Genomic DNA, 136,612 nt, shown 5'->3' with positions numbered 1-136,612 from the left:
CTGTAGTGGTACATGCTGTAATCTCAGTGCTTAAGAGAGGAAGGCAGGAAGGTCAGGAGTTCAAGGTTATCTTTAGCAATTTAGTGAGTTTGAGGTCACTTTGGAATGCATGAAACTCTTGTCTCAAAAAACCAAAACCAATAATAAAACAAATAAACAAAAAGGAAAAGGCAGGGGAAAGATGTCTGAGCGAAAAAAGTTCAGTGCAAAGAGTGTTGCAGAACCTAGGCCAGTTTCAGCATCCCCTCCTACCCAGAATGTTACTGAAACAATCTGTTTACTTATTCAACAAATGTTTATAAGCAGCAGCAAAACCAGATGCTTGACTGTCAAGGCTTTTCCCTAGCATCTGTTGCAGGTCACGAAAGGAATGAGATGAGGCCTGGGGAGATGACAGCTCAGCAGTTAAGAGTGCTGGCTCTTCCAGAGGACCTGGATTTGGTTCCTAGCACACACATGATGGCTTACCACCACCTGTTAATTCCAGTTCCAAGGATCTGACCTTCTCTTGGGGCCTCCTTGGGAACCAGGCACACACACAGTCCACAGGAGTACATGCAGACAAAACATTCATACATATAAAATGAAAGTAATATTTTTAAAAAGAAAATGAGATTTTGGCATAATAGCTTATACCTGCAATCCCTGCTTTTGGGCGACTGAAGCAGGAAGACTGACATGCGCTCCAGGCTACCCTGGGCTACACGGAATTCCAGGTTAGTGTTTAAAAATAAGACAAAAAGAGAGAAAAGTGGGAAAGTGGAAAGAGATGAAAAAGGGGGGGGGAGAAAAAAGGAAAGCAGAAAAGGAAGGAAGGAAGGAAAGAAGGAAGGAAGGAAGATGCCAGGGGCTAGAGATGTACCTTAGTTGGTTGAGTGCTTGGCTAGCGTGAATGAGGCCCTGGGTTTGACTCCCAGCACTTTATAAAACCCAGAGACACACCTACAGTCCCAGCACTCAGAAGGTAGAGGTAGAAATTTAAGGTTATCCTGGGCTACACTGTGAGCTACTGAATTTGAAGTCAGTTTGGGCTCCATGGTGCCATGTCTCCAAAACAAAACAAAACCAAGGTAAATACAAACAAACAAACACCACCACCAACAACAACAAAAGACCCCCATTACCAGGGCAATTGATAAAGTTGCAGTAGATTGAAAGGAATAAACAAGGAATATCTTCTCTTCCTGCCTTGCATCTCCACATCCCCACACGCTACAATTCCCACATCAGGGAAGGAAGCTGAGAGTTTCTCTGTGCCGTGACAGCCACCAGTCTTTGTTCTAGAGGTCAGCAGCTGGAGCAGCCAAGCTGAAACTGCTCCTCAATAGCTGTCATGTGAGGTCAAGAGGGTGGGTGGGCCTCCCAGAGTGGAGCCTGCACATGTGGTCATCAACGGGCATCCTGCCTGGGTTCTGTGTCTTTAACTGATTCACTTACTATCGGACCTGAACAACACACAGGGAACAAAGCTATCATTCATTTAACAAAATAACTCATGGTAAAAAAAAAAAAAAAAAAAAGGCAAATGAGGAGGAGCCACTATTGGTTAGAAGGTACTAAAAACGGAAACTACCACCTTCTGTGATGAGTCTTAAGAGGGGATTGTTGTTGTTGTTGCTGTTGTTGTGTTATGTGGGGTTGATGTTTGAGACTTGGTTTCCTATAGCCAAGGCTGCCCTTGAACTCCTGATCCTCCTGCCTTCACTTTCCAAGTGCTGGGGTTACAGACGTGTGTCCAGCTAGAGGGCTTTTTAAAGTCCTGAGATGACTGCCGGAGGCTGGTCAGTAGCTTTCTTCCGATTTTTCTTTACCCTGTCTGGGCCCCCTTCTGCCTCTCACCACTCTGCCCTAGTCAGGGTTCCTTTAATTGTAGAAATACCAGCCTGAAGTGGAAACTTGAGGGTTCTTTGGGAAGTCAGTTGTGTCGGATGGTGTTCGCTGGGGCAAACACATAATGGAGTATTTTTATGAAGCAGACACCAGTGAAAGGATGTTTTTGCTGAAACAGACAGGTGAAGGAACGTTTCACTGAAGTGGACACAGGGGGGATGTTTCGTTAAAGCAGGCATATGAAAGGACGTGTGATGAAGGATTCTTTGCTAACAACACGCATGTGTTGATGAGCTCCATTTGTCATAACTCCATCGAGAGAAATGGATCAGAAAACTGGTGGTGCACCAGCGGCTTCTAGCTGCTTCCTCAGACTTGGGCAAGTGGCAGAGTGATGTCAGCTGAGACAGACTCCTGTGAAGTTTTGCTAAGACAGACTCACGTGCTGAGGCAAGACCATGGAGGACACGTGATGTTTGGAGGGAGTATACATAGGACTCAATGGACAGTCATGGGTGTTTGGCTTGCTGGCATAGCTAGCTTTGCAATGCTCCTTGGTCTCAAGTCTTTGCTGATCTTTGCTTCATTGAGAGAGCCATAGCAAAGAGCATCCCGGAGACAATTTGGCTGAGGCCTGGCTGTTCCTCTGGTGGGTGCTGGGCTAGAGTGAAGGTTAAAGCATTTCAGAACCATTATTAAAAGTAGGGTGGAGGAAAAAAAAAATGTAAGCCTAGGGCAGCCTGTTCATCCAATGTGACTTATAAAGATGAGTTTGGTCTAAGACAATGCAGTGGCACAGTGGTTGCTTGGCATGTTCTGGGTTGGATTCCAGTACTCCAACTGAAAAAAGGGCCAAGAAAATGTTCCTACAGTTCAGTCTTGGATGCTGATCATACAAACAACATGGTGCTGATGCTGACTCTCACTAGGACATCTGGATACATTGCATCGTGGCAGGCAGATCCGTGAGCACATGAAGTGGCATTCAAAGTTGCTGTTAGGGAAATCCAAACTAAACCAACAATGAGACGCTATCACATACCTAGAAGAATGACTGAAATAAAAATAGCTACAATACAAAGCTCTGGAAGGATGCAGAGAAACCGATCTCTGTCGTGGGGATAGGATATGGATCAATCTGGTAATGTGTTACTGTGACTCACGTACATTTATCAAGTAATCCATCAGTGACTTTCCCAAGAATTTACTTCATAGAGATGAAAACTGTTTATACAAAAAACATTTTTAAAAAATATTTGTTTGTTTGGAAATAACCTAAGTATCCTTTAACAGGGAAGTGGTTGAAAACTGTGTGGTACATTCATACAAGGGAATACTGCCCAGCAAGAAAAAGGAATAAGGTGTTGCCGAATGCAGCGACTTAAAAGGTTCAGGAGGATATAAGGATGAGTAGGAAAGCCAATCGACAGAGTTAAGGGCCTTATGATCTGATTTGTATAACACTGTTACACAAACATGGGTTATGACGAACAACAGCAGGTCAGGGCCGAGCAGCATCTGGAGGAAGACACAGCTAGGGCCCAAAAGGAAGAGCAGGCAGCTCTGCTGTGATGAACGCTTCCCCATCTTGACTGTGATTGGGTTGCTTGGTTCTGTACATATGCTGAAATGTGGTAGATTATACACAAACAGAAAAGACTGAACAACTGGTGAGACCCGAATGAGGCCCGTGGTCTTGTCAGCTTTGCTATGTCTTCCAGGATGCTTCCTGTAGATATGGGGGAAGCTGTGTGTCTTCCAGGATGCTTCCTGTAGATATGGGGGAAGCTGTGTGCCGGGGATTTGCCTTCCCTACACTGGCAATTCTGTGAGTGTACAATTCTGTCAAAAAGACACTGTGCCTACACACACATACAGAGGGCGTGGGTGAGTTGGGGAAGGGAGGGGAGAGGAATGGAGGGAGGGAAGGGCAGTGGGTTACATTGGGCCAGGTCCTGGTAGGTTGACTTACACTTTGAAGAAAGGGCTCTGTCTTGTTGCCACTCCCACTTCTGAGGCATCCCATCAAATGTTACCAGTTCTGGCTTGGGACAGGAACTCCCCCCTGTACTTAGTACTATAGGTAAAAGGCAAGGCTATCATGCCATACTCTGGAACTCAGAGCAGAGGAGTTGTCCCAAATAAAGGAAGGAATGTGGGGCAGGGAAAAAAACACACTCCTGCACAACTATGAGTATCTTAAATCTCAAAGGTTGGACACACAGAGACCTCCTTCAGACAAGAACCAGTGACTCGGACACTCTTGGAAGCTAAGGGATCGGGAGGGGCCCTCTCAGGTCACACAGCCTCAGACTCTTCTCTGTCAGGCTTCTCCTGTCTCAGGCTCTACTCATTTTGAGCATGGGTTTCTCTGCTTTGCTGTGGGCCTCATGGGGCTGTAATGAGCTTCTCTGTGTTTCTGTTTCCCGTTTAAACACAATCGCATTGTGCTCATATTTTTCAGGGTTCAGAAGAATGTGAAACAATGGTAACCTTTAACCTTCCATTTGGGGAGATTTTGTATTAAGGAATCTTTACCTTCATAATGTTCCAAGCTAACAATCTTTTAATATATATATATGTGTATATATATATACACATATATATATATATTATTTCTCTCTTTTCTCCTCCCTTGAAGCCTGCCCATAGCTGATTATTTTAAAAGGCCCAGCTATATGTAAAATAAGAGTAACCTAAAATGAAACATTGATTCATGTATCATTTTAAATTAAAATAAAGAGTTTTTTTTTTTTTTTTTTTAAAGGCTGAGGAGCATCTCTCAGTATCTGACCCAAATCTTCAAGGATGTTGGGCTAGGTACCAGACTAAGTCTGTGATATTTGTAAAGGGAGGGTGTCAGTCAATAAAGACACCACAGTCTCAGGGATGGGGGCCACATGTCGAATGTCCAATGCATCTACTGTACTATAGGACACAAACAGTCTACTGACCACCTAGGGCAGGAGATAGGCCATTCATGCAACATCCTGGTCCTCTGTTGGGTGGAATGGTTCTGGGAATCAGCTGTTTGGCTTTAAAGTTCTAAGGACTCCATATCGCACTCTCCCTCAACTGTGTGGTCCTGAAACTGGAATTCCCTGCTGGAACATGGGCATAAATGAACCGCACCTCCCTGGCTTCTCTTCATTTAGTCTCTGATTCATACACACTTCCACATGACTTCTCCCTTCTGCTGGAATGGTGACTCTCAATCTTCCTAATGCCCTTTAATACATGTGGGGATACCATAAAATTACTTGTTGCTCCTTCATAACTGCAAGTTTCTACTGTTATGAATTGCAATATCAATATCTGATATGTGACCTCTGAAGGGTCTTGACCCACAGGTTGAAGATGGCTATGCTAAGATGAAGACAGGGGACTCAGAAAGCCTAGGTTAGAGTGGCAAATACTTTTATGTAAAAGACAAGAGAGTAACTATTGTAGCCTTTATGGCGTATAGTTTCTCCATGCCATAGCAACTACATAGCTCTCAGTGTAGCGCAAATGTAGCTGTCGACAGCACAATCAGAGGTGCAAGCTTCACTTCCTCAAACAGGCAGTGAGGGGCTTGGTTCACTGTGGTCTGAGAATCGGCACAGCCTTTGCTGTGTGGTCTTGGCTTCCCTGTACAAACTGTCTAAGCCATGGAGCTTTCATCCATGACGAGACTTAAACTGGTTCTACAATTTCAGCCCATTGGTTACTATCTCCACACTTCTAGCCAGGATAGATTTAGTGTGTATGCTGTGTCTATATGCTTTCTGAAATCCTGAAAACCTCACTTCAGAGCATCTCAGAAGCATTAAAATAAGACAGGCTCTAAGATATTTAACAACTACCATCCCCGAGTATGGGAAAAAGTAAAGAGGCCAGTTATCAAGGGTAGAGAAGAGGACCAAGTTTGCCTGTGGTTTCTAGAACAGGGCAGATGAAACAGAAAGCACACTATGAGTGAGCTGAGGTGCAGATTCTCACTGAACCAGCCCACAGGGTGCTGGAGCCTCGTCACATGCATTGTCTAGGAGGAAAATCAGGAGTGTTCCGTTAGGAGCTCCACAGTGTTGTTTATTAAATAAGTGTCCTGGGAGCTGAGGGGTTGGTGAGCTTAAGAGCAACGAGATGGAGAAGACAGAGTGAGGACAGCCGCCTTCACCAATGGAGCAGTTCCCTCAGAGGAGGGAAGTGAATGTGTTAAGGGAGCCATCAGCTACCAGTGAGGACAAAAGCTGGGGTCTGTCCCTGTGCTTAGGGAGCAAGCTGCTTCCCCGGAGCCTTGAGCACAGGGACCTTCTCAACCACAGGCAGCTGGGTTGCCAGCAAGTACTATCATTTGTCTTAAGCAGAAGATAAGACAATGTAAATTCAAGGGTCAATATTTTTATTGAACTGAAGTCAGAGTATAGAATTTATGGCACACTGGAACCCATAGTACTAACTCCTATGTTCCTTCCTTCCTCTCAGGCTGGCGTTGAACTTACATCAATCCTCCTGCCTCAACCTCAGAGTGCTAGAGTTATATTATACAGAGTTATAAGCCACCGCACCTAGTTGTAGTAACTCTTTCCTTTTGAGACAGTGCCTTGCTATATGTTCCTGGTTGGCCTGGAACCCAGTATTTCAATCAGGGTGGTCTGAAAATCATGGCAGTTTTCCTGTCTCTTCTTCTCCAGGTCTGAGATTACAAGTGTGTGTCACCAAACCTAGCTGTTTTGTTCTGTTTTGTTTGGAATGTTGTCCCTCTGTGTAGTCCATTATTACTTTGAATTTATGTCCTACCTACACCTTCTATAACAGGCCCCCGAACCTTAGCACAACTTATGCCATGATGGAGATTCCATTCAGACATTGGAACCCAGCATGTAGGCAGCTTTACCTCCACCTGCCACCACAAGATCAAAGGCCTACTCCATCAATGTCTATAGTTCTGGGAAAGTCCCTAAATGTACCAACCTTGCTTTTTGGCTTCTCTGGTTCTGCTTCTGGCTGAGTGTTCTTGCTAATCTAACTGTATCAATCCAGGATGTGGATTTTGTGATTAAAAGCTCATCCTGATGGAACTGCACACTGGTCCCAAACACTCTGGCCAGATAATAAAGACCTTGTTAGCTTGAACTCATGTCTGAATGGTCTTCTCTCGTGGATACCTCATATAAACTTCTGGGTCCTGGAATAACACACACTACTATGCCTGTTTATTTCTTTACGATGCTAATTTAGGAATAGTAAACCTGTCTTTTATATTTAAGGTGTCATGTGATTTTTATCTCCACAACAATCCAGTGAGTTGGGCTGAATGCGTTTGATAAGTGGGAAAACTGAGGCGCAGAGAGGCAAATGACATGGCCACACTACCCTAGTTTTATAGAGCAATTTGGACACTGGTACCTTGCTTGGTCTTCTGACTTGAAATCGATTTCTATGTGATGGGTTCGGGACATGAGAACCTGATATAGCAGGACCACCCCCTCTTTCCTCAGGTTCTCTCCTCTGAAACAGGCCATACGTCCCAGGAAGGATTTCCTAACCTTCCCCATATGGCTTTTCTCAGGCCTCATCCAAGAGATCCCTCCCTATATGATGAGAAAGAGCATCTTTTCTTTTTCTCACTACTGGGATGGAGTTCAGGTCTCACACACAGTATGTATCTTTCTAACACAGAATCTCATCCCCAAGTCCACATCCTGATTTTTGAAAACAGAGAAACGGGGTAAAATTATCCAATGGGCTTTACAATGTTCTTCTAATTTATCTACCACTAATGCCTTCTAGTGATCAAACTTCCCCATGACTTGCCCAAATCTAAGCCTAAAGCATGTGTGTTCCTATTTGCTTAAAAGTCTTTATTCTTGCATGAAAACTCCAGTGTCATGTAAAAGTGCTATGGGATACATTTGACAGCTTTCTCTTGTTAATCTATCTTTTGTTTTAGGCCTCAGCCTTCAACCTAGCAATTCGAAAGGTATAAACTAAGCCTTCCCCTGCTACATAGTGTCCATGGTAACTGAAGCAGAGCAGGATCAGAACCATGCACCCAGGATGGCACCATACATCTCTTATCCATGGGTGCCTACATTACTGCAGAAGCATTCATACCTGTCTGTGGGGCTGCACATGCAGTGTCCCATGATGCCACAGTGACCGCAGATGAGAAGGTTCCAACCACCAGTCTTTAACTGGTTTTGAGCTTCCTCATTCAGCAGGCAGTAGCAGCAGTGTCTCCGTCCTGGATGCTTCTACTCAGCGAGTCGGCTCAGCCTTCAGTCCTTGTTTCTGCTTCCTTAGGGAATATGCTCCACACTAAGTCCTCTCTAGTGTGCAGTGCTTTGGATGAGCACAGAGTGGGGACAGCCTTGGTGATGATATGACCTTTGTCAGTCTCAACCAGAGAAGCTGAAGGTTCCACAAGAGCAGAAATGTTGTCTGTTTCTGCTTAGCAATGTATTTCTAGCATCTGGCAGAGAATCCTGCCACAGAGTGGGCAACCATTCAATAACTGCACAGTTGGGTGGACAGATAATGAATACTTTTTTTTGGCTTAGCATGTAGATGGTTTGACATTCCTATTTTCAGTACTACCAATTCTTTTTTTTTTTTACGTTAGAGTGGCCATGTAAAAATGGAGATTTGCCCAATTTAAAGTGAGCTTCTGAAGTATTTTTAGCATAAGTATGCCTTACACATTTTGTATATACAGCTCATTGTTTACCTAAAGCTAAAATTCAGTTGCATTGTTTATTTTCCTTTGTTCTTTTTTTTCTGGATAATTTTTGTTTGTTTAGAGGAGGCTTTTAGTTTTTTAAAATTTTTCTAGATGAGGTGTCACTATGTAGCTCAGGCTGGTTTAGAACTCATGACCCAGTGTTGGGATTGCAACATACCTCACTATATCAAGGTATCTAGATTTTTACTTGCTAAATCTAAACGTCAAAGGTGTAAAGAACCTTGGAAGTTATAGTTCCAAGAGAAACTAAGAGCTAATTAATTTAAAGGTCTTTGTTGTTGTTGTTTTTCTTATTTTATGACTGTAAGTGTGGCCTGAGAGTCATTACCTTATGGGCTGTGGATGCCCCGGCTTAGGTCACCTGATCCCTGCAGAGGAAGGCAGAGGCTGGGCAAAGAGAGAAGAGATGATGCTGAGGCTGGGATTCAGTGGTGTCTGAAGCAGCGTTTGAGGTCTTCTCGGTAAGAAGAGCCAGTCAATTTGCTCACTACTTGAACTGGTTTGAATGGTTATTTCTATCTCCTTTGCACAGTCTTAGTTAAGGTTTCTCTCCCTACAAATAAAGGCAACTTACAAAGTTGCTTTATGGCTTGTTAAGTCCATCATCCAGGGAAGTCAGGGCAGGAACCTGGAGGCAGGAACTGATGCAGAGGCCATGGAGGAGTGAGTGATGCTTACTGGATGCTCCTTTTGGCTTGCTCAGCTGCTTTCATATACTCTTCAGGACCACCTGCCCAGGAGTGGTACCAGCCACAGTGCTGCTTCCTCCCACATCAATCATCAATTAAGAAAATGTACCACAGGCTTACTCACAAATCAATCTAGTGGAGACATTTTCTCAACTGAGGCCCCCTTTCCCCAAATTAGTCTAGCTGGTGTCAAGTTGACATAAGACAAGCCAGCACAGATTCCCAAGAGTCCACACTAAGACCCTAAGTGCTATCACGGTCTCTTATTTTCAGTTATTAGAGGGACCATCATAAAGCCACTGCTCAGAAGCTAAACAAACATTTATTAGGTAAGCCAGGTGTGGTGGTGTCTGCCTAAACACAACACTTGAGAGGCTGAGGAAGGAGGATCCTGAGTTGGAGGCCAGTCTAGGCTATAGAGTGAGATCCTGTGTCCAAAAAACAAACAAAAAAAAAAAAATTAAAAAAAGCCCAAACTCCGAACAAACAAACAAACACAATAAAAGGAAACATTTATTAAATAAGTCAAAGCTGGGTCCACTGATTTATCTTTCAATGTATTCAACTGATGAACTGATGCCTAGATATTTGTACTAAACCCAAAAGCAATACATCATACTGAAACAGTAATAGGGACATTAGTGGGGACAAGAGACATGGATTCTTCCTGCCATGCGTCCACAGAAGCTGTTACACACTCATCTTCCTCCTTCTAAGCATTCATGGGATGTCCCCTCTTATCCAACAGAGGAACCCAGATACATGGCAATGACAGGCTGTCTCCAAGAACAAACTGATACTTTGTATTTAACATGGGAAAAAAATCTAACTTAGATGTCTCTTCACAGCAATAGAAATCTTAACTATGACAACTTTTGTTTATTAGAAGCCTCTTTCTCATTGTTATTTTCTATTAACTTTGTCAGATCCTACCTGAGATCTCTTGTGTTCATGTACAGTATTTTTTCTTGGACTTATGCAGGAGGCTAAAGATTCTCATCCATCCTCCTCTACTCCCAGGAATGGTTCAAGGGACCACTGGGAAGAGATTACTTTGGAGCATTCTAAGACACTTTAACTGGGCATCCCAGAGAACAGAAGAAAAATAAAGGGTTCTAAAACTTTGAACTTTCAACTTGAATATTCAAAATCATATGCATCCAAAAATGCTATAGTTAGTGAGAAAAAAAATAAAGCCTGCTCAGTGCAGACAAACATAACCTGAAATAGTATGAACTCATAACCTTTAAGACAATTACCATTTTCTGCTACGTGAAGATTCATGTATCTTATCTAGTGCCACTTGGTCCAGCTCCAGTGGTCAAGTGAGTAATTGGACATGTGACCTTGGACCCTGATTGGTACCTAATGCTGCTGTCTACTAATGAGTCAGGGAGCCCAATAGGTTCCGTGTCTGATAAAGAACAATTCAGTCTGTGTTTCGGGTTGTCGCAACTGTTATCACAAATAATGCTTTAGAGTTCCTGGGGTGGGGGTGGGATGTGAAAAAGGCTGAAGTATGACCAGCTTGCCAAGAGGGCTGCTGGACACAATCTGGGTATCAGCCAGAAGTAGTTACATATTCACCATCAATGATAAAAGAAGAAAGACTACCAAGCAAAATGTTAAGAAGCTAAAGAACAACTGCAAATCTCATACAGCATGACAGGCCTGTGAAGTGGAGCAAGACTATGGGAAAGTCTGGTAGGTCAAACACACACCCACTTGTAGACAGCAACATTCTATTTTATAGATAAAAACGTATCCAAGATAAATAAAGACAAGTATATATATGTATATGCATATGTATATATATACATATTACGTATATATGTATACACACACATAAGTGAACACAGCAGCTTTATTCAGAACAGTAAGAAAAAAAAATGGCAGAAACAGCCCATCAATAGGGAGACAGACAGACAGACAAACTGGTGTATTTATATAAAAGATTTAGGAATAAAAAGTAATAACAAGCGATGTTCCAACATGGGTGACTTCCACGGTGGTTGTGCTGAGTAGTTTGGCCTGGAACAGGATGGAGTGACAGTGGGTGTAGGTGATGGCTACATGGGTTGGGAACAGATGACTCCAATGCTTTCAATTTTGAGATGGATTACACAATCATAAAAACTCAGCAAATTTATACAATGTCTGTGTGTTTCTTTAACTTTTGTTTATTAGAAGCCTAATAAATATTAAATTTTTAAAATTCAAATAAGGTATTGGGTGACTTATTTTAAAATGCACTGAAAATTAGTAATTAAACAATGAAACCTATGTAGTGTTTAGTTATACACAACACAATTATATAAAGTTTACTCTATGTTTAAAATATTTTCAACACACGGGGAAAGTTCTGTCTCACCTCCTATAGCCCTTGCTTGAAATACATTATTCTCCATGTGAGCAGAGATGCCACAGAACCACAGGGAGCAGACATTAACTCCCGGAGCTTCTTTAGGTTCTAACACATTTAATGTTAACAAACATGGTAAGGAAGAGAAGAAACTGCCAAAATCTTCACTATCTTTTTTTTTTTTTTTTTTTTTTTTTTTGATAGGATCTTGCTTTATAGTCCTTACTGGTCTGAAACTAAGTAGCCCAGGCTGGTCTTGCACTTGTGGCACTAATATGCCAACACTCAAAAATTATTTTATAGAAGGTAAATTGTAGTAAGAGTAGTTATTAATACTGTCTACAAACTTCATTACAAACTTATCATTTCTGAACTACATTCAATTATTAAAGGAAGAGCCATCTTGCTGTCAATTTATGTATCAACTCTGCCTTATCCAAGTTTAGTCCAAAAATGAAAATTCAATTATCACACACACAACTTCCTAGGTGCTGGGATGTAGTAAAAGCATTGCTTAGTGTGCCCAGAGGCCCACAGTCAATACTCTGCACCAGGTGGAGTACAGACACACAGAACAAAGACCACCTCACACTCAGTAACAGCTCCCTGGGTCCTCACTGTTCTGTCATGTGCTATGCGAGTGTGCACAAGCCTCACTTCCCCAGGTGCACAAGGGGAAAGACAATGGCAAATTATACCTGAAGTGGTTACTTTCAATAGGAATACTTTACATGTATCAAGGTCAGTAGCAGACAAAACCCATTCAGAGTCACAGCTGGGCATGGAGGTCCATCACAGCCTGGACTACACAGAAAATTTCAGGGGTTCGGGGAGAGGAAGAGAGAAAGAAAGGGAGAGGGAGGGGAAGAAAGAGGGGGAGCAGAGAGAAGAAGGAGGAGGCGAGAGAGAGGGAGAGAGAACACAATCCCCGCTTTCGAAGTATACAAAAGGAAGGTTTAATAAAATGCTCAAATGGTGGAAACCATGGAATATCTTTATTTAAACAAAATAAAATCATCTCACTTGTTAGATCAATAGAAGTGGTGATAGGATTTGCTTTCTGTTTCTGCCAGAGTTGTGACAAATACTGTATAAGATTAAGCCTGCTGTGTCACTCTGATAATACAGAAGCAACTGTGCTTCTCAGTGAGCAGCTCCAGACACTAGACAGCCGTCCCTTCGGGACGCACACGCTGTCTGTTGCTGCTGCTGCTGTTATTCCAGCACTGGGGACTGAACCCAGGGCCTCAGGCACAACAGCCAAGTGCTCTCCCACTCAACTACAGCCCAGCTTATCTTCTTGCTATGAGCAGAATCTAAATTTTTCTCCATTTCTATTTTCAATATCTTTCTGGGTTTTTTTTTTTTTTTTAAATCAATCATGTGGTTTACATTCCCATAAATTGCCACAACTGGCCAAAAATAACAGCTGTAGCTCATCCTGTTTGTTGGGTATAGGTCTCTCTCTCTCTCTCTCTCTCTCTCTCTCTCTCTGTGTGTGTGTATTGTGCATATTTGTATGTATTTGTGTGTGTGAACATATGTATGTATGGGTGTTTGTGGAGGCCATAAGTGGGTATTAGAGCTCTTGGAGCTGGGTTTACAAAGTGGTTGTGTAGCCCAGTATGGCCTGTAAGCCAGCAACCCAGGCTAGCCTCCAACTTGTGGCAACCCTCCTGCTTCAGCCTCTGAGTTGCTAGGATTTCAAATGTGAGCCATCAGGTTCAGCTCACACTAGGACTTTCTTAGTGCTCACATTATAGTTAGGCTAGAAGTAGCCCATTCTTTATTCTCACCATGCATCTAAGAAATGTCTCAACAGACTTTCTGAATATAAGTTTCTATTATCATACAAGTATATACATATATAACAATGACAAAGGAGAAGAAACTCAATTACTACCTTTAAAAGATTCTTCGCCAAGACTGAAGTCTAAAGACACCCTGTTCCAAATGCTCTCAGAATACAGAGCAAATGGACTTCCAAGCTAAACCCACACAGCATCGCCCTTTTTTCTCGCTGCTGCTCTTGGATTTGTTTTCCATTCAAGTTGTGCAAGCCTGTTTTTCAACGGGTCAGGAATGGTGTGCATTCCAGCAATGAAAGGTAGAAGCAGATTTCTGTGAGTTTGAGGCTTGCTGGTCTACATAGTGTAGCAAGGCAGTCAGGGCTACGTAGTAAGACCTTATCTAAACACACACACACACACACACACACACACACGCACAAGAAAACAAACTAAACAAACAAAAACCACCCAAACAACAAAGCTAAAACAAATTCTAAGGTGTAAATGTCAGACAGGGCTGGGTGCTATAACTATTAACTACTCTGTAATTACAATGCTGTCTCTAAAATGCTCTCAGAGCTTCAGAGACACTAAATAGAGATGTTAAGTATCATAAAGCAAGACTGAATTCTTCAGTCTCTAGATCTGAGAACTTTAACATGTTATTATCTTGCTCATGAGGTAATTATTTCTAAGTTCCCAAATGACAATTCTAAAGAGAATCAGCCTCAGAAGGATTTCTTTTTAGCACACATACATACCGCCTTATTCTAAAACACCAATGCACATTTATATCCATAATCCAGAAATCAAAAATGCTCTAAAAACTGAAACTAATGCTAACATGATGCCATGAGGATAAGATTCAACACCTGATCTAATGTGCTGGGACATGGTTAAAACATGGACAGGCACACTTCAAACACCGCATAAAAGCACCTTCAGGTTATGTACACAATGAATTTTATGCTTAGACCTTGGACCCATCCTCAAGATTTTATAATGTACTTACAAATATCCTAAAATTAAGGAAAACTTGAATTACAAAACACTTTTGGTGCTAAGCATCTTAGAAAAGGAATATTCAACCTGTAACTTTTTTCTTTGCACAAAAAAGATGATTTTAGGTTTCCTTTACTTCTTGACTGAATAGACAGACCAGTTACTAATGCTTTGATTTTTTTTTTAAACAGCCAACACCTTTCTCCTTAGTCCTGTTGATCATAATCACCTAGAAACATCTTTGTAGGTTTTCAAGGGCTGACTAGAGAATTCACACCATTCTCCAACCTTACCTGACCCCTGACAGGGTTTCTCTGTGGAGCCCTGGCTGTCCTGGAACTCTCTCTGTAGACCAGGCTGGCCTTGAACTCAAAGATCCACCTGTCTTTGTCTACCAAACCCTGGGATCAAAAGTGTGCACCACCACCTGCTGGCTTGGAATTTACACCACTCTCAGCATGGGGCCAGGACAAAATGGAGAGACTTTTATATAAATCTTCCAAGTTAAAATTCCATATTTTAACCTTAAACTTGAATCAAATATGGTTTGCTGCTCTTCTTTTATGTTTTACTAAGACAGAGTCTCTTGCAGTTCAGGCTGGCTCTGAACTCATTACATGCCAAGCTGACACAGAATTCTTGATTGTCATGCCTCTGCCTTTGGGATCAAGGGTTTTATTTAAAGCAAAGTTTTCCTACATAGTACAAGTTGGCCTTAAATTTGCAGCAATCCTCCTGTTACAGCTCCCTGAGTGCTTGGATTACAGTTGTGAATTACCGGCTCTGACTGTTCTTTCCTTGTTTTATAGTTACTCTTTGGAGGACAACTTGGAAAACTGAGATGACCATGTAGATTCTGAGCAACTGGGTTTCTCAGACAGGGACGCTAAGTAACAGTTTCTCCCTATACGTAGGTTGTTTTTTATGTTAATTCTGAAAGTGATTACTGGAATTCAAATATCATGTTTAAATCTGTTCTAACACAGAAGAAAAACATTCCTTCCACAAACAATCAAAATTTTCCTCTGGCTAATGAGGTGACTCCCACCCAGGCAGGGAAGAACTCCTCTTGGTTTCAATTGTGCTACAAGGAAGAGGCCACCAGGGGCCAGCAATGCTCAGAGGGCCTAACAGAGGCCCCTTTATGTTCTTGCATACATATGAAAATATCACTAAACAGACAGTTACTTAGTAAATAAAACAGAAAATAAGACAAACATCTTTAGCTGTATTAAACAGGGTACAAATGAGGAAAAGCTTTCATTTGAAATTTGCCTGAAATCTTTTATAACACATATGCTAGGGAGATGGCTCAATTAGTAAAGTGCTTGCTACATAAGCATGAAAATCTGAGTTTGATGCCCAGCTCCCATGTACATATCTAGGCCTGATGGTATGCCTCTAATCCCAGTGCTGGGAGAGACAGGAGCATTCCTGACCAGCCAACCAGGTTAGCAATATCAGTAAGCCGAAGGCTCTAGTGAGACCCTATCTGAAAACACGGTAGATGGCTCTTGAGAACAGCATTGGTTGGCTTCTGGCCTCCAAATGCACATGCACATGTGCAGGCACACCTGCAAATATGAACACGTGTGCACACCTGCATCCACATGAACATGCAAATACGTCCTCAGAAACAAAGTCAAGTGCACTGGTATTTATACACACACAGACTACAGTCAGTGAGAACATAAAGAGATGAGAATAAGACCACGTAAGAAATGATGATTTGAAAACTAAAATTGATATTGATATCTTTTTTTTTTTTTGTTTACAAAGAAGCTGTGGTGATTTTTGGCTCAAAAGAATGATTTTACATTACAAATCCTACTAATCCTTAAGCAAAATTTGGTATAGAGTATATAGGATTTCTTTATCTTTTTGTTGACATCTTTAGACCAGGTCTCATGGAGATCAAGCTGGCCTTGAATGTGCTATACAGCTAACTGGCTATACAGCACTGGTTTTGGACTCCTGATCTTTCTGCTCGACCTGCCATGCACTGAGGTTACAGGTGTGTAAAGCCACCATACCTGGCTTCTATATTTAATATTTTTATTTCTCTCTCCTAGCCTTACTAATTAAAACTTCATAGTAGTCTTTAAGAATTATTTTAATTAACCCTGCATCAATGATGTCTCTTTGACACCTCGATTTAACTGTCCTCTGTTCCCTAGCATTTTATATTCACATTAGCACCTAATAGAAAATTTCCAAAATGCTGGGTCTCTTGGGACAGCACCCTAGAGAGCATTTACATAAGATGGACTCCTTAGCACCGTATGTGGTAAGAGTTCAACCTAGTCCTTTGAAGCTAGCACAAGACCTGTTCTGGAGAATACTGCAGAATGTTCCACGCAGATAATGAGGACTAGACACAGCTGACTGAGGTTTTACCAGTGTCTCAAGTTACAATGATTCCACTGTCTTAACCATTTCTGTTGACAGTTTCCTCTTCTTCACCAGGGTCACAGACCATCTGGTAAACATAGCAGCTGAAGACCCTGTTGGGCTTCTGTTCGATGTGCAGCACCAAATCTCTGTCAAAGTAGACTTCATGGCTATATGTCTGTAACAAAACACAATCACACGGGATCTGCTTTTCACACAATCATATTCACTGTGTGTCACCAAAATACCATAGCACCTATCGTATGCTCCTACATACATACACAGATGTGGAGGACTTGCCAAAAATGAATTTTTCATTATTTATGTGCGTGTAGATGACTAATGGAAAAATACAGAAAATGTAGAGAATAGGAAGAGCTCTTCTTAGCCTGGACATGCAGTTCACTGTCAGAAGAGCACTTCTGTCTGACTCATGAGCACTTACAAGCGTTCATATCTCTCAAGTTCTTACTGATAGGAAAAGCCCTAGGCAGAAGGTATGCTAGTCCTTGTTTCACCTTTGCATGTGTGCTGTGGAACATGTGCATGCTCACATGTGTGTGGATACCGGTGTGTGTGCATGTGTGTTGTGTGCAGACCAGAGGGTGATGTCAGATGTCTTCCTCAATTACTCTCTGCTTTATGCCCTGGACCCAGAACTCAGGGATTTGGCTGCTCTAGTCATCTTGCCTCTGAGATCTTGTGTTCACCTCCATGTCTGGCTGACACACCTGCCAGCATTTACGTGGGTGCTGGGACCCAAACCCAAATTTCTCGTGTTTGCACGGCAGCTGAACTATTCCCCAGTCCTCTTGAAACTTCTTCACTGCCAACACCAACTCACTTTAGGTGGTGCTAGGAATTGAACCTATGGTCTGATGGGCTCATATTCTACCCCCCTGAGCTATATCCCCAGAACATTTATATTTTATAATATTTGGAAGAACAAATATTTCCAAGTGCTGGAACCCAACTTGCTTAAATATTGCTTGTCCCTTACCTAACTATGGGGGATAATGTCATTTTAAAAAATGTTACCAAACTCATAATTGGGAGGAACATAAAAGACTATGGTAAGGAATAACATGTCTCAAGAATTACGATTTCTTTGTGTTTTCTCACCAGTATCTTCAAGGATATTGGTAAGATGGTATTCTTAATGCTAAGAGAAAGAAGACTTAGAAGTGCTCATTTTGTCTTGTGTGTTGGACAATAACTTCTTTCATGTGGTCATGGCACAGGTGAATCTGGACTGATATGAACATGTTCTAATAAATGGCACCTATAAAGGAAACCCTTACAATTTATGTCCCAGTGGTTGTACATACCACATCCCACGACTCCACCAGTGGGATGCTTTTGAGTAAGGTCCCATACTCATTACAGTGGAAATCCAGGTGAGCTTTTCCTTCAGCATCTATTTGAGTGACAGCTACTACGGAAAGCAAGTCCAGCTCATCTTCATAGTCCACGATTTTGAAAGTCTTGGGGAACAGATGAAAGTAGAGTCAACTCCAGTTAGTAAGCAAGAACTATTTCTACATTCTAAATCTAATTATTCTATCACTTATGAAAATACAACAGAAGGAACAACAAATAAGTGAGAGAATCAGTAGAAATGTATCTCTGTGTATACACATAACACATGGGTCATTCTCCAGATTTCCACATGTTAAGTAAGCAGTATCCTATAGACCTGGCAAACAACTACAAAGCACACTGGATCCCTTGGGGTTGGAGTTACAGGCCTTTGCCTACATGGCCAGTTTGTTATATAAGTGCTGGGACTCAAACTCTGCTCCTCAAACTCAAAGAACAAGTGCTCTTAACCGGCAAGCCACCTCTCCAGCCCAAAAGCATTGCCAGTTCAACCTCAACTTATGATTCCCAATTTTTTGGTTAGCTTTGTTTTGTTTCCCTTTTGTTTCCACAGGGATTAGAATCAGGAGCTCATGCATGCTATGTAGGCACTCATACTCAGGCTCAACTACATGCATTACTCACTGTGAAGAATTTGCTTCTTAAAAATGATTTATCTTTTAAAATAGTATGTATGTATATGTATGTTTGTGTGCTTGTACGTGCTCTCAAATGCAATGGTGGTGCACACCTTTAATCCAATACTTGGGAAGCAGAGGCAGACAGATCTCTGTGAGTTCAAGGCCAGCCTGGTCTACAAATTGAGTTCCAGGATAGCCAGGACTCTATAAAAAACAAACCCTGTTTGGAAAAAAAAAAAAAAAAACAACCCAACCAAACAAAATGCATACCTTACAAAAACAATAAGCTAATCATGTTTCCAAGTTATTTTGGCCCCATAAACTTTACTACAAATAAAACTGTGTGAAAGACTGCAACAAGACAATAGAAGGTGGGGGGAGTGTGACACTGAGTGGGCCATACACACCCTTTCCCATCCTACCTGTAGGGGTCCCTGACTTCATGTCTGCCCCAGGGCCGGGGAAACATTAATTGAATGGAAATAGATTGTTGGATTATCTTTGGCTAAGGTATACCTCTTGTTCTGGGTCATCATCCAGAAGGCTGACATTTCTTTTCACCACACGTCCAGAAGCTGTAACCGTGATTAAGTTTTCCTTCTGATGGGGGGTGGGGGGAGAGAAGGAAAATCAGGACATGCTCCACTGCATGCTCTCAAAGACAACAGTCCCCAGAATGTGGTTAAACCAGCTGGCTCTTCCCAGCACACACATTCCTCTAGCTGACTGAGAAAATTCCAAATCTAATTTAATCTAATTTTCAATCCTTCACTCAGTGAACAATAATTTATTTTAAATAAAAGTTTTAAGTGGACAAATGCTAGAATAGGCAAAAACTAATTAATTAAACATTACAGATGTGTTCTTTATTCATCCTTCTGACTTTTGTCTTAACACAGTACAGAAAACTAAAGTTGGATATAAGTTCAGAAACTTCCCTCTTCAAGGGCCTCAGCTTACACACTAAAGGCAAAGTACCAGCTGCAGTTAAGGTATGACATCTGGTTTTAAAACATTTATGCCCCACCTTAACTTCACACAACTATTTAGAACCAAAGACTGACAAATCATCACTAAAAAATTTGAAGAGAAAAAATAGAAATAAGTGAGATAAATTCAGTATAATCAACTCTCTTCAAATCTCATATGTAAGTGGGAGTGAGACTAGCTGCTCATGCACAGAAAGTAAACAGATTCGCCAGAGTTATGTTTGCAGCTATCAGGCAAACATCATATTACAAGTTACAAAGACAGTGTTCTATAGAAAGGATATGATATTTTTGACTTACTCTGTCTTCTCTATTGGCCCAAATGACAAAGTCTTCAGAGATCTGATGCTGAGAACTATTATTTTCTACCTCACTTAGCTTCAAAACTCTGGAAAGGAAAAAGAACTCTTAAAAACTCAAGATCGCAAAACACCCCTAATCTGCCAAAGCTAAGCTCAGATGAAGCCCAACAAAAGAAATCTGCAGCACCCCACTTCTCCTCCATTGGCTTGTCTGTAACATTAATCTCATCATTAAAATCCATAACCTTCTTCACACTTACATTTGTGAAAGTGAAGCTATGAGGCGTGGTGCTTACATAAGTAAAGCAGCAGCTGGCTTAGTCCTAAACCATTTTCCAGCTGGTTAGTAACACTACAGTGAAAACCTCACCTCTCCCTCTGTGCAGCAGGACCTGAGTGTCTCACCCCTCACACTAGAGCTACACTGTTTGTTTCTGTAGCACACATAGCTAAGAATAGCACTTAGAGTTGACAGTGAGAGAGACAGGGCAGCAATTAATTGGAATACTGGACTTTCACAAGAGAGCAAAATCTGCCACCAACAATACCATTTTTTTTTTAAGGATTATATTTTAAGATTTGGATTTGCGGAGTATAAATGATCTCATGGGTCAAGCTTATTAATCAAAAGAAAATAAAATAATGTGCTTTCCACCCACAGAAATCTGTTCACATCATTAAAATACAATGTTCTCAAAGCTCCGAGTCCCATAGGCAAAGAGAATAGCAAGAAGAAGCCACTGTGGCAGGGACCACTAGATTCTTCACAGTAGCCAATGATAAAGTAATCAGATGTTTTAAACCCACGGTTGAGTTATCTCAATTAGTGGCAATATAAAAAGGTGCTTATCTTTTAAAACCTGGGAAAAAGCCAGGGTTGATAACACACGCCTTTTATCCCAGCACTTGGGTGGCAGAAGCACATAGATCTCTGTGAGTCTGAGATCATCCTGGTCTACAAAGCAAATTCCAGGACAGCCAGGACCACAGAGATATCCTGACTCAAAAAAAAAAAAAAAAAAAGAAAAGAAAAAGAAAAAAGAAAAAGGAGAAACAAACAAAAAAAAAGTGTGTGTGTGAAGCGTAGAGTATTTCCAGTTTTGAATCATGGTATAACTAGGCTCAAACAGACAGAAAACTGTTTGAGAAGAAAAGACCTAAATACTGAGGATAAGTTGCAATTAGTGAAAGTATGGGTAAAAGATAAAAAATTGAGACTATTTTGATGCCAGAGAGGCCAACTGAAGGCCATTTTAAAGCAGACGGTCAACAGCCAATAGTAAACAAACACTAGCCCATCTGTCAGAACAAACACAAACAATCCTTCTGTCTGGAAGGCACCAGAGCTAAACCTGGGACCTCACACACTCTAGGCAAGTACTGTACTTCTGACCTACATCTCTAGCTCTTTTTTATTTAGGAACAAGGTCTCACAAAGTTGCCTAGGCTGGCCTTGAACTTGCAATTTTCCCGCCTTGGCCTTTTGAACAGCTGAGATTTCAGGCATGTGCCACCTGGCTTAGCTATCTTCTTCTCATCAATCCTAAGAACATTCAGACTCAGTGTAGCACAGTCCTGAAACCCCAGTAGTCAGGGCACAGAAGCAGAATGTCAGTTCAAGGCCAGCCTGGGCTACACAACACTTGTAGCCAGTATGAACTACACAGCAAATCCCTAAGAACAAAACAAAACAAAACAAAACAAAAAACAACTCAAAGAGGAAAGAATAATCAATAATTCCCTTTCATTCATTCATGTAGCATCTGTTGAGGAACTTATGTGTAAAACTTACAAACAGCAATGGTAAAGCTAAAGAATAAAACCAGATTTTGTAGATGATGGTCTCTCAGGAAATTCTCCACACAAGTGAATTTTTCACAGAATTACAATGGTTCCAATCGAAAACAACAATGCCAACAAACATTACAAAAATTGCTTTTAATGTTAAAGTGCTAAAAAATCGCTCACTTGACTTGATTTGGGCCAACATGTATAATTCTTCCAGAAGCATCAGGGTGGAAATAGATCCAGTCAGATTCTAGTGAGCAACACTCCATTTCTTGGATTCCATTTTTTGCCTGAAGTTGGAAAAAATATCCAGGACAGAGATTAGAAGGGTAAATAATTTTCCAAATATAACCCTTTGGTAACTCACAGGTACAGGAGAGAAAAAAGGCAGCTGATGTGGGATGGTTGTGAGGGCCAAATAAACCTGAGACCTTCCCAACCTTCACAGTCAGAGACGGCACAGATGCCATGCAGTAGACCTTACGCTGCTGGAGCTCATTCATGCACGTGTGGTGGGGACTATGGGCATACTCTAGCATCACTGCTGCATTTGATTTTAATAACACCCAAAGCAAACATCAACCCCATTTTGTGGCTTCTTAGCCACAGACTGACACACAAACAGAACAAATAGTAGCCCAATGTTTGGAGCCTATTAAACAGTAGATCTGACTCCAAAGTCCACGAACTTTCCATTATTATACACACTCAGTTCCCTACAACTTCCTCCTCCCAACCCTGTCCACAACTACCTGTCAATCAGAAGAGTAGGGAACACTCACATAAGCACGTAACCAAACCAAGAGTCTGACACAGGTCACATACTCTTCTTGACTAAGTCAAATATTAAACTCACATATCTGAGAAAAGAGTCTAATACTGATTAGCATTTAAGACAAGAAGAGTCTTATTCCAAAACATGTAGGTATGCATTGACATTAAAATAAAGGAAAAAGCCAAGTGTGGTGGTTACTCCTTTAATCCTAGCACTTGGGAGGCAGAAGCAGGCATAGCTCTGTGAGTTCAAGGCAAGCCTGGTCAGGGCTACATAGTAAGATCCTGTCTCAAGAAGGGGAGTGGGGACAGAAAGAAAAAAAAAACACCATATGTTGTATGTTCCTATGGACTCATAGGTTTCACCTTCTACACGGCAGACCCAGGAACTAATACCAGCTTTGGCAATTACTTATAAATGTGATGATATACTGGCCTGACCAAATGTTGTAATTGTTATTAGAGAGTATGTGATACCTATGATTAAAGACCACTTATTTATTTATGAGAGAACATATAGAATCAGGTCTTATATAAGAAGAACATATGCTAAATGTACATAGAATATACAGTGCACAAGGTTTGACTGGATCCAAATTAGGTGTAATGAGAGAGGCACTGGTGACTGAAGAAAGCCCTAGAGGTGAACAGTCAAACCAGGGTTGTGATGGCAGGAACCAGCACCTAGAAAATCTTCTGTAAAATGTTATAAAAAAGGGTTTCACTGAGGGGAGCTGGACAGTGGGAACTGTTAGATGTGACCAAATGAGAAAATGGAGAGAAAAGTTTTCTTACAAAAGTAAACTAGAAGACACTAGATGCAGTGGCCTATGACATCAGAAGATAACAGGACTCAAGAATATGCTGACCTTCAGCAAGGTGAAGGGTGCTGACCTGTGACTAAATGGAGCCCACAGTGACTGATTGTGCCTTGGAGGGCATGGGTGAGGGAACAACTAAATCTACTTCATACAAAGTAAATCTGATATAACAAGAGATTTCAGAATAAATCACATTAACACAGCAATACAAGCAAAGATGAGGGCCATAGCATGGGTCAGGAAGGGGTAAGAATCTGTTTGGGGGATAGAAGCAACCCAAAAGAAGAAAATGTATGTCTGACCATGCTCGACCTCAACAAATGATTAAAAGGAAAAAAAAATCAATGAAAAAATCATATTTTAAAAGAAAATTAAGGTGAATTTAATAGGTAGAACTTTTGCTATTTTGCCATGAACGATTTCTTCCTGTGGCGCCAGAAGCAACTTGAGGAACCCTGACAATGAGCCATCTCAGCGCCAACACTGTAAGCTCCATCTGGTTCTGTTCTCTTCAAAATCAACAACACATTCCACAGCAATTTCGGAGGCAGCCTAAGACTATTCTAGCAACAGTTCCCACGGTGGCATCTGAGAGACGTTTTCCATGGGACTCCGGCAACAAAACTGTTAGCAATGAAACCCTTCGATATGTATGGTGGGTGACACACAGCTAGTCACAGCACTTGGAAGGCCAAGATGGGAGTATCAGGTATTCAAGGCCAGTCTTGCCTACGTACTGAGTTTGAGGTGAGCCTGGGCTACACAGTGCCTAGCACAGAGTTGGAGGTTGTGAGGGAGAGAATGGACAAGAATCCTTGGTGTTCTAAGACCTTTCAAACAGTTGTTGTTTTAAGATTCTGGGTGACAAAAATACTATTTCCCATATTCTCCGTATTTTAACTTGTTCACAAATGCTGGGTGTGGTGGCACATGCCTTTAATCCCAGCACTGGAGTAGCAAGGCAGGAGGATCTCTGAGTTCCAGGCCAGCTACAACTACATAGAGAGCCTGTCTAAATAAATAAATAAAAAAAAAAAAAAAAAAAAAAAAAATGGTTCCCAAATTAATGAAAAAGTAATTCCTGGATCTATAGAGCTACTAGAAAAGTAGAGAATACAAATTTCTAAAATAAATTTACTGCTGAAAAGTTGAGTACTCATGAATTACCAAGGAATTATCTTTTAGGGCACAAATATGGAAAACTCCTTTCTGTTTCTTCTTGTTAGGCGTGATGATGTAATGCCAAGGATGGCCTCCGATCTGAAATGCGTTCTCCAGCGATGAAACTTCAAAGAGTGGAGGTGGCGAGTCTGTAGGAATGAGCAAGAGAAATTTATTAGCTTTTTATTGGGGTGGACTTGCACCATTCATTAACTCGGTTCAACTTTTCTTGGTACATATACATAATTTATGAAGTTCCATTAATGAAAAATTGCTATGTTTGAGAGAATAAAATACAGTCAGAAAAGAGATTTGCTGCTGAGAGAACAGAAAGCCAGTAGAAAGCAGTGAGACCGTAAGCTAAGTCTCTAGGCGTGTATTTTGGTGGGGATGTGTGGCCTCCATGTGAGCAGACAACAATGATAAAGGAGGCTGAAGGTACTTATCATGGGGGGTTAGGGAGGCAAATACATAATAAAAACTGTAGCCATCCCCGAGGATCTCTGGGTTAGCCACAATGTCAACTCCCTGAACAACTGTAGCAGGTGATCGGGTCTAATAAATCTTTGAAAGGCAGAGAGATGTTCCATATCATAGGCTAACAGGAAATTTTAGGATGGGGTCTGGTACAATGAAGACCCTAGCAGAGAGTAGACAATACCACTAGCATTATCATCAGACAAGTTACTTTTTATAGACATATCCAATCAGTCTCTTGGGGAAGGACATCAAAGGGACGGTTGGTGCTTTCTTCTCTTCCTCTTTGATCTCAGTCTTAATTATAACGTAATGGGTTTGCTCTAGCACTGGGAGGAGGCACTGCAGTGAGGTCGCAGTGTCTTTCGCGGTTGTACATAGACAGCTCTTGATTTGTGCCTCCACCTTGAGCACACTGAGTACTTTTGGTTTATAAAGCCACTCATCTTAAAGATGTTACTCTCAGAAAAGACTGTTCACACAGAGTCACATGGGAAACGGGAATGTGTGCTCTTCTCACTTCTGAGTGCTGTACACAGGAGAGGATGAATCATGAAAAGTAGCTCACGAACAATTGCGGGGAGACAGAAATCCTTAAAAAGTACTTCTTAGGTTCTTTTTACGTACTTAAAAAGCATTTAAGAAAATGAAACTTTAATCTTTAATAAACAAGGTTTTTTCAAGTAATATAAACTATGAAGAGTGCCCAGTATAACCAATTAAGCTATGAAGTCCAAAATACATGTTTTAAAACTGATTCATTTTTAAGTGAATTTGGAAGTTTTATGAAAAGCTAGCAATACCTCCTAACCTCAGAAATACTTCCTGTATTCAGTATAAACTTGCTCACAAAGCTCTTTTAAGAATCTTGTCTGCTGTATGTAAGTCACTGTGTGCATGTCTGGTGCTAGCAGAGGCCACAATAGGGTGCTGGATCCCCTGAAACTTGAGTTGTAGATAGTTATCAATGCTGGGAACTGAACATGAGCTTATTATCACATGGCATTTGAATTTCATTCATAATTTACTGACACATGCCCTTTGACTTAATATATTGGAATATTAATATTTTTCTTATTACTTGAAAAAAAACCTTGTTTATTAAAGATATTTTCATTTTTGTTTGATTAGTTTTCTTTCCTTTCTTCCTTCCTTTCTTTTCCTTTTTTGAGGGATTCTGATGTAGCTCAGGCTGACCTCAAACTCACTATGTAGACAAGGCTGACCTTGCACTCCTGATCCTCCTGCCTCTGCCTCCCAGGTGCTTGCGTTTTACGGATGAGCTACCATGTCTGGCTCAGTTACACACAGAAAGGCTTTTCCATCTTTACAGAGTCATGTATAACTTTCTTTTTTTATTCTCCTGAGGTCTAGGGTCTGCCTACCTTTAAGTAGCATAGCATTAATATTTCCTTTGAAAACACTATCCTTAGAAATGAGCAGATTTAACAAAATTTTAAAAACCCTAATCTATAAGGAAGTTAAGACGGTATGGATCAAGGATCAGAATGGCTCAGCATCCTCGGGCCTTCATGTTAATGAATGGGTAGAATTTTGCTGATGTTTATTCAATAGTAAGGTGTGTGTGTTTTAATTTTTTTCCCTGTATGGGAGTAAAATGAGTCAGTGCATAGTCACAGAGAAAAATGTGGACACTTACAATGCAAAACTATATGAGCACTTACTTTCTTAAGGAGAAAAGATCCTGTATAGCAGCCATACCTGTGATTTTAACATTACAAGGAATGCCAAAAGGAGCCTCTCCTACAGTCCCAGTAGTCCCGCCCTGACTGCATGCACACCCTAAGTCAAGTTTCTGTTGCATGAACTAAAAACAAAACAAAACAAAAATGGTGGCTTTAGAGCCTATTTATTTGCTGTCTGGAAAGAAAAAATAAAATTTACATGTACATGACAGAGAAAATGTCTTTATTCAAGGACCTTCTGTTTATCCTCCCCACCCTCCTGCAAAGGTTACTGTGTCTTTTTCTGTTTCTATAATTTTTATAATTGAAAACTACATGACTACCCAACTTGTTAAAAACAGTAACAAAAACCACAAACCACACAACAGCAAAAACCTTTGAGCCCAAGCCTCACACCAATGTACTATGTCCATCGATTGCTTTCCTCTACCTGTTCGATGATGGCCTGGAAGCTGTAAAGTCTGACTAGTCCCGAGCTGTACATCACAATCAGGATTCCATGTGACAAGGTAGCATCTGTGACATTCTCAAAAACCTAAGAGGAAAGGCAGATATCACCTAAGAAAGGATCAGACAGAAGGCTAATCCTCTGATCGTCAAAATGTCTGTACTCCTGCTTTAAATCCAGGTTGTGTGCTGCCTCACATTAAGACTTAACTAAAATTTAGCAACTTGAGGCTAAAGTGTTATTAGAGGCAAGCAGTAAGCCTCAGGCTGGAGCATCAACAGAAGCACTATACTCAGGGCTTAAAATGATGTGTCAGCATGCACCTGCTGTACAGCTTTGTCAATACACAGTAGTTACAGATTCTACTTTTCATAGAACAATGGTATACATGTAATTTCAAATGAGTATTTACCAGGTATATCCAATAGAGACGCATTATTTACATACTAGAATGTTCTTCATAAAGACAAATATTTATAGTGCTTAGAGGCAAAAAGATTGGATCTTGGAAAGTCATTATAACAGAAATGATCAACTGCAGCTTTGCGTGCATGCATGCACTATGTGTATAATGCACGTGTGTGTGCAGGTAGGTAAGCAGGTAAGCCCATGCCTATGTGTGAAGTACAAGAGGAGGACACTACATGTCCTGTTCTACCACTGTCCACTTTATTCCTTTGAGACAGGGTCTCTCTCTTTCTGAATTTGGAGTTTTCCACTTTTGCGGCTAGACTAGCTGCCCAGCAAGCCCTGCGGTACCTAGCCTCTCCTGTCCAGTGTTAGGGTTACTGGTACCCATGGCCATGCCTGGACTTTATGTGGAGACTGGGGATCGAACTCATGTTCTCATGACTGCAGAGCAAGTATTCTTACACACCAGCGCATCTCTCTAGTTCCCAACTCCATACATACCTCCTTCATCACTATTATGTTCTTTAACTTCTAACAAGGTTGGATTTCTCAATGGCATAAAAACCCAACACCATAAAGGACTAAATTCCTGCACATTTACTTAGAGCAAGGCTTTGGCTTTGCTCCCCACATGTTCTATCCGAGAAGCAGCACAGTTCTGTGCCTGTGTTAACAGTCAACAACAAGCAAGGCAGGCATGTCTTTTTTCACAGCACTGACAGAAGTACGGAAGACATAAATCCATCTGGATCTCTAGTCCGACAGTGAGGATATGCCAGGCTAATGAACAGGGTAAGTACACAACTGCTCAAGGGCCTCACCCTTGTATATTCCAGTACATTTCATAAGTGAAAGACATGCTTTAATCCTGCATCACAATAATCAAAGCCAAATCCCTCAACCGATTATGCTGGACACACAAGAGTAAGGAGGAACAACCTTGACTTTGCCAGTCTTTTTGTTGAAGAGTGTAATACAATATAATTACTTAATCCACAGCAGAAAGAAAACAATGAAGTTACAAGTTGGGCTTTTGTCATTTTAGTAGAAAGATAATTATGGTTTGCTTTGTGTTGTGTAGCTCCTAGCTTTTTAATTCCCTAACCCTGGTTGCACAGTTTGAAAAGAAGTACTTGGTAATTCAAACATTTTAAAATTAGTAAGTAGCAGTTCAATTTCTAGTAGAATACACTGTCATAATGTCTTAAAGTTCTTAAAAGTACCTTGTATAAAATAAACAATAAGTGATAACTAGTATTATTCTTTAATTTGTAAAATTTAGTATAAACATTCAGAATAGAAAATGTTTAAATAGATTTGTCTTATTTGCTAGGGATTATTAGTAGATTCTTAAGATCTTGTCTTTAATATTTCAATTGTTTAAAGACTAGTAGAAAAACTCCCAAGACAATTCTCCACAAAGTAAAAAAAATTTTAAAAGAAAAATTATTGACTCTTTTACTCAGTTGAAATTTGGCCCTCTTTCCCTCCCATGAACTCCACAAATTAAGATAAATGTGAACATAATAAAAACCCACACTGTATGAGTTAGGAAGATTATATATCCCATTACAAGTCTTGTTTATATACTATAAAGCAAGTTTGAGAGCTATACCTTGTAATTAAAATGAGACATTTTATTGAAGCTTCATGATCATTTTAACAAGCTTTGAAATATTTCCTTTGAAAAAAATTCCTTAGGCATTTCATAATTTTATAAAATAGCAGATTGTTAATGACCACAAGTTTTCCAACACTAAAAACACTAACCACCCGAGAGTTGTAACAACATGCAGGAAGCTGAAGAGATGGTTATGCTTCTTCCTGAGTCTAAGGGTCACATTCTGACATGAAATACAACATATCAGTAAACATTTCATACATAGGGAATGTTCTCAATCAAAACATCTAATAAATAAATGAAGATATTACTCCTAATTGTCAGTAAAATATTGCAATTAAGTAATTGCAGTACAGCAGAGCACACCTTTAATTCCATCACTTGGGAGGCAGAAACTGGTGGATCTCTGAACCCAAAGCTAGCCTGGTCTACATAGTGAGTTCCAGGTTATCCAGGGCTTAACAGAGAGATTCTGCATTTAAAAAAATAAGGGGGGGGGGGGAGAGAAGGAAGGGAGAAAAGGAGGGAAGGAAGAGATTCGATCTTACCTTTTTGTTGATCTCTAGAATTCCTACAAGTGAAAAGGGCAGAACCCTGAACACTGCGAGGTACAACAAAACAGGCGGCTGAGTGCCTGCCTAGAAGAAGGTAAGAACAGAATTATGGGCAGCTCTCCAAAGTACTTCAGAAAACACTATCTTCATGAGTTCAAAATATACATCTGTCCTAGCATTCAATTATACAAAACGTTTCATGATTCAGAATTTCCTTCTATTTAGACTGAAAGTGATTTTACCAGTAAAGGAAACATACTTAAAATGTCCACCAGTCCTCCAGTTCCTAACACACACTGTACATAAACATAAAACACTGCAAGTGGAAACAAGTATTTCTTACCATCAGAGTATGGTGTATTTGTATTGTGAACTGGAGTTCTAAGAATAAGGAACGTAACCAAAAGCATAGTGTTACTATGGTCAGATCACCGATAAGACTTCTATTGGTCTGACTGAACTGAAGACAGACAGTTTCTCAGAAAAAGCTTGCATGACTTATCAACTTGAAGAAGACTACTCCTTTATTTTGAGAAGCAAGTTCCCAACTATTTATTCACATTACAAAATGCAAAATAAGTTCTTTACTTCTCTAGTAAAGAATTCAAGAGAGTAGCTGGGATTTACGGACGGCACAGCTGTTGGCCCCATCACAGCACAATTCCGCTTGAGCCGAAATAAGGTTTGACTATCACGACTACCAATCAAAAACCACAGGAAATAAAAGTCAAAATACAAACAAATCAAAAAACAGAGTGTGACGTTTAAAGCCCCAGAGCCTTGTCCTTTCAGAGACATACTTTTACTTAGCTAAGATCCATGCTCTTCAAATCTAAAGGCGGGTGTAACTTGTATATCTTGACCAAGAACTACTGCTTGTTGGCTAGATAGTGTGGAAACACAGTCTTGAATGCAGAAATGATTACAAGACTTAATAACATTATCAGGTGATAAATAAAGATCTTAATACCTAGGACCATGCACAGTGAGACTGGTTCAGGTGACACATTAGGCAAGACACTTCTGGAATCCTCATGAATGTGGTGTTACTTTGTTACAGTCTTTCATGTTTATACAACATAGTGAGGGTGTGAAAAGAAAGCAATAGTGTAGACAGTAACTACTTCTCCAGCTGGTCATCTCAACAGTGTGAGAAAAGGCCCAAGAGATCCAATAAAAGGCATGTGGTCATGCTATTGAGATGACTTGGCAAGATACAGAAGATGTTTATAAATAACCATCATTAAAAGTAAGTTTAGATCTGGCAAATGGCTCCATGGTGAGGTCTTTGACTCCTGGAACCTATAGGGTAAGAAGAAGTGACTTCTGCAAACTGTCCTCTGTCCTCTACATGTATGCTGTGACATGTGCCCCAAGCCCCACATACATAGATAAATTAGTATAACTTAAAAATTGGTTAATGAGGTTTAAAGAGCTAACCAACAGCTTATTTGGTCCGTGGCATGTACAAAGACTGGGAAGGTAGATAAGAGAGGACCAAAATGCAGAGGGTGAAGGAATGTGGGGCTGTGTTGATAAGAGAATACCTGATGTGGTTATTTACGTAAGGTAAAGAGAGGAACCATTTAATTTGTTAAAAGGTACCTAAGTTAGGTACAGGAGCACACACTTGCAGTCACAGCATTTGGCAGGCTGAGGCAGGAGAATCTCAGTTGGAAGACAGACTAGGCTACACAGCCAGACTCTGTCTCAAAATAAACCAAAACATAAAATACCTCAAACAAAAAGGCACCCAAGAATTCTAAGTTTACCTGAATTCTAAGAACTACCTGACAGTCAGTGTTACAGAATTTAAAAGCTGTTTTACATCAGCACTAGGAGGAACTTGCCAAAAAAGCAAACAAAATTGTTGCTTCTTATTATAGTTTTTTTTTTAAAATATGTCCTGTTCTGAGATAAAAACAAAAAAAATCTCTACAAGAAAAAAAAAAATCTGTATTTTATAAAAATGTTCAATAAATATTTTCTAAGGATTTCCTTATTAGTCACCAACAGAAATAAGTTTCCTGATAGGTAGTTCTAGGCTTTATAAGGTCTAGTAAATTCTGTGTGGTGGTTTTATTTTAAACAGGGTCTCAGTATGCAGCCTTGGCTGATCTGGATCTCAGAGATCCTCCTGCTTCTGTAAGAGCTGGGATTAAGGACTTGCACCGCTATCCCTGACCGATTCTGGATGATTCTTTAAAGACAACAGCTGAGGGACGAAGCTTAGCACTAGAGCAATGTAGGCATACATGAATGCAGAATCTCCAGAAGCCAAAAATAAGTAGGTAGAAAATAGAGAGAGGCCCATGTGAATAGTCTGCTTCAAATTTAAACAGCACTTGCTTTCACAAGTGTGCAAATTCCAAGGACACATGTGTTGAGCACTTCGGACCTGCCGAGCTGCCGCAGAGGCTTTGTTCTGCGCCGACTTCACTGCAATAACCTCTTGAGGGGTGTCCCAGCTCAGGTACCTTTGGAAAGAACAAAGAGGAATCGAATGTTTGGATCAGTCCCCTTACACTCAAAATCGAAACACTATACTTTATTTACTTATCTATTGTTATTTTACATGTTTGGTTTTTGAGATAAAATCTGGCCTGTGACTCTTGAGGTAGCCCAGGCTGAAGGTAAACCAGCTGTTCTACTGCTGAGTATCCAGTGCTGAGATGACAGGCATGAACCACTGTGCTTGGTGTGCTATTTTATAATTAAGCTTTTTTAATAACTTAAATTATAAGAGCAAAGTAATCTATTTTAAAACAAATAACTTTAATAATTTCCTTTAGATCCTTGTATGGATATATCTTAACTTAAATCTTAATTCTTCTAGAGTCTTAAATAACTATCTTCTAATGAAAAAAAATTTTTTTTTGAGACAAAATCTCGTTTAGCCCAGGCCATGAACTTGTTATATTACTGGGGATAACTGTGAAAGCCCCATCTTCCCAGCTCAGCCTTCTAAGTGTTGGGGGTTTAAGAGCATGTGCTGTCATGCCACTTAAAAACTGGTTTTGAGAAAGATGTTGAGATGGCTCAGTGGTTAAGATCACTTGTTAGTGTTGCAGAGGATCCAGGCTGTTACCAGTACCCATGTGGTGGCTCACAACCATCCCTAACTCCAGTTCCAGGAAATCTGATGCCCTCTTCTAATCTCCATGGCCATGTGTATATGTGTGTGCATACATGATGCGTACACACACATGCAGGCAGAACATTAACAATAAATAAATAAGCCGGGAGGTGGTGGCGCATGCCTTTAATCCCAGCACTTGGGAGGCAGAGGCAGGTGGATTTCTGAGTTCGAGGCCAGCCTGGTCTACAGAGTGAGTTCCAGGACAGCCAGGACTACCAGGACTACACAGAGAAACCCTGTCTCGAAAAACCAAAAAAAAAAAAAAAAAAGAAAAAAGAAAAAAAACAATGAATAAATAAATAAGATGAATATATCTATAAAACCATTTTTAACCTAAGAGCATTCAAACCTTAGAAATGACCAGGGCTAGTGGTGCGGTTCAGTTGGAAGAGTGCTTGCTCAGCATGCACAAACCTTGCTTCAACACCAGTACAGAAAAACCTGGTGTGATATGGATGCCTGCAATCCCAGAACTTGAGAGGAGGAGGCGGGATTTCAAGGTCAGCTTGAGAGCCAGTCTCAAAAACGCAAGCAAGCAAGCAAACACACACACAAACAAAACACCCCTCACATACTTGCACGTGCAAACACACATACGCTAACCATTTTAAATGCATTTTTATTGATTTTTTTCACTTATTTTGGTTTTTCAGACAGGGCATTTCTGTGCAGCCCTGGCTGTCCTGGAATTCACTGTGTAGACAAGCATGGCCTTGAACTCACAGAGATCCATCTGCCTCTGTCTCCTGAGTGCTGGGATTAAAGGCATACACCATTATACTCATTTCCAATTTAAAACGGGAAGTCATAAAAAGTATTAAAAATATTACTTTTACAAGTTGCATGCTCATGTTTACTCTAAAATGTACAAGTACTTATAAGTTAGTAGTTACGATCGCATTTCGTGGGTTGTACGAGGACGGAGGCTCATCAGCCACCTACCTCTAACTGCTTCGTGGCTAATTACTTATTTGGAATACAAAGATAAATAACAGGTCATGAGCCTCAAATACTCAACTAGAGCAGAGAACAAAAAGAGTAGATTATAAAGAAACTGGGTCATAAAATACACAAGGAAAACTGGGGACACAGGGCAGGGCTGGAGAGAGGCTTAAGATTTCTTAGGCCGCAGCAGGTCTCTCATTTTTACAACAAAATTTTAAATAATAATCTCCCATTACCTGAATTTGCAATAGGAAGCAAGGTATATTTTCTCCAGGATTTCCCCTGTAGTTGCTGATATACGAAGCAGCCAATTGTGAGCAGTCAGTGCGATGAGTGAGGATTTATAGTCTGATGGGTCAGGAAGTATTTCTCCCTAAAAAACAAACAAATAAACAAAACCAGGGTGTAAAAACAAACTGCCTGACTATGAACAATCTACAGTACTCTATGTCCAAAGAAAATGGCTAGTTACCTCGTCAAATAAGTAAATCACAGAATATCAACTGTACAAATGAAGAAGGTGGGAAAGACAAGGCTGTGGGCTGTTACTTTAACCATTCTTTATGTTTTAATGCTTTTAAAATGTACCATCACCATTACTGTATACCTATGGGTACACAAGCAACAGTGCACATGTGGAGGTCAGAGGACAACTGGGTGGACCCCGCTTTCTCCCTCCACTTGTTTGTTTGTTTAAATGCAAGCTGGCCACATACTCAGAGATCTGCCTGCCTCTGTCTGCCTGCCTAGTGCTGAGACTGAAGGTGTGCACCATGCTCAGCTCTCCTGCCGTTCTGTGGGTTCTGGAGCTCAAACTCAGGTTGTCTGGCTTGCCCCACTGGGAAGCAAGTGCCTTTAACCACTAGTCATCCCACTGGGGCAGCTCAACTGCAGAAGAGAAAGGGGAGCAAATGTGCTGACTTTCAACCAGTAAAGTTCTGAATTGAAGTTGAAATTAATGCAGCATTTGTTTATGTAAAACATGAACAGGAAAGCAGCCGCTGCTGGCCTCTGCAAAAGCTGTCCTCCCTCTCAAATTCCAGGGAAACAACCGTTTGCTTTTATAGTCTGCTTGGTTCCACTTATTTTTGTTGTTTCTCAGGCAGACCCTGTGCAGTGCAGACTATGACCTGGTCCTCCCGCACTCATGCTGATGCTGTGATTTTTAAATGTACTAGCCACTTATACTTAACTCATAGGCAATGACATGAATACTTTTATACTATAAATGACTTATGTATCATTTCATGTAGTTTTAAAATATCTACTATTCCTATTTAGCAAAATTAGAGAGACATTTGAAACAAGTATATATTATAGATTTGAACTATTCTCTTAAACCAAAAGGGCATTTCATATATTATTTCAGAAACAAAATAGAGTACTAATTTTAAAGTAGTTTTGCATTCATATATTAATATGAATACAGTGTTCCTCTGAGTTCTTCATAAAAAAATGTGTCACCACAAATAAAAACAAAATCATTTAAGTGTTTATGGAATGATAGTAGGTTAACTGCATTTTTCCAGGACTGCTCTATATTTTGGGTGTTTGAATTGGTATATTCAATCTTTCTCAATTAAGAAACCTATCATCTCTCTAAACCCCCTCAAGAAAATAGATTAAAAGGCTCTAAATGGTTTAAGGCACAATTATTTACAGCTTTCAATTAAAGAAGAAAAAACCAGGCTTCTAACTTTCTAATTTTTAAAAAGGAGGCTTCTATGAAAAGAGTAATTACGGGGGGGATGATAGTTAAAAAAATTATAGCTTTATGGAAAAACAACAGCCTAGAAAAAAATTAACATTAAATTCAGAATATTGCTACTCATGACTTAGACAGTACTTTTGGTTACAGACTGGGAGTTTTCTTCTCTTGAAGAACGACCAACCAGACTTACAGACTTGTGAACAATTCGCTGTAGTGCTTAAGAGGGTTTCTTAGAAACAATGTTATGGAAAACTTAAAAATTGACCCTCAAAAAAGGGCTGTGATTAGAGGAGTTTGGTACGACGGCTCCATAAGCACTGTGCAGCTAGCAGGATGAGAAGCAGTCTGCTAAAGCCTGAGGAGGAAGCTTACACACATCCCTGTAACTTTCAATGTCCCATGTTTATTATTCTTCCCCAGACCAATTGCTCTTAGTTTCTCTGGTCTTTGAATGCTAATGTCCCAAGGAAATAGTGTCCTGAAGGGCACATGCCAGGGCAACACTGGCCTGTTGCCATAATGGTATGATTTTTGCTACTGTAGCTTTAATTTTTATACTATTATTTTCCTAGCTACAGTCATAAGTGGAATTTATCTACTTTCAAAAAGCCACATAATAGCTGTTCTCACAAAAATTTGTCTTAGTACAGGGGTGAAATGATCTCAAACACCAAGGACGACTGTAAACTACCTCATAGTATTACAAACTTTTAATCAGTTTCTACCTTTTCAAAATTTACCTTTTCAAAATGATCTCTAACTTAAAAGTTTTCATAATAAATTGAACATAGTGATACATGCCTGCCATCCCAGCAGTCAGGGGTGGATGAAGTCCAAGGTTCAAGCTCACGCTCAGCTACACATCAAATCTTAAACTAGCCTAGGCTCATACATGAGCCTGTTCAAAATAAATAAATTCCAAATATTGATAAAAATATATTATGTGTGCATATCTGTAGTGTGTATGTGTCTGTTTATCTGTGTGTGTGTGTATGTGTGTATGTGTGTGCACGTGCACATATGGGGAGGTCAGCAGACAACTTTTGGAACTTAGTTCTTACTTCTCCTATGTGTGTCCTGGTGACTGAACTCAGCCCATCGGACTTGGCAGTAAGCATCATTATCTGCTGAGCTACCTTTCCAGCCTGGAATAATGATGTTTTTGAAAATAATTTTGTAATGATACTGAAAAGACACATTCTCTTCCTGGTTTTCTTGAAGATTTGAGAATCACAATAATTTTAAAATTTTATCCTTGAAATAATACACTATTAATGACTAGTTCTTTTAAGCTAAAATACTTTAAAGGACATTGTGGAAGAGGGGAGGGAAAGGATACAAAAGCCAGATGTCCAGCACATCTGCTATGACGTTGTGTTTTCTATATATGGCAGGGACTTGCACCCATGAAATCTCAACAATACTGCTGCCTAAAAAAGACCTGCACTACGGCAACACTAGCTGACATCCCAACATTGATGGGGAAATCTCACAAAGCCCCAACCCTAGGTGAAGAGCTAGAGGCAATTAATGGCTTCTAAGAGAGAAGAAATCGGCCCTTGCCAGGGACAAGCCTCATCACAGGTTATCCAACACAAAGTCAGCTCTAAACACATATGTATACGAGCAACAGTAAAGGGACTCAACAGGTGCTATTTACATACTGTGCGAGTGTGTGTGTGTGTGTGTGTGTGTGTGTGTGTGTGTGTGTGTGTTGTGTGCCCAATAATCAAGATGAGGCCATGAACTTGAGAAAAAGTGTGTATAGGGGAACACGGAAGGAATTGAAATGGGAAGAGGGTGAGGCAGAAATTATGTAAATACAGTACTCATGTATAGAATTCTTTTTAAAAAATGGGGTAAATGTAAAAATAAATAAATAAACATTTAAGTGTGGGGAAGCTTTAAAAACCAATGCTCTAGAAAGAAATCTCACCACTGGGCATTCCCATAATAAAGCATCCTCAATTTTTTCTGATTTGGAACATTTTGGCATTTCATACAGTTTTCTTGGCTCTGATGCAACACTGGAAAAAAAAAGCATTATTATTATTATTATTATCAATCATTATTAAGTTTTAAATTGAGGTGGTCTTTGCTCAGACATGTCTTTTAATTGTCTGTAGCCCCGGATTCCAACTTTCTATTGTTTTCCTTAACTGTTCTGTGTTTTTTTTCTAATCACAGATTTGTAAAACACAAAAAAAATAAAAAATTTTAAAAAAAAAAAAAAAAAATCAAGAGAGATGGTAAGAACACTTGCTACTCTCCCAGAGGACTCAAGTTTGGTTCCTACCATCCACATCAGGAAGCTCACAACTCTCTGTAATTCCAATTCCAGGGCATCCAAAGCCTGGGGACTCACACATGTCTATGCACACAGATGCATACACATAAACAAAATTAATAAAAATAATAAATCACTTAAACACACATTTTGGCTCATCTTCCAGATTTTCCTTATGTAAATAAAGTTACCTGGAGATTGTTTTACAAAATAGTATTACACTGAATTCTTAATTAAATCCTTAAACATTTACTGTAAAAGTTGGTTGAACTCACTAAGTTTATTCTATTGCTCTTAAGAAGGATAATATATAGATTTTTAAAAAAGGTCCCATTATGTGTTAGCTAGTTTTGTCAACTTCACATACACTAGTGTAACCAGAGAAGAGGGAACCTCAAGTAAGAAAATGTCTATAAAATCATGCTGTAGGAAAGCCTGTAATTTTATAAATTAGTGACTGATGAGTGTAACACTGTGGGTACCATCTCTAGGCTGGTGGTTCTGGGTTTATATGGAGCAGGCTGAGCAAGCCAGAGGAGCAAGTCAGTAAGCAGCACTCCTCTGTACCAGCTCCTGCCTCCAGGTTCCTGTCATGTTTGAGTTCCTTTCCTGACTTTCTTCAGGGATGAACAGTGATGGGGAAGCATAAGCCAAATAAACCCTTTCCTCCCCAAGTTTATTTGATCATGGTGTTTCCTAACAGCACAGTGACTCTAAGACATATTATTTTGAATGAGCATTTGTGTATACAAAAATAAACATTCTTTCTTTATGTCTATTTCTACTATCTTTGAACATACATCTTTCAGCAACTTCAAGGTAGCCTGGGAAACATTTCAGGCGCTCTGACAGCCCCCAACCCCAGAACTACATTTGTCGGGCCATGGAAGGGTGTCCTGGTTTTGGGTTGTAGGTTCGGCCATGTCCCCAGAACCCAGGCTCCTGTCACTAGGTCTAATCTCCATCCCACCTTCACACAGGTGGAGGGCTTGGGGAACAGGCCCTAGAGAGATTTACATACTAATGAGGTACCTGAAGGCCAGAGGGTGGAGTCCATTAAACATTCCTCCCCAGCTCCTCCCCCCTCTTCCCCTCCCTATTTAACTCTGTTCCACCCTGGGTTTTGTGGGGTGTGCATCCAGATCCACCCACCATCCACCATGTCAATAAACCGGTTTTGGAAACCCAAGGACTTCCTCGTGTGTTGGGGCCCGCGCTGTGAGGAGCTGTGGAGAGGCCTTTAGTTAATGAGCAGTCGGGCCTAACTTCCAGCTGGAGGAACCTGGAGCGTTCACAGGCAACTACACACAGCTTGGCGTGAGGAACCCCGAGCTCCCCAGCCAGTTTTTACCTACATACATTCACACCCTCTTTATCTAAAAAGTGACAACTGTATTCTTCATGCTTACTTTTGAAACAATCTTGCTATGGGTGCCCAGGCTGTCCCCAAGCAATCCTCTTTGCCTCAGCTGAGGCTACAGCCCCCTACCCCACCCCCTGCTAGTCTCTACTCTGACAACGACTGAGATTCAGTCATAGATGTCTTCTCTTCTTTTTAACTGATGAACTTTAAAGTTCAACTACTGAGAGGAGAAACAATTTCCAGCATGACATTTTATTCACCTCTGATATTCTCTCTGTAACTCAAAGGTTTAAATCAAACTGAATGTCACAGTAGTGAAAGCAATCTCATGCGATTCTACCTGTGGGTGCAAGCCTCCTTAACAGCATGGTGAAGAACACCTGTATCATTTATCACTACGACGTTAATCAATGGCATTTACTCTGACTGAACTTTTTAAAATCAAAACAACTGTCTCTGACTTGGGAAGGCAACACGCTGGGTATTAATGGTGCCCAAGAGTCACTCTTAATACTGCAAGGTAGATAGTGGGCACCGTGAACATATAAGAGAACGTCCAGACTGCCATCGCTGGAATCAGAAGCTTACAGACACTGTCTTCAGGAAAACTGAAGAAATGATTAAAGGACAACCACTTAAAACCTTCGGTTGTTTTTATAAAAGCATAGGAAGAAGTATTTATTCCAGAAAACCTCCTGGGTTCAGTAAGCACAGTGGGAGTCCACAGTGTTTGGTCCAGGCATGTTCCCTTCCTTCCTTCTAGCTCAACAAGATGGTACCACAGTTCTCAACTGTTACGACTGAGTTCCAGGATCCTTCCCTCACTGCTCTGACTCAGAAGACAATCTCCGGAAATGGGAAGGGTGACACCAGTTTCATCCAGCCCCAGCCATGGGTTGTTGGGGCTGAGTCCTACGTTAGTACCCTTGAAAGTTGGGGCTCTACCTTGGGTGTAGAATAACAAGGCCCAGAGTACACCTCTCCTTGTAAGGTCCAGATTGGCCTTATCTTTCTTCCCTGGCTTGAGTATTCCCTCCAACTGAACTGCTGAGCTTTTACTATCGGAGGAGTCACTGCATCAGTGTGTATGACCGGCTTCATGGCGTTGGCCTGAAGACTGGCTGAGAAAAGAAGCAGGTCACAAGACAGCCCCTAGTTCTTTCCAATAAAACTGACTTTATCCGCAACAGATGGGAGAATTTCAAGTATACGTGCACTCTGTAAATCACTGGAAGTTACATCCAAGGGCAAATGGGTAGATTCACTAGCACTAAAGGCTTAAATTGTAGGTTGGGCGGTTTGCCAAAGAACCAAAAAAAGATACCAACTAGAGTCAAGGCAAACCTCAAAAAGCACTAGTCTCTCTGACTTCTAGTTTCTGGTCCAACAAGAAAAGAACTTAGATGTTATAACTTCTGAGATAGCTTCAGCTGGTGCCCTGCAAGCATGAGGACCCAAGTTTAGAACCCCAACACTCATGGTTTCTGCCCCTTGTAATCCTAGAGTTGTGGACGTGGAAACAGGCAAATCCATAGGGCTTGCTGGCCAGGCCATCTACCGGAATCCTAGCTTCCCAGTTCAGTGAAAGGAGAACCTATCTCAACAACAAGGTATTAGCTCCTGGGGAATACCACTGAAGGTTGACACACAGAAAAATGCCCATAATTTTTACAGATGCAAAGTGAAAGACAAAGAGAAGCAATTCCCTAATTTCTTAATCTAGGTAATGGGTGTGGAAGCATCAATTCACTGAGGTGTTCTCTTCAGCCTGACCTTGAGTGGCTGAGGCTGACTGTTAAATTACTATTTATCTACAAGGACTATACTTTTGTTTGAATATTTTTTTTCTCTTGGAAAAAAAAAAAAGTACTTCTAAAACAAAATATCTGTCTCCTAAGCAGCATCTAATTATTCACAACCCGTTTTCTCGACTCTGGTCTTTAAATGGTATAAAACATCAAACTGCGCTGTTCTATAATTTTGTGTGAAATAAAGTCTTTACAAAGATGAAGTCACCAACTTTAGACTTAACAAGTTTTTAAGATCACATACATTTTCCACCTAGTTTTATTACGGACTCATTTTTTTTTCATCTTCCTATTTCACTAAGCACTAAAGAAGCCACGTGGTTCTATAAAAAACTACGGGTCAGGTGGATTACAGCAAAAAATCATCACCAAGAATTTACCTGCTGACACAGCACCGGTAATTGTCAAAATATATTCTTCCTCTCTCATAGGCTATAGGTGACTTGGAATGAGTTGTCCAAACATTCTTAAATTTAGTACTCTCCTGAAAGATACAAAGAATTTCAGTTTAGGAAAGAACTCAGCCCCCTGCTATAGAACCATCTTAGGTGGGTAGTTTAAATCTACAGTTTTTAACTACATTGTTTCTTATTTTTTTTTCCTCCCTTTGCCCATAGGTGTTGGTTTAATTGGATGCCCAAATTCTGAATCAATTGTTTGCAGGAGGGCAAAAGAAGCTTTTTAAAATTACAGCTTGGCAGCGAACCTTTGAGTACCTATTTTCTAACACCCCATTTGCAGGACACGGATGGCCCTCCCCACGTCTGACCCTCAAAAGGGAAACAGAGGGCATAAAAAACTGCAGCCGGGCAGGAGGTTGGACCCCGGGCACCCCGACTACGGCGGGCATCACCTGGCACACCAGCGCCCGCAGGATGCCCAGGTTCGTCCTCTGCACCACGCCCGCGTCGCGCGCGTAGAAGCCCAGAGCTCGGCGACTCAGCCTGCCGCACACATTGGCCTTCCGGGTCCGGCCCATGGAGGCTCGGGGTCCGCAGGGCCCAGGAGGGGCGCGTCCCTCACTTCCGCGAGGGTTGGATGACGCCACCTGCGAGCCTCAAAGGGAAGGTTGGCGCGGGAGCCCGCAATGGGGACTCGGGACAGAAACAAGAGGTAGCGCTACACGAGTTTGGCGCAAAGGAACAGAACCAACGGCGCCTTCCCGGCCTTTCTTTCTGCTCTCGGGATTGCCGCTGCACCTCGCGGCCCGCCGTAGCCACTCCCTCTCCCGGAAATGTAGTTCCCATGGCCTTTCTCCCCCCCCCCCCCCCCCCCCCCCCGGCTTCTCTTTTTCAGAACTACAATTTCCGTCAGGCAGAGCGGAGGGCTGGCCCCGCCCCGCCCCCAGCCCGCCTCTCCCGTCCCTAATTGGCTGAACCTTAGGGCTGCGCAGTGGGTCGGGTAGCCTTCCGGGCTGCACGCTGTACACCTCGATAGCTTTGGGGGCGCTGTGCAGCCACCTGGTGGTGTCTCTTCACGTGTGTGTCCTGCACCCAGGGAGCAGTCCTTTTCTGCCCTGGTCGTGGGACGCCTGCCAACCCCTACTTTGGCCCTGCAAGGCTCTGGCCACGTGTCCAGAGGGGCGTTGTGTCCAGTGGGACCCTCCAAAGGTACGCCCCGTGGCTTTCCCTCAGCCTTACATGGGACGTTTGTGGATGAGGTTGAGTTAAACATTTAGTTGTATAAACACTATGCTTTTGAATTGTAATTAGTGGTGAAAGATGCTGGTTTTCCCACCAAAGTAGGATTGAATTTCTCTTTCCTAAAGGCTCGCCCTTGTGTGGCCAGCGGGGACCCTGACTGGTTTTGTGGTAATTGCTGTGTTTTCTTCCTCCTTCCATGTTTTCCTCCTTATAGGGAATAAAATATGAAATGTTTGCATTCTTATTGGACTGTCTAAGATAATCCAGGTCGACTTCTCTAAGTAAAAAATAACATTCTCTGTGAACTAGCTCAGCCTGCGCGTTCAAAATTACCAACTAAAAATTTCCATAACTGTATACCAATGCAACCCGTTACCTCATTGTAAGCCCCTTTAGTGTGGTTCTGCATCTCCCACAAAGACTTGGCATGCCACTCCGTAATCTTAAGTGCTTAAAGAAAAAGTCAGTAATCACACCAGCTTTCTGATCGACAGAAGTACAATACCGGATGAGTGTGCTGGGTCAAAATTTAACCGCTTAGTTTTGTTTTGTTGTTTTAAGGGAAAACTCGTATTACCCTTGATGCATTTCCTTCGGAGTCTAGGTTTTTTGTTGTTGTTTTGTTTGGTTGTTTTGTTGGAGGTTTTTTGTCCCCGTCCCCCCCCCCCCCCCCCGATGTTTCATGACTTGCTTATAGCTTACGGTGGAGTGAGTGCTTTGAATATTTTTAGAAAGCTCTACAATAGTTAATTTGGTCATTCATGAATGCAGCTGTCACTAAAACGCTGGAACCCAGAAAAATATAGCTGGATTTTCTTTGGCTGAAGCAAAATGCAAATCATTGCTGAATTGCACTCATCATCTCTTTCTTGTCTTTCTTGTCGCAGCTCTTGTCTTTCTGTGCTCTCCCACCATGGCCGAGCTTGGGTTTCTGTGCTTATTTTTCACATGACTTCTAAGACGGCACTATACTTGACTATTACAACAAAAACAATAGCAAGTAATGGGCATATTGTGATTTAGTGAGTGAGGGCTCTGCTTACTCACGTTCACATATTAAGTCCCAGCAGTGAGCGATTGAGCAGCTGGACACAGACCACCCTTCAAGACACGATGGACATCCCCCTTATCTGCTGTCCCGTCGTAATGGTGCTGTCTTTCTTGGTTTGGATCAAAGTGCCCCCAGTTTCTACCAGATCCAAATGCTTATCATCTGGGAACTCTGAGAGCTTGAGGAGTCTGTTCACGTGCTTCTCCTTCACTTCCATTCTTATTCTTACCAGGATGATACTTCGAGGCCAGTTGTCTCTCAGTGTTTTTCAGGTTTTCCCTGAGTGGCATCAAGCTTGATCACTAAATCAACATAGTAAGTGGTTTCTTTCATCACATTTGACAGCCAGTGAGCAGGCTGGGGCTGTGGGGGAGCAAGAAGGGACTGTACAATGCACACAGCTCAGGCAGTGCCCATTCTTTCTTACCTAGCATTCTGGAATGTTCCCTTCCTGTGGTATTTATGTTACCACTGAGATCCCCAAGGAGAGTCATTAGACTTTCTTTGCCTCTCCCACAATCAAGTACTTTTAATTCTATTTCTGTCCAGTCTTTTCATCTCAGTAGTTTTATGTTTTCCCGTTTTCTATCACGTTATTAATTGGCCTCCTGATTGTTCTTTCTGCCTACACTTGGAGACTCTCGATTCCCAACCTGCGGCAGCTTTTGGAGAGTGATTTCACTAATGCACACAGCTGTCACATCATTCTTAGTGGCTCCTAGTTACCCACTGCAGAATGTCTTAAACCAGAATCCAACCCAGAGTCTTTCATTGTTAAAGTATTTTTAGTATGTTAAATGTATGCAAATATAAAACCATACATAAAGTCATATGTAGCTTTTATGCAACTATAATAGCAAGGCATTTGTAAACTAAATGAATCAGAACTGTGTGACCAGTAAATTCAAGTGAACACTTACTCTTTGTGATCATTGATACTGTTTTGCTGGACCTCAAAAATTCAGAGAGCAAATCCATCTGCCCTGTCTTTTTTGGTACACTTCTCTTACTTTGAGACCTACGCACACTTTTCTAGTTTTGCAGGTAACTCGGTGCTCCAAGTCTTTCTTTGACCTGTGATGAGATTTTCCCTTGCTCAATGTGTCTTGGCTTTCTCGGACCTTCACTGGACAACATCATTTACATACAATAAATGTCTTAGTTACTTTTCTATTGCTGTAATGAAACACCAAGACCCAAAGCAACTTGTGTAGGAGAGGGCTTATTTAGCTTATATATCCTGAGTGACAGTTCACTGATGGAAGCCAAGGAAGGAACTGAAACTCTGACAGAAGCTGATGCAGAGGCCATGGGAGGAGCTGCCTACTTGCTCCTCTTGGATTGCTAGTCCTGCTTTATTATAGAACCCAGGGCCACCAGCTCAGGGATGGCAGCACCCACAGTGGGCTGGGTTCTCTCCCATCAGTCAGTAATTAAGCCTGCCTGCCTACAGCCTAAGGCTGTGACCCTATAATTCAGTTCCTGGTGTTGTGGTGACCCCCAACTATAAAATTATTCTCAGTGCTACTTCATAACTGTCATTTTGCTACTGTTATGAATCATAACAGTTGATTCTAGTGTGTGTCAAGTTGACATAAGACTAGCCAGGGCTTGCTAATTACTCTGCATGCAGCTTGTTGGGTAGTGCACCCATAATCTCAAATGTAGGACCCCAAACCCAAAACAGCAGTTAAATAAAAGGTGGTCCTCTAGATGATCTGACCTATCTTTTTGTTAAAATTCTTCTTTCTTTTTTGAAGTTTTTTTTTTTTTTTTTTTTTTTTTTTTTTAAATCAAGATGAAAATAAAGGTTTCTCTGTCATGTTCATAGTCTGGGGAATACATGCACAGATCCCTAAGGGGTCACAGAGGACTGATCAGAACCCCTTAGTGTCCTGTACAGGACATGGTGCTATCTTTGCCTTGCTACATTCTCAACCTGTCTCTTGACTGTCCTTCATGTTCCTGTTCTAATGTTTGTCTGCTGGCTCAAGCCTTTCTGTTTGAGATTTCCTTCAGAGTTCCCCTTGCATTCTTCCTTTCAGCTGTTATTCTCAGGACTCTTTCACTGACCCCTCCAGCTAAGCAGTCCTGACTATGTCCCCATGGTACTCTGCATGTGCTTGTGGCACTGCATTGAGCTAACCTGGGCAGAAAAATGAGCTGGGATATTGTTCTGCCTCTTTAGCACACTAATTAAAATATGGTTAATGCATGTACATATTGAATGAATGAATGGCCTACAAAACTAATGTGTAGAACCTATGATCAGCAGGTAAGTGCTTTTAGCATCAATGAAGACTTAGTCCCCTCTTACTCTTTAAATCAATAGAAATGAGAAATGCAAATGCCTATGAATTCTAACTTTAAAGCAGCTATTTTTTTTCAGCTGGTCATAGTACTGCACACTTTTAGTGCCAGAACTCAGGAGGTAGAGGCAGCCGGATCTCTAAGAGTTGGAGGCCATCCTGGTCAACAGAGTGAGCTTCCAGACGGCTAAGGCAGAATAGTAAGACTCTGTCTAAAAAAATAAGTTTTTTTTTTATATATTTGTAGTAAGTTTTTTTTTTAATATGTAGATGGTAAAATAGCATTAACAGACACAACTTACAGTTGTGTCTAATTCTCTAATTAAGGGAGTAAAATAAATATTGGTTCTTTTTTACCCCACCCCCATTCTTTTTTTTTTTTATATTAACAAAATACATCTTATCCATGATATTTTAAAGACAAGAAAACATGAATTTGGAAGTTAGGAAAATGCTTTCTGTTTATATGATTTCCTTTTTTTAAAAAAGTATTTTTTAACTAAATATTAAGCACTCAGGCTCTTGAATATTTGTTCAGGAACAAAATTTGAAGCAAGGCCATTGGAGAACATTGTTCAACACTTACTGTCCTCTGCTTGGACTGGGACCTGTTCTGGCACAGGGTATAACAGTGGTTGTGATAGGAGGACCAGCTAGAGCGGTTCTCAACCTGCAGGTCATGAACCCTTTTGGGGTCAAACAACCTTTTCATGGGGGTCGAATATCAGGAACCTGTATATTCATATTATGATTCATAACAGAAGCAAAATTACAGTTATGAAGTAGCACTGAGATGCTTTATGGCTGGGGGTCACCACACTGTGAGGAACTGTGTTAAGGGTCGCAGCATTAGGAAGGTTGAGAAGCACTGAGTTAGAGAGTACTTGGTGTTGCATCTAGTCATTATTGGTTGAAAACATAGAGTTTTTTTTTTTAGCTAAGAGAAATAAAGCTGGGAGCCCCACTTTAGCCAGAGTGGCCAGAGAAGGCCCTCTAAAGGAGGAGCTTTCAAAGGTCTCTAGAAAGAGAGGGTGTGGTGGCTCATGCTTGTAATCCCAGCACTCAAGAGGTTGAGGCACAAAGGTTCATGTGAGTTTGAGGCTAGCCTGGGCTATAGAATGGCACCATGAGACCAGTCTCAAATAAAAGCAAGCATCCAGGCAAAGGGATGCTGAGCTACAGGATTCTTGAGGCTTGTAACCCCAAAGTAGGTTTGCTCTAAAATGGCCAGAAGGCTGGCTTGGCTCTTTTGTGTACAGGTGGGAGATAAACTCAGAACAGTAGGCAGGGACCAAGTCATGTCCAGCCTTTCAGGCTGAAGAAAGGAGTTTGAATTAGTTCTGTTGAGACAGAAAGCCACAAGAGGCTTTGAGGAGGTGGGTAGGATGTTCTAGTTTGTTTTAATGACATCCGTTTGGCTCTAGTGTGAAGAATGCACCAGTAGGCCCAGCTTCTTAAACTGGATTCTACCCGTTATGGGATCACATGTCTGAATGTGGGGGCCATGAGAAGTTTGGCAATAGTAAAAGGTTTCTGAATGCACAACCAAGAATTAATTCAAAAATCAAATGTGTATTGAATCTGATGGGTTTCTGGCAGTACTTGTGTACATTACAGTCTTAGTTCTGAACACAGTGTGCACACTTTACACTACACATGCTGTTACACCACAGAACACACTTCCTAAAGGTATTAGCTCAGATCCAAGGCTATTGTATACTATGAATTGTAGTATTTGTCTATACAAACACTTCTGTTCTTACAGAATCATAATGGTTTAAATATGTAAAACATCTTTGTATTTTCCTACCATCATGCCTCAGTGTGAGGATTATTATATCCTTAGACTACACGGTGTTGAATGTTTGATTTGAAGTTTGCTGTTTGGTTTGCAGACTTGAGTTTCATAAATAAATTGTGAAATGAGTGTTTGGCTTATGATTAGGGCAGAACTTCTAACAATATCTGAAAAGGTCCTTATTGTGGTAAATCTCCGACCCAAATAAGTCCGGTCAAGAAAAACACAACTCAATATTTATGGATATAAACTGCAAGCCTAGATTGGGCAGATTTACCGCTGCACTACTCTATTCACCAGCTATGAGATCCCTTACAACTTGTGATTTTTCCAGGCCACGTTCTTCCCCTCTGTTGTCCTTCCACCTCTGGCTCCTCTGTCATCTCCGTGGCCTCTCTCCCATCAACCTCCTCTTCTGACTCCGCCCCTTCCGACTCCTCCCCTAAGCCTTTTTCTTCACCTCCCCTTCTATTGCCCAATCACTGGCTCTAGCCTCTATTTTACAAATTCAGTTGGACAGAAGGTTCACAAGATTCACTCCTCCTCCGCAGCCCCTCCCAGGAACTACCATCAAAACACGAGGCTGAGGCTATCCACAACAGTCCTAAACGTGTCTCCTGCCAGTTTGTACTAGGTATTTATGCAAAATGGTATCCTCAGCAGTGATGATTATAAAATCTATATCAACTGTGAAAAAAAACTCTGAAGATGTTCTACATCTTATAATGTTACTCAGTCAAGATTTAATTCTTTCTTATTATTTATATGCGTAGCATGTGCACACTTGTGCCTGTGCAAATGTGTGTGCATGTGTGTATGAGTGTGAGTGTGTTTTCTCTCTGATTACCTTTGAGGCAGGGTCTCTCTTTGAACCATGTGCTCACCTATGACAGTCTGCCATGTCTGCTCCCACATTACTGGGTACCAATATGTGCACACCTTTCAAATGCACACCTTGCATTTTTTGTGTGGGTGTTACTATCCAAACTCAGGTCTTCGTGCTTGCACAACAGGTACTTTATACTTATTGAGCCATCTCCCTAGCACTGAGATTTAATTAATTCTATAAAAATACACAGGCTGTGCTGAACATGGTGGTACATGACTTTAGTTCTAATATTCCTTGAGAGGCAGGTCTCTGTGAGTTCCAGGCTAGCCAGGACTACACGGTGAGATATAGTCTTGAAAACAAACACAAGCGTATCTATATCATTAGTATGATGATTTGCTTTCATCTTTAATAAAGTTAATTTTTATTAATTTTAGAAAGTCTCACTGTAGAGGTTCAGACTGGCCTCAGATGTACTGTGTAATTCAGGCTGGTCATCCTGAGGTCCTGACCGCCCTGCCTCAGCTTCCTGAATGCTGAGAGTGTAGTTGTTCACTACCGTGCCTGGCTACAGGTGTATTTCAGCAGCACAGGTAAGAGGATTTCTGATGTAATGGATATTAGGGATGTGAAGAGAAAACAGTTGAATGAGGTTGTGGCTCGGTTGGGAGGGTGCTTACTCTGATATGGCCCTGAGGTGGTTTGTTACTGTACAGAAAAGCAGCTTTTAACTTAAATCATGTAAAAATTGTTTAGAAATTTTTCTATGGTGTTAAAACTCTGTGAGTCTTATTTAAAAGCCCTTAACATGATGTCACAATTTTTTTTTTTTTTAAAGTGAGGTGGTAGAACATAGCTTTAACCCCAGTATTTAGGAGGCAGGTTTAGATGGAGCTCTGTGAGTTTGAAGTCAGTTTGGTCTACAGAACAAGTTCCAGGATAGCCAGGACTAAGCAGAGAAACCCTGTCTTGACTCCCCTCCCCCTCCAAAACACAACAACAACAAAACCTTTTAAAATGTGTCTTTTCCATTCATGCCTTTAATTAAATGTGGGAATGATGTAAGCTAGTGATCCATTTTATTATTTTTCACATACAAGTAGTCACTTGTCTCAGAAACATTTATTATTGAGTAGTCTTCACTTCTGTGTAGATCATCAGTGTTAGCTCTATTATGCGTCAAATTACACATGTTAGCTCTATTATACGTCAAATTAACTTTATCTGTCTTCTGATGCTATAACAAAATCTCTGAGGCGGGGCACTTAAAAAAGAAGTTTATCTAATTCCTACATCTGGAGGCTGCAAGTCTAAGATCCTTTGGCTGAATTTGTGTGACTTCTTGGGAAAGCCACCTTGGCTGTATCACAACATGGTGGACGGCATCATGGTGGAAGCATGGATGATAACGAGAGATCGTATGGTAACAGGAAGCTAGAGATTTAGGGGCCACCCTTGCTCATTTTCTAAGAACCAGGAACTGAGCAAGTTCTGGTGAAAACTATATTAGTCTTTCCCAGGAACAGTGCCTTTAGTGGTCTGCTCACCTTACAGTCACCCTGCTCTTGAAGGTTCTAACGCCTTTCAACATTTCACACTGGAGATCACGCTTCTGTGCATGAGCCTTTGGGGGATACACACCTGAACCATGTTTAAGCCATGGCTTCTTGTCTCTGTTCTGTTCTATTCTTTTTCTCTCTGAGCTAATAGCTGACTAATTATTACAGTCAGTTTTGTAACAGAGCTTGACAGCTGGTGGGGTAAGGCTTATAACTCAGAAGTGTCTTCTTTTTTTCTCTTTTGCTATTTGTACTTTTCATTTTAAAACCACTTAAGCTCCACAGAAAACCTCACTAGAATTTAAAAGTAGATTTGTTTTTTTTTATTTTATATGTATGAACATTTTGCCTGTCTGTATGTCTGTGCCCTGCATGCATGCTTAGTGCCCACTGAGGTAAGATGAGGGCATTGATCCTCTAGGACTGGAATTATAGAGCTGTTCTATCACTTCTAGGAACTGAATCCAGGTCCTCCTCAAGAGCAGCGAGTACTCTTAATGCTGAGCCATCTCTCCAGCTCCCTCATGGGAGTCTCACTGGGATGATATCTCAAACTGAAGATAGCCATGCCTTTTCCAGTTATTCCGTAAACAGTCTTTCCTCATTTCTTTAGATCTTCTTTAGTTTCTTTTAAGTTTGATAATTTTTCCTACAAGGACTTAAATATTTTGCATCTTAAGACTATCATATTCTTAATAAATGTTATATATATATATATATATATATATATATATATATATATATATATGCATATATGTTTGTTTTGCTTTCTTGTAACAGGAACTCATTATGAAGTAAGTTCCTGGGCCTCAAACTTAGTCTTCCAGCCTGGCTGAAAATTATGGTTCTTAATTTGATCAACATTTTGTTTTAGTATGTGATGTATTGTGTGTGTGTGTGTGTGTGTGTGTGTGTGTGTGTATACTTGCCATTATGTATGTTTGAAGGCAAAACACAAGTTTACAGGGTATGTTCTCTCCTTCTACTATGTAGGTTCCAAGGATCAAACTCTGATCATCAGGCTTGGTGGCCGATACTTTTACCTGCTGAGCCATCTTGCTGGCCCAATTGTTTTTTTTTTTTTTGTTGGTTTTTTTTTTTTTGTTTGTTTTTTAATATTATACTTGTTTTGAGTAGATAAACATGCATATGTCTTCTGTAGGCAGAGCAGCCTTGCCAAAATTCGTCTTTAATTGTAATAATGGTTGTTGAGAGCCGCTCTGCCCCATGCTTGGGGGCCAAAATGTCGTGGACTGTTCTGTCAATGTTGGAACCCGCACTGCCAAAAGCCTTGGGGGCTAAATTGTTAGAACCCGCACTGCCCCAAGCTGCTCCAGTCCATGGGTCGGGGTTCAGCAAGAGAAAGAGTGAGGATGGACTTGAAGAATGGAGACCAGACAGGGTGTGATTCAATCCCATTTATTTTTCAGTCTCTCTTCCTAGCCCACGTCCCAAGTCCTGAGTTCCTAGTCCCTAGTGCCTCCAAGTTCCAAGCTTCCAGTTCCAAGTTCTAGTCTCAAGTCTCATCCAAGTACAAGTGTCTAATAATTTCTTCTGTCTGCCTCTAGCCTTTTATATGTCTCACTTCTAAGCCATGCCTTTAAGTCATGCTCTTAAGTCACGCCTTTAAGTCTTGTCTCTAAATCACACCTTTAAGTCTCACACACCCAAGGGAAAATCCTGGGTATCTAAAACAAGATGTTATCAGAGTGTGCTCAGCTGTTGTAGGCTATTGTAAACAAGTCTCTTGTCAGGGTATATGGCTCAAGATGGCTGCAAGGATGATAGCTACCTTCTGTTGGCTCCCCACAAATGGTCACCTGTGGATGTCCAAAGTTTTTTCCAATGTTGATTTCCCTCAGGAAATTGTGACAGTTTGTTAATTCTCTGCTCTTGCCTTTCATTTTAATTTCCCCTTTTTCTATCTTGACCAAAATTTGAAGTTGAGTTTCTACTCTGGTAACAATACTGATAATTCACTCTAGTATTTATAAAGAAAGTAGCTACAACTGAGGATAACATTGCTACCAGCAAGAAGTCTTGATAGGGTTCGTTTTCTCTGCCAGTTAAAGCTAAAAGACAGGAAAAAATCTCAAGTGCAACAGGTAACAGCAGAGAAATCTCAAAACACACAAATAAGCTCAGTCAGAGTCATCAGATGAGGAAAGGCTTGTACTGCAGGTGAGGAAGCACACTCATAGAGTGGACCCAGAAGAACGACTCGGAGCTGAGATGTCTAGTCTTTTCTCAAGGACTGGGGTTTTAAATCTCTGAAGGGTCTTCCTCCCCTAACTTAGGGTTGGTCAGTTTGGAAAAAGACAGGATGGCTGATTGGCTTCCAACCATTGTGCAAACTGTCCTAATCTGCTCAGATCTCCCTGTCTGCCTGCTGGAGAATTTATGTAACTCCTAGTCCCTTAACACTTCGGGTTGCTGACAACTTGTCTTTTATCAGATTAATAAAATTAACTCATTTTCTGTATTGGCTAAACGTTTTGTTTATGTGATCAACTAGACATTGAATTTTATCAGTGCTTTCTGTGTATATGCTGCTGTGGTCTATGTCCTCCCCCCCCCCCCCTATTTTGATAATGTGGTAAAGTTAAACTTAAATGAGCTCATTTAGATAAATGTGGTGACATATTTTGTTTTTGTGCACTGTGGGCTTTGGGTTCCTGCTGGCTCCAGTGCTCAATCAGGTCTGAAATTTTGGTTTCTGAACATTTTTTTCTGGCTTGCTGGCTCAGTGTTGTATGTTGTTAACATAATACATATATTTTTGCTTGTTTACACAGTATTGGGGGAGTTGCATAGCAGAAAGGCTTCTGAGGTATCAAGTTCACCAAATTTCCAGAACTAGATTCCATTTCCTCATATTTTTTTTTAACCATTAAAGCTTTAGTCAACAAAGAGTAGAATCTAAATGACCCTCAGAGCCCCTTCAACACTGCACAAGCAGTCCCGCTTACACGGTTGCAAAGATTGTGTAGTGGGAAGAGCATCACAGCAGGAGTGTTAGGCATATTGTATGACAGCAGCTCACTTACTGAGATCTTGACCAAGTCATCTGCTGAGTGGATACTTTAGGACTGAAGTGAGATCACATATGCTCACAGATACAAACATCATGTAAAGGCAAATCATGAGATACAGATATGACACCCAGTGCATTCCCTCAGAGAAGGTATGTTGGCCTCTGTACCGGGAGGCTTTCCACAGAGATCTCTGGCCTGGCCAGGAGTGAGGGTTCAGGCCAAGGGGATAGAGTGCGATTAGGGAGGGGCAATTGCCTCCTCTGCCTCTGCTGCTGCCTCTACCCGAGTCTCCACTGTTGCCACCCAGTTGCTCCTAGGTGTTGCACCCATCACTCTGCGCTGAGTCAGGCGGGGCTGAGCAGGTGAGAAGCTGACTAGCCAGCAAGGATTTTGGAGAGGTTCCCAAAGGCGCTTGGGGAGAGCAGATCTCGTCCCAAGTGTTACAGCTCTTGCCACAGAAACTCTCAGACGACGGATTCTCACACACCTTTACTTCTCCCGGATAGGATTCTTATATACAGTTTTGGGGTGGGTCAGGGCCTGGCTGCAGGTAACTCCTATTGGCTTGGTCTGAGAACTTGGAAATACCTTATCTACATGTGGGAGGGTCTGAGGCACTGTTCCTAAGTGACTGATGGTTGTAGACCTCTCTGTGGGAGGGTCTGTGGAAGGTTGTAGCTAAGTAAAAGGAGCCAGGGGCCCAGGAGCAAGGCTGAACTCCTACTGTCCCTGAGGGTCTCCAGGGTTCAAGGCCTGCTTGACCAGGTGCCCAGCTGCCTCTCACAGCCCACTACCCCACAAATGTATACCAGGAATAGAAAGGGTTTAGTAATGTACACTGGGGATTGTTCTTTTTAGGGTGGTAAACTGTTTTATATAAAACAATAATGATGGTATATTTGCCAAAACTAGGATCTCTACATTCCAGAGAGAGGAGGCGAGGGAAAGAAGGAAGAGTAGGAGAGGGAGGGGGGAGAGGAAGAGGGAACATGCACTAGGATCAAACCCAATCTCTTGTATATACTACATACTCTGTCACTGAGCTATGCCCTCAGCCCTAGGCCAGAGCTTAAGGTATACATGAGCTAGGAAGAGTGAGGACAGAATGCAGGTCATGAGGGAAGAATTTAACTGTGTATACATATATGCAATGTGGGCTGGGAATATGTAGCTTAAGGACGGAACACTTGCCTAGCAGATACAAGCAAGAATACTTGCCTAGCATCAAGCAGATGGCCTTGAGTTCCATCCCCAGTACTACCCCACCACTCCCTATACACAAAACAACAGCAAAGTCCAGAAAACCAGAGGCATACGGTGGTTGTCCTGCAAGGGGCTGGGAGAAAAGCACTGGTGTGAGCCACTCTGTTTAAGACTGGAGGTATTGTCATGGTTGCTGGGGAGACAGATAGTACTGGGATAGAGCAGGGATAGATAAAGCAGGGATCCCAGTACAGGGGTCCGTCCCCCTTCCCCTTAGGGACCCCTGCTCAGATACAGCAGGATCCATGACTACACTGAAAGGAAGATTTCAAGACCAGCCAGAGTAAGGCAAAGTTCGAAGTTCATTAACATAAGAGAGTGTACACACTTTAGGTTTAAATATAGACATTAGAAAGATGCACACAGTTTGGTCTATAATGGCTATGTATGTGATTCTATGGGTTTCTAAATTGTTCGTGGAGTGTAACTTATAACAGTTTGAAGATTAATTAGGCAAAGCTTAAAATTTAAATAGAGTTTAAATAAGTAAAAATTGACTAGGTGTTGGGAGGCAGAGGCAGGCAGATCTTTGTGTGTTCAAGGCTTGCTTCATCTACATAATGAGCTCCAGGACAACCAGGGCTACACAGTGAGACCCTGTCTCAGAACGCACACACACACACACACACACACCACACACACACACACACACACACACACACACACCACACACACATACCTTAAATATATTTCTTATTGGGCGGTGGTGGCGCACACCTTTAATCCTAACACTTGGGAGGCAGAGGTAGGCGGATTTCTGAGTTTGAGGCCATCCTGGTCTACAGAGGGAGTTCCAGGACAGCCAGGGCTACACAGAGAAACCCTGTCTCGGGGAAAAAAAAAAGAATTTAAAAAAAAATATATTTCTTATATTCTTAAAGAATTTTCTTTTATAAATGAAATTGTAAGATGTTTTAGGGGTTTATGACTGAGAGACAGGTACTAACACTGGTTTTTGGTGGTGGTGGGTTTTTGTTTTGCTTTGTTTTTTGAGACAGGGTGTGTGTGTGTGTGTGTGTGTGTGTGTGTGTGTGTGTGTGTAGCCAGGATTTCATTATGTAGCCCTGGCTGTCCTGGAATGCGCTCTGTTGAGCAGACTGGTCTCAAAACTCAGAGATCCACCTGCCTTTGCCTCCTGAGTGCTGGGATTGAAGGCGTGCACCACCACTGCCCGGCAGTACTAACACTGTTAAAATCAAGCTTATATTTGATCCTAAGTAAGTATAGTTTGCTTATTTTATTGTTTGTTTGTTTTTTGAGACAGGGTTTCTCTGCCCTAGCTGTCCTGGAACTCACTCTGTAGACCAGGCTAGCCTCAAACTCAGAAATCTGCCTGCTTCTGCCTCCCAAGTGCTGGGATTAAAGCGGTGCGCCAGCCACCGCTGCCAGGCTAGTTTGTTTATTTTAACATCCTTGATTGACCAGTTTTTTCAAAAGGCAATGTCGACTCCATAGGTAACCTGATTCCCAGTCAATAGGAAAGGCAAGCTAACTTCAGGGTGAGGGGTTTCCTTCCCATCTCACGTCCCCTTATTTCTTTCCCAGTGTTTCTAGATTGCCTCTGTGTGAGGTGACAACAGTTGTCATTCTTCCATGGGCATTGGAATCGAACAATTAGTGATTAGGTGGTGGTGATGAGAACAGGGTTTCTTATGATCAGAGTGGAAAGATTTAGTTGAGAAAGTAGGGAAGCTAACTCGATGCCTCTAGTCGTTAGGGTCAGGGACACTGCTGCTGTTAGAGAGGAAGAGAGAGAATTGTAGGTTTCAACATTGTTATGTTAGAAAAGAGTGGCAGCTTCATAGAAGGGAGCTTACCTGAGGTTACCCTTCAGAATGAGAAACAGACTCACGGCCACAGACAGCCAAGACCAGGTCTTGAAACGGGAAAGCATTAGAAGAAACAGCCACCATGTGTAGCCTGATGGAAGTCCTGAAGAGATAGACCTTTCAGTTCCTGACACAAGAAAGAGTTTCTGACACTTGTAAGTTTTTGGGTTTTTTTGGAGGGGGATGGGAAAGAGGGCAATAAGTTCCATACCACATGATGCAGCCTGGCCTAGCCTGTGTGAGAGGAGTCACAAGGCAGGAAGGCACAGATAAGAATGAAACCATGAGCATCGAGGGGAGAAATTTGGCTTAATTTTTCCAACCTGCAGTCAGCTTTTTCCTGAGAGGAGAGACGGAAGGGGGCGTGGCCTGATCTGTGAGGCAGCAGCTCTCCCTCTAGTGGGTTCAACTTCTAGTTTGATGGAGATGTAGATGTGTATATATGTAAACATTTGTAGCCACCGGTGGGAATCTGGTCAGTTGGTTGCTTATATACATGGATTTGCTTGCTTTGCCAACCAGGAGGGTACAGAAGCAAAGACAGCCTCTCACTCAGTGCCCAGATTCTAATAAAAGGAATAAAGGCTCTTTGGAGAAATGGCTGGTTGTAGTGTTGGATCAAGAATAAACAAGATGAGTTCGTAGCAACCTGTAATATCAGGAAGTAGAAGGTGCTAAAAACAGAAGTGTAATGATGGAGGTATATCAAGGTGTGTGTGTGTGCGCGTGTGTGTTGCTGTTTTGGCTATGCTGGCTGGCCAGCATGTCCCCAGGATCCACCAGTCTCTGCTCACAGAGCTCCAGGGCTACAGATGTGCACTGATACACTCACATTTCACATAGGGGCTAGAGGTTCAAGCCTAGGTCCTCATGTATACACAGCAAGTGCTTTACCCACTGACACATCTCCTCAGCCCCAGCCCCCACTTCCTTTTGGTTTTTAAATTTCCATGTTTTATTTGAAGGGTATAGCCCAGTATCCTAGTGTGGCCTTTCCCGATCCCTTTTCTGGTTTCTCTTTTTAAAATGTTTTTAAATGTTTTTATTGTTTGACATAATAACGAGTTACATTGAGCCATTTTCATACATGTACATGATGTACTTTAGCCATATTCACCCGATTACTCCCCCTTTTCTCCCTCCCACGGCTGCTAATCCTTTATCTCTTCCCAACCAGCAAATTCCCCCCTACCCAGCCTCACCCCCACACGTTTCAGTGGTTTTTGTTTTTAACCCAGTAAGTTTTATTAGTGGTGTTACAAGAGTGTGGGTTCCTCACCACTGAAGAAAATGCCTTTCTGCCCCACCAATCATGAGCTGTGTGTAAATACTCAAGGAAGAGTGTGAGGTCCTGTGAGCTCCTCCCCCTTTCATGACACAGCATTGACCAGGCTGACATTGTCCACTTTTGTGCAGATAATCCCAGCTACTGTGAGTTCAAAGCTGCAGTTTTCATGTTGTGCCTAAATTCAGCACACCACTCCCAGTCACTTCAGGCTCTTACAGTCTGTCCATCCCTTACTCTGCAGTTTTCCTGAGCCTTAATGGTGGTGGTGGGGTGTGATACAACTCTCCCACTTACAAACTGTATTGATTATTAAAGTGGAAGTGATGTGGAGGTCAGAAAACAATTCAGTGGAGTTGGGTCTTTTTCACCTTTTTCACCTTTGTGTGCCATCCAGGGATCAAACTGAGATCACCAGGCATGCACACCAAGTGCCTTTCCCTGCCGAGCCACGTCACCAACCCTGGATGCCCCACTATGACTGGACATCCGGCAGTCATTTATTCTCAGCACATTGACCTGTTAAGGGCCTTTACTGTCCTCTGACTGTGCAAAAAGAAGCTTCTCTGACTGAAGCTGACACCAGCATTAATCTGAGTGTAGACCATAGTGGTTTCTTTCAAAGAACAGAATGAAGGGGGAGGGAGTGGGGAAGTGACACCACAGTAAAGGAATTCATCAAATACTGACTGCCTCAGCCGGGCATCAAGGTTAACAGCTGTGACAGTTAACAGTGGGGAGCAGTGCTCCTGATGGGATGTGTTGTGTGGTATCTAGCATGTGTGAAGGCCTGGCTTTGCTCCCCAGCCCCAGAACAAACCCAAAGCAAGCCTCATACCCTCACTATTGTCCTAAGAAAAATGTGATAAATATCCACCAAAGACAGTCTACAAAACACCCACTCCTCAAAACACAGGGTCCTTGAAATACAAAGTGTCACTTTCAGAAACAGACCCAGAAGACATGGCAGCCAGTTATAATGTGGCATCCTAGCTGGGATTCTGAGAGAGAAAAAAAGACATTGCCTGGAAAGGAAGGAAAGGAGGATGAAGCATGTAAATTTGTAATAATGCATTTCTACTGTTGTTAGTGGTAACAAATGCCCCAGACTCTTTCAAGAGCTGAACAGGAGAAGCTATGGCCCATGTGCAGGCACTCTGTATGTCTTTAGCTTTGCAATAAGTCTAGGACTGTTCTAGACTGTTCTTTAAACTTTTGCGGAACAATTATTTAAGCTGTTAAGACAAAGTTTAAATAAATTCTTTAGAGGTCTAACCGAGATCCCAGGATGAGAGGATTTAGAGAGATGTGTGGTAACATATACTGATTCTGCTTACCACCACCACCTTGTTCTTTAGCTTAGGGCATCTTTGTAGTTACAGCTGGATCTCACTGCCTTGTTCCTTTTCTGCATATTGATTTTGGGGTTGGCATGTCAACCGAGCTGTATCCTCAATGCTGCATTCCTTAAGGGGAAAACAGCAAGATTGTAAAGATTCACAGGAAAGCAAGACCAGAACTTGAGAGCCCCTCCCTTTATTAATGTACATGAGTGTTGTACTTGCATGTCTCTCTGTGCACCATGTGTGTGCCTAGCACCCAGGCTGGTGACAAGAAGGCCTTAGATCTTCTAGAGCTGGAGTTATGGACAGTTGTAAACCACCATGTAGGTGCTGGGAACTGAACTCATAACATGTGCAAGAATAAGTGCACCTCACCACTGAGCCATCTCTCTAGTGTGAGAATTCTTAACTTTAGTATCTTGCTTTGCAAGAGGCAGTGACTGAGTGATGCTAAAGCCTGGAGCCTGGCAGGTCCTTCTTTCTAAGTGCATATACTCCTACAATAAGATTCTGATCTTAACTTTTTTATCTTTAGCAGATTTCTGATTAAGATTCTGGTTTTTTAAATTTTAGTTTTGTTTTCGTTTTTGCTGTTTTGACATTTGTTTGTTTGTTTGTTTGTTTGTTTTTTGAGAAAGGGTCTCTCTGTATAGTCATGGCTGTCCTGAAACTTGCTATATAGACCAGGCTGGCCTCCATCTCAGAGATCTGCCTGCCTCTGCCTCCTCAGTGCTGGGATTAAAGATGTGTGCCACCACCACCTGGCAAGATGTCCTATTTTTTGTTTTGGTTTTTGACTCAGTATCTCAGGTATCACACTCAGTGTCTCAGGGATCACAGTCAGTATCACACTGACTGGTGTGAAACACACCTTTGTAGTCCAGGCTGGCCTTGAACTTGCAGCAGACTTTCTTCTTCTACCACTCAAGTGCAGGTGTGAACTGCAACTGGGTGAGCTGGAACTCAGTGCCAAGCACGTGAGGCAAGCCCCTTTACCTGCTGAACCATGTTGTCAGCCCTTTTTCCTTTTTTAAAATTTTGAGCCAGAGGCTCAGCTATGTAGCCCTGGCTGGCCTGGAGCTCAGGATCCCTCTTCCTCAGCCGCTGGAATCTTGTGGGTTATCTGTGTGGTACACCACGCTTGGGTTTTTTATGATGCTTTCTTATTACTACTTTAAGTTAGTACACAAAGTCCTACAATGTCTTTGACTGAATAGATTCACAGAGCAGTTTCATTTTGATGTTTCTATTTGGTAAGAAAAAAGAAAGCAATGGTTTTAATCAAGAATTGTCTTTTTCAGCAAGCAGTTCCAAGAACCAGTTCCCAAATTCCTCACTGAAAATCAAAAGGCAAATAAAATGCCTGTGACTGGGAAGTTGTCTCTCTGGAGATGCCCAGCAGAGGGCGGGAGAGCTTTCCCGGGGTGGCTGCCGCTTCCTGGCAAGGCTGGGCAGACCTGACTAGGGCCATCTGTGTTTGCAGTCTGATGATTAACAAGTACTATAAATGAATCGATCGTGGTGCATCAGAACCACAGTTGCTAAATGAGGAGAGAAAACGCCATAATGCCAAGTGGCAGTGTAGAACTCTGGTCAGTAGCGGATGGGAGGAGAGGGAGGAAGAGGGATGCAGGGAGGTGTTCCGTGCTTGGTACCAACCAAACAAAAACAGTGGCTGTAGCTACAATGACATGGTAAGCGGTTAATGACATAAAATGCTGACTATCCCTGCTTGATCGTTACATATTTGTGTATAGTTTTGAAGGAAAAGCAAAAAGGCAAGGTAACAAATGCCTGCTATGGTTGGTGAATAGGAAGTTTCTAGATCAATGGAATTTGATATTCTAATGGGGCTTCTGAAACCTTTCTAGAGCGAGTGCCACCTAGTGCCCAGGCCAGCTGCCTCCCCCTCCTTCTCTCTACTCATGGATAGTATGTAGAACTTGTATACTTGTAATTTTCAAAATAATTGTTCTGTAAGTACAAAGGTACTTTGAGAACATTTTTGTTGTTGTTCTTTGAGAGGTGGAGGCAGGAAGATGAGTTCAAAACCAGCCTTTGCTACAGTTTGCAAAATTTTGCAATTTTGAGGCCAGCCTGGGTTACCTAAGACCCTGCCTCAAAACCAATAGACCAACAAACAAACAAACCCAGGAAGGAACATTTTAAGGTGTGTTGAGACCATCTGTGAGACTGAATTAGGACCCATCTTCCTAGACAGTTTCTGCGCATGCGCACATATGTGGATGCCCATTCCAGAAGAGGAGACCATTCAGAAGGTTTTGTTCCTTCTTCTCTCCCCTACCTACTTAGAAGACGTTTTTCTGTATTAATAAGTTTAAGGTTTTGGCAACGTTTTTCGTGGATACTTGGTTTTCTTCTCTATGGATATGCATTTAATAATTTAACCAGCATTATAAAAATAACTATTTATACTTTTCTACCATATGTACAAACAGTGCTGTGACAAATTTTTAACATATTCTGATTATTTTACAGAACATCTTTCTAAAAATAAAAATTTCTATCATGTGTTGGTATAGTGGTGCATATGTTTAATCCCCACACTATGGAGCCAGAGGTGGAGGCCTAAGCAGATATCTGAGAGTTCAACACCAGCCTGGGCTACATAGAAAGTTCCAGGCCAGCCTGGGCTACATAGAGACATCTCTCTTTCCAGATATGGAAATAATCTGACAGACAGTTATTGTTTTGTTTTGTAGGTGGATCAAAGCTTTTTCCATCCTGTGTGTGGTTTTGTAACATGTCTTAGTATTATGGAAAATATTAGTTCATCAATTGTAGTGGGTCCTCCAGATGTTGACACATTTTCATTGTACAACAATAAAAAGTATTTTACCCTTAGCATAGCAGTGCACAAGTATTAGAAATCTGCTACCTCCCAGTGGTTGATCCGTTTACTATAATTTTATTTTATTTATTTATTTATTTATTTATTTGCCTAAAAGCTTGAATTCTATCAAAGACAATGCATGGTGTCTGTTACTTTCCCAACAAACGTACTTTGTTTACTTTTTTGGAAAATGACAAAGTAAAAATTGTGCTCCAAGAAGACACTTTTTATGGCTTCGTTAAAGAGATGTGTGAGTATCTGGCTCCCCTGAGAATACAGTTAGTGAAGGAGACAGTGAGTCTCAGTGTGATTTGTTGCTTCTGGTTTGGTTTAGGCCAGCCTGCTGTCACTATGACCATATTGTCTGTCCGCCATCAATGGACTATGGCAAAGGTGAATAACGTATTAATATTATTATGATACAAACCTTGACCTCTGAAGATCCTTGGTGAGTCTTGGAGGTCTTCAGAGACCACACTCTGAGAACCTGAGTTCTCAGTGGCTCACAGAAGCTGTTCTTTCACCCGAGAGTGGCTTGGGGATCATTTGTGACTCAGTTCCTATGAAACCTGAGAGTATAGGTCTTCTGGGGTGTGTGTGAGAAAGTTCCTTATTCCTAAAAAGAGACCGAAGAAAGAAGTGGTCCTTTTCTTCCTCTGGAGGTTGCCGTGTCAGTGTGAGAGCTGGGACTGCTGCAGCCATTTTGTAACAAACAAGGGCCTCAGCCTTAGGATAAAGAGATCCCCAGAGGCATATGGTCAGTGTGGTAAACATTTCTGCATGACAGTTTGCTCTTATTCTGTGGATGGCTCTTCAGGACATTAGCCTGTTTTTACTGGGGTCATCATTTCTACTTGTTTGCTAAGCATTCCTTATGTTTGGTAGTAAAACATCCTAATAGTTTACAGATATCCTCACCACCTTTTATAACATTTCCAAAATCCTTTCTCATGCATTTTATGTGTTCATACACATAAGTGTGCAGGTCAATGCACCTGTGTGTGCACGTGTGCAAATATACTACTCTCTCCTTTATTGCCTTGAGACAGGATCTACCACTGAGCCTGAAGGCTGAGCCTGAAGGCCGCTGTTTCCTCCAGGCTGACTGGCAGTAAGCTGTCTGCTGTCTCCTGCCTAGGATTTCAGGCACACACAGCCATGCTGACCTTTCACCCGGGGTTTAACTCCTGGGTCTTCCCGCTGGCAGAGCAAGCACCCTTATTACCGTTGAGCCATCTCCTCAGCCCCGTCGTTGTGTCTGTCTTTTCATTTTTTATAGTTTAGTATCGTGTTTAAAAGATTTTTTTCCTCACCACTTTTTAGAAATATTTGTAATTTCTCTATGCCTATTAAGGTATATTAGGAGCTGGAGAGATGGCTCAGAGGTTAAGAGCACTAACTGCTCTTCCAGAGGTCCTGAGTTCAGTTCCCACATGGCAGCTCACAACCATCTGTAATGGTTGCCCTCTTCTGGCTTGTAGGCATACATGCAGACAGAACACTCAAATACATAAATCGATAAATCTCATATTATATATATAAATGTGTGTGTGTATTAAAAATCTTATTTATTTATTTATTGATTGATTGATGGATTTATTTATTTTGGTGGAGGGGTGTGTCTGTGTGCCCTGGCACAGGTTTGTGCAGGTCAGAGAACAACTTTCGAGAACCAGTTCTTTCCTACCATGTAGGTCCCAGAGATGGAACTGGGACTGTTGACTAGTGGAGCCTTCACTGCCCTGAGACGTGATTGCTTTATGTTCAGAGTGTAATTTGTCCGCAGTTTTGATGTTCCATGTGGAGTGCAGAGAGACTATTTCTCCCAAATGGCAGGCAGCCCATTTTCTTAATGTACTTCTTTGAATAAGCCATTTCTATCTACTCCACTGACTCAAAATACCAGCGATTACAGGCGGGCTTTTTATGGGTATTTTGATCAGTTTCTGGACTTCCAAAATCTCTTGCTTTTGCTGTGGCATTAGAGACATGGCCAGGACTCACTGTTTTTTATAGGACGCTATGAGGTCTGGCAGAGAAGCCCACTCCCACTATACTACCCAGAGGCCCTGCTGGGTCTTGCCACATGCCCCTTTCCCCTCTGATATTCTCTTGATGCTTCTGTATGCTTGTTTTTTTCCCCAAATGAACCTAATATACTTACATTACTTGTTCAGATTCCCCCCAAAACACTTTCAGAATTTTGACTGGGATTACTGTAATTTTATAGACGATTTTGGAGAAAATTTACTTTGTTTTCTCTTCTACAGCCATGAATCTTTACCTCCAGAAATTCACATACTGTCTTTTCATTAAAGTACTCATCCGTGTCATTCTGTGGAGTAATTCTTTTACCAGTCCTGTATGCTGTTTCTTGGTTGGATTTGTAAAGATCTTGCCCTGCCTGCTGAGGGGGTGTGTGTGTGCTCTTTTTTTTTTTTATTAAAAAAAAAAAAAAAAAAAAAAAAAAAAAAAGAACATTTCTTCTTGTTTGTTTGGTTTGGTTTGGTATTGGCTCTTCAAGACAGGACTGTTCGAGAACTCACTGTGTGGACCAGGCTGCTCTTGAATTCACAGATATTCACCTGCCTCTGCCTCCTGAGTGCTGGGGTTAAAGGTATGCACTGAAGAACATTTTTAAAAACACTCAGCTCAAAATGGCTTCTTCAAGCAGAGTGCACCGTCCTCTGTGGTGTTACAGTATGTGCTGTTAGGTAGATTTATAAGCTATAACTGTTGAAGGCTGTTTGAGGAAGCAGAACACACCAGAAACTGTTATCTTCATGAACCTGATCTCTGGAGCTGGTTACTTTGGGAATTTGTAGCAACAAGAACAGCAACAACTCAGAGAACAAAGGATATTGTCCTAGTGCCAAGAGCTTGCCCCGGTAACTATGGAAGAGCGGATTAGCCTGCTGGGAGCAGCTCTGGAAATGGCTTTCCGAAGCTATCCCGTTATTTTTGGGAGAAATCGTAATGTCTTGATATGACTTATTCAAAGGGATGCTTATTTTGGTCACAGCTACAGTTTAGTTAAGCAGCATGCAGACCCACTGTGTTGTCAGGCAGCAGGGAGATGGCTGACAGGTGTTAGGTTTTGTTGTTGTTATTGTTGTTTTTAAAGAAGCATCATTTAATCAGATTGTTTTTGTGTTAAATAAGATTCAAGTTGCCCCAGGCAGTATGGATTGGCAAGGTTTCAGCTATCTGGGAAGATGAAATTTGCCAGCTTTCTAAGGCCATTTAAAATAAACAAACACATTTCTTTTCATCCACATTATGGATTTAAAAAGCATGTGTGAACTAGCCTGGTATCTTAATTACCACTTAAAATGTTCCTATGGAGAATGTGCTTCTTGGAGCGGAGGGAGATGTAGCTGTATTGGTGCAGGAGTCCTTGCCTAGTGTGCCTGAGGCTCTGGGTTCGATTCCCCAGCCCCACTTGAAAGTGGAAATGGGGCTATGGGAACTTGAAAGTGGCTCAGTCCTGTAACCCCAGCACTCAGGAAATGGAAGGAGTTAAAGTGCTGGGTCATCCTTGGCTACATGTAGTTTTAGGCCAGCCTCAGCTAGGAGACCCTGTCTCAAGGAGGAAAAAGAGAAAAGTGCTTGTGAGTCTTTTGCTGTGTTACAAATGATTTTAGGAATAAGCCATTCATAGCCTGGAGATTACTAAGACTTCTGTATATAAGATAAAAATGGAATTAACAATCTTGTTTTCTGTCATAACATTTTTATTCATGGAATTTTCTAAATGTTTTTTGTCTGCAGTACTAGAGATTAAGCCAGGACCGTTCTGTGCTAAGCAGGTACTCCAACCAGAGTTACAGGGCCCCAGCCCTAAGCTATCCTCAAATGTGCTAGTTGTTGTTTTAGCTTATATGGTGTCTTGGGCTAAAGTTTCTTATGTGTCAATGGCTATATTCTTCCCTGCCTTGGTTCGTGGGCATCATCCCAAAAGTGACCTTTCGGGGTGTCCTGGAAGGAGTCTGTGAGGACAATGCCTCCTCCCTCGAATGCTGGCACAGCCAGTGTTACAAGTGTTCTGGGAGACCAGAGCATGTTCACATGTACAGTTGCATTCCCAGCTCAGAGCCTCTATTCAGAGGACTCTCGGGGGATATCTGATAAGATGCTTCCTCCTCTTCTGTGTTATTCAGTTCTGCCCCTCCCCTCCCACCAGCTTCATCGGTCTATAATAGGTCTTTATATTTCCAGGCTCCTTAACTATTTTCTCATCTATGCGAGGCCCACCTGATCTTCACCCGGTGCTAGTCCTCAGGGGACATGGAACACAAGCAGCTGCGTCCTCTTCCTGTTTCTGTCTGCATTGTTGCAGCAAGAGACGTGGTATTACTGTCAGTTTGACTTGTCCCAACTGAGCCCTTCAACACCGAATTACTCACAGTGGTTGGAAGGGATTAATTATTCACTAATTTTATTGTGTTTCTTTCTCTTCTTCAAGCATTAAGGGGCATCCTTTAAATTTTTTCTGGAGGACCGGTGGGGTGGCTTGAAGGAAAAGATATTTGAACCAAACCTAATGATCTTGGTTCAGTTTCTGGAACCCATATGGTAAGAGAGAACCAACTTCCTCAAGTTTCCTTCCGAGCTCTATGTGCATTCTTCTCTCTCTCTCTCTCTCTCTCTCTCTCTCTCTCTCTCTCACATCACATGTGAGTGCGGGCACTCTAAACGAAGTCTTTTTAAAAAGAAAGAACTCCATTTTACATATGAACCTATAGGCTTAAGCACAGTAAGTAGCTCTTCCAAAAATTATGGATGGTAGACTACCAAATGCCAAGTGGCTGGTCTTGTCATCAGCTTTAGCATTCTTTCCCAGCCCAATTTGTTGATGGTTTGATCTTTGGCCTCCTTGGGAAGTTGAGACTCAATAGCGATCTTAAAGCTAAGAAGCCTCCTGGTGAAAGCTTGGTCCTATAGCCACAGAACCCTGTGGACATTCCTAGGAGAGCCGCACTGATGCTAACAGTGGTAAGTAACATTTGGCTGGCATCAAACGCCTGCCATGAACCCAGCACCATGCCCATCTCCGATGCACTATGCCTGTACCTCATGGAAGCCTCCTGTATTTTGACATCATCATATTGGCCACATTTATTGAAGAAATTTAAATGATCAAAGTATCATGCTGAAGTTGTGGAGCTGAAATAGTGACAGACCCCAGATGCAGCTCAATCCGTCACCACATTGAATACCACACTTCCCAAGAGTCCCCCGTGCTCCTGCCCAACTTGGAGTGGTTCTACTGCTAAGGAGAAGTAAGAGTAGAATCTTCTGGAACAGAATTTCCCAATACCCATATTCCTCAGTGTCGAGAAATAAAGGACTGTTCCAAGAAAAAAAAAAATTCTCAGATTCCTGGGTTGACTTAAATGTGTTTACTATATTGTCTGTGAACACAAATCTAGGTATGTGCTCTTTATGCACAGAGGGCCTATTCAACTATAAAATCAGGATAAGTACAAACACTGCAACAAAACCAATAAAACTCAAACTAACAGCATTATACTGTGACTGCTGTTTTTCCAGGGAAGCTAAATTGCAGCTCTCATTATAAACAAGGCAATGGCCATCTCCACACAGGTTCTTTTGACTTCGGCCCATCTGTGCTGTTGTGTGCTGTGTGTCTGCTCAATTCCCTCACCACCTTTCTCTATTCAGAATACCGCAGAATCTTTTTACAGTGCACTGTATTCTCAGATGCATCATTTACATATTACATCTGTGCTGCTTGTTGCCAACAAGATCATAAATGCAAACACAGGCGCTGAAACCAAGCAGCGGTTACACGTGTGCTCCTGTTGATTTCGCTTTTAGATTATTATCATAATAAAAACCCAGCGACATTATCATGGAACCCTTGTCTGACAAAGCCTACTTGAGAAGGCATGCCAGTGGGGGAACCGGCTGCCTTGCAGCAGAGGGGAGTAAGGTGGTGAATGCTGACCGGCTTTGAGCTTTCCTCAGTGCCAAAGCGTTTCCTTTTCATAGATGTTTGTGGCTTTGTGGTCTTAGCCATGTTTAAGAATCTCTCACTCAAAACAGTGTGTCCCTCTCATTGTTAGTGTTACTGCTTTTGTTACTAGGAGACTCAGAGTAGCCAATTTAGAAGGCTTCATTACTAAGCAGTTTCTCCTGTCTGTCCTGGCCCTTTTTTTTCTGTTAAACCTGGGCTGCCACCACATCAAGTCCATCAACCACTCGGCCTCTTTCATGTGTTTGTTTATTGCTTGCTTACTTATTTCAGTGCTGGGAAATGAATTTGACCTTGTACATGCTGGATAAATGCCCCACCACTGAACTCCATCTCCAGCTTTCAGAGACTGAGACAGAGTATAGGGACTTCAGGCCAGCCTGAGCTTCATAGTGAGACCTTGTATCAAGTGGGAATCATGAGAGACAACAGAAAGATGAAGCTGATTTAAATAACTATGGGAATTTGTTGGCTCAGTAGGAGTGAGAAGACAGAGGTGGGACTGGTTCCAGTGAAAATCTGTGTGATCATGGGACATAGCTTCTCATCACCGTCTTAGTTTTCCTTACTCATAATTGCCTTTCAGCTTGAATTTATATCATGCTCTGCTGAGGCCGAGTCCAGTCGTATAAAACACAAGTGCTCTCTTGCCATTCTAGTTCCTGACCCATCTGAAACTTCCTGAGCTCATTCTTTAAAAAAAAAAAAAAAAAAAAAAAAAAAAAATTCTTCTCTCATATACTAATTACATCCTGACCACAGTTTCTTTCCCATCCTCTCTTCCCAACTCCCCTGCTACCCCTCCACCACACACACCTCCCACCCTAGATCCACTCCTCTTCCATTTCCCTTCAGAAAAGAGCAGGCTTCCCAGGGACATCAACCAAAGGAGGCATAAGAAGTTACAGTAAGACTAGGTGCCTCCCCTCATGTTAAAGCTGGACAATAGGAGGAAAGGGCTCTCAAAAGCAGGCAAAAAGAGTCAGAGGCAGCCCCTGCTCTCATTCCTAGGAGTCACACAAGAACACCAAGCTACCATGTGTGCAGAGGATCTAAGTCAGATTCTTACAGGCTCCCTGTTCGTTGCTTCAGTGTATGTGGGGGCCTATGAATCCTGATTAGTTGGTTCTGTGGGCTGTTTTCTCGGGGTGTCCTTGACATTTGACACCTCTGGCTCCCACAGTCCTTCCTTCTGCTCTTCTGCAGGATTCCTGAGCTCCAGCTAATGTTTGGCTGTGGTCTCTGCATCTGCCCCTATCAGTAGCTGGAGCCTCTCTAATGATTCTGCCAGGCTCTAGTCTACAAGTATCCAGTGTATCATTAGGAATTGTTTTGTTAACCCTTCCTTCCTTCTTTTTGTTTTTGTTTACTTTTTGGGTTTTTTTTTTTTTTTTGCCAGTCATGCTTGGTTCCAGCCTAGGTCTCTGGGCTGTCTAGCCTCTGGTTCCTCACCCTCCAGGCGGTGTCATGTCAGGTGTGGGCTCTCTTCTGGTGTGGATCTCAAGTTAGATCAGTCGTTGGTTGGCCACTCCCACAAGTTCTTCACCACCTTTATTCCAGCACATCTTGTAAGCAGGACAGATGGTAGGTCAAAGGTTTTGTGTCTGGATTGGTGTCCCAGTCCCTCCACTGGAAGCCTTGCCTGGTTACAGAAGACGGCTGGTTCAGGTTTCGTATCTCCCATTGCTAGGAGTCTTTGTAAGTTCCAGGGAGTTTCCATTGCCCTAGGTTTCTGTCTCTCCCCTGATATGTCCCCCAATTCCAGTTGTCTCTCCCAGTACTCCCTTCCTTCATCCCCCCTCCCCTGTGCACACTTGATCCCTCCTGTTTCCATCCCCACTTGCCCCAGGGCACCAGTCCACTCTCTAACTCTATCCAGGGAAATCCATGCAACCTCCCTTGAGCCCTCCTTGTTACTTATCCTTTCTGGGTCTGTAGATTGTAACACGATTATCCTTTAGCTTACAGCTAATATCCACTTATAAGTGAGTACCCTACCATGTTTGTCTTTCTGGGTCTGAGTTACCTCACTCAGGATGATTTTTTTTTTTTTTTGCCCCATTCATTTGCCTGCAAATTTCATGAAGTCATTTTTAATGACATTTTTCTTAAACAACCAAGCAATACTCTATTGTGTAAATGTACATTTTCTTTACCCATTCTTCAGCTGAGAGACATCTAAGCTATTTCCAGTTTCTGGCTATTTCAAATGGAGCTGCTATGAATGTAGTTGAGCAAGTGTCCATGCAGTAGGATGAAGCATCCTTTGGGTATATGCCCAGGAGCGGTATAGCTGGCTATAGAAGTGTTTACTCTCACCAGCAGTGGAGGAGGGTTTCCCTTGCCATGAGCACACTCTTGTTTGTTTTTGTTTTTCAAGACAAGTTTTCTCTGTGTAGCCTTGGCTGACCTGGAATTCACTTTGAGAATACATTGGCTTCGAACTCACAGAGATCTGACTGCTCTGCCTCCTGAATGCTGGGATTAAAACTATGCACCCCTACCGCCTGGACCTGAGAACATTCTTTACTGTTGGCATCCTTGTCTTCTAAACTCCCACCAGAATGGCCCATTAAGTTCTGCTTACAAGAGTCTAGGATTTCTCTAGCCAGAAATTCCAACCTCTTTCCATTCTTCCATCAAACCAGTTCCCAAGGCCTGTGAACCACATGGTCAGATCCATCAATCATCCCACTTCTTCAGACCAGTGTTCTGTATTAGTTACCTTTTCTTGTTGCTATGCAGAATACCTGACGCGGGCAACTTAAGGAATAGTTTATTCAGACACGTGGTTTGAGCGGTCCAGCCTGCTGTGGAGACAAAGCATGGTGACAGGAACTTGAGTTAACCGATGATGTTGCACCTGTAGTGTTGAAGCAGAGAGAGCAATGCCACTGTTCCTCGGACTGCCCTGCTCTTCTTCCTTTATTCAGTGTATGCGCCTAGTTGACAGGATGGTGCCACTCACATCCAGGGGGAGGGGCCTTCCCTCCTCAGTTAAGCTTCTTTGGAGACACCCTCATAGACAAGACGCTCAGAGGTGTGTCTCAATGAAGACTAATGGCTTACAGTGTACGAATGCGACATGTATATGCACACATCTGCAGATGTTTTATTTGTATTTGCTTTGGTCCATATTAATCTAAATATGACTTCATGTTGGTGAGCTCAGTTCTAATCTGGGACCGTTTGAACTAGGGCACCTTCTCCCTGTGTCTTTGACCTCCCACTTGAGTGTGAGAAACCCGGCTTCTGCCATTCAACGTCTATCCATTGGCTGCTGAATCCGTTTGCCTCCAGGGCTGCAGAGCTTTCCCGAATAGCACAGTGAGCCTATATTGCCTCCTGTCCCTTGTGCTATTCATTCTCCCCATCCAGAGCTACTCAGCATAGCACCTCTTCCAAATCCATTTGTAGTTCTGCAAACATTCTGTATGCCTCCATACCTCCTTTCTTCCCTTCCTTTCTTCTCAAAAAAGTCTGTCAGTTTTTAAAATTGGGCCACTTTTTGATATGTGCTCTCAACTTTCTTTCCAGGCATTCAGTTAACACTGTTCACATTACATTTTTATTTAGTTACTGGGGGGCATACACATGCCAGGCCCCTGTGTGTGGAGGTCAGAGGACAACTTACAGGAGTTAGCTTTCTCCTTCCACCATGGGAGCACAGGTCCTGAGGCTTTACCTACTGATCTGCTTCACCAGCTATCTTGTCTTTTTTTTTTTTTCTCTCTCTCTCTCCTTCTCTTCTTTCTGCCTTCTGCATACTGATTCTTACCTGAAATGCCCTGGCTTTTACCTTTATCTCCCTGGCTATCCCTTACTTTTTTATTTTCTATTTTTGTCTTTTGGTGTGTGTGTGTGTGTGTGCGTGCGTGCACACACACGCACGTGTGCTTTTGTGATGTCCATGAGTTGATGCACATCTGCATGTGTGTGGGTACACATGCATGTAGAGGCACAGGTTGATGTCAGGAATCACTCCCGATTAGTTTCCACTGTATTCAGTGAGGAAAGGTCTCTTGGTCAAACCAAGGGCTCACCAATGTCGTATGTCTCAGTAGCGAGCTTGCTCTAGGAGTCTGAAGACCAGAATGCCAACAGAAATGTAGATAGTAAAGACTGCTCATGATATTTCAGAGGGGCCAGGACTCTACTGGGAACTAGAGTTGTGAGAGACTACTCATGTTCTATATTAATGTCCTTGGCCTGAGCAGAACATAGTATAAATTCAAGCTGAAGGCAAATTGGCTAATACATTTCCACTTTCTGAGGCTAGAATTACAGGGAAGCCACCACATCCATTCTGTGTGTATGTGGGTTCCAGACAGTATGAACGCCTGTCCTCATACATGCACTGCAAATACTCTAACCACTGGGCCATCTCTCAACCCCCTGCTCATTCTTCTTTGCTCAATATAAATACTGCAGGTATCGCAGTCCTGAGACATAGGCAGTAACTCACAGCTCACAGTAACACGAACACAGCTCGCCCCTTCTTCTGTGCTTTAACACTGGACCACACTTGCCTATACTCCGTTTCGCCTTTACCACATATTGTCTATAATTCATAGCATTCTGCTTTGTTTTGATATGGTCTCACTATATATCCTAGGAACGTGTTGGGTTGCTCAGGAGGGCCTCAAACTTGAAATCCTCCTGCCTCAGCCTGCTAAGTGTTGAGAATACAAATGTGAGCCCTCATAACCAGCAATTATAGGTCTTTAAAATAGAATTGCGTAGTGCTACAGCCTCTGACAATGTAAATCGCATCTGATTTTGAATTTGTAGATATACATTCACTTGAATACATTTATTCATTGACAATATAGCTCAAGTTTTTTCGGATCTAATATGCATTTATGAAATGAAAGTTTTATAATATTCTCTTCTCAGCCAGGATAATCTTATTGATAAAGGAAGTCCAAACATGACCAAGTAAATCTTGCATATGGGCACAGGTGTCTCTAGAGAGAGACCTCTACAGGGGATGGGAACAGAGTAGGACTCCAGGGTCTTAGCCACGCAAGCTTTGATCACACATGTCATGGCTCCTAATAGATGCGGATGCACATGCCTCAGGACCGTTTGTTTGTCAGCGCACCAAACTGACTAGTGATGAGAGGACTGAGTTAGCAGAGCCAGGCTGACTCCATGACAAGCTGCAAACTGGCAGTTTGGGAGGAGACTAGGCCTAAGTTTCTGTTTCCCAGAAATGAGAACCCAGAACCAGGAACCTGTGGTCAGCCAACCACAGCTGAGGGCAGCCAATCCGAGGCCACCTTGTCATCTGTCCTGAAGTAAGAATAGGTAGCTAGAATGAATAAGTAAGTAACCCTCTGGGAAGTCTCCAGAGCCTAACCAATTGTAGAGTCAGTCAGACTCCTAGAGATAGAGCTGACCAATCAAGGTAAAAGGGCATGTACCCCTCCCTGGAATTCTCCTACCTGACATAAAACCTGGGTCCACCAGAGGTCTCCATTCCCAAATGGGGAGAGCCCTGTATGCAGAAAATTCAGCTGAATAAAAGCTCTTTGCTTTTGCATACTATCTGAATCTTCAGCAAATCACAGACCCTAACATTACCTCCAAATGTTACTGTAGTGTAGACATGTAAAAAACCAATTGGATGAGTTTAAACCAGTTTTATTCTCATTCATCATAATGTATATGACATTCCCAGATTGTCTGAAATAGTAATCCTTTCAGATATTTTGGATTGATGGGAGTTCTTGAAATCTCTAACTTATTCTCTTATTCCTGAGTCCTAGCAGCCTCCCTTTGTGTGGGAAAAGACTGATGTAGCCACCTCTCAGGACGACCCTGGAGAGCAAACACTAACCATGAGATTCCCATTTTGAAGCTGCAGGGTGACTGACGTCATAGCATGATCAAAGTGCTCTGCAAGCACTTACTGTAATTATTGTTGTTGTTCTGTTCTTGCTAATAACCTTATTTATACCCCGAAATTATAATCATGCAAAGAAAGATTAAAACAAGATGTGCAAGTTGCGGAGCTGTTTGCCTTGCAGATGGTCACCCTCGGAGTTCTCTGAAATTGCCAGGGTTAATTGAAGCTTCAGTGTTCGCCTCAGTGTAGTTGATACTTAAGTGTTTCTTACCTTTTACTCTCCAAAACAGTGCAATAATAGCACTTTCATTCCCTCTCATTAATGCTAACCTCTCGGGTAATGTTTAGTACAGCTCTATCTAGATGATGTTTGCGCCTCTGACTAAAACTTTTGTACCAGCTTACCAGCTGAGAAGAAACGCTAAACAGTCACAGAGGTAATTTGTTTATTTAAAAGAGGCTCCGAACCCAGGAAACTCTGAAGGGGAGTTAACTTTTAAGCGGTGGGCAGACGTTTAGCATGCGATTAGCGCTCTTCTCTTCCCCGGCTCCAGGGAACCCAGACAACTGGGAATCATTCTTGGGGAGTCTTACAAATAGGTTTGCCTGGAGTCAGCACATTGCTCCAGGGTAATTCTTGAGAGTTTCCCAGGAACAGAATTTCTTGCTCTGTTTCCTTGGCGTGCCTCTTAGCGTTGGAGCCCCCTGTAAACTTAGGATAAAGCTTAAAAAGCCGGAAGTTAAGACCTCTTCCCCTACGCAGCTGTGCTGCTTGCCCAGTGGAAGAACCTGTGGTAAAATGTTTCTTTCGGTGATACAAGGGCTCTTTGCCCGTCTCTTGAGGTTTGAGCTCTGTTAGTACAAAGAAAATGTACTCTCCTTGTCTGGGGCTGGGAGCTCCCAGCTGCATTTGTTGTTGGCTGTTTGATGAAGGCCCAAGAGAAGATGCAGCAATGAGAAAGGAGGAGGAAGAGAAGAAACTCTGGGCCTCCTTAAATCAGTTTCAAAAAATTAGCAACTGGGTGAAAACCCAAGAATCAGTACTGGGATACATTTGGTAGATGTGGCATTCAGAAGTAGTGTGCACATGAGTCTGTCTGTCTGTCTCTCTCTCTCTCACATGTGTATATATTTTCTGTAATATATATGTATATATGTTTTATAAGTAATATAGGTTTTATAAATAAGATATTAATTAATTAATTAATTAATTAATTTAAAAAGGTGTTCCAACACAAAAGGGTAGGGCTGGAGGAAGGGAGGGAGGGAGGGAGGAAAGGAGGAAAGAGTAGAATGTAGCCTCTGTTAGACTGCTTACACTGGAATCAAGATGTCATCAGTTCTTATTGGGTAATAAGTGAGTATATTTATTATTCCAGTTCAGAACACAGGTTTTCTTTGCCCTTTATTGATTCCCCCCCTAAAATAATACCCTTTGGTAGAAATAGAGGTTACAACTAATTGTGATTACAGATATTTAAAGGTTGTCCTGGTGGTCCAGGAGGCTTCTGGAAGACTTAGAGTATAAGGATTGCTTGAACTCCAGACTGACTTTAAGTCTAGCCTGAGTAACTAGTGAGGCCTCTCAGAAACATTTTTTTCTAAAGTGTGGTAGGGAAGGGGGAAGGAGCTAAAATTCAGTGGTAGAGCATAGAATGTGTAAGACCCTTGGTTCAATATCTAACACTAGACCAAAACCAAACAAATTTGAGGAAAAAACTGTATGTGTACCGAACACATATAGACTATTTACTTATCCCTGTTTCCTCGGTTATAGAATATAATAACTGTATAAGCCACACTTGCTCATATAGTATAACTGAATATACCACACTTACATTGTATTCACTAGTCTAAGCAGTGGAGGAAAAAGCAAATGGAGGAAGGGCTTAGAGCCTGGCTTACTGCCTTGTGCTTGGTGTCTTAACACAACAAGAATAAAGTATGGCGGGAAGCTGGTTCTGTCACTAATGTGCTTGCCAGACAAGCAGGAAAACCTGACTTCAGACCCAAGCACCCATGTCACAAAAACCTGGGCATGGTGGCTTGTGCTTGTAATCCAGTGTGAAGAGGTGATGCCAGGTAGGTCCCTGGTACCCATTTGCCAGAGACAGAGACCTTGCCTCAAAAAAACAAAACAAAAAAAACAAAAAAAACAAAAACAAAAAAAAAACCAAAAAAAAACAAAAAACAAACAAGCGGCAGGGAGGGAGATGGCCAAGTGGCTAAGAGCACTTGCAGTGCAAGCTTAATGAGTGCTTGTAGCCCCAGTATTGAGAGGTAGAGAGAGGGGTTCTTAGAAATCCACTGGCCAGCCAGGCAACCCAAACAAGTAAGCTTCCAGTCCAATAAGAGGCCCTGCCTCAAGAGAATGATAGAAGACGCACAGTGCTCTGCTCTATCCCTTGTATGAGTGTGCATGGACTTAGGTACCCCACAGGCACACACATATATGCACACACACACACATGGCAGGCATGAGAATCATTTTTGTGTGTATTACGTACATTTTACCTATCCCGGGAGACTATGTTGTAGCTGGTATGGTATGGGTCGGCCGTTGTATGAATCACTGAGAAGGGGGATACGTTTTACTAGGGAGCTTGGCATTTGGCAAGAGCAAGCTGTCATAAGTCAGAGCAAGCTGTTTCTCACAAGCTCTCCTTCTGATCAGGGCTGCTGGTTCTGTAACTAAGTTTAATGTGGTAGTTGTGGTAGTGGTTGGCCCAGTGGTTGGCCACTGGTCAGTGGGTATCAAAACCATCTTGTCTTCCACTTGTCATAGTCTGTGCCTGACCCAAACCATTTTCTACATTGTTTTTTTTTTTCCCTCAAATTCTAGGGTAGACAGACACTAACTCAGTCAATGTTCTGTTGCTGTGAAGAGACACCATGACTATGGCAACTCTTATAAAGGAAAACATTTAATTGGGGGTGGCCCACAGCTTCAGAGAGTTAGTCCATTATGGCAGGGAGCATGAGGCAGGCAGGTAGACATAGAGCTGGAGAAGTAGCTGAGAGTTCCAATCTGGATCTGCAGGCAGCAGGAAGAGAAGCTGTCAGCTTGGCATGGGGTTTTGAACCCTCAAAGCCCACCCCCAGTGGCAAAGTCACACCTCCTAATCCTTTCAAATAGCGCCACTCTGTGGCTACCAAACTCACACATTCAAATATACCTATGGGGGCCATTCTCATTCAAACCACCACACCTTCCTACACCTGGAGCTTTCAGGAAGCTGGGGCTAGTCACAGCCTCTGTGACCTTGGTAGCATAGCCACTGCTATTGGTGACAACACTGTCAATCCAATGCTTGTGTGAACATGCTTTCCCTCCTGGGTGTCTGTTCCTTAATGACTCCTTCAGCCTGTTGGCCATGGAAGTCTTGGCTCTGAGCTCAAAAGAGCCTTTCTCTTGGTCACAGTCAGTTCGCCTTGCCCCCTTACAGGATTCACAAGGAAGGATCATGGCAAGGTGCTGAGTTGGAAATGAGACGGGTGGGTGGCAAGGTGGGGGGCGGGGAGGGAGGAAAAGGAAAGCCATGTGGTAACATAGGCTTGGAATGGCACACTGTTTGAGCTAAGTGAGGGGATGCAACCACATTTCCAGTTGCAAAATTAAACAAAGCTCAAACTAATTTGGAGATTTTTGTTGCTATATTTCTCTGTTCTGAAGTGCATGGAGTACCACAAACTAAATACAGTTATTTACTAATGGGGATACACGTTCTGAGAAACATGTCAATAAATGACTTGTTATTATGTGCACATGATAGAGTGCTGTACACCAAGGTGGATGGTATAGCCTCTCTTTACACTTAAGCCATATGTCATAGCCTGTACACCTTGATAATAATATCCCTATGAACAACGTTCCTGCACTGCTACCACAGGCTCCATTAATACGGCAGTCTTTGTCTATGTGCCTGTAGGAAAGGTGTGGTAAAAAAAAAAAAAAAAAAAAAAAAAAAAAAAAAAAAAAAAAAAACAAAACAAAACCTAGGTGATAGGAATTTTCTTTTTCACATTATTATCTTTTTTCCCCCACTGTAATCTTAGGGAAACGACTATATGCAATTTGTCTCTAACCAGCATATTGCTATGCAGCTCATGACTGTATCAGCCTCAGCAATTAAAGTATAATAAGAAATTCTGAGAAAACTCTTGCCTAGGCTTTTCCCTCTTAGATATCCTCAAAATTTATTCCTAGCAAATTCTTTATAACCTGAGAACCTAATGGGAGGCACCATCAGAGGTAAAATTGCGCTGTAATGATGTGGCCACATTCAGTCCTTCTTTCATACAAACTCATTTTAATTCTCCCAGCGAAGCCACTAAAGAGCTGAGAGGCGTCCTCATCTGCTGCAGGGCTGCCACTGTTGGGTTGGGTTGGGTGTTCCGCTGGTGAGGACGTGTGGGCCTGCACCCTCTTTGTAGGAAAGCTCTTTGTTTTTTAATGTGGGAAAATGTACCTACTAGAAAATTAATCTTTTAGTCCTTTCTAAGTGTGTGGTTTCCTGGCATTAAGCATTCATGTTGTAGAAGAATTACCAGCACCCATCTCTGGGGCTTTTCATCTTCCCCAAGGGAAACTGCACCTTGTTCCTTGGCCTAATTTAGTTTATCTTGACTTTTTTTTATTTGTTTGTTTTGTATTGGCTGTATTGTTTGTATTTGTTTTGTGTTTCATTTGTTGTATTTGTCTGTGATGGGAGTGAGTTTTCTTTGGATTTTGAGATATAGTCTCCCTCTGTAGTCCAGGCTGTCCTGAGCCTTTGGTACTCTTCCATCAGGCCCCCAAATGCTAGAATTATAGGCATATAGGCCACCATATCTGGCTAGATTCCTTTTAAAATTGTATCTGTAAGATGTGCTGCAAGATGTTTTTATATCATTTCATCTATGTAGTGAAATCTTACTTAGCTACCCTTTGTGTGAGTGTGTGTGTGTGTGTGTGTGTGAACATGTGCTTTTTTACATTAAAGTTTAGGTTAGCATATAAAGTATCGAATCTCATCATGTCATTTTCATACACATGAAGAGCACAAACTTTGAGAATGTGCGTTGAATATTAGCTCTGTCGATTTGCTCATCCTACATATAGCTTGATGTGGTCTGATATCACTTCATTGTCTATGTTCTGACCTGTGCCCATGAGATGTTCTAACTCCCTAGTCTCCCTCTGGCAAGCACTGCTCTGCTTTCCATTCCGTCACTATGGATTTCACTACTATAGGAACCTTCTCTAAAAGAAACAGTGGGGAGAGAGAGAGAGAGAGAGAGAGAGAGAGAGAGAGAGAGAGAGAGCACAGTGTGTGTGCTTCTGTGGCTGTCCTGTTTCACTTTGCTTAAATGTCTTTAAGGTGCATCCATATTGTAGCCTGTGTCCAACTACTGTGCTTATTCCCCTTTATTCCCCCTTCAGAGAACACGTCACTGTTTGTCTACTGTGCCCCTGGGAATCCGAGCATACAGACATCTTTTCAGGTCTCTCCCTGCTCTCATTCCTTCTGAATATATACCCCAAAATGGAATTGCTGGCTCTGGGTCTAGTTTTTGGGAAGTTCACTGTACTGTTTCCATAGCAGCTGCATCATTTTACATCCTCTCAGCAGTGTGTGAGTTTTCCATTTCCTCATATCCTTGCCAACAGTTGCATTTTCTGATCTATTCTTTACATATCTTTACATATATGTGCATGTATGTGTATGTGTGTGTGTGGTTTTTTTTTTTTTTTTTTTTTTTTTTAGTCATCATGATTTTTTATTTAAATTATAGGCTCATTATTAAGTTCCAGCCTGCTTAGGATTTTTTTCTTGTGAAGTTTTAGAAAGTTATTATAGGTAAATTGTTTTTCAAAGTTATGTATCCCATAAATAAATGAATAAGGAATTGTCTGTAATATACTTTAGTTTTCCAGTATTTATGAGGTCTGTGGTAGCATTTCAACTTTCATTCCTTTATGTCAGAGAAGCACCATTTTATGCAGTCAATCAAACAATTCACAAATAGCAGTCCTGCTTCTGGAAGCTTGCAGTTTCATTTGAATATATTAAAATTATGTATTTAAAAGATTTTCTGTATTTCTACTAGATTTATTAGATATTTATCTAATTAAGGGGATTAAACAGTAATGTAACACCAGATGTAGCTATTAAATATGATGAAGAAACAAACGAAATAGATGTCTGTGTGGTTAATTAAAGAAGTAGCTTGCTTAGGCCCTGGCCATACTAAGCTGTGTCCACCGTCCAGCAGCCTTCAAAGTGCAGTCCTGGCATTTTGTTCATAGCCAGTCTGGTTGTGACTTTTTGACTGTGGTCATTTACAGTGAGAGAAACTTTGCCTTCCTTTCCTTTTTTGAACAGTGATTAGTATTACATGATCATTTGAAGGGTTGGGCCGTTGTTTGTATCCCTTTACATTTTGGAGCATGAGTTGCCTGTCTGTGTGAGTGTAATCAGTTCTGCTCTTCAGCATGCAGAACACTTTGTGGGCACATTTAATGTGGAGAGGGCTAAAGATAGTTTTGTAGGTAGAGTTCTGTTGGTGTTGTGTTGGGTACTGACTGTAGAAAGAACAAAGACACATCAGGATAAAGGCAGGCATAGCTGCATCCAGAAGGGACTAACCAGGAGCTGGGGCAGGCAGTGGTGGAGCTTTTTTATGCCTGAGTAAGCTCGTCTTTTATTAAAGCCCCAACAGGAATAACCTTGAATTTTTTTTTCTTTGTGAAATGGTAGTGAGATGTTTTTGAGACATTCTGAAGTTCGTTTTGAGCAGGGAGTAAAGGGTGTTCACTACATTGTGTTTCTATGTCCAACAGCACCTCTGATAGCCCTTGATGCCTGTTCCATCCATGTCACCTAGAGCCAGTTTCTCCCCACTGGTTACAGCAGTAGGCTGAGTGCCATGAGGAACAGCAGAACCATTGACACTGAGAGCTACTTTTGAACACTTTTCCTTAAAGACTTGAGAGTGACATGTTTACCAGAACATATTTACAATGCAATAACCTTTAAATTTTACATTACCAACATCAGCTTCAACTAAGGATTCTTCTCTTGAGCTACAATTGAAACACATGTGCTGTATGGGGAAATACATTTGTAATAGTACACTGACTATTCAAAGTCTCCATGTACCTACTACCGATCCAGGAGCACAGAAGGTTTCCCATTCCATAGTATCTCTGTGATTTCTTTTTTTAGAAGTAGTCCGTAGAGAACTTTTTCTTATTTGATTAGACAAATACTTAGACAAATACTTAATCTGGGGGTGGAGATGCATTTTGAATCTTTTTCCTAACTTCTTTCTCTGACAGTACATTTTTGTTATACATGGAATCTATCCTGCACTTTATGTAGGTATTTATTGGGTCTGGAGTTTTCCTGAGAACCCAATAGTGCCTTTTAAGTAAAGAACCATGGTGTCTGCTAGCATGATAGTTTGACTTCTTCCTTTCCTGTTGTTACCTATCTGCTTTATGTCTTTGTCTTGTCTAATTGCCACAGCTCAAACTTTGAACATTCTATCAAATTGTCCCATTCCTGATTTTAGTGGAAGTGGTTTCCACTTGTCCCTGTTTACTGTAATATTGGCTCTAGGTTTGTTGTGTGTGGCTTTATTGTTGCTTCTATCCCTAAAGTCTCCAGAACTTTTCTCATAAACACGTATTGGAAATTGTCAAATGCCTTTTGAATTGTCAAATGCATTAACTGAAAGAATTATGTGGAATATATAAATATATTTATATGCTGTGTTACATTTATATATTTACATATGTTGACCCAACCTTTCCCTTCCTGGGATGAAGCTTACTTGTTCATAATGTATAATCTTATGTCCCTAAATTTGGTTTGCAGCTATTCTATGGAGAATTTTTACATATATATTCATCAAAGAAATTCATCTGTACCTTTCTTTTTCTGTTGTGTCTTTGCCTGGTTTTGGCAAACTATTTTAGTACTTGTCAAGTAGTTAATTAACTGTTTGTGATATTTGCAGGTCCTGTTTAGGATGAATGTGATTTGGAGAAATTGCATTTGCCATCTGAGGCAAGGGAAGGCGCCACACAGATGCCAGAGTAGCATCCACCCTGTGGCCCCTCTGGGGTCAAGGATCTTAACTGACCCCACCAAAGTTTATGAACACAACATGTGGTGAGTTTCCCCCCTAATATTCATTGATGTATTTGTGAAGCACATGCTACAGAGCACATATGGAGGCCAGAGAACAAATTTTGGGAATCTTTTCTCTTCATTCTACCATGTGGGTTCTAAAGACCCAAATCACATCAGCAGCTGAGCAGCGGGGCGTGGCAGTCCACTGGACTTACCCTTGGACCATCCTACTCCCACATCTTACCTTTAAATTTGATATTATATGTACTCATAAGGCATCTTTTCCCATTATGACCGAGGAAGAATGGTTTTTTGTTTTGTTTTGTTTTGTTTTGTTTTGTTTGTTTGTTTTTAAGACAGACTCTTCTTTGTAGCCCTGGCTGTCCTAGAACTCACTATAGACACCAGGCTGGCCTCTGACTCCTGAGTGTTGGGATTAAAGGCTTGTACCACCACACACTGTGAGAAAGGATTTTTTTTTTTAAAGTTGATGATGTAAAGTTAGGTTGTAGAAGTCCAAAAGCCTGTATAACCAACACTGACTTATATGTTCTGAACTTTCTTGAAAATGGAATTGAAAAGTGGAAGTTCCCTAGTACATCCAGCAGCCTTGGTGTCCTTGATGCCAAGGTCCTGACCCTGACTGGCCAGGCTCCCATCAGGTGATAGGGTGAGGGAGAACAGTCTCTTCTCTAAATGGGGCCCCCCTCTTTGTGGATTGAACTTTGTGGGGCCCTGTTGATTGAACTTGTCATCTCCAGCCTCAGCCTCTTTAGTAGCTTGTGTTACAGGCTTTCTCCAGTGGGCTAGACCTCCTCCTGCCCCACAGCTGTGTGTCATGTGCACATTCTGGACCCTTTGCTTTTCAGTGGGACCTTATCTCATGCTTTGAAGAAATCCCTGTTATTTGGGAAGGTAGATGTTTATTAAAGGCAAAAATTTTCAACATGAAGCCTCAAGTTCAAAGGGCAGAGTGTTATAGACTGTTTGCCATATAAAAAAAACCAAGTCAGTCATGAGAAACTGCTTCCAGTGTGGATAACGGAAAGGGACATTGTTGTTTCAAGACAGTTTCCCGTGTCTCCAGCAGGCCTTAGGCTCACTCTGTAGCAGAGGAGGATGTGACCTTGACCCATTGACCTTCTTGTTTCCTCCTCCCGAGAACTGGGACTACAGGGCGAACCACCTGTACAGCCCAGCTAGGAAGATTTTGTAAATTGGGAACATCTAAAATTAGGGGTTTTTATTTTGCCATCTGTACTTGGGACAGTGCCTAACACAAAAGTATTTGTTGAGAGCCAAGTGTGGTGGTACAAGTCTTTAATCCTAGCACTTGGGAGGTAGAGGCAAATGGATCTCCGAGGCAAGCCTGCTCTGCATAGCAAGTACTAGGCTGGCTAGAGCTAGAATGAGGCCATCTCTACCCCCAAACTCCCACCCAGCCCACCAGAAGGTTTTGTTGAGACTTATTAGCATAGCTGGAGTAAGAGCATCCTTGCTGGGCACAAATGTAAAACAGCACAGATGAGGGTATCGAAGGCATTTTCCGGAAATGGCCAATAATATTTTTGTTTGTCTTTGTTTGGGGGTATTCTTTGGATCTTCAGGAGATCTGTGAAAGATAAGGTTGGAATGGTAGAGGACAGAGGTGGGGTGAGAACAAGTTTTCTTGTGGTGCCGGAGCCGCAGCGACATTGTAGAGACTGGATTTGATGACAGTACCCAGGATAGATTAGCAGCAGCAAAGGGCCAGTGAGAAACACTATGAAGGAAGAATAAAGAGAAATTGGCAGAATAAAGGACATGGAGAATTTGGTTTTGAAGTTTTGAACTTAGGTCGATAAACCCCAGGGCTCACTGGCCACTGAGAGAGACTATCTCAAAAAGCAAGACAAATGACCCTTAGTAATGACAGCTGAGTTTGTCCTTTGGGCTCTACGAGTGCATGTTCATTTTCTCTCTCTCTCTCTCTCTCTCTCTCTCTCTCTCTCTCTCTCTCTCTCTCTCTCTCAAATACACACACACATACACACACACAGATGTGCTATAAGAGTTTGAAAAGTTAGCATAAAATAAAAGATAAATTATCTCAAGTTTTATATTGAATTTTGTTTTAAACTGATTAACATGTTGGATATTTTGAGTTAAATGGAAAAACTTATTTTAAAAAATTTTTAACCTGTTTTGTTTATTTTGTTCTGTTTTTCTGAGACCAGGTCTCCTTATGTAGAGCTAGTTGGTCACAAACTCCAAATCCTCCTGCCTCAGCCTCCCTGGTGCTGGAATTACAAGTTTCTTTTTACTTACAGGGTTTTTTTTTGTTTGTTTGTTTGTTTGTTTTTTTGTTTTTTTTGTTTTTTTTTTTTGTTTGTTTTGATTTTGGTTTTGGGTTTTTTCATTTAATTTTATTGAGGAGGGTGAGATAGGTTTTCACATTATAACCCCAACTGTCCTAGAACTGCCTGTGTAGCCTTTGCTGGCCTCAAACTCATGAGCAATCTTCCTGCCTCAGCCTTTTGAGTAACAAGGTTATAGTGTGAGCCATACACAGTAACTTTTCTCACTTAAAAAAATACATTAAGTAGAAAACCTGAAATTCATATTATATTTCTTTACAATTTACAAAATACAAATTAAACTGCCTTGACTGTCATTTTCGATGTCTGGTACTGTAGACTTGGAGAACTCGATGCTTTGCTAGACCGTGACAGCTCCAGAGAAATTCCTGGCTGTCAAGTGCATGGTATTTCCTACATCCCCAACCACTAGATAAACCATCCGTTCTCCTTGCATCTGCTGCACAGGATTCCTGCTCCCTGCCCTTTATATTCTGCCTCATCAAGGACTCTTGGAAATCTATCATCATTTGGTCCCAGAGGGCTTGGGCTTTGAAGGACTGGAGAGTTCTGTTTCTCTCAGCTACAGAGGTGGTCCAGAGTTTTCCATATGAAAAGCATCTAGGAACTGCTATCAGCATCCTGGGGTAGCAGCTCTAAATCTAGTCCAGTGCCTGGATGACTTGCCCTCTGCAAGAGAACCTTATTCAAGTGGCATTTTAACATGACACCTCAATATTTAAAAGGTGAAAACACAGGCATGGTGATACACTTGCATAATCCTAGCACAGTAGAGGTTAAGACATGTGGCTTGCTGGGAATTAAAGGCCAGCCTGGGCTACCTTATCTAAACAAAACAAAACAAAACAAAACAACCAAAAACAAAAACAAAAACCAAACAAACCCAAGGTGGATGGATGGTTGGACGAAGTGGACAAGACCTAGGACATCCGTGTCTTCCCCTCCTTTTCTCCTCTACTTCTCACACGCTCTGGGAGTCAAGAAGCTTCTTGGGGCTCATGTCTGGATGGCTTTCTTTTTCCATAGTGTGCTTCCATGGGGGTCCAGGCTGCACTCGGGTACCTGTGACAACAGTAAGAGTAGCCCTAAGGAGCAATGAAGGCCACTGTTGTCCTCATCCCTCTGCATAGCCTCTGCCATCTGCTTTCTCCCTTCCTTTCCTTTTTATTTTTAAAGTGTATTAGTGGGCTGGTGAGATGGCTCAGTGGTTAAGACACTTCCCACCAAGCCTGAATCCAAGTGCTGGCACCACATGGTAGAAGGAGAGAATCCACTTCTGCAGGCTGTGCTTTGACTGCTTTACACCACTTTTCTCACACATTCACACCCACAAACACACATATACACACATACACTTCATACACACACCACATATACACATCACACACACATACATTCACATACGACACACACACTCTCATAAGCACACATGCATACACACATACACTGACACCCACAAATACTCACACACATACACTTGATACACATACTTCATACACACACCACATACATAACACACACACCACATGCAACCAGTCAATAAGTGTGACTTTCAGCATTTATTATTGCTACTGTCATTTTGGCCTTTTGGAGACAGGTCTCATTTGGAGCCCAGATGGGCCTCACATGCCATCTCTGTTTCAGCGTCCTGAGTGCTGCAGTACAGGCTGATTAGCACCGCTACACCCAACTTGGGTTTTGATTTTCAGAAGATTTATAAGTTTATTCTCTTTTTTCCTGCAAGTCCACAGTTCTATCTAAAATCACTCATTTTCCTCCTTCTTTCAGAATGTGTTTCTTGTTTTGACACATTTGACTTTTTAAAATGACGTCTCTAGAAAAATACAGTTTATTACATGGATCAGCATATGTAGATAGTACATGCACATATAAAATAAGACTGAGGGTGGAATAGTTAGTTTTTACCATGTAAGCTGTGTGTGCACCCATGTTTTCTGGTTTATTTGTGTGTGTTTCTTTCTGTTTCTATTTCTAAATATTATTCAGACTAGCAAAATTGACTTTATGACTCTCCAAACGGTTATGACCTTTAGTTAAGAAAACACAGAGCTAAGTCATTCTCTGGAGATTCAAGGTAAGACCTGGATGTTGCAACATGACTTGTTACATAAATCATGGGAAAATGGACCATTTCCAGGATCTGTGGATGGCATGAGTTTTTCTTCATTATGTAATCTTCCTTATGTAATTATTATATTTACTATCTGAGTCCATACCATGTTCTATCCTTAGATCTTTAGTACAGTTAATAATAAATATTTCCTCTAGCATGATTTACCACAAGAGACACTGTCTAGGCATGGAGAACACAGACTCAATGGTTCCCTAACTTTGAGAAGCCATTTAATCCATCCCTTGCTCAGTTTTTAAATCTGAGATAGGATAATAATGTAATAATTACCTATCAGGTATTGTAAGGATTAAATGACTTTATATATAATGTAAAATATTACTGCATGCACAGTAAATAAGAAACATGCCACCTAAGGATTAATAAGACTAAAGTCTTATTAGTATTATGATTTATGTAGACTTTATTTATACAGCTGTTTTTATGGTCATTATTAGACTATGATTTTGCAGAGAACTTAGATCTGTTTCATAGCAGTAATCTCTGTACAATGGGTACCCAATAACCATAACCTAGTAATAAATGCATGTAGAAATAGGAAGATCCAGTTCCTGACTACCTGAAGTTTACTAGACTGAAAATTAATGCAGTGCCTAAAGGCAGGCTTCAGAGGCCAAAAGGTCTAAATTCCCATCACCAGTCCATCCCTGTCCAGTAGGTTTCAGAGTCTAGGAGATCTGGATTCATACCCAGTGTCTCTCACTGTCAAGTGAACTTCAGAGTCCAAGAAATCTGGATTCAAACCTGGTGTCTATCCCTGTTCAGCTATGTGAGCAGGTTCACTCATGGAATGCCTTTGTTTAAAGAAAAATTCAAGTACAGCTCTTAGCAACTCTGACTAGAACTCACTAAAGGCATCCATATCGCCACCATCAGGTGGAGAATTGAGATGCATAATTATGAGGAAACAAGACAAAAGAAATGTCACTATCTGGTGATTGACCCAGTGCTGAGCCCACTTTGTGTGCAGGCAGACTTTGACCTGAGTTTTGAACGATGAGACATGCTGAGTAGAGTTTTCTTTTCTTTTCTTTTCTTGTCTTTTCTTGTCTTTTCTTTTCCATTCCTTTCTCTTCTTTTCTTTCCTTTTCCTTCCCCTCCCTTTATTCCTCTACCCTTTCTTTCTTTCTTTCTTTCTTTCTTTCTTTCTCTTCTTCCTTCCTTCCTTTCTTTCTTCCTTTCTCTCTCCCTCCCTCCCTCCCTCCCTCCCTCCCTCCCTCCCTCCCTCCCTCCCTCCCTCCCTTCCTTCCTTTCTTTCTTTCTGGTTTAGTTTTATTTTATGTGTATGAGTGTTTGCCTCCGTGTATATCTCTATACCATATGCCTGATGTCCATGAAGGCTAGAAGAGAATGTTGGATCTCTAAGAACTGGAGTTACAGACATTTGTGAGCCCCGACACGGGTGCTGGGAACCAAACTCAAGTCCTCAGGAAGAGTAACCAGTGTTTTTAACCCCTGAGACATATCTCTAGCCTCTAGTCTATTTGAAGCACTCAGATAGACCTGCTTAGTCACACGACATGTTTCATATCTTAAACAGAATGTTGTAATAAAAGGAATATTGAGGGACTTGGTTAAATGCCTGCCTAGTACACATGAGGTCTGGGTTCAATTCCCAGTACCATAAGAAAGATCAGAGAGAATGTCTTAGGCTTTTATTGCTGTGAATCAGCATCATGGTCAAGGCAACTCCCTTAAGGAAAAACATTCAATTGGGGCTGGCTTACAGTTTCAGAGATTTAGTCCATTATCATCATGGTGGGAAGGTTGGTAGCATCCAGGCAGGCATGGTACTGGACAAGGGGCTAAGAGTTCTACATCTTGATCCACAGGCAACAGAAGGGGGACTGTGTGCCACACTGGGTGTAGCTTGAGCATAGATCTCAAAACCCATCCCCACAATGGCATGCTTCCTCCAATAAGGCCACACCTCCTAATAGTGCCACTCCCTGTGGGCCAAGCATCCAAACACATGAGTCTATGGGACCCAAACTACCGCAGGGAGGAAATACTTAGGACAATCAATTTGGCTCTTTTTCCGGTATACAAAATTTAACCATTACGGTACATGGGACATCCATTATCCTCACTATAGTTTGTGTACAGGTCCATGCTCCATACTAGACTAGGATCTGTGGAGCAGCCAAGACGACATAATCTATTTCATAGATACGCAAGGGCCTTTCAGGTAAAGAAGATGAAGTGAAACTGAAAAATAAAGTATTCCTTCTTCAACACATTTCTTCAGTGGGTGGAAAATTAGTAAAAACTAAGCAGAACTGTACCAGCAGCAATCCCCAAAAGACCATACAGACAGAAAACTAGTGACTGAGGAAATTATAAATTATCAGCTCTTACATGACTCAGTGGTATTTGAGCCACCTATATCCCTGAGAAGCCATCCGGGGTAGGACAGTTAATTGGCAGACTACAGGACTTCTTCCTGGTACTCAGCAGGCATTGGCAGAGGTTGCCTGAATCCTTGAAAAGAAACTTAACTCATTGCAGGAGTATTTTTGACCTCCCCAGAGCCCATCATTTTCAGGGCTCTGAGCCCAACTGAGCAATGCAAAGCTCAGAAGACACTCTTTTAGAGATGGAGCCTAGCCTAGGCTAACTAGGCAAGGAGGTACAGCATAGGACCCACATGAACCTTTAAAAATGAACAGCAGCATGGCCATTCAGACTTTGGCCTGGAGAAGGCCAAAGTGCAGCTTTTTTCCTATGCTGCACTTACAGAGATGGGAACCAGCTGCCTCTGCTGAATCATCCAAGTCAACCCTAAAGAGGTCGAAGCCGGTGGGAGGAGTACACCAGCAGAAGGCAGCTCCTCCTCTTCTCGGTTCCTGGTGTTACTACCACCTCCAGTCCCCCCAGAAAGTTGATGACCGCTTCACCAGGACAGCTAGCAATCGGAAAAATGTAAGCTTTAGAGTAGAGTTTGCATTTGGGACAGGCAGTCCTGTGTTGAGGTGGCACCTTCTACTTCTGCCCTGGCCACCAAAGCCCTCAAAAACCTACTCAGAGGCAGTGAAGACAGAACAATGTTAGAGTGGGAAAGATTCTCCCAATGAGATTATCAGCCTTGCCTGACAGACATGCCACCCGGTTTTATCTAAAGACTCCCTGGAACTATTAAAGATAGGGATTACCAGTACTCGGGGCTGCAGTGTTGTGGGTTGCTGCCTTCGACTTCATGGACCACACCAGGAGTGGTGCAGTCTGTGCTCATCGGCTTAAGAACTATGGAGGAAAACGCGTCAATAAAAGATCACTCGACACACCAAGGAAAAAAGCAGGCCGAGGCCCTCATAAAGACTGGGTACTCAATGAGCTCTACCTCCCCTCCCCCATTCCTCCTCACTCCTCATGCCACAGAGAAATGGAGAAGAGCCACAGTGCCAGACTCTAAAATGAAATCACACGGAGAGACAAAAAGGTCTTTGAAATATAGGTAAGTTTACCTACGAAACAAGGAAAAGAGAAGAGAGAGAGGAATGCAGAATGTCTTGTGAGTTAATTTATACCTTCTACATTTTCCTGAAGGAGTCATACATGCCTGCTTCTCAGCATAACTAGTCTCAAATTTACCCATGCTGCCGAATGTATCAATAGTTTGTTCCTTTTTATTGATGGTCATAGATTTGTGATCAGAATATTTTTTATAGTTCCCAAAGTTCAATAATAATCAAAGCAATAAAAATGAACAAAAATTTTATCGTTTTGCCAAAGAAGATACACAGACAGGAAATAAGCGTGTAGAAAGATGCTCAGTGTGACTAGTCCTCAGAGAAATGTAAGTTAGTGAGGTGGAAACACCACCTCATACTCATTAGAATACCCAAATTCAAAATGCCAGCCGTACCAGTGTTTCTGAGAATGTGGAGGGACTAGAACTTTCTACACTACTGGTGGTGACTTAAAGTGACACAGCCACTGGAATATAGTGTGGCAGTTTCTTGAAAAGTTACATGTGTACCTACTATTGATACACACAACATGGGGCTGGAGAAGTGGTTCAGCAATTAAGAGCATTTGAGAATCTTCTAGAGGACCTAAGTTCAGTTCCCAGCACCCATGCTGTTCAGCTCACAACCGTCTGTAACTCCAGCCGCAGAAGGTATAACACCTTCTTCTGACCTCCATTGGTGCTTACACATGTGGCAAACACATACACATGAATATAAATGTTAAAGAATCCAGGGGCTGGAGAGATGGCTTAGTGATTAAGAGTACTGGCTGCTCTTCTAGAGGTCCTGAGTTCAATTACCAACAACCACATGGTGGCTCACAACCATCTACTCATACACATAAAATAAATAAACAAATCTTTTTTAAAATTAAAAAAAAATGAAAAGATATGTGCAACACAGATGGACTTTAACTTGCTGTAATGAGTAAAAGGCTCTGTGGATGGAGAACACAGTAGTCGTCTCCTCTTCCACTTTCAGTTATGCGTGGTTGGTTGCAATCCACACCTATGTATTTGTATTTGTTCCTTCAGTGCATGGTGCCTTCTGTACTATTGTAGAAAACCCACATTAACTTTTAGACATAGGCAGACAGCAGATCAGTGAGTGCTGTCGAGGGTGGTAAGAAGCGAAGGGAGTGGGATGGAGTTTTGTTTTTCAGGTTTTCTTGTCTGTATTTGAGCCATGATGATATCATTATATAGCCATGCTGGCCTCAAACTCTCACTTCTCCTTCCTCATTCCCTCCAGTTCTGGAGCTAGTAGCAGGCACAAGCTACATTTTATATGCATGGCATTTTATATGCACTTTAATTTTAAGGAAAGAATGCCCCTTGCCTATTGCTACCTTTTTCTGCCTGGTAGTCCATTATACATTTTTTAGTACAGATTAGAACCCCTCAACAATTTTGGGGTTTACCCCATCATCTTCATCAATGATTGACAGCTCAGCACCTAATGCATAATATTTTTTGCAATAAATATTTAATGAGAGAGATCAAGACTTTGGGCTCCTTAAGCTAGCCTCATCCCATTGTATTTAGAAGTGATGGCTTCAGTATTTTTTATGTTATATCTGTTAGTCACTTAGTCCTAAGTAAGAAGCTGACTTACTAATAACAGTAATCAACTGAGATATTTAATATGGCTAAAAAGAGAAGTGGGCATCCGGAGTCAGTAAGTTAGCATAAATAGTGGAAAGGAAGGTTTAATTGAAAGCAGTTCACTGATTAGCTGATACACCTGTAACTGTCACAGCTCATCCGTTCGGGGAATCACACTCTTGCACTAATTAATGTCTTTGAAATCATGACACTTCTTACAGTTGATGGTATATTACAGTTGTAATTGGAGGAGTTTTTTTTTCCTCTTACAGGTACAGAGAATAATAGCATCATAGTTTGAGGAAACAGAATAATTATAATTTCAATCACTTAATTGGAATACTGTTTTGAGAAGTATTAGTCTTATTTGATTAATATAAAGCAGAGAGACACATACATTAAGATTTATATACAGAATGTTTGTTACATTGTTAGAAAAGCAAGAAAACATTTTGCTACATGGATAAATGGGCAGTGGATAAAGAAAACTGAATCAGCTGGGCGGTGGTGGCACACGCCTTTAATCCCAGCACTTGGGAGGCAGAGGCAGGCGGATTTCTGAGTTCGAGGCCAGCCTGGTCTACAGAGTGAGTTCCAGGACAGCCAGGGCTACACAGAGAAACCCTGTCTCGAAAAAAACAAAACAAAACAAAACAAAACAACAAAAAAAAAAAAAAAAAAAAAAGAAAGAAAGAAAAGAAAAAGAAAACTGAATCTGAATCAGGAGGAAATACCTGTGAGCTCTGGGAGAAATGCCCAATAGTAAAAGAAATATCAGTTGAAACAGTAAAACACTTTGTAGATACACAGTATCCCTTCCAAAGGCAACACTCTTGATGACTTTGAAGACAACTTGGTCTGCTAGTAAATTCCAGGTTACATACTGAGACCTTGTCTCAAAAATCAAACAATTAAACCAGAAACAATAAGATACCTTCTAAAATATACTTAATTTGTACATAAAAGAAGGGGAAGGAAAAATAAAATGAAATGAAACCTAAGATAGCAGACCTGGTAATGTTGTGAATAATACTTCCTTATTACTGAATTCTTTGTCAGTTTCACACATACATGTAGTACACTGATCATACTAACCCTCATCCTCTCTTAATCCCATGCCCACCCTCACTGACCCCTTTCCTTCTTCTGGGTCCCCCCATCCTACTCTCAAGTCTTTCTGTTGTTGTTTTGTGACACACTGAGTTACAGCAGGGCCTTCCTCCTGAGTGCAGGTATGGAGCTGAAGACAATGACTTCTTATTACCCAGTAGCTAGTAGTTCACAGGAGATAGGAAGGCCCCCATGACCTTCCCAGACATGTGCTTTTGACCAGGTTTGCACAGTACCAGGCATGAATTCCCTCCTATGAAGGAGCCTCAAATCTAATGAAAAAAAGAGAGAAAGCATTTGGTATTCTCATAATACTCATACCACTAGGCCATTAATATCTTTTCTCCCTCAGCTGCCTACATAACAGCCTCTGTTGGTTCTATGCAAGCTACTAGGCAAGGAGGAAACTTCCAGTTCAGTCTCAGCTTGATTTCTCTTTGTCCAGCTACAAAGTCGTGTGGTGACTTCAGCCATAGATTTAATATCTAGGTCTAATGAAAAGTCGACCACTAGTGATAGCCTGTATTGTTTTGGAGTCCTTGAGGCTTTCCTATCCAACTCATAGAGAACATCCTGGCACTGGGATTTTTACTTGATCACCCATGGCTTCTGGGATTGGCATTATTCAGCTATGCAGGACACCTCCATACAATCTCTCTCTCTCTCTCTCTCTCTCTCTCTCTCTCTCTCTCTCCATAAACACATACACACATACATGGAACATATATGTGCATATGCTTATATGAGTTTGCTTATAGAGTACTAGGCTCCATGTGACTTATTTGTACATCCCAGGTTTTATAAATTATAATATTGTTTAGATATCTTCTTTACTCTCTCTGCTCCCTTTTTCCTGCCTTACTCTGAATAAATTTAATACTTTGTATTCTCTTCTCTCTATTGGCTCTTTAGCTATACATTTTTTTGCATAACTTCAGGAGTTATTCTAGACCAATAGTTTCAAACACGTTCATCATAGGATCTCTTTATGTTCTTAAGTCACAAGGATCATAAAGATCTATTTTTTATGTGAATTATATTTGTTGATATTTTTCATAGCAGAAATTAAAATGGACACTAAAAGTATTTGTTCATACCAGGGATGTATACCTTGAACTTAAGAGGCAGAGGCAGGTGGATCTCTATGAGTTCAAGGTATCCTGATCTACATAGTGAGTTCCAGGGTAGCCAGGGCTACAAGGAGACTCTGTCTCAAGAAATAATCACCACAATATATATATATAATTTGTGTATATATTTATATATATTTATTTCAAAACAATACTGAAATGTACTTACTAATTCAAATTACATATGTTGAAGAAAATATCTATAAATTCTCAGAAATATAGTGCAGAGATTGTTGCTGTTCTAAGTGTTTGCATGTCTCTTAACATCTGGTTTAGCTGAAGAAGCTGGAGTCTCACATCTGCTTCTGCATTCAAATTTTATAACATGTTGTCTCGGTTGACTTGTATGAAGAAATTTGTCTTCACACAGATATGTAGTTATAAAGTAGGATATTCTAGAGCAATTTAACTTACTTTGGTAATGGGGGTAGGGCCTTGCCATGCCAGGCAGTACTCTGCCATTGAGAGCTACTCCCTTATCCCATTTTATACTCTGTATTTTGAAACTGGCTTTTGCTAAGATGCACAGGCTGGCCTCAAATTTGGTCTGTAGCTAAAGGAGGCCTTAAACTTGCCCTCCTCAGATACCCAACTACCTAGGATTGCAGGTCTGTACCACCAGGTCCAGCTCAAAGCTCTTCTGGGTACTCTAACAAGTATCCGTGGTGATAGTTTCTTAGCTCCAGTGTGGATTGTAAGCCCTGTGAGTAACCTCTCATATTCCGCAGTGTGAGAATCTGTTGGTTCACTTCGGACTTTGGATGGAGTCTTTACTGTTCCTCATTTCATAACATTAGTGTGGATGAACTGAAAGAGATTGGTTTTCTGCTTTATGTAAAACTACCAAAAGTTGACACACTTCATTATACAATATTTGAAATCATATTCATTAATATCACCACCAGTCTCATCAGAAAACTCTAAGTATTAGCTATCAGACTCATGGTAGTAGACACAAATTTTTTAAGATTCTAATTTTTACTCAAATTTTCAGATTTACCATAGGCAACAGATACTGCCATTTGTTTTCCTTGTGAAAACATGTGCCAAATACCCAATTGTAGTTTTATCTGTGATTGTTCTTTTAAGTAAAAATAGCCTTGTATAAAAAAATTAAGTTTGCCTCAGCACCAGACACACAAGAAAGCAGCTGTGTCTATACAGAGCACAGCACACCAGTGCTTCCCCTCAGGTCATCACAGCACAGTGTGCTGAAATTGATATGTATATGAGACCTGCTTTGTTATACTGAATATTAAAAAGAGTGTTTCCAAGCATCATTTTTATTTTAAAATTTATTTTTTGGGTCAGACATGGTGATATACATCTTAAATCCCAAGACTCAGGAGACAGAAGTAGGTGGATCTCTGTGAGTTCAAGGCAGCCTGATCTACATAGTGAGTTCCAGGCTAACCAGGAATATACAGAGAGACCTTGTCTCAATTTAAATAAATAAACAGATAAATAAATAAAGTAACATAAAATTTACATTTTGGTTGCTGGGGGTCAAACCAAGGCTTTGTGTTGTAGCACTGACCTCCTTGGTCCTGTAGGTACTTTCATATTCCCTCCTGAGGGCCTACGGATCTCAGCTTTTAAAAGTTCACCACTCCCATCATCTCCAAATGGAGAGCAAGCCACCACACATGAACCCTCGGGAAACAAACTATACTCATACCATAGCAGTATATCCTAACATCCCTGTTTCAGTCCTTTCATGTCCCTCAGTTTGAATGGTATCTGCACTCCTCTGAGGCATCCTCCAGTGAATTCACTGTCAGCGGCTCATTGTAGACTCTTTACAAAGAATTGCTTCCATTTCTTTGTGGAGATTTCCCCACCCATTCATTCTGACAGTCTTTTCCTTTAGAGCTGTTTCTTTGTAATTGGGCCTCAGAAACCCAGGTAGGTCTAGCACTCACTTGCTGTACTAGGTGAGCACGCCCTGTGCAGCCACGGATTCCCTCGGGCTTCCAGTCCTCCTGAATCCACCTCCGAAGTGCTGAGGTCTCAGGTGTGCACACCTGCCATGCCTGATTTTTGCAGTCTGGGGTCAAACCCAGAGTTTCCTGCACAGTAGGTACACAGTTTACAAGTTAAGCTACATCCCCAGCTCTTTGCTTGGTTTTTGTTTTGTTTTTTCAGTGTAGCAAAGTTGCATTTTAAAAAAAGGCTTTAATTAGAATTAAGCACAGGCACTAAGAGAGGTAAAGAGAGGTCCATGTGGAGTGGGTCAAAGCCTCTCGAGAGACAGTGTTAGAAGATTCTTTGAATCTTTACATTTTAAAGCTATTTAAAAGTTATTGGATACTGATTCCTATTCTGATAATGATGTTCCTTAAGTCTCTGTTTATCGTCTGCTTTGTTACTTTATTGACATGTTTAAAATCACGTGTTACTGTGTGATGGCTATCCTGAGTGATAACTTGCATGGAGTCTGGTTGTGTTATCTCCTTCAAAGATGAATTCTTGTCAGCTAGGTTCCCACCAAATGCTACTTGGGTCAGATTCAAGTTGATTTGTTTTATTTGCTTTGTTTTCTTGCTGAGTAGCCCAGGTGGCCTCAAACGTGGGATTCTCCTGCCTTAGCATTTGAAGTGCTAAAATCACATGCCCTAAGACAGTGGTTCTCCACAATGCTGCCACCCTTTAATACAGTCAATCCCTCATGTTGTGGTGACCCCCACTATAAAATTATTTTGTTGCTACTTTATAACTGTAACTTGGCTACTGTTATGAATCAGAACATAAAATGTCTGATACACCAAATATGCAGATATGCAAATATCTGATATTGAGGCCCTCAGGTTGAGAACCCCTGCACTAAGGCTTTCTTTTAAGTGTTGTTAGAGTGAGTCTTTCTCAAGACTCTCCGGTGTCTAGTGCAATTCTTAATACTTTAGCACACGTCCTTAACCAGCTGCCTGAGGTGCCAAGACTGCTCCACTCTGCAACTCTAGTGCCCCTACACATGAACATTGCTGTGTTTCTCTGCTCAGTTCTCTTTTCTCCGCCCTTATCCCCAGAGTCCTGTCTTTCTGCCAACTTTCCTGGAGTCACACTCCCTGTGGCCAAACAGACAATAACAGCCCAACAACCTAGAAAAGCCCTGTGCAGGCTGCCGGTGCCTGGCCTCTGCCCAGCAGCGTCTTGAGCGTTCTGCTGCACAGAGCAGCTCTGGTCTTGCTGCTCAGGAAGACAGCTGGCTAATGCGTGGGCTCCACTCTGCTCCACCACAGATGATTATTTCTTAGATGGGATTCCTGGTGACTGTGCTGACTTACCCTTTGTATTTCTCTTCCCTTAGGGGTCATAGTCTTACACTGTCTAGTCCAGTACCCAAAGCATTTACTTCATATATTTTGCTCAGCTTTATAATTTTTTATAGCAGGAGATTGAGCCCACTACCAGGTGTACTGTTGTAGATAGAATCAAGTCCTGAACAGCTAATTTAATTTATACATATAATGAAGGTCTTATAGACATATAGAAAAAACAACTTCGTTATGGAATTAAGAATTATTTTAAAAGGTTTAGACTGAAACTGCTAAGCACTTTCTTTTTTAAGATTTATTTATTTTATTTATATGAGTGCACTGTTGCCATCTTCAGACACACAAGAAGAGAGCGTCAGGCCCCATTGCAGATGGTTGTGAGCCACCGTGTGGTTGCTGGGAATTGAACTCAGGACCTCTGGAAGAGCAGTCAGTGCTCTTAACCACTGAGCCATCTCTCTAGCCCAACTATTTCTTTTCTTTAACCATAAGTTTTAAAAAAAAATTTCTAATCACCTTATACATTTGTCAGATTTGTCATTAAGTTATATGTGGACAGGGTGGCACACACCCAGTACTCAAGAGGCTAAGGCAATGTATTGAAAGTCTTTGAAGTAATAAATTACAACAAATGAGTTTACTAAATAACATGAGGTTTAAATTATTTATTTATTTACTTTTAGACATGGTCTCACTATTCAGTCCTGGCTGGTCTGAAACTTACTATGTAGACCAGGCTGGCATTGAACTCCCAGAGATCTGCCTGCCTCTGCCTTCCTAATGCTCTGATTAAATATGTATGCTACCACACCTGGCAAAAAGGCAGATTCTAAAAGTATGGATATATAATTATGTCTGTTTAAAGTTATTATACATATTAAATAAAAATTCTAAATTATAGAATAATTATGTTAGTGCAAATTATTATACACATTGAATAAATATTCTGAATTGTGAAATAATAATTATGTTAAAACACAGGATTAGGAAACTTTTAAATTGTCTTTAATGTTTTAAAGCTCCTTAACTTGAGATAAAAATTTTAAAGCATTATTAAGCATTCTTTGAGCATGTTTATGCTTGACCAGGCATCGTGGCCCTGCAATGTCAGCATGTGAAAGGTAGAACTCTGTGAGTCTGAGGCCAGCCAGGGCTACATAGTAAGAACTTGCCTAGCTAAATAAATAAATAAATAAATAAATAAATAAATTCCTACTTGTTAAATATTTTAAGTGTCTGCATACGATCCCTTTGAGCCACCATAAATGTTGATTCTCCTATCACTATCACTAAAAATAGTGTTTTTTGTTAACTTAAACTCCTAAAACTTTGTATGCAAATTTTTATAGCCCTCACCTTGCAAAAGTTTTATCCAGAGTTTAATGTCTCCCACCAGGACAAAGTTTAGTTAATAACTTCATTTTAGTTTAGTCCTGCTTCATTCTCACAGTAGCCCTTAGAGAAAGGCTGTAAGGTTGGATCCCAGCCAGTGGGAGAAGACTCAGTCACTACTGTCTTAGAATGAAAACCAAGCAAACTCCCACACCCCACCCACACACTGCCCCACTGCCCCACCTCCATGTCCTAGCTCCTTCTACAAGCAACATACCCTCTGATCTGACAAAGTTTCCAGAGATTCGTTGACTGGAATGCCTGAGACCTTGAACTTACCTGTAACACGCTGAGGTTCTCTCCAGGTAGTTGGAATTATAGTTAGTGTTCCTGTACTTTCCTGCACAGAACTTCCTTTTGGGGGGAATAAATTCCAAGGATGCAATTTATGAACCAAACAGTAGAAACTACATTTCCGTTGGTTGTTAAGCACCTGGCCCTTTGTTTTGCTGACTGGTCTCTTTCCTGAATTCTCTGGTTGTATCTGCCACTTATAGAAGCTTGAATATCCTTACTGCTACTGTTGGGTTTTCCTGTAGAAAACCAACTTCTGCTGGCAAGAGCTGCTCTGAAGCAGTGAGTCTGGGGAGTCCCCGTAAGGATAGCAGAGTCGTGTGTAGCTACTGAGGGCAACTGTCCAGTGGGGAACTCTGTTCCACAAAGCAAAGTGTGTCATACTGTCTTCACTTTGCAGTTAAGAAAATGAAACAACCTAAAGAACAGTATGAGGACGTTAAATAACTGAGTCTGTTAAACGCTTGAGGAACAGGAAGTTAAACTCACAGTCTAACACAAGTGTCTTAAAGATGACCACACACACTCTCGTTGATGTAGGACTTGATTGGGCATGCTCAGTTAGGTTTGTTTTTGTAAACAGTCTCTCTTGATTCAGCCTCAGACTTCTATGTAGCTGAGGCTGGCCCTGAAGCACTGACTCTCCTGTCTTTTTATTATTGATGTTGCACTTTAAGAAATGGGTCTCACCATGCTGTGCAGACCGGCTCCTGCTTCAGTCCTCGTGAGTATTCTGGGCAACTGGCATGTGCACCCTGCCACAAGTGTTCTGTTTTCTTCTGTATATATTGTGGAAGTTACAGATAATTAACTCATTCCCAGCCTTAGCAATAGTTTTTAAATGACTGACTTGTTGATTTCAGTGTTATGATTGTCACATCAAATCTTTATATATGTGCATATAAATAGAATGTAAAGTACAGTTGCCAGCCAGTTTATATGTGATCATTCCTCCATAGTAACTAAATAAAAACAAAAGTCTATTCTAATTCCATTCTTTAAAACAAATGAGAAAGACGCTCAGTGATAGTTGGTTTGTGATTGGTTTTTTTAAAAAATACTTGTGGTTGAATTTCATATGTGAAATTCTTTTATGTTTTTATTTGCTTTTTCTAGAGAGACCTCAGCTTTTTGCTTTTTTTTTTTTTTTTTTTTTTTTTTTTTGAACAGACCTGTGTACAATGATTTGTGTCTGTAATCCCAGCATTCAGGGGACTGAGATGGGAGAATTGCTACAAGTTGGAGGCTGAAGGCTGCTTGGGCTTCACAGCAAGATACTGTCTTTTCTTTTTTTTTTTTTTTTTTTTTTTTTGGTTGGGATGGGGGAGAGGAAAGAATGAACCAGTTTCTCACCTTTCCATAGGGGTATTTATAGCTAGGTAAGTAGGTCACTGGAATATACTCACATATCTGATTGCATAAACAGCACTTGGAATAGAACCACGATTCTCACTGTGCCACCCAAGGTGACTGGTTGTCCTGCCATATCACCCCCTCTTTCCTAGACATTCATGGGTCCACAGTCGAGCCTGACGCGCAGCTCATGTCCAGGTCACAAGAGTTTTCAGTGTCTCCCTGCACTCTTCCTTCTATTTTCCATTGCTACCTCCTTAGCACAAGGGTTCCTCACCCCGACCAAAGCAGTCTGACGGATGTCCTGCAGTTCCTCCCACTCATTGTCTTGCTCGGTTCTCCACATTCTCTGGAGTCCCCGAAACCCAACTCTCAACTTCACCTGCAGCCATCACAGAGAACCGGGCAAAGCAGACCTTTTCAGTGATCTGTGTACATTCCGACGGCGCTGCCATCTTTTATGGGAAGAGTGGCTGCCCTGCTGCCTTTCTTCCAACTCACACCCAAGCCCAGCTCTCTGTTCCTCCTGCTTTCCCAGATAACATTAGTGGCTGAGCCACCATTTCCACCCATTGGTGCTAACCTACCAACACCACTGCAGCACCATGCCTGTTCTCTCTCTTGGTAAGCCTTGGCAGAGGGGTGGGAAGATGGACTTCGACATGACCTGAATCTGGGTTTGAATTCAGTTTGCACCTGGTTATATTTCTACTTCCTCATATAAAATGAGCTGGATTAGAACCCTTTCACAGAAGCTTTGAGAAGATCAAATAAGATAAATATGTATGAAATTCGTTTGTATGATACTTCTGACATGTAATAAGTAATAAATGACAGTGATTTCTATAGTGATTATGATCATGCCAACTGCTCAGTTAATGTTTGTCAGTCACTGTGAACCACCAAGAATTTTATTTATTCCTCCTCACTGCTCAGATGATTATAAATATCACATGATAATAGTATTAGAGTCTGTGTATGTGTGTCTACTCTCTCAAGCCCACAGATATGTTTATAGGTGCATGATGTGTGCATGTGTATGTATGTGGAGCCCAGAGATCAACACTGGTTGTCTTTTTTTAATTGCTGTCCACCTTATTCTTATGAGATGGGAACCTACTGACTGGACTATACTGGCTAGTGAGCTCCAGGAATCCATCTGTCTCTGCCCCATTGTTTTATCCCTGCTGGCTAGTATTGTTATCAGCTTGACACAAGTTGAGGTCATCTGAGAGGAGAGAAGAAACCTCAATTAAGAAAATACTTCCATAAGATCCAAGCTTCCATAAGAAGCAAGCCTGTAGGGCATTTTCTTAACTAGTGATTGATGAGGAAGGGCCCAGCCCATTGTGGGTGGTACCATCCCTAGGCTGGTGGTCCTGGGTTCTATATGAAATCAGACTGAACAAGTCATTAGGAGCAAGTCAGTGAGCAGCACTTTTCCATAGGCTCTGAGTCAGATCCTGCCTTGACTTCCCTCAGTGATGGGCTGTCACCTGGAAATGTCAGCTGAAATAAACCTCTTCCTCCCCAGTTGCCTTGCTCATGGTGTTTTATCACAGCAGTGGTAATACTAAGACAGTAAGCTATACAGAATTTGAATATGGGATGTTTGGTTGTTTCATTGTTTAGAAAAATGCCTCATTTCAAGAAATATAGAGGTTGCATTCATTCCAAGAAGATGCCCTTCCCCACTTCCTCCTCCTTCCCCTTTCGTTTCCCCTTCCCCCTCCTCCTCCACCCATCCTCCCCCTCCTTTGTTGTGGTTCTGGGCTTTGAACCCAGGGCATCATATATGGTATGCAACAAGAAACATTTTTATAGCATAAAACACTGAGTTCTCATACAAAGAGAATAAATTCTGAAGCTAAAAATGCATAAAGTGAGAGCTTTAAGAAAAATGACTCTTTTGCATCCCATATCAAGTTCCCTTTCAGTTGGCTACATGGCAACACACACACACACACCTATAATCCCAGTGTTTGGTGGGCTGGAGTACAATCAGTGAGTTTGAGGTCAGCCTGGCCTACAAAATGCAATCTATCTCATATAAAACAGCAACAACAAAGGTACTCTTCATTTAAATATAAGTTAATCTGTTTCAGAAATTGAGATAGCTTATAAGAAAAATGAAACTTAAAATTTAAAATTTAGAGAAGAACTAAATATCTTAAAACTTACATCTTGGGGCTGAGCCAGTGGCTCAGTGGGTAACGTGCTTGCCGTGCAGCATAAGGGCCTGAGTTTGGGTCCCTAGAACCCACATTTAAAGTGTATGGTGGTGCATGACTGTAACCTCAGTGCTGGGAGTGTGTGGAGAGGGGCTGGCTGGACAGTCAGTCACTCTAGTCAAACTGGTGTATGCCAGGCTCAGGGAGATTCCTCACCTCAAAAAATAAAGCAGAATGATTGAGGGAGATACCTGATACTGATCTCCACATGTCCACATAAGAAGCCTATACATGCTCACGCATGTGGACATACATGTGTATGCATGCACACATTTCTGGCAGAGTGTCAGATGTGTGTTATAACAGGAACATCAAATCCTATTAGGGATTGCCCTGTTCTGGCATTAACAGAAGGCAGTACGTTTATCCTTAGAGGAACATGCACCACATCAGTCCTCAAATAGTCCTGCACCGGAAGGTTCTGAGGATATGACTAAAGCAGCCACTTTTCAAAGGTGCCTGGCTAGTCCCACAGACAGATTTAAACAGAAAACCTGTAGGAGTAGCAGGGGAGCACTTAGCACCAGGAACAGGAAGCAAGCATGACACAAATGAGTTCCTTTGACATGGAGTCAGTTTGTATCACATATGTCGGCCTTAATCTAGAGTGTGAGATAGAGTCCCCGGCCACATGGGCTCTGCCTTCCCCACTTGTCAAATATGTTTTGCCATCTTTTTTTTTTTTTTCTTAATAGGGATCACATGCAGTGGTCTAAAGAAGAAGAAGAGGAAGCTAGAAAAAAAGTAGAGGCAAACTCAGCCACACGAGTCGCTCCAGAAGAGCAAGGTAAAGCCGGCATCGTGTCCTAGCATTTGAAGGTTCTCAGCTTCCACCCCAGCCAGTCAGCCCATTTGCTACCCTTGGTGGGATTCCCAGTTCTTCCCTTGTAGTGGAACCAAAATTAATGAAATAAATTATGTATTCACCCTATAATTGGTCTTTTGGTAGTCATATTGCTTTTTCTGGGAGATATACATATGGGTGGCATTTTAAGCAAGATATGAAAATATAACTTTGAATTTCCTTCTAGCTATGCCACTTTCAGTGTGTCATTGTGTGCTTCACTTGCTAGAAACTTCTAACAAATTCATAAACTTTGAGTACAAAGAAAAAGTCATATCAAAATATTTCTGGCCTTTTAGGATAAAGGAGTGTGTGTGTTCATGAGTGTGTGCATTTGTGTGTGTGTGTGTGTGTGTGTGTTAGCGCTCATGCATGTGTGCACACATGCATGTGTGTATGTGTGCATATATGAACATTTCAGGGCACTCATGTACCTGATGAGGAAGCAGAGGTCAATTTCAAGTGTCTTTCTCTTTCACTCTCCACTTTAGTTTTTTTGAGACAAGGTCTGTCACGGAACGTGAAGCTCACTGTTTCAGCTAGACTGGCTGGACAGCGAGCTCTGTCTCTGCCCCACTCCCACTCCCAGATCTGAGGTCACAGAAGCATGCGTCCACACCAGGAATCCTAGCTCAAGTCTTCCTGCCTTTACAGCAGGCTCTTTCCCCACTGAGCCTCCTTCTCAGCCTAGGATAAGGTTTTAATTGGGATCAAAAGCAATTTTCTTGGGAGACTTTGTGTTTTAAAGTTTAATTCAGGGAAGGACTTGACAACTTCATAAATAGCCCTTGACGTTCGTCTTGGGCTATTGTTAAACTACTAGAAATTGACAAGTGTTGAGAAGATTTCAGAGAAACAGGAGCCCTTGTGCACATTTGCTGTAAATGGTACAGCCACTATGGAAACCATTGTGCAGGCTCCCTAAAAATTAAAAATGGAGGGGCTGGAGAGATGGCTCAGCAGTTAAGAGCAATTACTGTATTGGCTGCTCTTACAGAGGACAACTCAGTTCCTAGCACCCACATGGCAACTAACAACTGCCTGTAGTTCCTGTACCAGGCAATCCAGTACCGTCTCCTAACCTCCGTGAGCATCCGGCCTGCATGGGGAGCTCTTAGATCTACTCAGAGAAGCACTCATACAAATAAAATAAATCCTTTTAAAAAATTAAAATAGTGCTTTCTATAACACATCAGTTCACTTTTAAGATAGATCCCCAAAGATTCAAAGCACACTCTCGAAGAGAGAAAATGCATTCCATGTTCATAGCAGCAGTCTCCATGATCGGCAACAGAGAAACATAATCAAACCACAAGTGTTACAAAACAAGCATCACTATTAAATGATGTCCTGTTCATAAGTGGATGAAAAGCCACATGAGTTTAGCCTTAGAGGAAAGAACAGTTTGGTGCTAATACCTGAGGAACAGTGTAGCAATGTCCGCTGTTCTGAGGACATGGCATGAACAGCCACTTCCCAGGACCTGTAGATACTGTAGATAAATGGATAATAAAATGTGCTACATGACGGTGACTGCCAAGGGCTGGGGAGGTGGAGGGATGGAGTTATGTAATGCCTGAGAGTTAGAGTCTGCATTATGGAAAGATTCCAGAGGTCTGCTTCACAACAGTGTGAGCAAACCTAACACTCTGGGACCATGCACTTAAGAATGACTAAGATGCTCTATTTTATGTGGTTTTATCACAATTTTAAAAAATATCATGCCCAAAAAAATGTTTAGAAGTGGTCAGTGTCCTTCACAGTAAGTGACTCCTAGTCACTTTGCTGTACTAACAGCTGTGCTCTCTGTATACCATTAGCTACCTTATTTTTCTTAAAATGACCTTTTCTTTAGAATATCTCCTGCATTCTCTCCTTTTCTTTCTCTCTTTCTTCCTTCTTTTCTTTTTTTTTGTTGTTGTTTTTTGTTTTTTGAGACAGGGTTTCTCTGTGTAGCCCTGGCTGTCCTGGAACTCACTCTATAGACCAGGCTGGCCTCGAACTCAGAAATCCGCCTGTCTCTGCCGCCCAAGTGCTGGGATTAAAGGTGTGTGCCACCACTGCCTGGCTTTTTTTTTTTTTTTAAAGATTTATTTATTTATTTTATGTATGTGAGTACACTGTCACTGTCTTCAGACACACGGTAAGAGGGCATTGGATCCCATTACAGATGGCTGTGAGCCACCAGGTGGTTGCTGGGAATTGAACTCAGGACCTTGGGAAAATCAGACAGTGTTCTTAACCACTGAGCCATCTCTCTATCCCCCTCTCTCCTTTTCTTGTTTGTGTATGTGTGTGTGTGTGTGTGTGTGTGTGTGTGTGTGTGTGTGTATAGGTATGTTTATGTGTACACGAGTATACATGTGTACATGTGTGTGCATATGCATGTGGAGACCAGAGGTCAACCTGGAGTGCTATTCCTTAGTTACTAGTCATATTTTGTGGGGAGGGGGTCAGGCAGGGTTTTTCACTGGCCTAGGCTCCATCAAGGAGGCTGGGCTGGCTGCCAGGGAGTCCCAGGTACCCACTTACCCTGCCTCCTCATTGCTGGGATTATAAGTTTGTGCTACCATGCCAGGTTTTGTTGTTGGTTTTGCTTTGTTCATTTTTAATGTGGATTCTTGCAGATCAACTCTGGTCCTTGTGCTTGAGAAGCAGGCATACTTCACTGCTGAGCCATTTCCCGAGGTCTGTCTCCACCTACCTAGTCTTGAGCTGCATGTACTGGGGGAGAAACTCCTTATAGGGCAAGCACTTTACCAATTGAACTAACTTACTGTGCAGCACTGGCTGGCATAACTCAAAATATAAACCAATTCATCCTCAAGCTTGCAGTGACCCTCCTGCCTTTGACTTCTGGGTGCTAAGGATGGTTGGATTTATTTCTTTACCAAAATATTTATTAGAACCAAGCACGGTGATACACATCTGTAATCTGAGGTGGATTACTGTGAGTTTGAGGAAAGCCTGAGGTACGTAGTGAACTTGGTAGCTGCATGAGCTATCTGGTAAGATCCCATCTCATAAGCCAAAAATAAATAATTTGTTGAAGTACCAAATATATACAGAAATGTATATAATTCACAAGAGATCTCACATAGTTTGCTGGATTTTCACATTCGTGTAAGCAGCACCGACATGGTGGATCAGAAAGTTACCAAGAGCATAGCAGCTTTCTTGTACTACTTAACCCTGCACCCTCACACCTCTCAAAGGGCACCTCTCCTGTCTTGGCTTTTTAACACCATGGCTTTGTTTGGGTGCTACTCATTCCAGTCATTCCTATGGCAGTATCTGTGTGTCAGAACAGACTGGAGTCAGCAGACTGCGATGTGTGTTTGGTTTTTTTTTAAGTGGGGGTATTGTGTGTGTGTGTGTGTGTGTGTGTGTGTGTGTGTGTTCACAGTGTGAATATAGGTCTGAAGTTGATGTGTGTGTCTTCCTCAATAACTCTTCAGTTTATATACTGAAGTAAGGTCTCTTGCTGAAGTTGGAACCTGCAGATGATGACTAGTCTGGCTGGCAAGTTTGCCCCTGGGATCTCCATTCTCTGCCTCTCTGGTGCCTCTCTAGATTCTTTCAAAGCTAGAATTGTAGTGCTAGATTGACCAGCTATCCAGAAACACCCCAGGGAAAACTGTTTGCACTCCTCCCTGTAAGGCACATAGTGAAAATCAGGAGAAACACAGTTGACATGATGTTAGTCTGCAGTTGCTGAAATTTGAAGCAAAGGTATCTGGGAAGGCCAAGAGAATGAGACAGCCCTCAGCCTTTAGCTGGCAGAAGAGCCGGTGCAACCTATCCTGCCCTCTGGAGTCATTGGTAGCCTATTGATCCCTGTGGCATTGTTTGTTATTCCTTACTGGTAGTCCTTCACCCTCAGCATCAGTGTATCCTTGGGTGAACAGGAAAGACGAGCCTCTGACCCCGGTGGAATTATTCTATTTTTATGAGCTCTAGCTGGGCAGACCTGGGGTAGAATACAGCCAGGGAGTGTTGGGGTTGGACTTGAGGGTGCATACCAGGGCCAGTGCTGCCTTCAGTCGGCCAGCATCACATTCCCTCACAGGAACTCTGTCACTGCTTCTGAGGAAGTATCACTTCACTTCTTTGCCAGCAGCTGCGCAGACATATTTTCCACATTACTCAGGCTTCTGCTAGTGGCCACCTGAGTGCGGCAGAGCCTCCGGCTTGAAGTTCAGCATTATCAGTGGTTTTAATTTACTTCCAGGAAATGAAAGCTCATTCATAGTATTATCTGCACATTATCCTAACAATGTGAAAAGGCATGGATTTTTAAAACTTCCTTTTGAATATTTGTGTTCAGAACTTAAATAGAGCAGGGCTGACAATGTTAAAGTTCTCTGCGCACGGCCGCCCACTCTGTCCTATTTGAGCTAACAATGAACTTGAGGGCAGCTAATGAGAAGGTTATTTCAGAGCCTCAGAAACCGCAGTAAAGGAAAACCACGGTTCCCACAGAACCATAGTGGGACCAAAATAGAAACGTGGTGACTGGCCTCTCTATAGAAGAGGAAAGGCAGGAGCAAGAAGGCCGCTGGTACCACTTTGAGGTGTTTGCTTTGCTACTACGATGGCAGTCTTTTTAAAGCACTTTTCTGGCTACTGTGAAGATAGAGAACTAAAGATTCCATTTCAGAATGACTCAAAGAAATAGAGATTTGTTCTGGGTCACCTCTGCATCCCGCCACTCAGTGCACTGGGCGCCATGGTGTCGGGACCACTGCAGGAAAAGACTTGAATTATATACGGAGGATATCTTGTACATAAAGCAAGGTAGTACAGAGAGTGTTAAGACTCCTAGGGGGTAGCAAGGAAGGAAACTGTGGTCTAAGGAGCATCAGTGAATGACAGGATGTCTCAGGGACAGCCACCCAGCAGAGTCTCTGCTAGGATCGCAGACCCCACTCAAGTCTTGAGTGAGGCTTCTCGTTCGCTGTGTTATCCCTCTGATGAGTCAATATGGGTCAAGATAAGTAGACCGCTCTGCTCTGCTCTGCTCCCAGACTTAGTGAGAACCCTGCAGAGGCTTTGACCTCAACACCGTCTTTCCTTATCTAAGAGAGTCCGCAGTGTTTGAAAGAGCCAGTGCTCTGCCATCACAAAGAAGCCCGTCTGCAGAGCACTGCAGAGCAGGCACACTGTTTATTGATCCTATCTCCTTTAGTAATGCCCCTGGGAGTAAACACTGGTTATTCTTCCAGGCCAGCCAACCCTTTCGAATTCCTCTATGTCACTCTCCCTTCTCCCATTTTTCACCTATTGTCAGAGCTGTTGGTAAAAACAGAAGTTAGAAAACACACTCACAATCTGAAAATAAGATCTCCTACATGACAGATAAATTGCCTTTTGCTTTTGAATGGCTCGGGCTTGTTTGTATAATGAGAATGCATAGCACCCAGGCTCCAGTTAGCAATATTTCTTTCAATTAGATTGCCCAGATTAATGATTTTTAATTCCATGTTTTCTTTTCCTAATTACTTTTCAATTTTATTATGGCTCATATTTCTTTTAAAACCGGGTTAACCCAGAGAAATAAAAAAGATATAATCAGTGTTTCTTGAGTTAACATGATTATATTTTATAATTTCCTTAAAAGGATCTCCAGTGTGCTATATGTCAGGTGGTTGTATAGCAAATATAATGGGTTTTTAAAACTTAATAACAATAGCAGCTGCTGTATCTACTTTAAGATATCTCTGTAAATAAAGTCCTACCCAGGGTAAGTTATCAACATTAGGCAGATAATGAAAGAATGTATACTTTGTGTTGCGAATACCTTCCCACTGAAGAGAATGTTCTATATGTAGGGGAAAGAAAAACAGAATAGTTAAACACCCTGTGCTGATAAATATAGCATGCCTGCCTCTAAGATGACTCTGGCTGCTAAAAGTTTCACGCAGTGCCCTTAGAATTACACTTTTAATTTTATAATTTTCAGAGTTTTCTTTTATTAGACAGTGAACTTCCTTTAGTGACATGTGGAAATTTCCAACTTTGAAAGTTCAGGTATTTGCGTAATTGATGTGCAAAAATAACTTTAAATTGCTTTTTGTTACATAGCAACTTAGAATAAATTTTCATAATTCGTATTAATCACATCATATATGCCAGCTACCTAAATGGCTTGATTTGGTTTTTCAGTTACAATGTTCAGGGTGATTCTGATGACTTGTGGGCATGCAAGCATAGTTAGCGTGCTATGCTTCTGTTCTGCTCAGCAGTCTAGAACATAATAAACGAAGAATTGAGACCTTTCCTCACTGAGCTAGGCTGAAGCCGATTGCTATATTTCGTTGTCACTAGCATAGACCTGTTTACTCTGGACAGCTAGCAACCTAGGACCACAAAGGAAAAGATGCTCCTCTAAGGAGATTCCTCATTCAGATGCCTGCTAAGGCCAAGTCACCCCAGCTCTCCCCACACTGCGCAGACGCTGGTTCCGGCCTGAAGTTGTGGCAGTTAGCAGCAGAGTGAGCCTGAAGTTTTTGTCATGGTCAGAGAGTGGCACCTGTTGTTCCCTGCCATTACAGGCATACTTCCAGTTCCAGAAATTCGCTCCTCCACTGGAGGTGTTTACTATCCGTAATTATGATGAAGTCAGTTGTGCTTCTATAAGGTCATGGAAATAATGGCACACCCTCAGGAGTTGGCAGCATTGATGGAAGACACTGCTGGCTGGGTGCAGTTGAAAATGTCAACACGTTCCAGCCACAGGTGCTGTTCCTGCCTAGAGTCTACCCCACAAACCAGCCTGTACTCACAGAACATACTATGGTTCTGTTGCTAATCGTGACTTCATCCTCTAGTCTCAGGTAGCTTGCATTGTATTTCATAGGAAGAACTTGGTTTAATTGATTCTGTACTTCTCATCTCTCTTTATGAAGGCTATAACCCCTGTCAGCATTATTTTTACAATACTCTTACACTGGTCAATACTTACACTGAGGTTTTTGCTTTCAACTTGGTGCTTTGTAATTGAGGCGAAAATAAGAATCAGGAGAACGGCTTATCTTTAGGAGTATTTTTGAGAGAGCACGTTATTATTTGAGAGAGCACCTGTTATTGAGGAGATGGTGTCATGTTTGACAGATGTAATCTAGGTCACGATGCTGCCCTTTCTGGCTGTGTGACCTTGGGGGGGAAAATCTTAAGCCTTTTGACATTGAATTTCTTATCTATAAATTGAAATACTGTTGTCTATCCGAAAGATATTGTTAATCCCAAATCATTGGCTTCTCTCCTCCCTCCCTGTCCTTTTTCTCTTCTTTTATTTTCTCTCTTCATTTGGTGTGGCAAAGCCACAGAGTAAAAATGAGGGATCATGGGAAGAGCTCAGGTTTATTCAATGTCCAGAACATAGACAAGCAGGAGTTTTGTGCTCACAGGTGTCATGCCATGGTGGATAGGGAAGACATAGGTGTGGGGTAAGGGAAGAGATGTCATGGTGGATAGGGAAGACATAGGTGTGGGGTAAGGGAAGAGATGTCATGGTGGATAGGGAAGACATAGGTGTGGGGTAAGGGAAGAGATGCCATGGTGGATAGGGAAGACATAGGTGTGGGGTAAGGGAAGAGATGTCATGGTGGATAGGGAAGACATAGGTGTGGGGTAAGGGAAGAGATGCCATGGTGGATAGGGAAGACATAGGTGTGGGGTAAGGGAAGAGATGCCATGGTGGATAGGGAAGACATAGGTGTGGGGTAAGGGAAGAGAAGAGGGCAAGGAGGAGGAAGGATGAACAGGAAGGTGTATGGGGTGACCACGACCAAAGTGCTATGTGCACATGTGTGACATGGTACAATGGAATCCATTCTTTTATGCTGTTAGTTAGTGGGGAGAGTAGGTCAGTGTTGGGGAGGAGTACCTGTGTTTCTCTGGGAGTGACAGTCCTCAGGCATTTCCTCTTTATAGTACGGAGCTCCTTACCCAGGAAGCCCACCCGGCATGTCACTCAATACGTAAGCTGGATTATTAAACAGGCTTCTAGAAATCTCTGTCAGCTACCTTAGTGCCAGTTGGCTTTGGTTAGCTCACCTGATGAGGAACTTCTGGCCTTAAAACATCCTGTTCCCAAAGATAAACAAGATTAGGACAAGGTAGAATTCAGCTAGGCCAATAAGCAGCATACTGGGTAACAATACTAATGGGAAACGGGGGGAAAATCTAAGGAAAGCATTTGACATAGAGCAGCTCTGTGTCACTCTTGAGGTGTTTATTGGCTTGTTTGTTTGATTTTTGTTTTGTTTGGAACAACATCTTGCTATGTAGCTCTGCCTAGCCTGGAACTCAGTATGTAGACCAAGCTGGCCCAGAACCCACAGTTGTGTGCCTGCCTCTACCCCTGCCTCTGTCTCTTGAGTCCAGGGATTAAAGGGGTACACCACTATTCCTAGTTAGGGTTGAATTTAGGTGGTCAATGTGTTTCATATTTGAATGTAGCTTATTACAGTAACATTATTACAGATTAATAACTGGTAATGCTTGTGTTCCATAAATTCATATATACATAGACATATATGGGGGCCTTAAACAGCCTCTACAGGTATGCTAATTCTCATTAAAGGAAGTTGGTAAGCTAAATGGATAATATATGAGATTCTTTGAGGGTGTGGGTATGTGGATATGTGACATGCATGTAAGTGTGCAAGTGCATACACCCATATGTGGGCATGTAGAAGCTAGAGCAGGTTAGATGTCTTCCTCCAGCACACTCAGACTTATTGTCAATAAATCAGAGCCTTGTTTCCTGTTTGGTTGGTTGTGGTGTTGTGGGTATGCTGCTTTACTAGCTGGTGAACTCTTGGGATCTACCTGTCTACCCCCAGTGCTGAGGTTGCAGAACTGCATAGCCATGCAGGGTTTTTCCTGTGGGACTTGAACTCAGGTACCTATGTTTGCAGAGCAAGTGCTGTTACCCACTGAGCCATCTCTCCAGCCCCCCAGTTACTATACTTTATCTTAGCCAACAGTGTTGCAAAGGATAGAGCTATCTAATAATCATTATACCATGCTGTACCAAACTTTTATCCACTATGAATAAACATAAAACAAATGCCAGAGTTGCCACCAATATCTTAGCTCTCATGTGAGCATTTTCTTCTTGTTATCCTGTATGTTTCAGGTGCTGGCCCACAGTTTGCTTCTCATTTCTAGACTGGGCCTTTGAGTTATCACCACTTCGTTCCTATAACAAATAGAAATGCTTGCACATATTTTGTCACATTTCTCTCCTGGATTTCCTACTCCACCCTAGTTAATTCCTAAGGGAATACACCCTGAGATTAGCCAAGATGTAGTATTAGATTCCAACTAATGGTGACTCATCTCAAATTCACTTTACAAATACCTTTTATACTAAAAAAACAAATACTAGAGGGCTGACTAAATGTGGGTCTTGTTAACTTTAAATGTAGGTCTTTGGGCTGCTTTGTCTTAGGAACAAAATCTTTATCTGCATAGAGTGAGTTACAAAGAGACATTTTAAGACAAAGGAAGACAAGAACTGGTAAGAAATCCCTTGGGAAATCTGGAAGTTGTCTATTTTCTCCTGAGTCTAATTTTCAGACTGTTGTTTTGTTGTCTTGCATAGCACACAGGTGCACGCCGATTGTTAAAAGCGAACAGGATATTTTCAAGACAAACATGCACTTTTGGATTAGCCATAAATAGGCTTCCTTTGGGAAGTACAGATGAGAAGATGGTTTAGACTTAATATCACATAATTCCTTATAGGAATGTTGTAGGGAACCACGGCCACTTCTCAGACTTAAATGCAAATGGAATAGCTGCTTTACTTCAGCGGCTGCAGTGGACTCAGGAAGCCGGTGTACGGATGGGTGAAGGTCTGTTGGACAAGGTTGTAGGGATGAAAATAAGGGAAACTGAGGGCTTCAGGACAGTTATAAAGGGAAGGAGACTGACTACGGGCAGCTGCATTCATAGGTTGAGCCTCTTTGAAACTGAAGGGAGTTCCTTATTTTTATGTGGTTTAGCGTAATTTGGAAATTGATGCTAAATTCACATGGATCAAAACTAAATAAAAATTCTCTTTCAAATCAAAGGTTTTTAAATTTGCTTGCTTGGTTGTTGTTGTTTGTTTGCTTGAGGCAGTGTCTCAATTTGTACCTAGGCTGGCCTCGAACTCATGACAGTTGTATGCCTCAGGATCCCCAGTGCTGGGATTACAAGCATGAGTTACCATGCCTGGTGCTGTTTTATACGTATACTGATAAGTATGTGCATACATGTGCCTGCTTGTTTGTGTACACATGCATTTTTTCCTCGTCCTCCTTCCTCTCAGTGAATGGCATAGTATACATACTGCCCTATGACTTACTTTTCCCCGACACTAACCCTTGGAAATTGTTACATACCCATTAGGAAGCTTTTGCAGACTTTGAAAGCTTTTAAAATGTCATGAGCCTGTCTATTAGGGTAAGGGTAAACTCTTAATCTATGGATTAAGAGTAAGGATTAACCTTGTTACACATAACTGGAGTCAAGAAATGGTTGTTGAAGGAAAGACAGAGTGAGCACATTGTTTTATTTAATTAACTGGCTCCTGCATTCATTTGAGTTTTATTTGAACTTGTGAACCTCCTTCAACCTCACAGTGCTAATCTTAAAGATACCATGCTTTATCTGAGGCAAGAGTTTTGCCATACAGTCCAAGCTGGCTTCAAATTCTCGGTGTGTTTCAGGCTATCTCTAACTCATGATCTCCTGCCTCAGCCTCCCAAGTGTTGGAATTACAAGCCTGGGTTACTGTGTTTGGCCTGAATCATTTTGTTAATGTGAGGTAGAGATGGGGAGAAGCAGGAAGCTAAGAAATGCTGACGTTATGAGAACACTGGCCTAACTGTGACCCTTAACCCTGGAATGGCATCACTCACTAAGGCCTGATGTTCCAGAAAACGTCAGTAATTCTCCTGGAGACTCCCATTGGGAGAGAGGGAAAAAGAGCTCCTTCTGGATTTGGGGTGTGGTGGGGATGAAGTGGTGGGGTGGCCTCTACAAGCAGCTTCAGCTCCTTGCTTCAAATGTAAAACCAGGAACTCAGTCAGAGTAAACATAAACAGTCTCGTTGAAGCCCCTGGCTCTAAAGTCGTGACATCTATAATCCCCATGTTCTTTTCTGATTGATTACCAGTAAGCACATTTGTCATGTTTAGAGTGCATCTGTAGAGACTGGGATGGGGTACTTCCTCTAAGAAAATTTAAAATAAACACTTGATTTAAATTATGTTTGTTGGACCAAGTGTATTAACATATACATGCCTTTAGTCTCAGCACTTAAGAGGCAAAAGAAAGCAGATATCTGTGAGTTTGAGACTAGCCTGATCTACAGAGCAAGTTCCAGGCCAGCCACAGCTGCATGGTGAGATCCTTTCTTTAAAATATAAAATAAAACAAAATTATATATATATATATATATATATATATATATATATGTGTGTGTGTGTGTGTGTGTGTATGTATACATATATATGTATATATATATAACATATATATACTATATATGTTATATGTATATATATATGTTATACTATATGTGTTTTATATGTTTTATATATATATACATATATATATAAAACATATAAAATATGTGTATATATATGCATATATATATGTATATGTATATATATACATATAAAAGCTAGGCTGCAGAAAATAATTCTCAGTTATTTTATTCCTCACAAAATGGAATGGCCAACTATTGACAGAAAAGCAGATTTTTTAAGAGTAGGACTAAGTATCTTCCATATTAATCTTTTAAAGATTAGATGAACTTTTGTACTTTAGCCTTAATATCAGATAGTAAAATTATTACAATAATATTAAAGTTATTAAGTTGGAAATGCAATTATTAATAAATATGTCTTAATCAGTGTTCTACTGCTGTGAAGAGACACCATGACCACAGCAACTCTTAACAAAGGAAAACATTTAGTTGGGGCTGGCTTACAGTTTCAGAGTTCAGTCCATTCTCGTCATGGTGGGAAGGATGGCAGCATGCAGACAGATATGGTGCTGGAGAAGGAGCTGAGAGTTCCACATCTGAATCAGCAGGCAGCAGGAAGAGCAAGTGACACTGGGCCTGGCTTGAGCATCTGAAACTTCAAAGCTCACCCCCCCAGTGACACACTTTCTCCAATAAGGCCACACCTACTCCAGCAAGACCACAAATCCTAATCCTTTCAAATAATGCCACTCCCTAGGAGCCTGTGGGGGCCATTTTCATTCAAACTACCACGATATGTGATCTATTTACAGTAATTTTACTGATATATATTATTTTATTTTACTTTTGGTTTTTTGAGACAAGGTCTCTCTGTATAGCCCTGGTTGTCCTGAAACTCACTCTGTAAATAAGGTTGGTCTTGAACTCTGAGAAACTGTCTGCCTCTGCCTCTCAAGTACTGGGATTAAAGGTGTGCACCGCAATACTTGGCTTAAGTCTTTAATTACTGGAGGTATTTAGTTATCAAAATAGCAATTAACAGTAAATAGAACTCATAGTAAAATGGATTTTTTTTTCCTTTTTGTTTTAGTTAAGTTTGAAAGTGATGCTAACAAATATTGGGACACATTCTACCAGACTCATAAGAATAAGTTTTTCAAGAATCGTAATTGGCTGTTAAGGGAATTTCCTGAAATTCTTCCTGTTAATCAAAACACTAAAGAGAAAGTGAGAGAATCATCCTGGGATCAAGTCAGAAGCAGCATTTCAAGAACGCAAGGAGCAGAAACCCATGGTCAAGAGAGTTTTGTCTCATCAAAACCTGGGAGCAGAGGAAGGTCTGCTTCTAACCCTGACTTGGAAGAGTACAGCAAAGGACCTGGGACGACAGGGCGGTTCCCTGGTAGTAATGCCACATTTCGAATACTAGAGGTACGGTGCCTGAGGGTAAGACAGGAAGTAACAGTATGAAAGTGTACAGCCCACACTACTTTGTGACTGGTCCAGACTGTCCGGGTAGGAAGATCAGATCTAATTAAATGTTTAGTGTGTTTATGTGCGTAAGCAGTTCTTCAGGGACTCATATCTTTAATCAGTCAAGTTTTAAGTTTGTGGCTTTAATTTCATCTATATTACTTTTTTATTTTTCTTTTCTTTTTTTGGGGGGGTGGGGTGGGGGTTCGAGACAGGGTTTCTCTGTGTAACCCCGGCTGTCCTGGAACTCACTTTGTAGGCCAGGCTGGCCTCGAACTCAAGAAATCTGCCTGCCTCTGCCTCCCAAGTGCTGGGATTAAAGACGTGTGCCACCACTGCCCCACACTTTTTTTTTTTCTTTTAATTTGTTCTAATTTCTAACTTGGAAGCAGTGCTTAAGTCCTCATAAGCTTTTGCTCCAGATTTTTGCTCTCTGTTTTTACCCCATTGGGGTGAAATAAAAATAAGCAGGGTGTTTAGTTTGCTGCAATCTAGTGTAGACAGTGGTTTTTCCATTTTTTGAAGCTAAACCCTGTCTTTCTGATCCTAAAGGTAATAGTTGTTGATTACAGGGAATTTGAAAATGAGGACATAAAAGAAATACAGTTACCCACAATCCCACAAACAAGCTGTTTAACCACCTTTCCTGCTTTTGTTTAGGCCATGCATGAGCCTTGAGACTTTGTGTTGTTCTGTTTAATGTCATGTCATAGGCATTTTTCCACATTTAATTGTCCTCTATAAACATCGTTGTGGCTGCACAGTATTTTGTGAATGGGATATTATAATTTTACTTACCTGCTGTCATGGGACTGCATTTAATTGTTTTCTCAGCAGATGTCTTTGGGTGTAGACTTTACCTGCATTTCCTTTTCCCATCTTAGGTTAGATGGACTAGTTTATAATATTTGGAATTTTTTTAGAGCTTTTAAAACAGTCTGCTTTAAATTATCCAACACCACCAGGTGTGGTGACATGTGCACAGAGGAGACAGAAACAAGAGTATCAAACATGTTTAAGGCCAGCTTTCTCTCTCTCTCTCTCTCTCTCTCTCTCTCTCTCTCTCTCTCTCTCTCTCGCCCCCCCCCCGTGTGTGTGTGTGTGTGTGTGTGTGTGTGTGTGTGTGTGTGTGTGTTACACACACACACACACACACACACACACTGGGGTTTGAACTGAGGGTCTTTCACATGATAGGCAAGAGTTCTGCAATCCAGCCCATTTTGAGCCGAGTTCTCTCTAAGCTGCCCCGGCTGGCTCCAGACTCACTTTGTAGACCAGTCTTTTTGCCTCAGCCTCCTGAGCTCTGAAATTACGGGCCTGGAGGTCCAGGCCCCTCTCACCCTAATTTAGTTTGCATGTTTCCCACCACTCAGTATGCCTCACGCTCTTCAAACACTGAGAAGTCACATGCTCTTCACTTGTATTCTGTCCGTCCTTCCCTTTGCTGTCTATGTTATGAGTCCTGCCCTTGATCACAGCAGCTGCTGCAAATGCTTCATGGCTGCTATGGTGTCCAAATGCACTGTTCATTTGTTGATTGAGTTGGGAGGGGCTTTGGTGGGTTCAACTGTGAATGTTTCCATAGTCTAACTTTGATTGTCACTCCTGTGCTTTGTTTCATCTGGCCTTTGAGTTTCACAAGTTCTGCCATACCCAGAAATCCAATAATCATTTATTTCTTAAATAGAAAATCCAATGTTGTAAGTGAAATGCAATGCGTTCACATTTGTTTATTCTCAATTTTAGGTTGGCTGTGGTGCTGGAAATAGCGTGTTTCCAATCCTGAACACCTTGCAGTGAGTTTTAAGTGTTTTCCCCTACAAGATCTTACATATTTATGGGAAGTTGGAAAATTCTGGAAATACCTTGTCATGCATATGCCAAGAGAGTTCTGATTTCCCATATAAACCATGACTAAAGCAAGTTTGAAAAGACGCATTCTGAGTGACTAACATCACATGAACGGGGAGCATTCCACAGCCATGGGTTTGAAGTAGATTTTAAACTTGTGTTTATGTAGAAGGCAGAAGGGGAAAAGAACGAGAGATTTCCATCCTCCCACCAGGCTGTGCTTTGCTTAGTGTCAGACATGGCGTGCTCCTCCTGGAGACCAGATGGCACCTCACAGACGAGTTTGAAGAAGACACCTCACTCCTCGTCTGTGGTATCTGCATGCTGGGGCAACACCAGGCACACTTGCTTTGCATGTCATGTCATTGTGCCCAGACCCAGAGTCATGGGAGTGGGAGCACCCACCTCAGGAATGTAGAAATAGATGAGGACAACACAGATGTCCTTCGTACCCGCCCTTCACCATCCACCAGCCTCACCTTGCTGGGTTAGTGATTCTGTGATGAGGCAGCCCCTTACAAAACTACACCATTTACCTCCTCTGAGCTCTCTAGTGCCTGCCTGCCTGCCTTCCCTCCCTCCCTCCCTCCCTCCCTCCCTCCCTCCCTCCCTCCCTCCCTTCTTTCCTTCCTTCCTTCCCTCCTTCTTTCCTTCCTTCCTTCCTTCCTTCCTTTCCCTTCCTTCTTTCCCTTCCTTCCTTCCTTCCTTCCTTCCTTCCTTTCCCTTCCTTCTTTCCCTTCCTTCCTTCCTTCCTTCCTTCCTTCCTTCCTTCCTTTCCCTTCCTTCTTTCCCTTCCTTCCTTCCTTCCTTCCTTCCTTCCTTCCTTCCTTCCTTCCTTCCAGTTTACACAAGAGCTTTCATGACATGCCCCCCACTAAAATCAATATTAGCATATTTCGGAGAACTTGTGTCAGGAGGAGATGAGGGATTTCCCATCACCTAGCATAGCTACTACTGTACAATTCCCACTCTGCATGCATATCTTTTAACTTAATAACATGATCTTTTAAACTTTCAATTGCAAGAATGTAAAAGCATTTGGAAAAGCAAAGTGGCACAGTGAATGTCCATAACCCAGCACCTTGACTCTGCAGTCATTGCATTGACTGCCATCATGCCACTTCCAGATTCAGGTTCTCCTCTGATCCTTCCTACACCTAATAGAACAGACAGTGCTTCCTATAGTGTTACCTATCGGGCATTACTGCGGCCAGCCATGGAAGGTGCTGTCAAATGTGAATGGTCTTACTCTTTTTATATTTATTGTCTTGTCAACCTTTCCCAGCTTCTGACATGAAGTTTTCTATTCTTCTGTATCACATGACCAGACCCTTTACCCCAGTAATACTAGAGCTTCTCACACACACACACACACACACACACACACACACCCCTCCACATTGGTTGAATGGTTGTGTTACTCTGAGACTGATCTCAAGATACTACTAAGCATGTTGTTTTTAAATTTCTTGATTCTTTATTTTATGTATTTCAGGTAACCTAACAGTATGATATAGCAAGACCTTAATATATATTGATTATTAATCTCCGATTCCATACTAGTTAGTTGTACTTTGACCTGTCCTCCGCTCCATTCCTTTCCCTCTTCCCCTCCTCCTCTTTTTCCTTTTTCTTCTACACATCCTTTTCATCACACAAGGTCTTGCTCTATACATCAGGCTGGCCTCAAACAAGATTCTTCTGTCCTTATCTCCTGTTACTGGGATCACTGGTGTGCCTAGTAACATGCAGAAATTAATTCATCTTTAAAAGCCAAACAGTGATCAGCCTTCCAAAGGGAGAACTGAGCTTCCCTGCCCCCAGGATTAATATGTTACATTTTCAGAATGGTTTACCATAATTAGACCATTGGAATTGAGAAGTCAGATCATTCTCCAAGGGCCATTTCATTCTTAAGCCTCCACCAAAACGGTTCTGGTGTGGTGGTAGAAGTGACCTGTATACCCTGTCACTGGGAGAAGAGCCAAGGCAGTCAGCTGACTTTACAGAAAGACTCGGGAAAGTCATTAGGTGGTCACAAGGCCTCAGCTGGGGCTGCTGATGCAGTCAGAATTCCATCTCAGAGGTCAGGCCGCCACCTTGATAGGACATACAGTTCCTGCTTTCCTTTAGCCATTAGCCTCCTGGATGTTCTGTAACTACTCAAAAGTGATGGCAGACCTTTCATGTGTATTAGACAGACTAGAGCACAGACACATTTGAATTGTATAGACATTTTTAGAGGGTCATACTAGTTTTAAGTTCCTGGGAGGCAGAAGCAAGTTTTCTAAAATAATAATAATAATAGCAACAACAGCTGTAATAATGTTTGACAGTGTTGAGTGCTTGTTCTTCTGAGCCACAAATCTTCCTACAAACCTCACCATCTGCACCAGTCAACCCTCACAACTACCTTAAAACAGGACACTCATCTCTATTTATAGATGAAGAAACAGAGTTAAGACCAAGACACCACCCTGCAGACACTTAGTTATGGTGGAGCCAAGTGTTAGGATTGGGCCGTCTGGTTTTGGAGGCCTTTCATCCCTAACCACAGGTCACACATGCATCTGAGTGCTGACTAAGCACATTTCATAAGCACACAGCAGTCAGTAGACCACAGGTCACTGTTACGTGGATCTCATGGAAGATTACAGAGTATATGCTAGAATAAAGTACTAAGATATTAAGATTTTCCCTCCCTCCCTCCATTTCTTTCTTCTTTTGAGACAGAGGCTTACTCTGTAGCCCAGACAGGCCTTGAATGTTGAATCTTCTTGCCTCTGCCTCCCAAGTACTGGGAATAGAGCTGGGCACCACCATGCCCAGCACAGTATCCTTTTTAGATGAGATCAGTGAGCAGCAGAGCAGACCCAACACTGCACCTTGTACCTCGATTTAATGCTGCTGGACTTTTCACTACCAAGTCCTGTTTATTATACTAATACTTGTTAGGACAGATCATAAGTTGACTGCAAATCCTAGTGCCATAGTCTAGGTTGATTATATGTGAGTCACAGTATTTATCAACAAGTAGCCTCTGAGAGTGTAATCGAGGTCCATATTTTTGTTTGTGTTCTTTACTTAGAAGTCCACCTTCCCTGAAATGCCTCTTGAATCAAATTAAGAGGCTTGGTTTGTGCTTCAGACCTCTCTTTACACCCTGCCAAGTTTGGACTCTTTAGATCAATGTGATTCTTATTCCTGGCATTTGATCCCCACCCTTAAACCCTTATGCCATGCTGACTCTCAGTTAGCAACGCCAACCTGTCCCTTTAAAACTTTCAGGCAGACACTTTGGGGTGCTGATCCTCTCACCCCTTTAAAAGTGGTACAAAACCAGCCATGTTCCAAATTATACAATCCACAAGAGCCAGGCCCGTATGTATTATACCTACAGTTACTGGGTAATGGCATCCACCTGTTTTTAGCAATTCAGACGTTTTTCTAAGCAGCATGATGCGAAGATTGTTGGATGCCCACATACAGAGCATGATCACCAAGGACACTGGCCCACAGAATTTGTAGTATCTGCCTGCCCATGAACCATGCAGAGTCCAGCTATCGTTCCTGAATTTCAAATAACAGCCAAATAGGATATGTTTAAGTTGGGAGGCCAATTAAAATTAGTCAAGATTTTTAAATAGGTAACTATTCCTCTGTAAAATAAGTAAGTAAATAAATAAATAAAAGAAGCTTTATTAGCATACTGTAAATAAAGAAACTGATTTTCAAAGATTTTAAATCAAATTCACAAAGAAGTGGTCAACCCAAGATTTCTGTATAGGTTCAAACCTAAACCCAAACCCACATTCTCAGTATTTGATTAGGTAGCTTCATATTCTCATCCTTGGTATGTATGTTAGGGTTGATAAATGCTGATATTAACTAGAAAAGATAACCAAGAATTTACATATTAGAGTTTAATTCTCTTTTTAAAATTACATTTACTGCCAGTATAAAATTATATATGCTTCTGCTCTGTCAGGCTTCAGAGTGTCTGTCTAGAAAGGGTCAAAACCCAAACAAGCTGTAAATAAAGGAAGAATGAAGGACACAGGGTTCTGAGGGGCTTGGAGAAAGCAGAAGTGGGCAGCCGCAGGTCATGCCGGATGAGAGGAGAAGGCAGACCAGCGTGGGAAGGCAGGTAGATAAGAAATAAAGCAGCCTCACCCCTGGACAGGAGCTTCACAGTTTCCCTGTAGTGGTGAGTACCTGTCACGCCTGCAGCTCCTTTTCTTCTCCAGTTCAAACCTGTCTGACTCTGGATTTAAATGTCTTCTCTGTTTGCACAGGAACATTCCAGGATCCTTTCTTTATTGCTGTGACTTTGCCTCTGAAGCTGTGAAGCTTGTAAAGGTACGTTTTAATACAGAGAGGCACGGGCTGAGGAGATGACTCTGTCCAAACAGTGCTCGTCATGGAAGCAGGAAGACCTGAGTTCAGATCCCTACCACATGTTTAAAAGCTGGCTTGGCCATGTGTGCCTGTAATCCCAGCACTGGTGAGCCAGAGACAGGAAGATCCTGGAACTTACTGGCCTACCATTCTCACTGGCCAACCAGTAAGCTCCAAGTTTAGTGAGAGATTCTACCTCAAAATACAAGGTTGAGAGCAATTGAAAAGGATAGCCAGGCCGGGCAGTGGTGGCACACGGCAGCACTTGGGAGGCAGAGGCAGGCGGATTTCTGAGTTTGAGGCCAGCCTGATCTACAGAGTGAGTTACAGGACAGCCAGGGCTACACAGAAAAACTCTGTCTTGAAAAACAAAAACAAACAAAAAAAGAAAGAAAAGAAAAGGATAGCCAGTATTGACTGATGACCTACATGCATACACACACATGCACACGTATGCACGCAGATCCACAAACACTCAAACCCAAGTATATACAAACATTTATACACACACATAAATTAAAAATAGAGGAACCGAGTGTAGTGGCACATACTTTTAATCCCAGCACTTGGGAGACAAAGGCAATTTAAGTTTAAAGTCATCCAGTCTGCAAAGTGAGTTACAGGATAGCCAGTACATAGTGAGACCCTGTCTCAAAACAAAAAAATCGAAATAAATGAATAAATAAATTAAGAGGCTTTAAAAGCTCTAATTTGAGAGGTTGGTTTAGTAGTGAAGAACACTGGTTGTTCTTCCAAAAGGACCTGGATTCAGTTCCCACATGAGGCTCACAACCATCTCTTACTCCAGTTCCAAAGGATCCAACACAGATTCGATCCCAGATCCCACATGGGGCTCACATGTAACTCCAGCCTCAGAGAATCCAGGGTCCTCTTCTGGCTTCTGAAGGCACAGGAACAGACATGCATGGAAGTAAAACACCTATACACATAAAACTAAATAAATATTTTTAAAAGGTCTAATCTGTTTGCTTTTGAAGTGATTGATTCTTCTGAAATATTTCTGCATCAAGGGCACCTGTGAGGATTTTTAGCTGAGCTTTTGCAGTTTCTGGAAGTTATTTCAAGTGATCCTGAAGTATATTGCTATATAGGAGGCCTGGTTTTACCCTAAAACAGTAGAAGTTGTTTTGAATTTAAGAGAAATGTCATGGCTGGATAGATGGCCAGCGGTTAAGAGCACATACTCCTCTTGCGGAGATCTGAGTTCATTTCCCAGCATACATTTGAGATGGCAGCATAACCGCCTATAACTCTAACTCCTAGGATCCAACACCTTCTCACCTCATGTACAAACACACACACACATATAAATAATTAAAAATATTTTTCAAGTTTAGACTATATATGTTCATGAATGCAGTTTAAAAGATACCAATAATATTAGTCAAGATTTTAACAGCTTCCTATCCCAAGTTGAATTTTTTTTCTTTTTGGTTTTTGTTTTGTTTGGTTTGGTTTGGTTTGGGTTTTTTTTTTTTTTTTTTTTTTTTTTTTTGGTTTTTGGTTTTTGGTTTTTTTGAGACAGGGTTTCTCTGTGTAGCCCTGGTTGTCCTGGAACTCACTCTGTAGACCAGGCTGGCCTCAAACTCAGAAATCCGCCTGCCTCTGCCTCCCAAGTGCTGGGATTAAAGGCGTGCGCCACCACCGCCCCAAGTTGAATTTTTTAACTAACCCTGCAAGAAGCCATCTCTCATGCCTGTCTCTCACACTTCCCACAAAATCTGGCACACAGTAGGCACTCATTAAAGTGAAATGTTTGAGATAAGATAAGAGGCTGTGAGCAAAGCTGAAGGGCCTGGGCTTCCCACACAAATCCACAAAAGCTAGCTAGACTTCAGTAGAGTGAAGAGGCAATTGCAGCAGATGGGGATGGGAAAGAAGTTCTATTAACAGAGAATATAGGGAGATAGCTCAGTCAGTAAAGTGCTGACCCACCAAGCCTGAGGACCCAATTCAGTCCCCCAGAACCTGGAGGAGAAGGATGGAAAAGGTGGTGTGTGCTTACAATCCCAGCCCTATGCTGGCAGAAAGATGGACCCCTGGAGCTCATGGCCAGCCATCCTAGCCTGTTAGACAAACCCCAGACCAGAGAGAGACCCTGAATTGAACTTGAGGAAAGATCGCTGAGGTTGTTCTGTGGCCTCCATATGCATGCCTCTACATGAACATACATGTACTCCTGTACACACACACATGTTTCCCAGAATGGCATGGTACTGATGGGTTGTTATTCCTTCTGCTGCTGAGGCTGCAGACAAGTCGTGTGTAATGTGCTTTAACCTCATGTTTTCTACAAAGAGCCTTACTGAACTGCTTCACGCACCACCCTGTTCAAGTGAATAAGACACTGGATTTTAGTGGCATTGTGTGACCATCACTGTCAGCTGCTTCTTGATATGTAGCAAAAGATATTTTGTACTTTAAGGAAAGGATACATGGAAGAGGCAGAGGAGTGGGACACGTGGGGACCATCCTGGCACCTCTCAGAGAACACAGGACTGTCCTGTGGCGGCACTGCCAGCCGAGCACTGCCAGCCGAGCCAGAGCCTACACCGCTCCACTTCCAACCTGAAGGAGGGATTGGGAAGAGCATTTGCTGTCTAATCAAGTGCTTTAGACTCAGTTATTATTTTTTATTTTTAGGGCAGCTTGAATTCAGTCAACAGAGCACTAAGCTAGAAATGAAGCTTATTCAAGTTCACAGAGGAACAATGCTTAGGGGAGTTTTAATTTTGTATTGCATTTATTTATTTATAAAATAAATGTATATGTACATTTATTTTACATTTATTTATATAAATACCACATTATTGGGGGGGGTATATGCCAAGGGCTCATGTGTCAACAAGAGATCAATTTGGAGGAATCATTTTTCTTCTTCCACCACGTGGGTCCCAAGAACAAGCACCTTTACCAACCAACCTGCCTCACTGACCCAAGGAAGAGGTTTTTAAAAATTACCTTTCACACACACACACACACACACACACACACACACACACACACACACAAAGAAAGAAAAGGAGAAAAAACCCTCTGGAGTCTGCTAACTCTCGCTTTTTCTTCCTCTGTTCTGACAGTCACATGCATCCTACAGTGAGGCCCACTGTTCTGCCTTTATTCATGACGTGTGTGACGACAGCCTAGCCTACCCTTTTCCAGATGGGATCCTGGATGTCATTCTCCTTGTCTTTGTGCTCTCTTCTGTTCACCCTGACAGGTAAATGAAGACAAAAGGGCAAAGTTAATTTTTAAGCTCCTCTATCAGTCCTGGTTTTTAGAACTATCAAAGCAAAAATGACAATCCCTGAATTTGTTATTTAGCAAACTCCGTTATGTTTAACATGCAGCCTCTTAAATGCAGTTTTTTCATTTCTTCACACTTTAAGAAAGAAACTGGTCAAATGCTTCATTAGCGAGCTTTCTGTCACTGTCAGGATGAAGTGAGCACACTCTGGCAAGACACATACCTATTAAAAGTGACAGCGCTTCAAGGAAATTACAGATGCAGAACAGCCTAATAGTCTCCCAGGAGGGAGATTGTACTTAGTGATCAGAAACAAACATCTTTGATTTAGCATCTTCTTGAGTGTTTGGGGAGAGGTGGGCTGCAGTCTGTGTGGCTCACTCAGGTCCAGTGAGAGGCTTGCATTTCAAAGAAGCCTGAACAGGAATCATGGCTGTAGTGATTTCACAGATTGTCATTAGACCTTTAGGATCTAAGGTGGGTTGAAAGCCATGATTTATTTGTAGGAGCATGTATGAGTGTGTGTGTGTGTGTGTGTTTGAGTATGTCTGTCTGGGGGGTATGCGTATATGTGTGTAAGTGCCTGTGTTTATAAGTGAGTCTCAGTCTCTCTCTCTCTCTCTCTCTCTCTCTCTCTCTCTCTCTCTCTGTGTGTGTGAGACCTGCTGGGCATTAACCTCAGGATCTTGTGTATGTTGGGCACATGCTCTTCTACTGAGTGTCCCTACCCCCCAAAGTATGACTTACATGTTTATGTTTACATGATGCTGGTTTTTATCTTTGTTTTTTTGAGACTCTCATTGTGTAGCCTATGCTGATTTTGAACTCTGTATCCAGCTCAGGCTGACCTCAGACCCTGAGTGACCCTCCATGCCTTAACCTCCCCACTGCTGAAATTACAGACATGTACCACCATGCCCATCCAACAGGACTTGTGATTTTATAAGATTTCACAGCCTCCAGGAAGAGGGTGCAGATCTGCATAAGAGTCCTTTTACTTGGTAGTGTGATCCCTTCCCGGAGAAACGTGAGTCCTACGTCTTAAGTTGCTAAGACATTTGCTGGCTTTTTAGTTCCCACCCAAAGCTGATCACTTTTCTACTTGAGGTAAAATTTGATTCCCAAATTAATCCAAAAAAAGTTATATTTATATCTCATGCATAGATTAGGTTCCATCAAACCACTCTCCCCTGTTTCCACAGTGTATTTCTTTTCTGATAATATGTTCATCTGTTGGCGCTGCTGCAGAATAGTCAAAATGTCACCTCTCTGTTTTGCTTCGTTCTGTGGACAGTTCAAAGATTAGTGTAGGTAGTAAAGAACAAGCATTCCTATTTGGTACTTCAAGCAGAAAGTGCGTAGATTCGAAATAAGATTGCAAAAAGACTAATTGAGATTGGTTCCGATAATGTTTTATTGTAATTTGAATTGAATATTAATAAAAAGGGGACACAGATGTCTTAGGATGCTTGCTCTTATTCCGCAGCATTCACTCTGTTTATTACAAAGTAAATTCATGGATCATGTCAGTCCAACCTTTTTACCTGCCTATGGAAATGAACTAACAATCAGGTGGATGGGCTGGGACTGGTGCTGCACACCTGTGGTCTCAGCTACTTGAGTGGGTAAGGCGAAAGCATCAGTCAGTCTCGGGTGTTTGAAACCAACCTGGGCAACACAGTGAGACCCCACCTTGAGACAATTTAACTAAATAAAAGTGAGGTGAATGAATAGAGGAGAGACAATAACCAAAAAGAAATGGTTTAGCAGTGTCATTAGGATCATTTAGAACTATAATTGTGAATGTGCATCCAGGAACATCCTCATTATCATCAGAAACAAACAAATGGCAGTAATTCAGTTAGATCCTGAGTCTGAGGGTAACAGCTTAGGTGGAAGTATTTCATAGGAGATTACAGGAGAATGTTGACTGTCTTTCTAATCATTGACATAAAAGAAAATACAAGATACATACAGTGAGCAGTCAACAAATAGTGGGGAACTTTTATTCTTTGTGTTCTATTTTTATCTTTTGTTCCTTCCTCTTACTCTATTCAGGGCAGATAAGGACAGTAATCCTCTGAAGTAAAAATAAAGAAAGGGCTTGGCGTCCCTGCACTTGGATAAGACAGGTGGTTCTCTGTGAGTTCCAGGCCTGTTGTGGTAAATATTATTTGGTGTTTCTATCCCATCTTCAATCATTTAGTTCTGAAATAAAAGACACAAAACCTTTATATTTGTAGTAAGTCTTACAGCAGTAGAGCTGGGCAGATATCAACCCTCTGTGCTATTTTGTCTACTTCCCTGTCAGTAACTCCAAGATACCATTTGCCATGTTCCTCCTGGGCCGATTCTACTCCAGCTGGCCAGCCCTCATGGCCAAGAACTTATGATCCACTCCACCTACCCCGTAGTCCTCTCCTGCCTCTCTCTCCTTTCTCCCTCCTTGTGGTCCCTGCCTCAGACCCCAAGTCTGGGAACTGAAGCCCTGCCTCCCTTTCTTCTGTCCAGCTACAGGCTGTAGGCATCTCTATTCACCAATCAAGGATAACTTGTGTGTGTGTTGGGAGGGAGAACAACGTTCACACAAAAGCTGGTGTGTGTGAAGATCTGCTCATCTGGAGCAACCAGATTTGGGGAACAAGGGATCCCGAACTATACAAGATGGAGAAGGGAACCTGAGCACTAGCGTGCGCTCATGGCTGTCTGCTTTCTGACTGGATGAAGGGTGACCAGCTGCTTCAAGCTCCTGACCCCTCGACTTCCCTGCCACCGTAGTCTGTAACCTGGATTGTGAGCCAAAATAAGCGTTCTCTCGTGAGTTACTCCTGTCAGAGTATTTTACCACAGCAGCAGGAAGAGCAGCTAAGACAGGGTTTGTCCCATTCCTGTCTTACCGACTTCATTCCCAGCCTGGTCCCACCGTGATTCCCAGGAGCCTGAGTGCAGATGATTGACAGGAGGAGCAGCCCCCACTCCCATCCTACCCACACGCTCTCATGTTGGGCAGGGATTTACACAGCGGCTGTGAAGTGACATGCTTGACTTTTTATATTTCTAAATTTTCATTTCATTCTTATTTTACTAATAATTCCAGAGATTTTGCTCTCTTCATAATAAATTTACCTTGAAATTGTATTTTTTAAGGTTTAGGTTTTTAAAATTTATTTTTATTTTATTTTATATGCCTTCATGTTTTACCTGCATCTATGTCTGTGTGAGAGTATTGGGTCCCCTGGACTGGAGTTTCAAGCAGGTGTGAACTGCCATATGGGTGCTAGGAATTAAACCCGGGTCTTCTGGAAGAGCAGCCAGGGCTCTTACACATTGAGCCATCTCTCCAGCTCCCAGGTTTGTTTGTTTTGTTTTGTTTTGTTTTGTTTTTTCCATTGATGTAAGCACAATATGAAAATGGCCTGAAATGAACAAAAGTAACATTTCCTTTTTGTGTGTTTATGCTTCTTTCTTTCTTTTTCTTTTTTTTCTTGTGCTGTGAATGAAACTTGGGGCCTCACACATGCTAGGCCAGCATCCTTGCATGGAGCTTGGTACCATGAGTACCCCAACTTGTATTCTAGCTTTTAAAAACTTTTCACATAAACCTGACATCTCTTTCTGTCATATTTCTTATCTGTTTAGATTTATTTTCATCGCAGCTTTTATTTTCTCTCTGTTCTCTTTGTGACATGGCAGAAGCTGGATTTCACCCTGCTAGTCTACTAAATGTAGTTTTTTTAGGATTTTTAAATTGTATCTGTGATGTGTGTGTGTGTATTATATATATGTACATGTGTGTGAATGTGTCTCTTTGTATGACTATGTGCATGTGTGTGTGTTATATGTGACTGTGCGTGTATGTGTGCATGTGTGTGGTGTGTGTGTGCTCCTGTGTGTCCCACAGCATGTATCTGGCAGCCAGACAACTACTCTGTGGCGCTGGTTCTCTCCTTTATCCTCACATGGGTTCCTCTCAAGTTGCCAGGCTTTTGTGGCAAGTGCTTTTTACCTGCTGAGCCATGTTGGCAGCCATGAATGTTGTTTTAATTGAAAGGAATATATAAACTATCTCAGCTAATCTCCTCATCTTTTCAAAATAAGATCACCTCAGCAACTTTAAGTGGCTTTGATAAAGCAGAGCTGGGTGTTGTGACTTAGGTATGTAACACTGGCACTCAGGAGGCTGAGGCAGGATGACTGCTGCAAGTTCAAGGCCACCCTGGGCTGCACTGTGAAACCCTGTCTTAAAGCCAAAATCAAACAAAAGTAAAAGAAACAACAAAGACTTGTCCTATAGGCTACTTTTTCCCTTCCCTCCCACAGCAGTCAGTGGCAAAAGTTCTGGACACTGGTGGCCGTTCTCTGTTGGCCCCGAGTCCTCTCCAGTATTGCTCTGTGGGGAGCTAAAGCCTGCCACTCAGCAAAGACCTGAATCTTTGCAGTCCCTGGCCCATAAAACATAGGCCATGAACACACAACCCAAAATACTAAGTCACGATCTATTTAAAGAGGTCATATTTGATTGCATGCTACATAAGCAGAATGGGTAATTAGCAAGAAGGAGGCAAGAGCTTCTTGGTGCTGAGCTGGGAATTCAGATGTGACTACAGTTGAAGCAGGCCAAGGGTAAGGAGAAGGGAAATCTTTTTCTTGAGAGGGAACCATGAATACAAAGGCACAGGACACAGAGCCCAGCATGCCTCAGTGTTTGGTTGGAAGAGGTGCTTTTGGTTAGAAAGCAGTAGAAACGTCACTGGAAAGATTCACACTGAGAACCCTATAAGAATTAAACCTTTGCCCTCAGGATTAAAATCTTGATATTGTTTTGACAATGATGTAATTTGATCAGACCATTGTTTTAAGTCAGATAACTCATTGGTAATGTCCATGAAGAATTACCAAGAAGGATAATGTCGTATATTATTAGAAAGTGATTCTGCTTCTGGGCTTGGGAAGGTAATTGTCCCAAGGACCTGCCAGTGAGAGACAGAGAAAACAGCAAAAGGGAGAAGTAAGAAGACAAAAAAGATTGGTGACCACATGGGTAGGATAGAAAGAGAAGAAAATAATCTCCATCTGGAGAGGATCAGGGTACCTTTCATCTTACTAACGAAGTCACGGGTGGAAGGGATGGCTCAGCAGGTAAAGTACTTGCTGTGCGTGCCTAAGGACCCCAGGTCAGATTCCTAGGACCCAGGTCAAAAAACCAAGCAAGCATGGATGCTGCCTGTAATCCTGGCCTTCAGGGGCCAGAGACAGGATCCAGAAGTGAGGTGGCTAGTTAAATTAGCCAGAATCTGGATTCTAGGAGAGACCCTGCCCGATGTCAAGTTTGGGCTTACATATACATGTGGATATGCATGCACACTCATGGAAAAAAAGGAAAAAAAGGGAGAAGAAACAAAGGAAGGAGATGACGTAACATGAAAAAATGATGATTTATTTAGCTATATGAATTTGGGGTGGTTCTAACATACTGTTTTATTTTACAGAAAAAAGATGAAATTCCTTTACTTCTGTCTCCTACCTTATTTAATGGCAGAAACATAAGCAGATGGGTGGGTGAGTTGCCTGGTTGGTTGGAGACAGGGTTGCACTATGTATGTAGCCTTGGCTGCTCTCCAACCCATGATCCTCCTGTTGTAGCCCCAGAGTCTGGGGTCACAATGTGCACCACTATACCAGGTTTGTGGTTCAGCTTTGACATGAGACATCAAGCTCTGATCTTCCCAGCTGAGCTCAGTTCTTGAAACACTTAGACTTCTGAATTTGGTTCCTTCAATACAAAATGCTTTTGTGTTTTTTCTTTTACATGTATGGTTCCTTTGCCTGTTGATATCTTCTTGTCTTGTCTCTGAGAAGGTCGACCCTAGCATATAAAACATTTCCACAGAGCTTATCTTACTTTGTTTTCAAAGGATGCAAGCTGTTGTCCACCGACTGTGCAGGTTGCTGAAGCCTGGGGGAATGCTGTTGTTTCGGGATCATGGAAGATACGATAATGCTCAGCTTCGCTTTAAAGAAGGTGCTAGAAGCTGGAGAGGTGGCTCAGTGGTTAGGACTGTGTACTCTTACTGAAGAAGAAGGGGATTTAGTTCCCAGCACACATCAGGTAGCTCACAAGCAACTATAGCTCCAGTTCCAGGGGATCTGATACCTTCTTCTGGCCTCCTCAGACAACCACACATACGTGCATATACACATAAGACATAGATACATAATTTAAAATAATTAGTATTTAATATTATTCTTTAATATTATTTTAATATTTTAATATTTATTTAATATTAGTATATAACACACAATTTTAAATATACATAATTTTAAAATTGTTTAAAAGGTAATAGTATGCCAGGTGGTGCACACCTTTAAATCTCAGCACTAAGAAGACAGAGGCAAGTGGATCTCTGAGTTCAAGGCTAGCCTGGTCTACAGAGAGTGTTCCAAGACAACCAAGGCTACATAGAGAAGCCCTGTTTTGAAAAAAAAACAAACAAACAAACAAAAAAACAAAAAAAAAGCAAAACAAAGTCATGTAAAATTGTTTGGATTTATATTGTCTTTTAATGGAATATCAAGTTCTTCCCTTTATTATATTTTAGGGCGTTGTTTATCTGAAAACTTTTATGTCCGAGGAGATGGTACCAGAGCCTATTTCTTCACAAAAGGTATGCTGATCCATCTAGCCTAGGGTAAGTGGCGAGCTGTGAAAACCCTCAAACATCTGTTTGCAGGGATACACACACAAGCTGTGCGCATCAGACCTCAGTGCTGGTTAAACACCAGATGTCTTCCTGTCCTGGTACTTATAGTAGTTCCACACAGAAGTGTGCAATGGCCTTTTGTCTTTTAATATTTTTTCCAGTTAAAACTGTATTTAAAGAGTCGATTGTTCCGCTCTTAGACTAGAGTGAAGGTGCAGGGTGTAATTTGGGAGTTAGTGTTAGCCTGGATATGAAAGAAGTTGATCAGATGCCACAGCCAGAGGAAAGAATTTTATTTATGTAAGTCTATAGAAAATGAGATCTCAGTAGTCAATTTCTTGTCTTAAGCAAGTACTTCTGACAACACCAGGTGAACCATGCATTCAGGGGTTTCTCCAAACTTAATAGAGCCTTTTATAATATGTGCTCTCTGGTCATTGCAAAGTAAAAGCTCAGAAAGGAGGCACATTTCAAAATATCCAAAGTTGTAGCTATAGTTCGGCTCACAGTAATTTACCCTGATCAGGCTGACCCATCAGCCTATCTGCAATGTATGTGGGGGGTAAAAGGGCCTCCCTTGCAGTGTATGTGGGGGATAAAAGGGCCCCACTTGGTTTTGTGGGTTTCGTTCACCCAGCTCTAGAGCTTCTTGGTATAAATGAATCAGATGAGCGTCCCCCACGGCATTCCATTGGTCCTTACCCCTCTCTCCCCACCACAAGCTATATCACTGACTGCCACTCTTGTCTCAAAGGGGAAATCCACCGTATGTTCTGCGAGGCCGGATTACTTGAAAAGCAAAATTTGGTTGATCATCGCTTGCAAGTTAATAGGAAAAAGCAAGTTCAAATGCACCGAGTGTGGGTTCAAGGAAAATTCCAGAAACCATCGCCCTGGACTCCACGGAGTGCAAATTAGCATTCACTGCATTCTCAAGACTGAACCACATGTCATGTTAAAGTACAAACCCAGGGCGTGATACTGTTCAAAGGCATCTTTTCCAAAGACAAGCAGAAGAACATCCGCAGTCTGCTGGTCTGCTGTCAGTGCTCTTTGGACATTTTAAGAACACAGACGTGACTTGAAAGAGTGTCCAACCCTCTGGGTTTTCAGAACTTGAAATATGTTTGGTTTTGTTTCATCTAACCATGTTCCCTTGAATGGTATGACTTTGAATTAAGGAGCTGATATAAGGCATATAGCTTTGTAACCCGTCCTTGTTTCAGAAATAGAGAAATGATCTACTTTATTACTGGGTGTGGTAAAGCAGTCAAATTGCCCTCTGCTGTCAGCCGATAGCAGAAGCACAGTGTGCCTTGTTCTTAGGGGAACTCAGGAAGCCCAGGATGAAGGGTTACTGTGTTTTCTTTTGTTCTTATCTAGTTTCTCTTGACCTTCCCCCACATTAGCGTCTGAAATACAACATTAGTTTCTCTTCCTTCCCCCCAAATGGGGAAGTGCAGCCCTTGTTAACATCACTTTTGGGCTATTCTTAGATATGCAGACCATCTTTGAGACACTGTCCTGCTGTGGTGGCTAGTTTTAATTGTCAACTTGACACAATCTAGAATCACCAGGGAAAAGTCTCAGATTGTCAGTTGTCTGTGAGAATCTGTCTTGCTTGTGTTAATTGACGTGGGGAGACCTGTCTACTGTGGGCAGTACCATTCCCTGGGGTTTGGACCCTGAACTGAATAAGTGTGGGAAAAGTATTCATTCTCTCTCTGTTCTTGACTGTGGGTGTGACCAGCTGCTTCAAGTTCCTGCCTCCTTGACTTCCTGCTGTAACTGGGTGGACTGTAATTTAAAGTTGTGAGCTAAAATAAACCTTTTCTTCCCTAAGTTGCTTCTGTTGCAGTTTTGTCTTTTTATGTACATGGGATTTAACTGAATGTCTGTCTATGCCCCATGCGCATGCCTAGTATCTGCAGAGGCTGTTGGTATTCTCTGCCTGCAGAGAACATCGAGAACATCGGATCCTAACCTGAGTCACAGGTGTTTGTGAGCCATTTCTCCAGCCTCACTCTCAGGGTATTTTATCACTGTTAAACTAAGGCATTTATTCAACAAAATTCTCCTAACAACTTGAAATGTATTTGCTTCCTTGCTTCAGAAAGAAAATATATTGGCTTGCTAATTGCCCGTTGTAAAAAACAGAGTTCCTAAAACAAGTCCCCCATTATGTAGTGTTTACTGAATGCTTTCATTATATGTTATCAAAGTTCACAACTTGTGCCCCAAGTCAGATCTGGTTACCCATCTTCAGTAAGGTAATTAAAAGAGCCAAATTAAAGCGGAAAATAGAAAAGGAGACTTATTTCATAAGGACACATTGAGAACAGGGACAGAGAGATCTGAAGGTTTAAATAGAGACCTGAGGATGTACAGTCAAAGCAGGCCTCTCAAGGTGTAGTCTCTGTAAGCCTTGATCTAAGCAAAAGCAGATGAGAAATTTCTTCACTGGGAAGAAATACACAGTCCTCTGAAAGCAGTGATTTGGGAAAATATAAAGTTTTTCCCACCTTATTTGTTTGTTCCTTTGAAAGAATATTAACTCATAGCCCAGGCTAGCCTCAGCACTGGGCAGTGATCCCACTGCCCTAGCCTCCAGATCCATAGTCCAGGTTAGTCTTAGCACAGGACAGTGATCCTGCTGCCCTGCCATCCAGGGTGCTCAGATTTCCAGGTGTGAGACTTTTTATTAAAACCACTTAGTTAAACTGTTTGGGGTTGTGGGTTTGTAGCCCAATAGAATTGAAGATATTCCAAAGAAATGCCTGTGTCTCAGTCTCATTGTCAGACTGTTGAAACAGTGGACCTCAAAGAAGTGGTGCTTTCCCCAGGAATTTCATGCTGGGAGCTGGAAAGGGTACCAGCCAGAGGGGGACTTGTCTCCCAGAGAGAGATTCCACACAGTTCTAACAACTCCCAGCCACCTACAGGACAAGACTGAAGTCCAGACAAGGGTATGTCAATGGTGGGCCCACACATCGATGACACTGCTTACTGCCTGTCCTTGGCCCTCTATTTAAACTTTAATTTCATGCTTGAAGATTTAAACCAACTTGGGGTTTCTCTGGGTCTCTGTCCCTTTTCCATTATGACTGCACTAAGTGAATCTTTTCTGTTTTTCACTTCAGTTTGATGCTTTGCTGTTTGTTTTGTTGAAACAGGCTCATACTCTAGCTCTGGCTGACCTGGAACTTGCTTTGTAGATCAGGCTGGCCTTGAACTCAGAAAGATCTACCTGCCTCTGCCTCTCTAGGGATGAAATCAAAGGCATGTGCCACCACACCTAGCAAGGTTGCCTCTTGTAATTGACTTATTGAGGACAATGGCCAGACTTGATTTGGGACACAAATTGTACCCCCATAGGTTGATAACAGGTTGACCTTGGGGCTTATTGGGACAGAACAGCTTAACTGATGGTATTTCCAGAGCAGATAGAGTCAGGCAAAGTGCCTAAGGAACTATCTTTAGGAAAACCATTCAGTTCTTACTTCATTATCACAGCACACAGGGCAGGTGTCAGGAGTCACTCCTGGGTGGAGAGAACAGCTCTGTGTGTGTGTGTGTGTCGGGGAGAATGGGGCAGGATCAACATTCTGGGAGGAGGGGGGCTCAGGTTAGTCCTTGATTCTCTGTTCTCAAAGTATTCAAACTAGATCCATCTGTATGGACGTTAGTGAGGGATGGTGCAGAGAGCTGGGGCAAGTTAGCTTGTAAACAGAGCAGCACCATGAGGGCAGGCCTTCTAGTCCCTGAACTAGAGCCATCCAAGTTGGTTGGTTTATTTCCGGTTCATTCCAGCCACGATCTTTTACAAACAGATCTAGAGAGGTCTGTTGAAGACTTGTCTATGGCTTATAAACTGGAATGAAGTCTATGATCAGCGATGAGGAAAACCACAGGCCCTTTTGGAATAAATTTGCCTTTGGTGGCAAGTCCATAGAAATACAGCTGTCACCATTTCTGTTTGAATATGCACACATCGGTAAATGGAAGAGTCAGAATTTGCCCAAGACTCTTAACTCACTTGTATTTCATAATTAAAGTCTACATTTAAAAGCCAAGACAGTCATGAAAGTATTATATACAACAGGGCAGTTTAGATAAGTTAAATGTTGCTATGGGAACCCCAACAGATCTTCTCGTGTCTCCATTTAAAAACCATGGCCCAAGGTGGTTTTAAAAAAACAACAGAAGGTAAAATTATTCTCACATTCTCACACATGTAAATTGTACTGTCTCTCTCAGTTCTAAATAGCAGATTCAAGCCAGCCTCTTGACTGGCACAGTAAAATTGAGCTTCATATCTTTCTATAATGTATTACAGCATGTGAGTTAACCTTTAAAAG

The 136,612-nt window shown here is 41.8% G+C and overlaps 2 protein-coding genes and 1 long non-coding RNA gene across 4 annotated transcripts; 1 reads left to right on the top strand and 2 right to left on the bottom strand.

Annotated features, from left to right (window-relative positions):
• Positions 1 to 16,206: 16,206 nt before the first annotated feature.
• On the bottom strand, positions 16,207 to 42,322 carry Dcaf17 (DDB1 and CUL4 associated factor 17). Of its 2 annotated transcripts, XM_034495259.2 has the most exons (14): positions 41,950 to 42,322; positions 41,477 to 41,580; positions 37,575 to 37,665; positions 34,164 to 34,300; positions 32,242 to 32,320; positions 29,838 to 29,927; positions 27,240 to 27,344; positions 26,826 to 26,931; positions 24,633 to 24,775; positions 22,051 to 22,160; positions 20,081 to 20,168; positions 19,308 to 19,391; positions 18,120 to 18,275; positions 16,207 to 16,969 (listed from the first exon to the last, which is right to left on the bottom strand). In XM_034495259.2, exons 1-14 carry the CDS (start codon positions 42,073 to 42,075, stop codon positions 16,829 to 16,831), a joined length of 1,560 nt encoding a protein of 519 aa, XP_034351150.1. In that variant the 5' UTR covers positions 42,076 to 42,322; the 3' UTR covers positions 16,207 to 16,828. The 2 variants fall into 2 exon arrangements, with proteins under 2 accessions (XP_034351150.1, XP_076785009.1); XM_076928894.1 differs by lacking the exons at positions 16,207 to 16,969; positions 18,120 to 18,275; positions 19,308 to 19,391; ... (1 more) ...; positions 22,051 to 22,160; positions 26,826 to 26,931 and having other exon boundaries at positions 24,640 to 24,775; positions 41,950 to 42,225.
• Positions 42,323 to 42,479: 157 nt separating this feature from the next.
• On the top strand, positions 42,480 to 134,096 carry Mettl8 (methyltransferase 8, tRNA N3-cytidine). The gene is given in 11 exon segments (XM_034493637.2): positions 42,480 to 42,706; positions 81,748 to 81,902; positions 102,927 to 103,018; positions 115,651 to 115,991; positions 117,783 to 117,832; positions 122,183 to 122,246; positions 125,387 to 125,526; positions 131,469 to 131,575; positions 132,153 to 132,193; positions 132,195 to 132,218; positions 133,009 to 134,096. Coding segments are annotated over 10 exon segments (1,227 nt in total). The 5' UTR covers positions 42,480 to 42,706; positions 81,748 to 81,759; the 3' UTR covers positions 133,234 to 134,096.
• On the bottom strand, positions 82,428 to 99,080 carry LOC143441332 (uncharacterized). The gene is made up of 3 exons (XR_013108635.1): positions 98,633 to 99,080; positions 85,104 to 85,282; positions 82,428 to 83,625 (listed from the first exon to the last, which is right to left on the bottom strand). It is a non-coding gene; the product is annotated as an uncharacterized LOC143441332 (long non-coding RNA).
• Positions 134,097 to 136,612: the final 2,516 nt, after the last annotated feature.

This window comes from Arvicanthis niloticus, chromosome 2 (genome assembly GCF_011762505.2).
Source record: "Arvicanthis niloticus isolate mArvNil1 chromosome 2, mArvNil1.pat.X, whole genome shotgun sequence".
NCBI classification, from domain to species: domain Eukaryota; kingdom Metazoa; phylum Chordata; class Mammalia; order Rodentia; family Muridae; genus Arvicanthis; species Arvicanthis niloticus.
This window is presented reverse-complemented; position numbering and strand designations above follow the sequence as displayed.

Excerpts from the sequence above, each read along its gene's own strand:
- Dcaf17 (XM_034495259.2), bottom strand. The coding sequence starts at position 42,075 with ATGGGCCGGACCCGGAAGGCCAATGTGTGCGGCAGGCTGAGTCGCCGA. Across the intron at positions 29,928-32,241 it reads CCTCTGCGGCAGCTCGGCAG|GCAGGCACTCAGCCGCCTGT; the intron begins GTCCGAAGTGCT and ends ACCTTCTTCTAG. Across the intron at positions 27,345-29,837 it reads TTCTAGAGATCAACAAAAAG|GTTTTTGAGAATGTCACAGA; the intron begins GTAAGATCGAAT and ends CTTTCCTCTTAG.